This window comes from Python bivittatus, unplaced genomic scaffold, assembly GCF_059951505.1.
Source record: "Python bivittatus isolate LINGU-HERP-01145 unplaced genomic scaffold, Pbiv_v1 ctg000480_np1212, whole genome shotgun sequence".
Classification (NCBI taxonomy): Eukaryota; Metazoa; Chordata; class Lepidosauria; order Squamata; family Pythonidae; genus Python; species Python bivittatus.
Genome location: NW_028277075.1, coordinates 40,680,401 through 40,824,579, shown reverse-complemented (window position 1 = coordinate 40,824,579; position 144,179 = coordinate 40,680,401). Strand labels below are relative to the sequence as shown.

General features: G+C 38.4%; 1 protein-coding gene across 3 annotated transcripts; it reads right to left on the bottom strand.

Moving 5' to 3' along the window:
* Positions 1-44,510: 44,510 nt before the first annotated feature.
* PAMR1 (peptidase domain containing associated with muscle regeneration 1) lies at positions 44,511-105,242 on the bottom strand. 3 transcript variants are annotated; one of them, XM_088145778.1, is made up of 12 exons: positions 104,868-105,242; positions 93,231-93,407; positions 91,105-91,233; positions 83,974-84,088; positions 83,109-83,326; positions 78,055-78,162; positions 56,472-56,672; positions 55,250-55,462; positions 52,597-52,663; positions 50,223-50,455; positions 47,376-47,668; positions 44,511-46,140 (listed from the first exon to the last, which is right to left on the bottom strand). In XM_088145778.1, exons 1-12 carry the CDS (start codon positions 104,941-104,943, stop codon positions 45,604-45,606), a joined length of 2,367 nt encoding a protein of 788 aa, XP_088001904.1. In that variant the 5' UTR covers positions 104,944-105,242; the 3' UTR covers positions 44,511-45,603. The 3 variants fall into 3 exon arrangements, with proteins under 3 accessions (XP_088001904.1, XP_088001903.1, XP_007438522.2); XM_088145777.1 differs by having other exon boundaries at positions 56,472-56,642; positions 104,863-105,240; XM_007438460.3 differs by having other exon boundaries at positions 44,512-46,140; positions 56,472-56,642; positions 104,868-105,240.
* Positions 105,243-144,179: the final 38,937 nt, after the last annotated feature.

The window sequence follows — 144,179 nt, the reverse complement described above, 5'->3', positions numbered from 1 at the left end:
AGAGGTTAAATGTGAAATAGTTGTCAAAGCAGGAATTATTAAACAATAAAACACATTGCAAAGCCATATCCTCTTTCTACAAATTATAATTGCCTTCTGCACCAAAATTAACAAAACGACAGAACAGAAGCCATACTCTAAATGTTTTTTTTCTAAAATCTAAATTTTACTGAATTGCATCCCTGTAATATACATTAATTCTTGTGATATACTGTTTGTTAATCCAAAAATATACTACAGATGTGGCCTAAATGCAGCTCTTTAGTCACTTAAAACATCACAAAGTCTGGTTAGGAAAAAAATGCTTTATTACTGTTTTCAGTCTGATCCCATTTATGCTGAGACAATTTCAACTTTGGGTTACTTTGAAGCAAATATGGTACTTTATATAGTGACCTGATCTTTGCCAGCAACATCCAGACAAAACTTCTAGAAATACTGTATGATCTTGCATATATATTTATTTTGCTATTTCAGCAATGTCTGTCTGTGTCTGCACAAACAGCAAAGCTTCTAATCTAAAGGAAAAACAGATAAATCCAAAAGTTGTGGAAATCACTGTGACTATCTAGCAAACTGCCCAATTTCCATGTTTTGCTCTAATATGTATTTCGCTGCATACATCTGACAGACAATTTATGATCTATGCACCTTTATCTTTTCAAAGTGAGCAAGATGGAGAAAAGCTAATTCAGAGAAAGAAATAACAATTCACCTGGGCTTGGGCCCTTATTCCTCCAACATGGAAGCCCATTTAGATGGTGAAATGGTCGAAGCCAGTTCTAAAAAAAAACAAAACACATCCTTGCAGATGTTAATGCTAACTTATTCCTCCATAGCTGTATGGGGTTTCCATTATATAAGAGAGATCCATATATTGTAGGATCAGATGATCCCTACTTTATGAGAAGCAATGCTCTCAGGAGCAGGAACAGAGCAACTACAGTGAAAGTCCATATTATCCACAATTAATACTAATACAGATCATGCAGCCAGAACTGAAAAGAGATTAAAGAAAAAGATACCAAAGAGCTAAAAAGACTCAAAGCAGACAAAATTTTCAAGGCAGGCAAGTTAAAGTGGGGGATTGGGGAAGCAAGGGGGAAGTTTTTATTAGGTGCAGAGAAATTATAAAAAGAATGATTTGGCAAACAAGATGGGGGATTGTGACTCAAGAAGAAACAAACTGAACATAAATAAAACTATATATCAGCATGAGGTAGAGAAACTCAACTTGGCCTTCTAGGAGAACTATTTTTCCCTATATAGGAGCTCCTGAAAATCTAAAGCCAGAGGAATCAGGGAAGCTTAAATAGACCCAGATAAGCCTGAATTCACCCCAGCTGCACATCAAAATTAATACACAAAGGAGAAATGGGTTTATGACTTTACAAGAGCAAACCCAAGGCTCCAATTGTTGTTGTTATGACTGATTTTCACCAAGTTTGCCTTTCAGTAAACTACTCTGACAGTGGAATCCCTGCACTTAGACCTATTACATTCAGTTATGCATACAAAACTGAAGTCTTAATCAAAGTTATTCTGATTTGATCCTTTGTCTCTATGGATTAGCACTTCTTCCTTTATCTCTTCTTCCTTTTCCTGTCTATCACTTTTTTCCTTCCACTTTCCCTAAACATGACAGCTTATCCTGGATTCTGTTCTCTTGCAGATTTATTATGCACAGCTTATGTGCATCCATCACTTGCAAAGAGCAATCCAGTTAAGGGTCATTTTGATAGGAATCTATGCAAATAAAAAAAATCTACCCCATGGACTGGTAGGAGCCAATCACTTCATTTTTAAGGCTATGCTTAACAGTGAGTTGTTAAAAGCAGAATAGAAATCAAGTGTAGCATTACAGAATCTCTTGTGACATATTATTTTTGGTCCTGAAGCTTAGCATGTGTGGCTTTATCCTTTTGACAGCTGTTTCTTGGAGCAAAATGCATGATCACAGCATAGACTGATTTGATGAGTGAGTACATGCCATCTGGTAGCATCAAAAAGGCTTTTTCACACAGAGCACCTTTAAAACCAATCCAATCTCTCTCTCTCTTTCTCTCCATAGACATTATATTAAGAATATAACTGGCAATGGGTATTTACATATAGATGCATGGAGAGGTTTCAATAAGGATTCAACATTAAATATAACAGTGGAAGAGAGGAATAAAATATATGGCATGCGAAATACCTACCATCTTAACTAATGGTGACTCAAGATCAGGCAAAAGAAGTAGGAACACATGCCAGGCCCCTCCCACCTCCTCCTATCAAAACAAACGCCCCAAATGAAACCTTTTAAGACAATCCACACTTCATGTAACCTTGAAAGGTAATGATCTAAGCAATCATTGGACTGGCAATATTGGGTATTTCCCCAGTTATTACATCCCTGTGCTGCTGAACCCTGCCCTAATGGATATCTGCCAGAGCCCAGTATTACAGGCTTCCCCAAGGCCCTGAAGGCTTGCCTGTTCACCTCAGCCTTCGACTGAATGAGGACACTGTGGGATGCAGTTATATATACTGATCCTTGTCATAAATGGAGGAGAATAGCACATTAAAATTTAAAAGAGAAAGATTTCTAATGAAATGACAGTGTATACCCCCACTCTATTTTCTCCTATACTATAGCAAAAACACTATTCCTGGGAATATGCTTGTGTTCAGTTATGGAGAGGAAACATAACTTGGCCATTAACTGCAGCTGGTGCTGCTAATATTTCCACTCCTGTGAAGAAAAAGAGATATGAACCCAGAATTCCCTCCATGTATGTGTTATCCTGATTCCTCCCTGTCTCCCCAAATGCCACAGATGTAATAAAATGAAAGAAGGCTGCATGCATGCTACATAAGGAATTAAACTTTTAAGGATTGTTGAGTGAAGTTGCTGCCTACATTTTTTAGCTGGAATTATCCTCAGTGAGCTCTAAATTGATAATAATAATAATCCCTGCTTAAGAAATGCTGCTGTGTTTGTTGTGGTAAATTCTAAAGTGCATTATATAAACATAATCTAGGATGAAATGGAGAGACACAGGGCAGAGCATAAAGAGCAGCAAAGGCTAAAAGTTAGTACATGATTAAATACAACATATCTGACTCAGTCCTTGACACTTAGTCTTTTCTTTCAGTTAGAGGTGTCTGCAGGATACAGTTTAAAAAAAGTCAAAATGGCAGCCACAATGGTGCAATAGAAGCTCTGCCTATTTTTTAGGCATGTCACACATGCAACACACATAAAAATGGGTGGAGCTTCAATTGCACCATTGTGGCTGTTTTCTTAATTTGTTTGACCACACTCTACGGACAACCCTACTTTCAGTATTGCATTTGATAGACCATGACTCGATACGGTAATCAATATCTCAATAGGAATGGAAGTTCAATGTGTGGAATGTTTCTGATAAGCAGTCAAATGGCCCATCTGCTACTTGAAGAGATAAAGTTACAGGAGGGCAGAATAATGTGAATACATTTTGCATGAGTTGCTTAAGAATCCTAAATAATTATGTAAGAAGTGATAAACTATTGTTTCTAAAATGTAATTTGAAACTCTTTATATTTGACGTACCAAGTTCTGCTTATAGCCTATTAAATTATACTCTAGACCAATGTTTGTCAACCTTGACTACTTGAAGATGTGTGGACTTCAACTTCCAGAATTCCCCAGCCAGCTGGCTGAGGAATTCTGGAAGTTGAAGTCCACACATCTTAAAGTTACTAAGGTTGACAAACACTGGTCTAGACTAACTAGATTCCAAACAGGTCCACTTTTGAGCTTCCAAGCTTTGCCACTCTTGCTAGCTCTAAGTTGGGAACTACAGCAGAACTAAAAGTTGTTGATATGATAGCCCAACCACAGTATGACTAAAAGTTTGATCCTGGAACTTGAACTAACCAGATGCATCGTTAATACATTTCATTACATATCAAAAATAGCTATGAATATCAAATGTATAGTCTCATTGGATATTTTTTCATACAAACACAGACAACTGAAAAATGGAAGAGGATTTATTCTTTCCTCCATTTATATCAATATAAGTTTCTTATGTAGTTATATAGGAAAAAGGGGACCTTGGCAGACCAAATTGGGGATTCAGCATGTATGGTGTAGAGTTTGGGCATTCTTTATAAAGCTACCTACTGCACAGTCCAATTTATTTGAAGTGATGTAATCAAATGCTTTGCTTTTCTACTGCATTTGTTTGGCCTGTGTTCACTACTTCTCCCATTCTCATTTTACAGTGAAGTAGTAGAGTGGATAGTGTGAAAAACAGAAATGTGCTGAGAAGATTATAAAGTAATTCCAATGTACTGAAAATTCTGGTTGCTTTTTGGCCACAAGAATGAAAAAAAAAAGAGAGAGAGAAAGAAAAAGCATTTCAGATGACCTATTAGCGCTTAACAAGAAAATACCCATGTTCCAACATTTTACTTTTAGAGGATGAAACTTTATTCAAACCTCCTTGCCAGAGTCACTTTCTGTCTTAATAAAGAATGCTGAGTTTCAGTTTGGGTTACAGAATTTTATAAACTGAAATCTGGTAACCATATTTTCACTGCTGTCTGGACATTTTAAACAGTGCCTTTGAATCAGTCTTGATCTTGGCAACTTCTTGGACTAGTCTCTGCAGTTTCCTTGGCAAGATTTCAGAAGTTGTTTGTCATTTCCTCCTTCCTAGGTCTGAGTGAGAGTGACTGGCCCAAGGTCACCCAGCTGGCTTTGTGCCTGAGGCAGGACTAGAACTCACAGTAGTATTGTAGCCAATGAGGTTAATCCAAGGTGCAATTGTTGCTAATTGAAAACTTTTCTACCTGGTGCTTAAACCACTCACCAAACTGGCTCTCAGAGAGATAGTTACTGGTCCAAAATCATCCAGGGAGGTAGGGTGGTGGCACAGGATGCATTTGAGTCCAAGTCTCCCTGACTATATTGCTTTGGTTTTTTTAAGTCCCTGGCTGGGAGTTAATCGTCTTTTACTTAGGTGAGAAATTTACTTTAAGTCATATAGCACTTACAAGACAGTGTCTTGACCCCTGCCCCAAGGTTATAATTCTGAACAAGATTTTATTTGAGCTCTATTCCAAAATCATCACCATCACTTAAAACTTTTTTTTTTTTCAAAATGAGTACAGATTGCAATATGCAAAGAGAAAATCTTCCTTCCACTTTCCTACAACGCCCCTGCCCACAAATCTGACTAGTTCTGAGAGTGGAAAGTCCAACTTTGGAAAACCTTTGTCACACTTGCTAGCCGTAAGCATAAACCATGGCTTAAACAAACTTTTTTTCATTGCTTAGAATAGGAGGGAAATTACAAGAAACACCAGGAATTTGCTTTTTACTTTTGCCAGAAAAGTTTGGGGAATTTCCCAGCCTTCAACATAATACTTTCCATTACAAAACAGAAAAATATTTTATATTTTAACATAAAAATACTTCATAAGTATATAAGCCCTGTTTGGAGTACTTGCACCTATGTTTAACAGTATGTGGAATAACAGAGCAAAGCGAGGCTGATTGATCCAACCTTCTTTGACACACCTCAGCCTTTCTCACTACCTTCTATCTATACATCCTGCTTCCATTAAATGAAACTCTGATTACTTAAGATTCCAGATCATACATTTCCTGTGTTTGTGTAGATATCCTTCTACAAGCTCCCAACATATGGATGGTGGGGCATAGGGCCAATAGTGAAATGTAACAGCACAAACAGAGGTCCTGCTCTTCACTTGGACAGTTATCTTTATAGAAGGCAGAAGGTCCAAGAGCTTCAGGATTTGCATTAAGTGCTGAGACCACATCACTTGGAAGAATCTTTGCATATAGGTCCACACTTCTATTTTAGAGATAGAAGTGGGTTAAACTGGCAGATGGTGATTACTCTATCCCCAAGCCTGATTACAGACTATGGCTGAGTCAAGGTTCAAGACGGGTCATGGTCATTTTCCAGTTCAAAATACGTACTTTTAGAATGCTCCTTCTCCTTCCCTTGCTTTCCTACTGACTAATTCATATTGTACAGATACCAAGTTGTCACAATGTGACAATAAAACCAGAATGTGAGTATACATGAGAAGGAACTATTGAAGAAAAGATACATACCCATCACACGATTTCTTTTCAGAATAAGGAAAACTATACAAAGTACAGAAAAAGAATAAGAAGTATTAAGGCAAAGAATGAGATAAAAAAGAAGGAAGATAGCTAAATTTAGCTGATACAAACACCTTTCACTATATGGTCTCCATTCTTTTGCATCCTTGCAAATCATTCTTGCTTCCACATCATATGTGCTGTTTTTTGTTCTTTAAATTTTCCTGCATTTTCTTTCTGATGATCTCATGAACTCCATCCAATCATAGCTTTCTTGGTCTCCCCCTTCCTCTCAACTATGTACTCTACCTTCGTACATTTCTCCCTCAGTTTTGCATATAATTCACATTAATTTAGTACCTATTCATTCTTATCACATCTCTTCTTGTTTTACCATAAACTCTTCTTAAATAACCTTTCCCATAGTAGTCAACTTACTTTTATTTCTCCTGATATACCCAAAGCTCAATTACAGATGATAAAGTATGCAGAAGCACCACTTTTTACACAATAATTTTTGCTTCTTTTAACATTAATTCTACATAATAAATCACATACTAATCACCATCTACCAGCAGCATCACATCTTAAATATTTATCAATTTTCCCATTTTTAGAAAACATTCTCTCTTTTTCATCATTTTTTCTTGGGCACTAGCATTTATAGCATTCTTGTCAATCCTACCCTTTGACACATTACTGTCATTCCCACAGAAATCTGTACAATATTCCTTCCAGCATTCCCTTACTTCTTTGTTCTGTGTTAGAAGAACACAGGGCAATATGAACGTATATACAAGCAAGCACAATTTCAAGGAAGGCTGAATTATATCATTATCCTGATAATGCTGTGTGTTTGGAGGAGGTTAAGCATCTACCCAAACACACTTGTCTCCCCAACAGCTCACTTTCCAAATATCAGTTTCCTGTTGAATAAAGGAACTACTTTCCAAATAATTAAGAGTTCTTTCTTTATTATAGTGTATATGCATATGCAGGTACATAAATAGAGAGAAGAAGGAAGAATTTCAGAGATGCTGAGCTTTTTTCATTCTGCCAGTGGCAGAATTAGTGTGAGAACAGAATTTTAGGGATAAAAAATACTGTAGCTTTTACCTCTCTGTAACTTAATGGGTCTTTCTCCCAGGAAAATGTGAACAGGAGTGTATCTTAACTTCTTACAATGGCAGTCGATGAATGTTTACTCAGAGCAAATCCAATTATAGTCAATGAAGCTTATTCCCCAGGAACTGTATCACTAGAGATGGCATAATACATCAATAAAAAGGAAAAACGCCCTTGACTCCTGTTGCCTGCATTCATCCTGTTTTCTTGGCAGTGTTACAGAATGGCTTTTCAGGATGTGTTTTTAACTTCACAGTCTAGCCTACAGCCCTGGAATTCCCAAGCAGTCCTCCCTCCAAGTACTAACCAGGCCCCACTCTGCTCAGTTTCTCAGATCAGCTAGTGCCACCACCTGCTTAATAAAATTAAAAAAGATTGTTTTACTGAAAAGGTGTTGAGGATGACAGTGTTAGTTTGCAATTCATAATTACGGTCCTTTCAGAAATCCAACAGAGGGGGACATTGTTCACCATCCATTTTAACACTAGACTAGGATGGAGTTGGATAGTTTGTAGTTTCGTGTATTGTTGGAACCTGTTTATTTATTTATTTGCAAAATTTGCAAGCTACTTACAATGAGGACAATGAAAAAAATCATAGGAGAATAACAACCACCAATTAGTAATAGGTTACCATTTAACCCAAACCCTCTCAAAAAAACTGGCTAGCTCGTACATGCATAACTTGGACATAATAAATCTAATTCCCCAAAGACTTTGTGGAACAGCAGCATTTTAACCGCCTTTCTAAATACTAAAAAGAAGAGATCCATCCTAACTTTGGGAGATTCCAACTTTGGGATTATTCCAGGAAATGGGGGTTATCACAGAGAAAGGCATTTCTGATTCTCCACTGTACTCTGCCAAAATGTCTTTTCTGGTGCCATCCCTGAATCCACTTCAGATTTGCCATAGAGAAGAACCTGTACTATTGTGGTTCCTGGACTTCTTTCAATTGCAATTTCTGCCCCTCTCTCCTCTGTTAAGGACATTAAATCCAAGGTAATCTCATAGTTTTATCAAGATACATATGAAAGAAGTAGTCTGCCTCTGCTAATTACCCAATCCAACTTGTTATCAAATACACTAATCAAATTATATGTATCTTGCAATATTATTCCTGGCCATAAGAGTTAACATGCAGCCCTTTCTATATTAATCCAGCACCTTGATTAAGAGTGCCCCAAACTTTTTACTGATACTGAATTACAAAATCACAGTTCATTACCTTCTAATACCAAAATGTTCAGACATTGCCAGGGACAAATTAACTATTGCTTTAATTACAATTAAAGATTCCCTAGGGTTTCTCATTCTGGGTTTAAGCTTCACTTTCCTTTAAAATACTCATGTTGTCTAATCTGCTGTTTGGAGTTGGAAGGCTGGACTGATTAGATCCAAAATCTTTCCCTGATCAGTAAGTGTGTGGTGCCAAATGTAAGTAGGGAAGAGCATTCCCTGCTTTGCATTAATTAAGCCTGTGAGTTAAATGAAGTGCACAAATTTTCTTCACTTGTTCAAGATTTGGAAATTGCAAACAAAACCATGTTGGTGACAATACAGTTAGTCTTTGCATAAAATAAGAGATCTTGAGAAAGTACTACTGGATGCCCAGAGTATATGGGCATCCATATTTTTCCTGTACAAGTAAATGCTATGGGCTCTGGATGCTTCAGTGCATACTTAGAAACATCGTATTAATCTTCAGATTAACATTAACTAATGTGAAAGTTTGCAGTGCGATCTAGCCAATGTTGCAAGTATAGAATGGAATGATACTGAGATATTCTTGTGTCTCTTTCTGTAGTACTATAGAAGTCCACCTTTGTCCTTGCATATGCATGCTTCATAATGCATATCCTACTATCAGATGTTGAAAGAAACAAGATTGCTATGGAATATTGTGTTTACTCCTTAAATAAATAATCCTTTAAACTGGAAGATATCAGTTTCATCAAGAATTTGGCAATGGAAGCAGATTAGGGTGTTTTTTCCCCCCAATACTCTTGTGGGGGAGGAAAAGAATCATCTTAAATTTAGGATTTTCTGCCTTTTGGGTAAATACAGTAGTATAAATAGAGGATAGGAACTAATTATTTTATTCATCAAGTTCCAAAAGCAAATAATAGAAATGAGAGTACAGTGTAAAACAATTGCTACAATAATTGTGACCTACCCACAAAAGCCATGTTTTAGGAAGGAGAAGTGAAAGATTTTAAACACTGTATTATAAAAGTGAATGTATGGGCTTCCTACTTTGTATGCCATGCATGCTGGAAATGAAACTAATTCCATGTCAAAAAAATAATTATGGAGAAAAAAAGTCAGCCATAGCAAAAGCAGAACACTGGACTCAAATCTTGTTCTTTTTGTTGCAATATACTTATATATGAATTACCTATATAAATTTGAAGGTATTTAACGCTATTATTTATAATACCTGTGATTGATCTTATAAAATTCTCAACACCCGTCCTCTCTCATAATACAGTAACAATTTTTAAAATACCATGGAATAATCATGCTATTAATAATCATGCTGTAGTATATAAAATGGAGTGCACAGACTACTTTCAACACTACAGATCTTTTCTGACAATGTTTTGTCAACTTCTATAAATTTATTCAATTTATTAACTCAAAAATATGAAAAAAAAGTTAAAATAATTATCAGATGATGTCAAATAGTGTCTAAAAATGTCCCTTTTTTAGATAAAGAAGAGTTTTTTTATCTAAAATATCACTTGTTAACCAATACAGGAAATATATTTCATATTATTTTTTAGTATTAGTGTGAACCAGCAACCAATCCACATCATGGATAAAAGAGACATAAATGATGTCCTTTTTGCCAGACTTTAATTCTCATGAGGACTAAAAAGTTGTTTTTTTAAAAAACAAAACCACTCAATATTAAATATTTGTTTGCACAATGAATAAAGACTGCATCAGAAAACATTCTGCTGTACCCTGTTTTCTTACAATCCTGTTTCTTTCCTATCAGCTTTGTAGAACACCACCAATTCACAGCTGAGCCTCAGGAGGTTGTCATTCAGACTGAAAATGGTGATTAGGGAGCACAGCAAATTAAAAACAAAAGCTTCTTTCATAGGAGTATACTATCATCAGTAGTATAAAGATCTAAAGATCCCACACTAGAGATCACAGCTCAAAGAAAACAGTGCACCGCACAGGTGGTAACATTTTGAATATAAGGACTACCAAGGTCGATGGATCAAGGATGGAGGACTGCATCCATTCATGCACACATTTAACTGATACTCCCACGTACATTCTTCCATCTCCTTCACTTTTAATGATCATGAACAGTTAATGGAAAGAGGATGGAAGTAATGAATTTTCCACCTTCCTTTCCGATCACCTGCCTAGTAAGGTCCAAATCTCCCACAGTGTGATCAATGGGAGACATGAATGGGATTCCATGAAATTTCCTAAATTGTTCTACTGATAGCTATAAGTGGCCACCTGCCATATATTTCATTACCAAAGGTGATAAAAACCAGATAAAAACATAATAATCAAGGATACAGTATTGGATATATGTTTAACTGCAGCAACCCAGAATTTAGTCACAGTGCCAATAATACTAGTGTTACAGTTAGAAAGCGGAAGCTTTAAACAGGTAGTTCTCAACTTACGATCACTCATTCAGTGACCATTCAAAATTACAACAACACTGAATGAGGGGACTTACGACCAGTCTGTGAAGGTGCAGCTATTGCAGCATCCCCGCGATCATGATCTGGGCCCTTGGGTGCCCAGCTTGCAATTATGATGTTGCAGAGAGACACAGTCACATGGTCGCCATTTGCAACCTCCCCTGCTGGCTACCAGTCATATGCTGAGAAATAAAGGGAAAGAATGCTGGATTTGAAAATGAGTGCATGTCTCAAAATCTCTCCAGCAGCTCCTCTCTGTTTAGGATCTTTGTAAGTAGTGCCTTTCAGGGCTCCAGGCAGGAAACCAACCACCCAACCTCACTCCATTGACTGCCTTCTTCCCCTCCCTTTTCCATATTTGACTGGCCAGCACATTCTCAGCCAGGAACAGAGTATTTCCCCATGGAGATATCTGAACTACTACCTTTGAGCTTAATGTGTTTGTTTATACATCTCCACAGAGGTCCCAACCATCTTCATTTCATGAGTGATGACTATTGGGAAAGGGGAAAACAATCCTGTTTAGATTTGCATTAGTACTCTTTGGAGTGTATATTCTGCAGCTTGCACCATCAAAACTTCCTCACATCATGCTTGAAGTAATTTTTCCCCATGAAGGAGTCATACTAGAATGCCTGAAGGAGTTATGACTGATTCAACACACCCTTAACTACATTTCTGGCTGCCTTTGGTTTTTTTTTCATTTGATAAGGCCCCTTACTTGGATCCCTCTGTGTCTGCTTAACAGATGAATGTCACTATTAGCACAAGACTTGCTTTGTGATTGTGACAGTGTTCACAGGGCCAATTCTGGATCACAACTATGATGTATATATCCTTGGTTTGACTTCCCTGAGTTGTTTTTTTGATATGCCTATGTGCATGGCATGTTGGATCATTGGTATTTCCAAGGATAATGGATGGATATCCACCATTTTATAGTATCCTATGGTGAAATTTTTCCACCCTTCTCTCCCAGGCTGACCATACATTACAACTGTAGTAGGCATAAGGATATGTCCATACCCAGTTTACAGATTATTCTGTACAATTGCACCTATTTTAAATAGCTTTCATCATTTATCTGTTGGACTGGAAAGACTAGTCTGTGCTATCATTATGTAAATACAATTATAAAAATAAAAACTACTGCTATTAAATGTTCATTACTTAATTATAGGCTTACTTAAAATACTCAGTTTGGGAAATTTGTAAAGACTTTCCTGCAGCTGGCATACAGGCACACCCAGAACTGAAATCTTGGTATAAATTTGGCAGTTATTACAGTTGAATATGCCCTTCAGCCAAAAAACTTGTATTATGAATAACTTTTGGAAATGTTGGCAATGCTACTGTTAATATCCATGATATACAGATGTGTCAGGATCTAAGAATATAAACCAGACAATGTTAAGCAATTCAGAATGAATTGTATGCATTTCTACTCAGAAATAAGTACAACTGCACAAAAATACATTCTGAATTGCATGAACAATGTTGACACAACTCTTCTCTGGACTTCAGGTCTGTGCAGGTTAATTTAGGAGATAATTCTATTTAATTCAGTAGGGTTAGCAATTCTATTTTCTTTTGCACTTCCCTGTTGGGGATTTTTCTGAAAAGGCAAATAGCAACTCTGGAGACTTGATTCTGTCAGGATTGTAATAAGGAAAGATAAAATTAGTGCATTCTCCTTTCCTACCTAACAAGTTGCTCGGAATAGATGGCTGCTATTAAAATGGTGAAAACTGCCTGCTAATTACACTCTCACAGTTAACAGAACAGTCTCCAACTTTTTGGGGCAGTAGGAAGATTTGGAATGTTAAGAGCTGATTGTAGAAGCTATACATTAGCTGCATACAGGCAGCTTGCCTGTTTACATACTGGCTGCCAGAGCAAGTTGCAAAACAAAAAAAAGTCAGGGTGGGACATGGAGCCTTAAGGCACACACAGCCCGGCCTTTGAGCATACTGGTGCTTATCAAGTTGAGGATCCCAGAATTAATACCATGCCTAGCTTGGTCCAGAACTAATTTGGAACCACCAGACCCCCCCCCACTCCCCAATTATTGAAGGGGAAGGATTGAATCCAATCCTGAGTGGATTAAGTGTTCAAAAAGACCATCAGGTTATGACTTGAAAATCATGTCAGTTTGATGGGTCTTAAAGTTTTCTTTACATTTTCTTCCTTTTATTTCTTTCTGCAAATCTATTTATTATTTATTTCTGTAAATCACAGACATTTCCAGAACTCTGTTGTGATCATCCACTTAACTTTTATTCTGAATTCCAGGCAATTGTGAAAAGTAATAATGAAATACTCTTTTACTGGAGCCCAATTACAGGTGTGGCAGTATAGACAAATGTCATGAAAAGTATTTCCTTAATTATATTTGGCATCCACTGGATTTCAAAATCTGGCAAGGAAAGTTAAACGAAGTGCATTCGACATACTCTAGTGGACACCCGTAAGTATGATTACCCAGGTTTTCTGTCTTACCACAAGCGCTCACACATTTTTCAGTCTTCAGCCTACAAGCTGTTTACCATTCACAGAATGCAATTAAGTATAAATAATTATTAACTTTCAAAAAGGGAATCTAATTGGGGGAGGCACCCTAAGTTTCCTGAGACACCTTTGCTTCTCCCTTAACATACACCATTTCTGTTCCTCCACAATTATTCCTAGTATTCACTAGATACTATCTTCTGCTAGAGAGCAGAAAATCCCTATGGGAGATTCTGAACAGAACACTCCATTTCTCTTTTTGGGATCCTTATGAATGCTGTTCAGGACCACAGAATTGAGCTACAGCATTGCTGAAATCTGTATAACTTCACTCAAGGCTTTTTGCAATGCCTTCCCTAATGTTGCCCACATGATAGCACTGGGTGGCATTTACCTCCTATGTAAATATAGTGCAGCTGTAATGCTCTGTTTTATGTTCCTCTTTTCAGGCACACTTTTCTGGCTTTGCAGTCATAGAAAACAAATAACACTGCTGGTCTAGTTCATTTATCTTTTGCTTTGCTAATATAAGGAGAGGAGGAGAAAATATGAAAAATGAACAGTGCCGTTCCCATTACTACCTTCTATCAGTATTTCTCCCATTGTTTGAAATATTTTTGTACCACACTGGAGTTCTGACTAAGGTGTGCAAGCCTAAATTATACTGTGTGAGAAACTATTTTACATTAATATCCTCACTTGCTCTTTTCTAACATAAACAATATAGATTATGCCTATTTATATGCCTATGCAATCTGGAATTCATTACATTCATCACGCTTACTAGGAAATGCATACAAAAAAAATCACTACGTGTAAATTGGAACTTCAGTTGAAACTATATGTGAAATTTAATTGTAAATGTCTTTCCCTTTATGCTTTTCATTATAAAAACAGCTCCAATGTTTCTTTTGAGAGGATCAGTTGGAAATGTGGGTTGTTTTGCTTTGGCTGTTTTTATTTTGGGCTAAATAACTTCCCAATTGTTCTTCCCTATGTGCTGGGAAAAAATGTAACAGCTCTCCAGTCCTCTCCTTTCTCCTGTGAAAGCGGTATTAAATGAGAAAATGGGAATAAAAAAGAAAAAAGAAAAGAGCTGAGTTGCCCCTTCCTCTGGTCCTTTGCTTCTTGGGCTACTTATGATTTAATTAAAGAATTCAGTTTCTTGGGCTACTGTTGATTTAATTAAAAAAAAACAAGAAGGAAAAAATGCATGGCAAACAGACTCTCAAATAAAAGGAATATAAATAAATACATAATTTTCTATTGACCCAGGCCCTTCCAATCATACTCAGAAGACACTGTTAGAATTGAAAGTGCTGATGAGTTAGGAAGACATATCTGTTTTATTTAGAATGCTAGAAAAAAATGGGTTGATGACCTCAGAGTTCTAAGCTTTTGAGAAGGCTGGGAGTGGCCTTACCCTTCTTCCTAGCTTGTTTAGAAGGGCAATCCCATGCTGAATCAAGATTGGGCCCATTCATTTCTTTTTACTAATAGGAATCTATGATTTTTTTACTGGACTATGAATTCTACCAATGACAAACAACTTTAGTCTTGTTTTGATGCTGGAAAACCACACAATTTAATCTTAGACTTCCAAAACAGAGTTAAAACATAATTAGAGGGCTCTCACAAAGGAAGAAATCATGTGTACAGTTCTTGACACCAGTAAACTTTACCTTTTAAGTGTATTCTTAGTAGATATGCATGTTAACAAATAAAAGATGGGATTCATGAACAATAGCAGCAAGCTGTGAAAAGACTGCCATATTATTTGTTATAGGTGAAAAATACTCTGAGTAAGATGTTAGTGATATGTAGGATGATAGTGAATGTATTCAAACTTGTCCTTCTGATCTAAAATTAAAGATTAAAATGCAAATGCTACCAGCTACAAAAGAGTTAACATTATCCATACAGCTCTACTGAAAAGAAGATTAACTCTCTAAAATCACTGTGTAGGTTCTGTAAATAACTAATAGCATCAATTTAAGAATGAGAAAAGAGCCACCATAAATAGCTGTGTTTTTTTTTATTTTGTTCCACTACATGATCTAATGCCATAGTAAGTCTGCACTGAGCAAGAGTAAAAGCAAACAGCCATGAGCTTTGATTGTTTTTAATCTCCCTAATCATCAGTCCTAAAGACGATGCTGAAGCCTTATTTAAAGGCAGTGAAAGGTGTTGACATTGCTAATTAAAACAAATGACTTAAAATTTATCCTGTACAGAATATTCACCAGTTATGCAACCCTTGATGACTCCTACCAAATAATTTTAAATTAAGAATGTGTTTCTATTGCATCAGAACTCTTTATTTATTTATAATGCTACCCACACCTATTACTGGCTCTAGACAGCCTGTAGAGTTATTCCTTTAGCATCAAAACCAGTACAGTAGAGCCTCATGGCACCTTCAACAGTAAAAATATATTATGGGCTAAGCTTTTGTGGACTAGATTTTTTGTTACTTTTGCTAAAATGGGCTAAACACGGCTACACTGAAAATTCAATTTGCAGTTATTCTAATGGAATGACTGCATCCAGTGCTTTCCAGGACACTTGCATGAGTGTGAAAGTACAGCCCACAAGTCAGGATTAACAAGTGGCGGCTCCAGGCTGCAAGATCCCACCAAAATTTGTTCCAAACGTTACCTTAAATAACAATTTTAGTGTCTTCCTTCCCAGGCACATTTAAAAAAATGCTAACCACCTGACCCCTTTCTGATACTTAGCCTTGCCATTGACAGCTTCATATCACATCTGAGCACACATAGTCCATGACTGCAAGCCCTTATTGTTGAATTATTCATGTATGAGTGAATTAATTACTCGTTTTGATACCTCTAACATGATTTGATAGCAACTGACAATGAAAATATAAAGTAGAATTAGTAAAAACTTTACAGCAATCATTAAACCAACAAAAACCACCACCTACTAAAGAACCAAATTATCCGAGAGAGGTTAATAATTCTGAAATAAGAGTTGGCAACTTTGTGGCATCAGGGTCAGACTGCTTTCTTTGGTCCTCACAGTCTCCTTCAAGCAAACTAATGAATTGGGGTGTTGATCACAGGAAATTCATAGTGTAATTTCCCATTATTTTGAGGCAGTACATACATGAGAAGTGTCATGTCAGTACTAAAGAAAGAAGAAAACTTTCAGCCCTCCACTATTCTTCATTGTTGCCCTGCCCAGTAGAGCTCTCATTTCTTCTCCCTATTAAATCATAACAAATTTACATGTTCTTAAACATTATACTCTAGAGCAGTATTTCTCAACCTCAGCAACTTTAAGATGTCTGGACTTCAACTCCCAGAATTCTCCAGGCAGCAGTTGAAGTCCATACATCTTAAAGTTGCTGATGTTGAGAAATGCTGATCTAGAGTATAATGTCTCTAAAAGATACAGAAAATGATCACCATGAGCTTAAAGAAAAAAGTATTTTATCTTTCTGAAATATCATATGCTGATATTTCAAATGTAATAAGAGTACAACCTTTTAAAAATATCTTTGCACATTTTTCCCTTAAGAAACACCAGATCTGCATCATTTAAACTGTACAGTAACCTCCTTGTGTCCTTCTTGTGCCTCTTCCTGGATAAATGCACAGTAGTTTATTTTTAGTGAACTTTTTTCAAAGAGTTTTATTTTAAAGCCCGGCTAATCTTTGCTGGTCCATGAACAAGGCTGATCTCTTGATAAATCTTAGCTCAGATTTGTGGTGAGCTCCAAGAAGATACGCAATGTCTTTGTAATTAATCAACCTGTGCAGGGAATCTTGTGAAAGAGAAATTATATCCAAAATATACAAATAGGGGCAACCAAAAGAAATGTAGCACATTCTTTGTGATTCTCAAACATGCATCTGAATTGTGTTGGTTATTTTCATAGTTTTCTTGGGATAGTTTTAAAATCTTAATGGTCAGAAATCAATTCATACTGCTCAAATACTTACATACTCCGCACCTTTTAAGCACAGAGCAATAATCAAAGTAGTGATCACATTTTTTTAATATGGTTTAATCAGAAAACAGAACACAAATGAGAGTCATTCTGTATTTTGATTTTCCAAGTAGTATGAAAAATGGGGCTTGTGTAGCAAACAAGCAACCTTTTATTTTATATTATTTAGAGGTTCCTACTTTTAAAAATGCAAGCAAATGTAAGAATGCAATGTTTGCAAGGCCTCTTATCTTAAAAAAATCTACAAAATCATGTTGGCTGGTGCTGATGGAAGTTGTAGTCCAAGGCAACTGGAGAATGCCATCAAGGAGATTAGCATGTCAATTTATCATACATCTTTAATTCTTCTTTTCTTGGTCATCCCTTTATCATTTCTCCCAGATTTCCAAATGCAGGAGATAAAGCAACAAGGAAATATTAGGTGCTAACTTAGAAAATCTATTACTATGCAGGAGGAGTTTACTGAATTCCAAAGTAGCTGTGTCTTTAAAACATTTCATTACTATAAATGAGATGGCGAATCAACTCTTTTCTCCTATTATGGACACACACGCCAATGCCCTCTGCTATCTCTGAAGAAAAAAGAGTTTAATGAATTTGTACCTTCTTGTATGAAAATCACCATGAACACCAGCAGCTCCTTAGCTGAAGAAAAGACATATAGTATGCAACAATAAAGGAGAAATAGTCACAGCAAAAATGCTTTGGCTTCAGTTTTTAAAAACTGCTGGAACTACATACTATTGTTTGAACTGATGAATGCTTGCAGCTGTACACTAATCATTCAGAAAATTATTATTAAACAGTTATTAATTGCATCTGCTAAGAGGTCTGAGTGTTTCTACCTCAACAATTGCATATTGTCATATTAAAGGATTTTGCTACATTCACGAGCCAGCTTGTTATGCTTCCCCCTGGACCTTAAACAGAATTGAGACAGAGGAGCACAGACAGAAAAGTGATTGTCTTTGATATAGACAGAGTTATCACACAAGGTAGTATTTGATTATTTCACATATACAAACATCTGAATCCAGAGCTGGGCCAAGCTAGATTTCTTTCTGAGGTGGAGCAATAAAGACCAATTCTTCACAAATCAAAATGTACCAGGAGCTGATGCCTTAAAATAACCCCATACCCATCGTTCCATCTTTCTGGCAGTATCAGTAGAGTAGTTCACATATCCCATCTCCTGTCATATTAAAAGAATATGCAGTGAGGTTTGAGGTAGTTGCAGTCCCAGCACCAATGATTGCAAGAGAAATATTTCGATTCCATCCACAAATTTGCTATAGAAAAGGGCTTATTATGGGTACTGATATAGGCACTGTTACCTGATTTGCTCCCCCTTCCAAATTGTACCCAAGTTTGGCTCATTGTTTGGACAACTTTAAGACCATAGTTAAGCCAATTTGTCAAAAACACTGATTGCAGGAAACAGTTTTGTACCCAATTTTGAAAGACATTTTTTTTTATGTCTCCAGCCACCCGAGAGAGTGCGTATGAACTAGCGGTATGGGCCCAGTGATTGCTGATTGCTGTGTGGTTATATTAGATGAAACTCTCTATCCTGGGAGGGATGCCAGTGGTGGAGGAGGGGCTGATACACTGGGGGCAAAGGGACAGGCAATAACTTCACTGTGGTGATAAGCAGACGGAGATATGGTAGGAGACAGGCCATTCTCAGGGAAGATGGTCTTGGTCCTTCATACCTGTTCTGTTTCCACTCCTCTGGGCTCTACCCCACACTCACTAGCACTGATGATGTTACCCAGTTGGGTAATGAAACATCTGCAAGCAAACAACCAAGCTCAGAGAGCACCAAGGACCCCACAGTTCAACCCTGAGCTACATATATTCTCTTCTATTTCCTACTCCAATGTACAGTAATTGGACCTCAGTGACCCTGGTCTTCAATTGTTGCTACCAAATGCCAGTTTGGCCTGTAATAAGGCCTCCCTCATCCTGGACTTAATAATGAATGAGGGCGTTGAGCTGGGGAATTACCAAGACAAAGGCAGGAAATGAGAAGATTCAGGACCTTGCCTTTAATTTTGTGGCTATTTTGTCTTTATTCTGTTACTGAAAACTTTTCTGAGACTCACTAATATATTTATAGTGAAGAAGAAAAAATTGATCTTTCTAAGACTGACTGTTTTCCATTAGCCAGTGGCCTCTATGGATTCATGTTATACAAGATATAGACAAGAAACAGATACACTTGATTGAAAACAGTCCTTAATTATAAGACAGTTAGGAGAATTTTCTTAAAGTCTGGAAGAAAAAACAAAAACACAACTGGAACATGTAATCAAATCTCAGAAGTACAATCTTTCCCTTGACATTTTTCAGATATGGTATAGCGTAGATATTATTTTATTTTCATATGGAAAGGTTCCACCTTATGCTATCATTGTGGAAGGGCTGTCATCACTCCTCCTCCAACTAAATGGTGGCTATTGGGGGAAGTAAGAACTCAACAATAGGGTGATTTGACATTATGTGATGAAAACTTATTTGACAATTCAGATTAGGAGTAGAACCTTCACTTTTGTAAAGAATTTGACTGAAAGCAAAATAGCATCATACCTACTTCTTAGGATAATTTGCTTACTGAAAGTCAGTACACGAAGAAAAGATTTTTCTTCTTTATTTTATAAAGATAGGACATGTCTCACAATCATAAAGAAGCAAAGAAATACATCATATCATCATTTATCATTTGAATTATATCCTACCTTTCCTCCAGGAGCTCCAGGGGGTATATTCTGTCTTCCCCCCCCCCTCCAAATTTTTCTCTACATCAACATCCCTGTGAAAAAGATTGGGATAAAAAGGAGTAACTGACCTTAGATTGCTCAGTGACTTTCTGTGCCTGAAGGTGGAGTTGAGCCACACTTAATCCAACAGCTTAAGTATTACACCACATAAAGCTAGCACCACAATAATCTTTCTAGCAGGACCGTTGCCTTGTACCTAAGTAGAATTGCTCATGTTGACAAAAAAAGTGGGAGATTCCTGTTCAGGATACTCTAGTTCATTCTCCTACCTTGGTGATTTTTCTTCTTTATCTCCTCAAACAGTCAATCAACAATCCATACTCACAGAGCAAGTTCAGATCTTTTACAGGAGTCTCTTAGATTGGGGTTCAATAGGACAAAACAGTACAAAACCAGCACAATGTTTTGATGTTGGTTTGGGGTTAACACACCCATGATTTGGAGTACTCTACAGCAGGGTTCCTCAACCTTGGCCACTTGAAGATGCATGAACTTCAACTCCCAGAATTCCCCAGTCAGCCATGCTGGCTGGGGAATTCTGGGAGTTGAAGTCCACACATCTTCAAGTGGTCAAGGTTGAGGAACATTGCTCTACAGGTCCCAACAAAGGACACATCAGTTACCCACTTAAGTGGGTGGGAGTTACAAAACCCAGGCTTGGTAGAACAAAATGATACAGAACCTTGGTGCAGGTCAGGAGTGAATATAACAACATTTTTTTAAGGTATGTCTTCCGAACCCTGAGCTGAAATGTCTGTATTTCCTTAACTATGGGCATATAAAACCCAAACTTGGTGGAAGAAAATGATTCAAAACTTCTGCTTTTGAGCAGAATAAAATTTTTGAGGTTAATATTCAACACAGCTTAAGTTATTGTTGTACTTTTGAAAATCTTGGGACTCTTCCATGCCTGTGTGAATGAGAAAGAAAAATTGATGTGTGCCTAAGCACTCCGTATTCTTCAGTGAATTTTATACTGTATTTTCTTTCAGTTATTCTAGTTCTCTAGATGCTTCTTAATTTGACAGAAGGAATAATAGGTCACAAGAACTTCTCTAGTTATTTCTTAAAAAACCTTGTGGGCATAAATGTATCATTCAATATAGAAGAATTGTGGCTTTTAACATCCTACTGTGGCAGCAAAGAGAACAAGAGACTAATTTAGCATGTCTGTAAAGACACAGAGAAGAGGAAATGAGGTGTCATGAACAAAAGATAAATGCCTATGAAGTCACCTTAGTGTGGATCATAATTTTAAAATGACAATCCATTATTCTAATCTTCTAAAAGGAAATGGTATAAGACCCATTACTTGAATTCTTTAGCTGTCAATAAAATGAAGCCCATAGCAAAAATATAATGATGATATAACAATCATCCTTGTACCTATGTATGTGTGAGATGAAAGAGCCCATGTGGTTAAAATGTTGGACTAGGAGTAGAGACATCCCAATCTAAGTCCATCTTCAACCTTGGATGTTCACTGGGTAATTCTTGGAGGAAAAGTAGAATATACAATAAATCTAACATATGAATAAAAATACATAATTTTATTCTGCTCATCAAAGCAAAAAGGTTTTCAGGAAAAAAAGGGCTCTGTTTTAAACCCTTTCTTCTACAGCCCTTCAGTTCCTTGGCTGTATCATATTAGGAAGCAGTGCAGGAAAGACAGAACTTGTGAATACGCAGGAAAGACAGAACTTGTGAATTCACAGTACTTGTGAATATGCAATGCAACACCCAGAGATCCAGCAAAAATACAATAATAAATGTGTCATTGTTTGAAAACTGCCAAACTTATATATTTCAACTATGTAAAGCCAAAGTTAGACCAGCTTTGTTTTTTTTCCAAATTAGATGCAACAAAATGGTTCCTGTATGGAATCTGCTTCATACAGGTGCTCTTTAATGTCACTGTAAATGCCGGATTTCTGTATGTGAGGAGGAAAACTCAATATTCCTGGAATGGCATACTGATGAGTAAAATTAATAGCAGGTAAAGGTAAGGCTTCCCAGAGTCAAGCATGGCTTCTGGTGACTACATGGACAGAATTGGTTTGCCATTTCTTTTTTTCTGGGATGGCTCTTTCAACCTTTTAAAATAGCTTTATAGCCAGGGGTTACTGCCCTATCCTATCCAAATAGAGGGAGGCTGATTTATTTTGTTTTGGTTTTTTTTATTTTATATATCATGTTTATTAAGAATTGTGATTATAATAGTAAAACTAATACAAACTAAATGTAAAGAAAGGAGAAGAGAAAGTAGTAAAAAGTGCAAGAAAAAAGAAAAAAGTGAGAAGAAAGAAAAAAGTAAGAATACAATAAAGAAAAAGAAATATATAAAGAAGTTACTTCCAACATTCATTACAACAAAGTATAAACAAATTTAGTGACTCCCTCTAAGGTTACAAACATTTATCCCTTCATCCCATATCCCATCTCTGATTTATAAACAAATCCATAAAACATAATCTTTTCAGTCCTGGTGTCAGCAAAAAGAACATAAAGGGTTGCCAGTAGTAACAACATATCTTGTTTTAACCTTGATCAAATAAACCAACTTTATATTCCTTCCTTTCACTTCTAACAGTCTTAATCTTTAGTTCATTCAAATATTGTTATAGAATTTGATTTCTCTTCATTTCTTCTTTGTCCCATCACTTAGAGTTCTTCAAAGCTTTAACAAGCCTCATTGTAAATCCAATAGGAAAAAATTATCTAGGTCACTCTCTTGGTTTGTCATTTGTATTTCCATTTTCAATTTTAAAACCTCAACCAGTTTTTTTGTACATCCCGTGAAACATCCTTTTCTAAGTAATTCTCTTGGCCTGTCAGTTATAAATCCACTTTTGATACCATCTCTATCTTGTCAGATAAAATTTGTTCTACATCTGTCATTTCTTCAATAATATCTTTTGGACATAGTCTATCCATAGAAGCAGACCTCATTACCGACATTGTTGATATTGTGGTTACTATTTCCTGATCCCATTCTTCAAAAGTCTCCTTCAGTATTTTTCTTGTTATAGATTTTGCAATATTTTACAGGCTTGTAAATCTTTCCTCTACCTAAAAACTTTAGTCCCCTCTAGTGTCCAGTTTTGAAATCATGAAATTGCTTATCTTTGTTGTGTCTCATAACAACCAAAACAGAATCTATTTCCCATGAGAAGCTGTTTGTTCTTTATAATTAATTCCAAAATCTTATTGTAAAAGTTTCAATATTCCAATTTTATCTGGACCCTTAGTTCTTTTATAACTTTCTAAGATCAAAATCTTATTTAGCTTTTTACTGTTTATTTCAGATTCTTCGAATTCTTAAGCTTATGATTGAAATTTTCTTTAATTCAGGATTGAAGGCAAATCCAGCGTTTTCAAACTTCTCAATCAAAGGTGTCCAATAGCTTAGAAGTAGTTAATGGGTGAACTTCCAATGAGGACATGGCAAGTTAGACGTCCCTGAAAGAGTGGGGACAGCATTATGGCGGCCAGAGGGTTGATTCTGGCCTGTGAAATCTCTCCGCAGAAAGGAGAGATTGTGAGATCTATTCCAGAGAGCTGCTCCTCGCAAGTAGACTACAGGAATTGAGGTTTTTGCAGTCGTCTGGTGAGCCAAGTGGCTGAGAGTCAAGGGATTCCAACTAAGCTCACAGTCATAATGCAGCCTATATGGACATAAAGTTCGGCCAAACCTCATTTTTTTAATCACTTTTGGAATTACTTTTTTACTGCTTTTAAATTATTATGAACCTTCAGAATGGCAAGTTTTATGGCATTCACTGGGTGAGTTTCCTTCAATCCTTAACGAAAGTTTTAAGTAGAAAAATTAGAAAATTCTTTTTGGGGGAATAAACTGCAAAAGGGTGATTAGTATATTGTTTTGGAAAGTTATAAATGGACTAAGGGGACCAAATGGATTTGAAATAAGTTTTGAAATTAATTAAAAGAATCCTTCCCATGGGAAACAGCTTTTTTTTTTTTTTACTTCTGGGAAAAAAAAACATGATAGGATGGGAATTTGAAGGTTGAACACTAGAGGGAGCCAGAAGGAATTAAAGATTACAATTAAAGGAGAAGAACACTTAAATTTGACTTGCTAACACAGAATAGAGCAAGATACTTTAACATTGGATGTATTGAAGGATATTTGTGAATGATGGACAAGTTAATTTTAAGAATGTCTGTCATCATAGATACACTGTGTGTAAATAATGTTATGGAAGAGGAACAAGTTCTAGCAGAGAAGACTAAAATAAATTTGAATGCGGATTTAAAAATGACAGGCTACAAGAATGATGTGGAAAAATATCCTAATATACTGGATGTCTTAATAACGAAAAAAGATATACAAACAGCAAACCAAGAGAGTGACCTCCATAATCTTCCTATATTGGATTTACAAAAGAGACCTGTCAAAGTTTTTAAAGACTTGGTGAGAAGGGACAAAGAAAAAAGGAAAAGAAATTAAGTTCTAGGATATTATTTGAAGGGGTTAAAGACCAAGATTGTTAAAAGTAAAGAGAAGGAATATAAAGTTGATTTATTTGATCAAGATTAAAATAGATATATTGTTATTTCTGGTAACCCTTAATGGACTTTTGCTGACCAGGACTGAATGAGGAGATTTTAAGGATTTGTTTATAGATAAGAGATATATGGGATGAAGAGATTTTTATTAACTCCTTAAATTCTAAAGAAAATTAAATTTTAATTTAATGTAACTTCTTAAATTCTAAAGAAAAATATTATCCATTTATCTTTGGTCCTAGCACGATATATCAGAATATATTGCTTTACTAAGAAATGTTTGAAATATGGTTGTCTACATTTTTAAAACAAATGCCAACTCATCCCACAGGGTTGTTGTTGTGGGGAAAATAGGAGGAGGAAGGAATATTAGGTATGTTTGCTGCCTTGAGTTATTTATAAAAATAATAATGGCAGGATTAAAAAAAATTAAAAATAGTCACATGATTAATACTGCACAAAGACAAACAGGAGGCATCTAGGGATCTATAGCTCCCTAGACCCCATTCCAGGAACCATAATATAACTGCCCCCCCCCAAGAAACTATATGCTCTATATCTACAGATGGATATATGAAATGGCATCTACATATATTATTCTGTATTTTCTTTGGCTGGTTCTTAAAATCTGATGGTTAGCTTCATGGGCCACCCCAGACAGAAAATAGTCAGCTACAACAAAGTTGAATAAATAATGCATCCATATAATAAAAATATAGTTTTTTTTTTTTTTAAAAGCTATTTTATAATAGATGCTGGGGTAGATTTCATAAGATACTCTTTGTATATATAGGGAATCATTTATAGCTATGTTTTTCTAACCTTCAATGCAAAAAGAAGCGTCTTTGAAAATGAATTTGGGCACTCAGCATAGTGGAGAAAAAAGTCTTGATATGTACTGCCATCTGTTGGGGCTCACATAAAACTTCTTCTTAAGTGTGCAACAGATATATATTCATAAAACAATCTCTGGCATCTCTAGCTCTCATTCCCCAAATAACATCCAAAAGAAACCACACATTTCACTTACTGAAAGAACACTACCTCACTTGCTAATCAAAAAACAGAGTTTTTCCACATGAATAAACATGAATATGCTATTTTTTTCTTAACTCAATAAATTAACCAAGTAAACAATATTATATTTAAATGCCCTTTTAACATATGGACATTCATATGCAACATTATGCAAATCAATCTCAGCATTTATTAAAGCTTCTTTATAGGACTATAATTAAGTATATATTTCTCTCTGGGAATGAGAAAGAATTCACATTTACAGAATGGGAATTTATCTTTCCATCCCCTTTCCCCTGAGAGTGGATTTCAGGTAGCAGACATAAAAAGTATGCAAAAAAACAATCTTGTGGTACTAAGGCAATGCGCTGGGCAAAATCCGTGGCTGTACTGGTAAATAAGACATCTGTAAGTCAGAAAGACAAAATAAAAACAAATAGCCTAGCTGTTACTGAATGGAATTGATGAGGCAATACCATACGCAGCAAAACATGCACCTTAATATTCTGTTGCCGACTGCAACGTCAGCCCCATCCAGTCTGTGCAATGTTAACACATGGTCCTGACAAACCACCGTTTGTCAAATCAGTGTCAAAGGACCTCACAAGGATTAAATCTGCAGTTACTACGGCTAGCGTTAACAGCATTAAGTGGTACTAAAACAACTGAATGTTGTTGTTGTTTTCTCATTTAACAGCAGTGTTATGCCCACAAAGACTTCAACGCCCTCTCCTTTTAGGCTAGTTATAATCCTGATTATAAGCATGAAGAATTTCCATGCTTGGGGTCTAATCTATTTTGGGGAACCAGCCCTCCAAACCATCTGACCCATTGGGGTCGACTAGTCCTCCAAAGCCTCCTTCCTGTTTCCAGTTGCCAAAGTCACTGCATCTGGGTGCTCCACCTGTAGGTATCCATGCCCACTCTGCTTTGGTTCCCCCATATCTCTCCGCTTCTGGAATGGGGAAAACGTGTAGGGCAGCCCTACACTAAACTAGTTTTACAGATGTTCCAAATGGAGGAGATGCAAGAATTGTTTTCACTGGCTTCTGTCGCTCTGACTGTTAAGACCAGTTCCTTTTTCCTACAGTCAAATGGAGATTAAGAGCCTTTTCATTATATTACAAACATGTTCCCCATGTTTTAACAAAGGATCTCCATGTTTATTCCTATTGTGTGGTTGATTATAGGGGAAAATGTGTCATCTATTGCACAGACAGAATTGCATAGGTAGAATTAAATTACACATTTTTCCTTTTGTACTTCTTTCCATTACTGAACGCCGAAGTGTCTTTGATTCTCTTTGTATTATAACCACACAGGTAACATCACAATTACCAGTGCAACAGTTCAAACAATAAACACCCACACTTTCTAGGCTGGAAGAGCTAATAGGAAAGCCATTTGCCTCTGAGGTACAGATCCTTCAAAATCCTTGTATCCTGCATCCAGACACTTTAAAGTTAGGTTTTGCTAAACAGTCATGGTATCTGACTGTGCAATAATGTCATGACCTATCTTCAAATAAGCCAACAAACAAGATACCAAAGCTACATTTAACTGAGGATTAAAACACCAGGAATGTTTTGGGAAGTGCAAGTGGAATCTGCATCAAAATGCTGCAGCATGTAATAGTCCAGTTCAGAATTCCAGATAAACAGCCTTTCCCATGCCTTTTGCCTGTCCCATTTCATTGTGTCCCACTGCGGAACGTTCCAGTCTTTTCCACCCAACTGTCAATCAGCACTCCACATTCCAGGCTCACTGATTTGCAGAGGTGGCTCCCCCAGGTCTACCTTTCCCTAAATTTATATTTATAATATGTCCAGTATTTATATATACATAGCATGCTAGCAACTTCCTCATACTTGACAGGCCTGGCTGAGGAATATCAAAGGAAATCATCTGGACTATTTTTTTCCCTGACACAATGGAACACAGGACCAAGGCTAAAGACTTTTCTCTGTATGGCTCTACAGTGTATATAATAGCGATAACGAAGACAGGCAGGTTATTTGAAGATGCTTCATCTTTTTCAGAAAGCTAAACTTTGCCCCTTGCTTGTCCTCTTAAAAACTTCATATGAAATCGTACCTGCTTTTATTTTGCTTATGACACCTGTGCTTTTGCAAAAAAAAAACAAAACACCATCCCCAGCTATTTTAAAAGTGATAAGAAATTTCAAATTAACACTCTTTTCAAAATGCACCTGCTGGCAAAAATAGACACACCACTGTTTATGACATGAATACAAATACCGGCAAGGAAGTGAGGATAAATTATGCTATTTTAAAAGCTTAATTCCCATAATGATACGAACTAGATTTCCTGTAAAGAAATGCTTCTTGGAGAAAAATTAAGTACCTTAATGTGTACCCATGCACCCACCTATTGTTTATATTAATGTAAGCCAGGATTATTCACTTTCTTTCTCCTCATGGGGCTTTTGCTTTTTTTTTTCCAGCTAGCTGTTTTCTGAGGGAACAAGGACAGTCATTTTTATGTATAAACACATCATTTCACTATTTCTTGATTCTACCATAAAGTTGACCCCATCTATCAATATCTTCCAGAGTATGGAATACACACACAGGTGTCTGCATAATGTTCAGGCACAGTATTGTGTATGAATGTAAGGGTGCATGTAATAATTTTGACCATACAGTGTTTTGTTTCTTAAAACCTGAGATATTTTTAAAAATATTTTCCCTTTATTTTACTGTAGATTTTTCAAAACGTTATATGTGACTCGACCTGCAAAATTGAGTATTTTTCTAAGAACTGAACACCATTTCTTGATTTAGACTGCATTTGTCTGCAAGCTGAATTGTGAGGCTGCAGAATTCAAAATAAGTATAAGTAATTATCCTATTTCCTACATCTCAAGATATTTTTTCAGTGTTTGACCTTCCAGAGTGGACCCTTATTTTTCTAGCTTAAACCCAGCAGTGTGTGAAAGCTGCTGGGACATTTACAGCCTTAGTGGGTGCCCTTGGAACAGGATTAGTGAGCAAAGCAAAGGTGAAGAAGTCAGATGTGTTTAAAAAAACAACAACAACTGACTTGTTGTGCAGCTTCCTGAATGTCTGAGGAACAAAAATGTAATTCTGGGGATAACTTAAAAACACTTGATTGGTTGGCTGAAATTGACTGATTATGTGCCACCTAGTTGGTGTTGAGTCTTAGTGACCACATAAATACATTTTCTTCTGGAACTTAAAAACATAGGCAGGTTCTGTCCCTGAAGAATGACTTTTAGTACATTTCTGTATGTATCTACAGTATACACATGATAAACCTGGATCTACCCTCACCAGATATTACAGTTTGGAACCCCAGTACAAACCTATGTAGATAGTGGTTTTCCATTTGTTTCAGTGAAAGTCCAAGCACCTGTTAGAATGTGTTAGAAGTGAATTAAAAAGCAGCTACTAAAAAGGGAAGATCTTGATGCCTTCCGGAAATGCCTGGATTATAAATCCTAGAATTTCACATCAGCAGAGCTGATACAGGGAATTTGGGGATTTATAATCTCATAAAATCTGGAGAAAACACTTCTGTATTGAAGAAGGCTGCCACAAGATAAAAAATAATCTCAGTGCATGCTTTGAAAATAACTTTTCTTTCTTGCAATTTAATCTTTAATTCCAATTTTTTAAAAACTGCCACGAATTTTCCCCATACCCATCTTTCTTTTGCACTTTTCAAAATCCAAAAAGAATGGATGAATGGGCAGATAGAAAAGAATCGTAACAATATCCATTTATTTACATTATTTAACATACTGCATGACTAGATCCTGTTCTCATATGCGAACTGTACATGGATGGTTTCTTCCATCTGATTATGCACAAGTCTTCCATGTGATTACATATCATTTAGGATTCAAAATGATGTATAGATAATGTGTCTGCAAACCAGGCTGGATTCAGTAACTTTACTGTGGATGTTCTCCTCCCACTCTGGAAGAGGGAAAGGTGAATTTCAACAATCCCCCTTCCCTCTTGAGCCCCCAGAATACCCTAATATATTGTTTTGTTGCCACCCCCCAACCCTTTGAAACAGATATGTGGAGCAAAGCATAGAAGACCAAAGGAGGAACAGAAATTAGCGAAGAACATTTTCTCCCATTGAAAGCTTCTTTGGAAAGCCCTTCTTCTTGTAGGACAGACTAGGATCCAAGTGATTGTTTCTGGAGGACAACCTTGGAGGTAAAATTAACCCTGGAGCCAGCCAGCTGAACATCAGCTGATAGAGATCTTCCTCTTCCTTCCACCACACACACATCCCTGCATTTCATACCTGGAATGAAATATCATTTTGTTAAACTAAGGTCTAATGGTTCACCTCTAAAACAGGTTCCATCCCTGGTAACTACCTTACCTTTTTCTTATTTTATTGTTTCCAGTTGCAGCTCCTCCTTATCAGGCAACAACCTCTTCATCTAATGACCAAAAAATAAGTCATCATCCCTCTCAATTCTTGTTCTGCTTCCACTTGTACCATGAAGGTATCCTGCAGCAGCAACAGGAGGTTTAGTTAAGAAAAAGATGCCCTTAGGTCAGGGTCAGCACCTGGTATCTCTGTCAGTACAACCAATTTGTTTTGTCATTATCTTTTTCCAAGGTTTTTTTTTTTTTTAATGTCCTAGTTGACTATAGTTTGTGATTTACTCATGGTCTTCCATTCAAGTACTAACAGCTTAGCTTCCCAGTCCCCAGGTAAGGTTGGCCAGGTGGTGCTATTTGTTGAAATGCAGCAGAATCAGAAGACAAATACTATCCAATATCTCTGGATGGGGCCATGTTCTCTTCCTTCCTCTTAACCTGTATGCTTCAGCGTCAGGCCACTGGAACATAAGATCAGGCTGATAAGACTTGTGGTACAATCTATATTCCATTATATTCAACAACTGATGCTCACTGATTTTCATGGAGCTTCATGACACTCAAAGATTATTTCTATTTACAGTGTGATAGTTTTTTGTGAAACTAATAAGAGTAACCATGTTTTCCTGAGGTGTCTAGATAACATGGTTTATTTTTATTTTGCTATCATAATAAATTTGCACTACTGAATTCATTGGGAACTGTGTCCCTGACATCAGTGGGAAGGAAGGTCAGGCTGCAGCAAATATTTCTCATTTCATATGTTAGTCCATTCTTTCTGACCCTTGATTGCCAAGTGAGATAAAACACAGAGCAAGGAATGTAGAATCCTGGTACTGTGTACTAACACTGAAGTGAAGCTTTATATTCCATGGTTTTTAATGTTCTTAAAAATTGACTTGACTACATCACAATAGCACTATTCAGGCATTCCGTATGTGATGTTAAATAACACGTGGGCAGGGAAGGCAAGCACGCTAGCGGCTCACACACCCCACTGCTATTCATGTTTCCATATATGCATATTGAGGAACCCTACAGAAGAGACCCTTATCTGTCTGGTGAAGCTCAACACATAATGGTGATTTTCATGATTGAAAACCATGTAAGGAACTTGCAGGGACAGAAAAGGCTTCTCACTGCAACCAGTCACCTCAAGGGATGAAACATTAACTGAAGGCAGAAGAAATGAATGTAGTCACCCCCCATTCTCCATCTCTTGCATAAGGAATGCAAAAAGTGCACTTGCTGTTTCCAAACGAAAAGCTATGTTGATCTGTTGTATCAAAATTTAAAGGAGGGTGGTAGCATCTTCTGATTAATGGATTTATCACAATGTGAACTTTTGTGGACTAGAGTCCCCTTCCTTAGATGAAGCTGTATTATCCTCAAAAAGAGGAGGGCACACAAGCTTAAATTGCAGGGTTGCATTTGTTCCCACCAAAATTTGGGCACAGTCCCTGGAGCCCCTTCTGAAATGAATGCCTTATTGAAAACGTTACTGTGAATGGGAAAAGAATTGCATACGGGGAGAAAACACATTAAAGGTATATTTAATTAAATGCAATTAAAACAAAGACGTCTAAAATGAAAATCAGACAAAGCCTATAAAGAATGAATGACAATACAATCAATCCTGCATGTTCAATATGTTTGCCACCAATCCTATGGCTAAATTGTTCCAGTATCATATTTAGAAGATAGTAAAAAATCTCCAAGGCCTTTCCTGGGATACCAGATACAATAACATCACATGACAGAAGGTGATCCCTAAATTCTTTTCAATGCAAGTTAGCACTAATACTGGAGAATTTAACTCCTCTGCATCCACTAGACAAGATATGTATTAACTCAGAGCACCTCACCCTGGTGCTTTGCTGGAGGGCTACCCGTTTCTGCCATTAAATGCTACTGCTTGGCAAAGAGAAGCATTTTCCTTTTTGGAGGGCAAAGTTGGGAACTGCTCTCTTCAACGGTTGCCAAGTATTAACTCCATCTGGTGCGGGTGCCATGGCATTAATCTCCAACAGCAAAATATTTTATTTACTCTGCAACTAAGTGCCTGATAGGTGGTAAAGTAGTAGCCCTTCTGCCTTTCTAATAAATGAGGAGTAGGAAACTCCTACTTTGTGACCCATGAAGCTTCCTCTGAGCATGAATGCTGAAAACGGAGAGCAGTTGCCTGTCCTTTTTAGATGAAAAACATGACACCTGTAAGGAAAACTTCAAAGCTGATGCTTACAGCAATAACCTCCCCAACTTCTTCTCATTCCCAAACACAGTCCTGCCCACACATCTGATGTATCTTGGTAACTCTGTGGTCTGCCTATTACCCAACATTAAATACAGAACTTGGCTATCAAAAAGTTGCCCACTCCAACATTAAAAGCAGTGAGAAATTCTTTCTCATGCACTGGAAGCTCATCAGCTGCTAGCAAACTGCTGTATGAACTATTAGTGATGACTTATGGCCTAGAACGGAATGACAGATGTCAGTGCTAACTTGCTCACAAAGTATCAGTCCACGCTACCAAATTTATGGAAGCCATAGGCTCTATTATTTTGAGCATGGCTGGACTATAGTTGAGAGGAAAAAGTACTATTTCAGTGAGATTCATTCTTATCCTGAAATGTATTAATCCATACAATGATTTTATTTATACCACAGTTTAATTGACTTGGAAGTTACAGACTAGCTCCCCCTCCCTCCAATACCAGTATAAGTTTTGTCTGGTGTAAACTTGCACATATCCAGAACTTGGAATCAAGTTTGGGAAGAAAACACTGGATTTTTAAAGCATATGCTGTGAATACATCTAGCCAATCAACAGTGAAATGCCATTTATAGACATGGCCTACTTCTGCATACCTTAGGAATATTATTACCACCATCCCAAGCCAGTAAAATGTTGCTGTGATTATTTATAACTTCTCCATGAACCCTGACCCCCATAACCATTGATTACAGTTGAGACATTGCTAAGTCGCTAGAAACTGATTCTATCTTCTTTCTGATACTGTGATCTAGAACGAACCTTTTATGACACCTTGCAGATAACAGCTTCCTACATTCCACTGGATAAAAAAGTCAAGAGCCTTATGCAACTGAAGCTCCTGAGTGGAGTAGAAACATTTCTGTCTTCAACTGGAAGCATGTAAGCAACCTCTCCAGTCTTTCCACTACTTAATCTACACAAGCCTGAAAATTTTGCCACTTCCTTGTTCGATGTGGTCATCTAGAGTTGGCCTGCTGAGAATACCTCTCCTCTGAGAGAAGTACATGGGGAGGGTCTTCTTCATGGTAGCCCTCTGTCTATGGAGCACCCCCCTGAAGCATATGCAATTACTACTCTATTAGCCTTCCATAAACAATTGAAAGCTGCTTCGTTTTAGTGAATGTTCGGCCCCCGTTGTTTGAGGAATGGCATCTCCTATGGGTATTAACTTGGAAATTTGTACTTTTCATTTTATCATTTCTCTTTACTCCTGTATATCACCCAGAGTCCTTCAGGATTGAGGTGACTTATAAATGTTGATAATAAATATCACAATAATGGCCACAGTCTTTCTATAAGTATATTTACTGTTCCTTCTGCTCTTGCTTATATTCCAGATAATTTAGATTAATTATCTATTGCTCAATGTGTCTCCAGCCCTTGTTTGTTACATAAGGGTTGCTCAGGACTAAACTTTGGTATGTAAGAAACTGCCTTACACTGAGTATATTAGCTCATCTAGTTGAGGATCTCCTCCACCATTTCAGACAGGAATCTTCCCATTTCCCTACCTGAGTATTCCACTAAACTTGAGATCTGAATTAAGTTTAAAGAAAACCCTTCAAAAGTATATGTTGCAGCTTATGATAGATAAATATTCAAGGGGCATGGTAGTGATTCTTCAAGCATATTGCAAATAACTAATTTTTTTTTTGCCAAAAAATGGGTGATAAAAATATATTTTTGAGCTAGTGATTTGAAAAAATGGCAAGCCTGATTTATCTTGGTAAAGTCCACAATAATACTTAATTTCAGAACAATCTAAAAATAATCACGAGAGGTACAAACTGTACAATTCTTCTTTATGCTAAATTTGAAACATACATGCTAGGCTACCAGATTTGGAATGCAAAAATCCAGACACCAGTAGATGCGAACAGAGGGATACAAAAACCTTAATGTTCTGCTACCTTTTAGTGATTATATGGATTTTACTAGCCCAAATCTGGTAGCCCTGATGAATTCCATATATTTCTATCAACATTTGGGAAAGACTAGAGATATATGTATATTCAGTCTTTTTAAGGAAGGAAGACACTGCGAGCAGCAACTCAAGGTTTTCCAACCTTCCCCACTAGATAGTATTTATATGGTGAATTTGTTCAATTTCATTTTGAAGTGATAATCCTGCTGCTAGCCTAGTATATGCAGAGTTCCAAATTGGAGATGGAATCATGAGTGTACAAGATCACCCTACACATACAACTTCTTGCAAATGTCATTGTGCATTTAGCCTGAAGACTTCAAAAGAGGCTGTTAGTGCATCTGTAGGAATATATATTGCCCTAAAGGTAATGACACTTACAATGAGCCTGACTCTTAATGATTGCACCCATGCGGTTTTCCAAGCAGCGTTACGAAAATGGTTCATTGTAGCATTCTTCCATGATATAATTATTCAACCTCCCAATCTAGCCAACAGCCCTGAAATTCCTACTTGATAAGGGACTGTTTCTGGATGTGGAAAGAGCTGACAGTATATTACCAGAATCTCTATTCAAGATATTTGCAAACAGTAAGGTTGAGATGTAGGCATGTTCCCCAATTCCATTAGTTCCAAAAATGAACATCTACATAAGTCTTAAATACAAAGGCTATTCTTGACTAAGAAATTTAACCTCAAACCACATTATTATGTATCCCATGAGCAACATCAATGTTATGTAGTGTTATTCATGTGATGTTCACAGACTAGGGTAAATGTAGAAATCAGAGTGCCTGCCAGAAGTGAATCAACAGATCAACAAATAAGTATATTTCACATTCTCCAGCAGAACATCATTACTTACCATGGTAATGTCTATTCATATATCATACTTATAATTTACCTTCTTGGCTTTGCAGACCTCAGCCTTAAACCAGGAGGGTTTTTTTAAGTCACTGAATAGTATCTACCAGTTCTTTTCAGTATTTTAAAGATTTTTTCCAGTTCACTCATTACAGCCATATTTTGTAAAGCGAAGGTGCACATGAGTAATTTATTTATCATAACTAGTACTTGCTGGTTACCACCAGTCACCTCCAACACAGGCTCTTCAATGGAATGCATTTTAATAAATCAATTCAGCTAACTTATCAAGTGTTGCAAATTCCAGAATGCATGTTTATGTGTAAATTTTTATCATGCTTTTCTGGGTTTTGCTATGCTTATTCTCTCCTGAACAATAGCGTTTCTCTCAGAGAAGTGAGGGAATATATGAGTTAAAGAAACAGAAAAGTGTATTTTCTTCTATATACATGTACATATGGTATCAAATTATTCTATTTTAAAATCCAAAGTCTACATGTTAAGGTTATTTCAGACAGCAGCTGAAGATCTATTAATATATATATGTTCCTATTTCTAACTTGTGGGTGTCCTAATACCTGACAGGCATTTATGGTGAGAACTCATATAATGAAAGTAGTGAAATGATAGCCCTCCCATATGTATATGAACTGAAGTCTCCCACAAGCATGACCTATAGGAAGAGATCCAAGAAGCTGTGCTACAGCAACTTCTGGAGCACAGGCATCCAACTACAAACCAAGATGCCCAAAAATGATGAAATGTGATGTCACAATGCAAATCCTTTTGTAATTGTGTCCTAACACCGAGTTTTCATTACAAAGTCATAATACATGTTTCATTGCTCTCCACCCCCTAGAGGACCACAGGTTCTTCATTCATGTGACATAATGTAGCTTTTATGAGCTGGGTGTCTCTAGCTCAATTACTGTATCAGCAATGTCTGTACTCAGTACCTCATTCAGTCTCTCTCTTTCACATGGAGCACCTCTGATATGTGGATAACATAATTGCTGCTGATGCAAGTGTCAAAGATTATTGAGATTCACACAAAGCTTTGCAATTAGACACTATATTATCTAGCTATTGGCCAAGTTCACCCAGTATGTTCTCTTAAGCTGAAATGGGATTCAGCACTTTGTGGGAAATACAGCCAATGTCTTAACTTGGTATGCCAATCAGGCTATCATGTTAAACCGTAATAAAGTAGTTCATTTGCTTGGGAATAGCATGAGATGTGAATGCAGCCATTCTCTTTTATCAAGCTAGATTTAGGGTTAACTTGTTGTATGAACTTGGCCATTAAGTATCAATGACAACAATGATTTATTCAGAAGAGAAAATGTAAGCCTTTGGAGAATCATTTCACAACAGGACAATTCAGCTAACGTTAAGCTCTTTTAAATCTGAATCCTTCTACCTGCAATATTTTAACATTTTGTACATGTTTGTTACACCAGACATAATCTCACAAGAGTGATCCACACCCCTTCTCTTCACACACTGGCGGGGATGCATTTTCCAAAGCTGGCATTTGTGTTTTGTTGTACTAATCTAATGGATTAGGGTGTACTGAGGGTAGAGAGAGGTTAGCAGATGGTAAAAAATTAAATGGAATCAGTGAGCCCTGCTTAACCTGGTCACATAAACGTGGTAAATATTTACATCTGCAGGATGCATGGAAAATAACAATGAATAGGGGTCGTTATTAACTGAATCATGTCCACTAACATTCGCTGTTTCGGCAACTTCTACCTTCCTTTAGTTCACTTTGACAATAAATCTTTGACAGTATTTAATTGAGCTAAATCATTATAAAAGCAAATTCTAGAGTTCCTAAAGCAAGGTTATGCAGCCTGATTTTGAAATTCCCTGGGCTGGTAACAAACTCCAGAAGGAAATGTTCTAGGTTTATAGTAACGTCATAGGAGCGTCCCCACAGGGGTCTCCCCACTTCCCCGGAGAGCATATAGCGTGCAGTTCTAAGTAACTCCCTGCCGGATCATCCGCTTGTAGCCAGAAAGTACTTCGCCCAAGTCGCCCGACAGTTTCCAGCAACGTGCCCCGAAGTTACAGGTTGCTTTAAATCGCCTTTCAGTGGCGCGTAGGCGCATCTCCAACCTCTTTCCGCGCAGCCTCAATCTCGCTCTTACATCCCGTCCTTACAAGATTCTCTCCGGAGCAGATCACGCTGATCCAACCTGACAGCAAGCCCCACAGCTCAAGAAAAGATAGCCCAGGCGCCTGATAATGCTGGACAAACCGACGGGGCCCCAGAGATAACTTTCCACTACAAAAAAGCGAACCATTCCCCAAACCCAGAGCACCGACGCTGACTGGGGCCTCGAGAAACCTTTCGCAACAGACAGCAAACAACTAAATAGTTTTAAAATTATTTTCTGCATAACAGGTAGCGCCAAAAATGTGTTTGCTTGCTCCGAAATAACTGTTAGGTAACTCGCACGATTTCAGCGTGGTGACGTCCCGTGGCCTTGGCTTGCGGGCACGTTTAAATTGCTCTGCAACTGCCGATTCCGCTGCAAAACTCCGTAAGACGTTGCTCGCCTCCTTTCGGTTTCCTATTCTGAGCTTGTTCCGATTCCTGTTTTAGGGCGCCGCTCTTACGCTCAAAATTAAACCCCAACTTGTTCAATGGAATTTACTCTTTAAAGGTCTAAGATAGCAGGCTGACAGCACCATCGCTGCAGGTCTTGCCAGAAATAGTTCCAACAAGTCCAGTGGGGTTCCCAAGTAAGTGGGAATTCCCAGGCTTCTAGCGCTATTTTATACAGATCTCTTCAGATCCCGCTTGAATTTAAGGAGGGCACTCTGGGATAAGGTTGAATGGCCACACGAGCCTCCACATGCCTTACCCTGAAGCAACTCCCACTGATTTCACTAGGGTTTTCCTCTGCAAAGAATCTCGGTCTGGATAATCTCCTTGGTCCTTGGGGGGGGGGGGGGGATGGTTTGCTAGTGTTTAACCTTGCAAGAATTACAGAAGTCAAGGCTGATATGATAACGCATAGCCTTTCTTGCCGAAGGGGGCTCATATCTGAAAGACCGCTCTTTCAGCGTTAGGCTACCATTGCACGTCTCTTTCCCCCTCAGAGCCGCCGGGGAAAAGGAGGCGAAGGCGCCTCTCTCCGTTACAATCTCATAAAATGAAACTCTTAAGCCACTGCACGCTCTGGCGGCAGAACGCGATCTTCCCGTCCCACCCCTCCCCGCAATGCAACCCCAGTCCCGCCTCACCCTTCCGTCGATGCCATCGTGCTGTGCAAGCCCCCCGCGCTGTCTTCTCCAGAAATCTTGGGGGGGGGGGGGTTCAACAAAGCGCGGCCGCTTTCGGTGGGAAAGATTCAGGAAGCTCCCTTCTTTTTATCTTGGGGTGCCGGAGAACCCTTGCGATTCCTGCCTTGTATAATCCTCTTGGCACTGAAAGGCCAGCATCCAAGGAGCTGGGCTCTGAAAAGCAAACGCCGCCGCCTCTTTCTCTTGGCTTGGAGTGAAATTTCTCAACGTCTTCTGGAAGCTTGAATGTCTTGAGTGGGGACGAGTAGTGTGAAAGAGGGGCTGGGGGAGGGAGGAAGAGAAGCGGGGGGGGGGGGAAATCCAGAAACCCACAGCCCCCGTGGGGAAAGAGGACGATCGATGGGAAAATGACGAGGCTTAGGTAGCGTCAGTGCCAGGGCTTGGGTTCTCCGCTTTCTACGCTCGCCCAGAGCTGGCTGGGTCGGGGTGTGTGTGTGTGCGCGCGAGAGAGAGAGGGGTAGAAGAAAGGGGGGTTGCGTTGTGTATGGATGCGTTATGGGGCGGTGGGAGATTTCACATTGCCATGGTGTCGGCTGAGGCTGGATTGGAAGGTTTAACCGTGGATTTGCAGACTCTCCCTCTCTATTTTAGGCAAGAGCTGACATCACTAGCGGTTGCCTCGCCGGCAAATCCCCCAGCCTCTTATTTATAGAGGAAGAGAAAAGCCCTCCCAGATGAACGAAGAGATCTGTAGGAATGAAGGCGAGAGCGGCGCCTTGTGCATCGCGGCGGTGTAACTTCCAGGCCCTGAAGAAACGTGCTGTTCCTTATTAGTTTGATATGATGATGATGACGACGGTTGGTCGCACAGTCAGCCAGATGTTTAGACTGGATTTGGCATTTTTATCCACCTACCGAGCCCTTCCCAAGGACCTGGGATAGTTAGATGTTGTTTGGTGGTGGTAAAGGTATTATTTATTATTATTATTATTACCTTTCCCTCCGTCAAGGGCTGGCTTGGAAACTGGAGCGAAAGCGATTAAGTGCCACCGCATGAAAAAAAGTGCCTCAACTCTCAAGCAATGCCGTGAGGAAGGATCGATTCCCTTTGTGCTGGCTCCGTTCCGATCCCGCTCAGCGGCTGCGGCGGTGGGGGTTGCAAGAACCAGCGTCCGTGCTCTTCAGGAGGGAATATTTACATACAACCTCAATGCCGCATCTCCTTTGTAGCCGCCCCCCCCACGCCAGCTTCCATTGCGTCTTGTTCAGATGCTTAATGCTCCTCTCACCCCCCACGCTTCGCTTTATGGCCAGAAATCTGGGCAACTATCAACGGCCAATTAGAAGGCTAGCTAATTAGTATTAGTGGTCGCCATTATTCACATTGTTAATGTGCTTAAAATCCAGGCAGTAGCCTACCATATGAAAAGTATCGTTTTGGCCAACAGGGAAAGAGTTAATCCTCCTTCCCCCTCCCCCCGAAGCTGTCACATTTCTTCTTTAAAACCCGCCCGGGTTTCCGATTGGAGCGCCATCCGAGGGGCCGAGTTACACTAATGAATTAATACGAGACGAGGGCAAAGCAGAATGCGCGCACGCGCTCAATAAGCTGCTGGAGTGCTGGCTTTATGTAGCCTTAAGGCTGTAATCTCAGGCACCTGTAAATGGGAGAAGGATCTCTTGAGTTTAAAGGGATTATGGTGAGAAGGCAGTATAAAGTTGCACTTCTGGGGGGTACCAGGTTGGGGAAAGCAGCCTTTACAGCAGATGGGTGCAATTTAGGATCTCATGCCTGGTGCAGCATGTCAAGAACTGGGTGGGGTTAGAATGCATGTCTGGGATGGGAGATTAAATGGTGAAATTGATGGTTTTGGAAGGTGTCAGATGGTTACTCCCTCCCCTGCAAAAGAGAGTAATTTGGCCCAGCTACTCTACATGTGGGCTCTGGTACCACTACATTTTTCATACACCTGCTTCAAGAATTGACAGCATTGGAGATTATTTGGGAGATTTTTGGAAATTAAGAATAAAGCAATTTTTGAAACTATTTTCCCAACTTCCCTTTATTGCTTGCAATATGTAGGGAAAATATGTTTCAGGTAATATGAGAGTTTTATGCTGCTGAATTTGAACATTTTTCTTTAGTGGTTCTGTGCAGGTGTACCTACAAGTAGCATCTTCAAACAACGACTCTATACTCTTACCCCAAAATCCATCTAACTGAACCCATGCAATTCACTTGCAAAGAACTACATGCAAGATTAGTGTTCCTTTCATGCCACTTGCAAATAGTTTTGTGGAAGTGTAAACTTAATCAGCTAAGCAGAGCAATCAGAATTAATTTGTCAAGTGGGCAAATGGAATGTTATTCTTTTGTATTAAAGAATTACAGGATGTAAAGCACTAAAGGTTTGTCTTTTATTGAATCACTGTCAGTGGAAATAAATGTAATCTTTAGAGTAGCATAGCAGTCTTCATTAGGTCAGATGAACAAACAGCTCTGGGGCTGGGGTGAGAGAGCAGTTCAAAATACATACATTGCTGTGCATCTTTAGGAGGTGCAGTTAAATTTCTGTGAATTTGGTTGTTCCCAGAAAGCAGAAGTGAGATACATTGTATGCCTTTGGATAATTGATGTAAGATTATCCAGTCTGATGATGTCACCGATGTTACCTAGTTGGGTAACAAAATGTCTGCAAGCGAACAACCAAGCTCAGAGAGCACCAAGTTCAACCCTGAGCTACATATATTCTCTTCTATTGGAACTTTGGATAATTATTTGTTTTTTGCATCTATGAAAAGTCAGTGCTCTTAAGGCTCTGCTGACCTCTGTGGGAGATATCATAGATCAATGCTTATCAAAAGGTGGGGGAAAGAGGCTAGATAGATGTTTCCCTAGAAATTAAAAACATTGACTTGGCTTTCTTTTCTCTTCAAATGATTTCTTCTTAATTGGCATTCTGGGAAGTAGTCAGTAGATTAACCTCCTTAACAAAGTGGAAAAGAGAATATTAGGTATCCTTTTAAAATGGAACACTGGTTGCTAGATCCTCAGAGTCATTCTGCTAGTGACTCTCATCAATCTGAAATAAACCAGAATGAGTCTGGTAACACCTTTTTCAATTAACACATTTTATTAAAAGGGCAGCATAAGCATTTGTGAGTTGGAGCTCAGTTCACAGATGCAGAGTGGCTAGATGGATGTAGGATTTAAAAGGGATGAGGGAAGGGGAGAGGAGAAAAGGTATGCAGATGCTGGTTAATGTGAGATAGGTTACAAATACTTCATCAAATAGCAATTGTAATGTGTTAAAAATCCATTGTGTTTGTTAAGACCTGAAACCTTTTGATGTATGCTTGGCAATCTATTGCACTATAATGCTGGCGTAGTTTCATTGTTCTAAAACAGCCACCTTGAATGTCCTGAGAGGTTAAAATGCTTTGATATTACGTTGTCCTATTTTTGGGTCCTGATATCAAACTCATATCTATTAATTCTTTTGCACAAAGTCTATCAGTTTGTCCAATGTAGAACTGAGAGGGGTATTGCTGGCAGATGATGGTGTACATCACACTGGAAGAACGGCATCTGAAGGCGCCTCTAACCTTTTTTGTAAAGTTGTTGGGACTGGTGGTGGTGCTGTTGGTATAAATGTGGCGGCAAAATAAACACCTGGGTTTATTGCAGGGTCTGTTTCCCATATTAGCATCATGTTCTATTGCTTGTGAGAATCTATTTCAAGTTGGGTGATTGTATGCAAGCATGGGTATGCCACCCAGGGCCTGAGAAATGTGTTGTCCAGTATGATTTGTAGTTTATTAATAAGGGATTTGAGTGGCATGAGTTGTAGGTGGCAACCAGTGGTTTTTGTGACTTGTCTTTTAATAGGTCCTCCCTGATAATTGATCTGGCTCTTTTGCTTTGTCTAGTGATCTCACTGGATGGGTAGTTCTGTCTCATGAATGCCTGAATGAATTCTATCAGTTGAGCATCTCTGTCAAGTGGGTCAGAATGAATGTAGTTGTAACATAGGGTCTGGCTATAGATTTGGTGGTGGGTTCTGAATGGAAGTTGGAAGCATGGAGGTATGCATAGAGGTCTGTAGATTTCCCATATAATGTGGTGTTTATGTAGCCAATGTTCAGTTTTACTGTGACACCAAGGAAGTCAGCTTGTTCTGTAGAAAGGATGAAGTTGATGGTTGGGTGGAAGTTGTTGTAGTCATGATGAAATTTGATGAGTCCATCATGGGTCCAGATGATGAAAATGTCATCAATGAACCTCAGGGGATGAGAGTGGAAAAAGCATTGCTCTAGGTCAGGTATGAATTTTTCTTACCAACAGGAAAATATGCTTACACTTTAATGGTTATATTTTTCCTTGGGGATGATTAACATGGATTAAGTCTTCACTCTGAAGCAGAAACAATTTTACAGTACTAACTTCATGTAGTGCTTACCAAGGAAATGCCTTCTTTATTTCTTCCAAGTTCATTTTTATAAACTGTTACATTGTTCAACTCATAGTATTTTGCCTATGTTGTATAGGTTTTAGTCAGTTATAGCAACTACTAGCTAATTGGTTTTACTTCTTGCTTTTTCTAACTGCTGTAGATTGGAATGGATCTGCTAAACTAATTTGTCTTTTGTTTTTTTCTCTTGTTTAATTTCTTGTAGAAGTACTTACTTCCTACATCTGCTTCAAAAGTCACTCTAGATTATTGTTTATCACTCAGAATATTGCTTTTCCACACTTTTTCCCCCTCTAATACAATATGAAGTATTATGGAGATCTATGTATCGCATTGTCACATCACAAACTTTCCTAGGTCCCATTATGGTAAGTGAATCCATCAGAAGGTGAGCTGTATAAATCTGCTTGTCTCTCATCTCCATTTTGAGTTCTTCTCCTTTCTCTCGTCCCCAATCATCTTTGTGTGTCCCATGGCCAAAGTGGATCCCACACAACTCTCTGCTAGAAGTAAATGAAAAGATGGTGCCTTTTCCTCCCATCACTGCCAGTATGATATGCAGCAAACTCATTTCAGCAGTAGTGATCTTACTACAACTAAGTGCAGTTGGATAGTTTAAGAAGAAGAGGCTGTAGTACAAGCCATGTAACAACTTTTTCTGGTCTCTTGTCATTATTCTAGCATACCCTTTCTGAGACAGCCACTTTACCTAAGGCAAGGACGAGCCTGATAGTCTGTAATGTTGAATGTGAAAATGTTTGCTTATATTTCCAGGGTCAAATGTCAATGCCCTGTAGAATGTTTGTGCTTATCTACTGAACAGTAGAGAAAGAATCTATTATGCAAACTAAAGAAATATATGTACATTTGAATAGTTGTCATAACATATAAACTGCAGAATGAGTGAGACAGCGATAAGAAAACAAAAAAGCAAACATTATTAGTATAGGTTAAATGATAAAAGTTATCAGTTCTGCCTAAAATCTAAAATAGGCAGAACTATGCTGCAACTCATGCCATGGGAATAAGAACAGCATGACAGAACATGATTAAACACAGAACCAGCAACTGGGAAGAAAGATATGTTAGCTACAATGGTTGAAAGAGAATTTGAGATAACAGGAAAAGTTATAACTTTGCTACCAGATGGCCAAACTCTGTGGTTAATGAGAGATGGTAAAAACAGGGAAACGCCTAACTTTGCAACAGATAGTTGGGCTTTGTGGTTATGTGAATAAGGCAATTTTTGGAAGAAAGTATTTCCTGGAAACTTGAAAAGTAATTTATGTAGGTTGAGAGAGTGTGAATAATTTAGGAAGAATAAGCCAATACCAAATAGTCAGTGAAGTATGCACAATTTAAGTGCACAAGGTTGAGAAATGGGGCCTCTGATTTCTGAAATCCAAGAGACAGGTTTACATTGAAGATTCAGAATGGGAAAGTCATCCTACTGTTGGGCTTTATTATAATGAGTTCCTGCTTTGTTTTTGTGATATCAGTGAGCTTTGCTTGAGGTAATAATGTATTTCAATAAGTCTGTTGTTTTTAATAAATTGAACTGTATTTTATTTCTAATTTGCTTGTGCCATTATTTTCAAGGAAAATTAAGCTAGAAAGAACTGTTCAAACTGGTGAATGCATGTGTAGATCTTATTCTATAACACTGGCTAATAACACTAAATCCTTGAATTACTTTTAGAATTCCAGCATTTTATAACATTTTCGTAAAATAATTTCAGGCTGCATACTCACCACATCACTGCATGCCTGGAGAAGATTGACAAAACATATTTTTGTACTGTAATTGCTACAACAAAAGTACACTTTAGTTCCTTCTTTTGGTGGAAGATTTATTATTTGGATTACAGCAACTGTTTTCAAAGTGCTTCTGGAGGATGCTGGAGAACTCAAGAGACATAGAAATTCAGAAGACATAGCTTACATTCTGCTTGTATCGAATGCATTTTCCTAAGCACAGAATCTATCCATTTTCAGAAGTTCTGTGATGGAAACACACATATGTCTTGACAGTTAAGTCAATGAGAAAAGAGATCCCTGGACACAGAACGTATGACAAGTGCTGAATTAGACCATTCATAAATGTATTACTATTCTACATTTTCTAGTTCTAGCTATATATTTTTTTTAAAAAAATGGAACACAATAGATGGGAAATAGATTGAGATGGATCAATGATCAAATTTGGTTTGCAGGTTTAAGACAAACCTTTGTTATTTGAATGTGTAAAGTATTTAGGAGGGAAAAGAATACAATATAAAATATGCCAAAACAAACCAAATTAGTCCATAATAAACTCATCCAGCTTCTTAATAATCCCTTGCCACTGTCTCATCTTTCTTAGACTTGTGCAAATACCTTCCAATCTTTTTATTCAGATAAGTGTTAAAACAGACTGCATACAGTATTTCTGGCCATCATGGTTTTTTTGGTACTGTGTCCATAATGTAAATACTTTGTTCCTACCAGAAGAAAGGGGAAATCTGAGACAAGATAATGTGTCATGTTCAGAGCTTCTGGTACAAATCATCTGGCCTCACTGAATAGCTAGACTATGGCAAATTACTAAGGGCCCTGCTCTAGCTTCATCCCAGAAATTGTCCATCAGTGGATGAGAAACCTGAAGTATCAGAGAGAGGAACCAATATATTTATCTTTCCAGAAACCAGTTTTGGGCTAAACATTTCATTTCATGTTCTTCTCAATCCAGTCTTTGAAAGGAATTGCTCGGGTGTAGCCAGTGTAAAGTTCTAGGCTGCATGTTTTGTCATAGCCCCAGCTCACTAAACCCATGAGATGCCAAGTTAACTCGGGAGAAGATTTTCCTGGCAAAGGTATTGCTGCAATCCCTCCAGTCTCATATGGGCAGATGTTAGAAACTGCTGTTGGGTGCTGCTTGGCACAAAACATACTGTCAGTGACACTGACCTGGATTCCATGTTCCTCATATTGCTGCTCACACAGAAGAGAGTCCACTATCTGAACAGTCCCCCTACGAATTGTGTCGTTCTTGTAGTTTGGGTCTGTAACATCTGTCAGGATCTTCCAACCAGTGATGACTATTTGCAGATCATCTGTAGGAGGATCAATATCACGTATGGATGCCAGGCATATGGGTTGGACATGGCTGCTGATCTTGGCTTTGTCCAGGAGCTTAATGATAGCTATGTCAGAATCAAGCAATATAGGGTCGTAATTTGGGTGAACTATAATGGCTGAAATCTAGGAGAAATCCAGAACAGCAGTATAAGAATTCACATGTTATATATATTTTATCCTATTCATTTTTATATTGCATATGAAATTCCAAATCATCTCTAGCAGTCATTATTTTTCCTACTGACTGTTACCATTAGTTATAACAGCCTTCTTCAAGCCATGGATATCTTGGAATATAGCCATGGGAATTCCAGGAGTTGGGTTCCCAAGGCAATTGGAAAGCCTTGGATTGAGGAAGGTGGGTTGAGAATGATCTAACCGTAGGTTGCAGTATTAAATCAGAAATCAAAGGACTGCAAACCTGACAATACTCAAGTGTAGAGAATAAGGAAAATTACCTTGATGGAAAAATGCAGCATCTGTTGCCCAGGTAAAGGGGGTAAAGCATTTTTGAAGTCCAGAATAAGATAATATTCCAAAGTGACTTAAGCAGATGCTTCCCTAATTCACTGAGCTATGAGGAGGAGGCATAGAACAATCAGATTGCAAGAGTCTGTTTTTATAGCCAATCTCAATACAAGTAGTTTTAGCCTTTCTGGAGAGTTGATTTCCTGGTCTACCTATTGGGGCTGATGACATCAGTGGAATCTAGGTGTGATGGGAGTTTATTGACCCGTTTGTTTAAAATTAATTTGTCTGCTAGAGCCTTCAAAGCACTTTTTTTAATACAAGAAAAAAATTAATAAGAAATCAACAGTAAAGGTGAATATCGATCTTTGTTATCATAAACAATTGGCTACAGATACTCCCATCTCAGCCTATTAACTGCAATTAGTTCTAGTGACTTCAGTATGGCTTACTTCTAAGTGCCCAACCTGAGAGCTCCAGGCTGCAAGTAACCCCTTAGGCATGGCTAACCAGAAGCCTCTAAAAGTGGTTACCAAAATATAGTTTTAATGGAACAAGAAAGTAAAATTATTAAATACCCGAGTTGAAAGGGATCATAGGTACTGTGTTTAATTTCAGGGAAATAGAAATATCAATGAAGCTTAGTTGTTGTCTTTGTTTCATTCACTACTTTTTGGAGTGTAGCTCCCACCATGCCATTCTTAAGCCAGTGCAGCTCCCAGGCATAAGTAGCTGCATATCCCTTTTCAATTATTTATATCTATTGTAAAGCCTCCCCATCCACAGCGCGCGCACATGCACACACACACACGCAAAGTCCTTTCCTACACAGAGCTCAGGTTTACTTAAGGCCTTAGCACTTATCTACTCATCCCAAAGACTCAACTCACCCGTAGATTCTGTATGATCTTCTCATCTCTATCATCATCTCTGTAGAACTTGCCAAGAACAACTCTGATGTCTGCTGTTTTGAGAACAGTGACCTTCCCCAGATTGGTGACACAGTGTGCAGCCACAACCACCGTGCGTTCATTCAGCAAAGCCCCACTGCAAATCAGTATCCAAGTCCCTTTTCTGTGACTGGGAAACTTCACCCCATTAGGTCTCCGATAGATGGCTGCTTGCCATGGCCATCTGGTTGTGGATGACTTGTGAAGTGTAGTGTTTTCTATCTTCCCACAGACTGCCAAAAGGGGAGGGAGAAGAAAAATGTTTTTTAATTAATAAAACAAAGTATATAAAATCAATCTTATTAATAATTTATTAACAACTAAACAAAAGCTACCTGAGTCCAAGGCAAATTTTACCTTGCAGTCTAATTACACTATGTAAAATATATCTGTTGGCTTTCTAAATGCTATCCAATTCTATCCACCCAGCCTCCTTCCTGGATTTCTTTCTTTCTTTGGCAAATTGTGTATTATATTCTTAGCCTAATGAAATATTCAGGACTTCCCAAAACAGATTTTAAAGCCACATTTTAAGCCATGTTCTAAAAGATGAGAAAGCCTCTTTGAGCGTTTAGATAGAAAAATGGGATAGAAGCTTAACAATAAATAAAACAAAAAGATGGCCTTAGCTTTATTGAAGATAGGGGAAGTGGTCACATTAATGACAGAAAAGCCTACAGGTAGTCCTCAACTTACAACCACAATTGGGACCAGAATTTCTGTTGCTAAGCGATGCGGTCGTAAAGTGAGATGTCATGTGATTGCATCACTTAGCGATGGCAATCCCAGCAATCCCTGTTGCCATCATTAAGCAAATTTCACTGGTCGTCAGCCAAGGACCCACCCCAATCCAAGCCATTCCAGGCTTTGTCCCTCAGTAAGGTAAGGGACTGCCTCCAAATCCCCCCACCCGCCTATCTCCTCCATCTCTACCCTTTTGCTTGACCTGCACCCTGCCTTGCAGGGCAGCAAGCAGCCCCAGAACCACACAGCTCTAGGGCTACTTGCCACACCTTAGGAAGCCACAGCTTTCCCAGCCCAGTCCCAGCTGCAGTTGCCCTCACCACCATGCACTCCGAGACCCTGCCATACTGTGCTGTGCTGCCCCTGCTAACCTTCATCGTCTTCTTGCTTCCGCTGCTGACAAGGCATGCCCGGCCTGGCTGCTGTGTGGCCAAAAGGGCAGAGGTGGCCAAAAGGGCAGAAATGGGGAGATAGGTGGGTGGGGGAGCACCCCTATGGTTGTAAATGCGGGTAGGCTTCCAAGTGCCCAAATTTTGATCACATGACTGCGAGGGCACTGCAACAGCTGTAACTTTGGGGACCAGTCGTAAGTCCATTTTTTTCAGCACCGTCATAACTTTGAACAGTCACTGAATGAATGGTTGTAAGTCAAGGGCTACGTGTATTCTGTATATTTTATGGGTTGTCAAACTTCTAACCTCCAGGAAATAGAGCCTTTTTCCATTCTCATAGACAGTTTATTTGCATGATACTGTACAGACCAATATAAATGAATGTTTACACAATAAACTCATATATCCAGAGGGAAGAGAATTAGTAATCAAATTCTTAAGAATTAGTTATTATTTGTGTTTAACATTAATCCAGCCAGAGTTAATACCTTAAAATCCCATGATTTCTGTGTGAGAGGCAAGAACAAGCTTAAATGTCTCCTTTTTAAATCAATGAAAATTAAAGATGTTTAATCTTTGTTGAATTGGGCTCAATATTATTTTTGCTTATTAATATGTATGTTGATCAATGGTTATCTTCTGGTGAGTGATTCCTTCGGTTTGCCACAGTTGACACTCACTGCTGGTGAAACATTCTTATATTCATTAAAAAGAACCCTCAAATCTTTCCAAGTGCTGGAAAATTTGCAAAAATAATCAATCTGCCTCCCTTTCTTTTGAAAAAAATAGTGACATTTTGTGGAAATGACGACATCATCATCATCATCTGTCTCCAAGACAATGGAGATGAAGAAATACAAATTCTCTTTTTCTAAAACATTTGAAACTATAAATTCTAAGAATTGTAGCAGGAAGTGACATTCCTGTGTATTCCACTTAAGGATAAGGCCTGTTTTGGCCTCATTTCCAATCAACCTTCCCCAATGCCAATGACCTTTCCTTTTTCACAGGAACAAGCTTTTTTGCTTCCAAAATATGTTGGATTGGCAAAGAAGGCTTGTTAGCTGAGCAAAAAGTAAATCCCACTGAGAGAGTTGAATGGGCCTTGATCTGTCTCACAATTGGCTGAAGGTTTTTCGATTTCTATTCCTTTCAAATCTGAATGTTGTTGCTATTATTAATACATCCTTTCGGGTAAAGATCTTTGAGCAGTTATGTTCCTCCAGTTGAAGATCTTTGAAGGATATCCTCATGTTCTAAGTTGCATAAGGGAACACTGAATAGAAATAACAGAAGCAGCCCTCTGCTTCCCCCAAACTTGGAAGGAAGCAGTGTTTATTGGCTTGTGTGCATACTTAAATAATAGTTCTATTTCCTGGCCCACAAGTCGCATTCATCTACTTCATTTAAGAAAGCCTAATCACTGATTAGTTGCAAAGAGAAATCTTTGCAACTAATTGTATAACACGCCTCATCACAAAGAATTGTACATAAATTCCCTAGACTTGAACAATCTGTTCCTCAATCAATTTTCATTTAGAGACTGACAGGCCAAGGAGGAATGGTTAAAAGCATATGAAAAGCAATATTATCCTTTATATTGGCATGGCAGTGTTGCGTAATGTTGTATGTCTGATAAGCACAATCTTACTTGGAATGCACGAAGGGGCCCTCCCACTCCATTTCCCTGTTTTCAGACAGGTTCTTCGGCTGCTTCCCAGGCGATGGTAAAAAGGAGATATACAGTCATACTGCAGCTGTGTGTGAAGATGGTGGAAGCCTGGAGGCAATTCTCCAAATGGTAGTGAGGGTTTTTTGGTTGGATACGCCTCCAACTTCTGTTTGCTAAATCTGGATGAATAAAGTTGATGCAAGGGAGTCTCCCTGTTTGGTTTATAGAGAACATGGAATTATAACCAACAAGCCAAAACCTTTTTACAGTATTCACAGTATTAAGTAACAGTTTGGAATACAGTTAGTCCCAATTTAAGAATGAGTTCCATTCCCAAGGTCTGTCCTTAAGTCAAATTTGTATTAATCCAGAACAGTATTATTACAGAACTATACTGTATAAGTAGTATTGTGTAATTAACTCGAATCATTGTGTATTTAACTTGAATTTTGCTACAATAGGCTCTGTTCTTAACTATGCGTCGTCCTTAAACTGGGCATTCTTAACCAGGGGACTACCTGTAAAGCATTATTACAAATAAACTAACATTTTAGGTTATAATCCTGTGAAACTTTACAGCCCATGGGACCATTCCAGACTTTCTAGACTGTTAATAAAACTCAGTATCTTCCTCTCCAAATATGATTAAGGAAGGAGCAAGGTTTAATGGTAGAATATATAAGCAGGTAATTCCAACTTCAGTCCATTGTCTTTCCAGCTAGCCTGGTTGAGAAGAGGATGTGTCTGATGTCTTGGAGTTTCACTAGTAAAAATATACTTAGGCATATATACCAATAATCTGATTCACTTTACTTTCCAGGCTGACTTTAACAGACTTTAGACTATTTTGCAAAGTGAGTATGATCTCTTTTTGCAAAAGATTCATTGAAAAAAAAAAACACTGAAGCACTTGCCAAGTGATTGTTAATAACAGCAATGGAAACTAAGGAGAGAATGAATCTCTCTCTCTCTCAGTATGGAGAATATGAAAATAAATAGATAGATAAACAGACAGACAGATAGGAAAATGTTCTGAAATTTTTGCACAACACAAGATTTCTCATGGCATTTCAGCCCATCCTTGTATGTGGATAAATAAAGGGGAGGATTTTCTCACACATGCAACTCTCCCCTCTGTGCATATTTTTAATGTGCGGAAGCTATAATAAAGCATAACTGAATCTAAAAAAAAAATTACACAATGCTAGGAATTTTAGAATTGCAGAGAGCAGCTCTTGTGTTATGCTTATATAATTTAGTACTACAGTACTGCATACCTTTCATGTAATAACTGTTCAAATATGTGTTCTTAATTTAGGAAAATGCTAGTTTTGTTCCTTGCTGTGTTTATGCTGCTTTTGATGAGATATTTATTTATATCTAATTATGCTAAGGTCAGCATTCTAATATCAAAAAGTAAAATCTCCCTCAAATCAAGGTTGACTCAAACTGATTTCATGGATATGCCCATAATTTTTTCTTGGCAACAATATGGAAGTAGCAATAATTGACATCCTAGTCTAGCCTATAACCTGGTCCTTCATTCAAGTACTCATGATGTTCTGCTTAGCTTGCTAGATCAGTCAAGGCTAGCTAAGTGTTATACTAAACAAATAAGTGCTGAGGTTTGGAAAGAAGATTTATATTTTGGATAAGCCCCAGTAGAGATCAGACAAATGGGACTTTGTACAAAAAGATGGAATAGCTCATTATTCTACAGGATGACATAGATGTCAGTTCTTACTATGATACCAAAATGATGAAATGTGCATAGTGATATCATGATACAAGTTTTGCCATTTGCTGTTTTGTTGCAATGTCACACCCAAGAATATAAGGGGCAGAGGTTTCATAACAACTTCATGACATACATTTTGTCATTTACCACCCCTCCCCCTGCAGATGCCTATGTGTGATGAGTTCATGAATATCTTCCATTCTGTGTAATCACTGGAGCAGCAAGAGTTATACGGTACTTATTTTGACTGTTCTTATCACACCTGTCTTGAAGCTTCCATAGACAATTTTTCTTTCTTATCTTTCCATAAATTAAGATTTGCTCATCTGTGTCTGTAGTCCATTATAATGTACTGGGATAGACTGTCAGAAATTGCATTAAATGTTACATCAGCTAATATAATTGCTTGTGGGTGTTTATATATTATCTCTTGGGTGACCATGCTGGCTTATAAATTTCCACCTAATAGACTTCTACCAAATTAGCAATTTTTATTTCCAGAATAACTGGTCCAGTTTATGCATTTTTTTCCCAGATAATGTTTGCACAACCAGGCACAGAGGCACAAGGACAAGCAACAGCATTTTTCATTAACATAAGGCATTGCAATCTTACCTTGACTGTACTTGTATTGGGAGTACTTTCTGTCTCACCAGGTCAGAGATCTTTGGTTCTCTGCAGGCTAAAAAAAAAAAAATACTATACAATGTTGCACAATCCTTTTTCATGTTCCAAGCTCAAATTTATGGTTTGTATCTCTATCCATCCTTTCCTGGCACTAACAGAAATAAATTAAGATGAAGAACAAGCAGTTTGTTAAAAGATAGCTACTGCATAGGTTTTTTAAGGGTAATTTTTATTTGTTTTCTTAAAATATTGCAAATAAGCCTAAGATTTAGATGGCTGCATTTCACAAACCACTGAAATGATGCAATCCACTGCTTCTCTACTCAGAAGTTCCACATATCTCAGTTGGAACTGCATAATTATACCCTACTTTTACCTAATTACAGCCTGGTAGTAATCATGCAACTGGTCCATAGATCATACATGTCCACTATTAGGAGGAAGAGTATTAGAGAGACCCTGTTATATTTTGGATGAGACATGAGGTCATTAATAGTCCCACAAACTTCATTCCTTCCTTCTCAAATTTGATTTCTATCTTCACATTTCATGCTTAATAAATGAGAGCAGAAACAGATAATAGATGAACCATTATGAAATTAAGAATTAAACACAATATTAATTCATTTTAATGCAAGACCAGCCACTATATGGTTGTGAAAGATTTCAACATTGTATTTATTAGATTTCTATCTTGGGTCTGCTTGAGGAGCTCAAGTGGCCTAAAGTTAATATCAAGAAAAATAGGGTAGTAATGAGTATCTATAGAGAGGCAAGGGGGGAGGGGCAGTGGCAAAACATGTGGGGTGACATGACTCAAACTCTGTCCTCTTGTACTTGCATCATCATGATAGATCTAGTGTCAGGATGTCACAACACACATCTTGTCATTTTGATCCTGGTTTGCTATACATGCCCCTGAGGGTAGTAGTTCTGACATGATTATGCAAAATTATAGAAGGAATAGTCCATATCAATCTGAAAACTAGAGTTGAAATGGTTATCCATTTTTATGCCATATGCTATTTCATTGACGTTTTTCAACTGTTTTTATTTTCCTCCCCATTTTCATAGAAATTATCTAGACTCTTCCAAAAAATAAAGATTTCGGCCGCCTCCAACCTGTTTAATATCAAACCTATGAAAATGTGAATTAGAGCCTGAATCTGCAGTTGGTTACTGTCCTAGTTTCTATAATCAAGAAAAGTTTTTCTGTACGTCCAGCTTTAGCTTAATAATTCCTTAAATCAGCTCCTCCAGTAAGTCAGAGGGGGAAAAAAAAGTATCATTATGATGAGGCCGATGAAGCATTAGGCCCCACTTCTATACAATAGGACAGTTTTCTTAACTTCTTTGGCCTGATGGGGACATTCACAATTTTGAGCACAAGTTGTAGTAGTTTTTGAAAAATAGCTGCTAAGTTGCCTTGTCTATTCCACAAATTGCTGCCAGGGGAGATAGAGTGCAAAGCCCAGATTCTCCACTTTTTCTTACTATTGGCTCCCTCCCTTTTTTTTCTGGCTAGTTTCTCCTCCTTGGTTAGTTCCCCAGTCTGGACTGGCTGTAAAGAAGTGTTCCTTAAAACCTAGTTTGGATCAGGGAATTGATTGCTGCAGATCATTACACCTCCATATTATATTATATTATATTATATTATATTATATTATATTATATTATATTATATTATATTATATTATATTATATTATATTATATTATATTATATTATATTATAGTTTAGCCAAGACTTTTTTTCTGGGCAGGTAGACATATTTATCAGCAAAGCTGCACAGTGCTTTCAAGGCATTTTGGGAAATAAAGATGATAATGAAGGGCAGCGCTTTGTTTTGTAGTGTATCAGCTTTTCATTTTTAATTTCTTTTGAAATAAGAAGACAAATGGGGTAGAAAGCTGGGCAGGAGCCAAGCAAGTTTTCCATGGGGATAATTGTTAGAGAACCCAGAACCAGCAGTAGACAATCAGGTACTTTCCAGATAATTGGATTCTAACTTTAATAAGCTCTACTCAATTTAGTTTATTGTCAGAGATTATAAAGAGGACTGGAAAAATTACCTGCCTGTGTATCAGGTGCCAATAGTCCTGGCATTCGCATTTGTTAGAATGCAGCTTATAATATGCATACAACAAGTTGGCGATCTATTTGGGTTGCTGGGCATATGTAAAATTTGGAGAATGTGTCACTGATGCTCTTAGAAAATGATTGCCATGGGTGGAATTTACCCTACCTATGACAATTATTTTGAATGGTACTCAGAATCCTTTTTTAAGAAGGTAAATGGGTGCAATTGTTCACTGCCATCCCTCCTCATCTTCTAAGATGTTCACAACCAACTCCAGGTAACCACTGTTTTTTTTTTCTTGGCAAACCAGTTTATCAGTAAATGTCTGTGGGGGCAAAGTTTGGATCCAGATCTATACTTGAATAGAGAGGAGGTGCGAGAGATTATCAATGTATTTTATAGCAGTCCAGCTTCCTGCTAATTTGTTGTTAATTAAAGGAGTATGAAAGGAATTAGATGGGGTAGGTGGGAATCAACAGAGGTTCCATGGGTACAATAGGCACCATAGTATATAGATAAAAAAGCATTACAAGTATTAAGTTGAAGTGATGTTATCAATTACCTTTTATACAGATTGGCTGTTTCCCTGACCATTCGCCATTGTCTTTGCAGGTCCTCTTTTCATTACCACTGAGCGTATAGGTATTATTGCAAAAGAATGTAATTACTGTTCCAATTTTTGCATAATGACCATTAACCAGGGCAGTATCATCCATCAGTTTCCTGTACCCATTGAATGGAGCACCAGGATCAGAGCAGTTTCTGTCTTCCATGACTAGTAATACAAATGGTTGTTGTTGTTGTTATCCAAAGTAGAATGTTTTGTTGAACATCACATAATTCAATCCTTTACTAATCAAAAAATACAATCAACTTTTCTTTTGTCATTAAACTTAAATTAGGCATTTAACACTAAACCAATCAGCCATTAGATCTGTTAAAATGTCTCTGCATTCACATTAGTACAAAGAAGCTACTTTCAAGCTTTTGTTCTCTTGGATCATCATATTCTAGATGTTATTTTTATTTATTTAATTTATTTCTACACTATTGTTCCTCCAATAGGTGAACTCCAAATCTATGTTGTGATATTTTTTACTAATTAATTCTTTGCTGCAGTTTTAATCTATAGTTTTGGATTTTTTAGTAATAATTTTAGAACGTTTGGACTGTGTGGTGCCTTAAGAAAGCCCGCTTTGAAAAGGAGGCTACAAATCCTATATTTACTAAACAAATAAATACATATACCTGTGTTTCATTTTGAAAATGAAAATGTTGCCTGAACTTAGGAACAAATTTTCTATTCGTTCATCCATCAAATTGCAATAATCATAAAGCACTCATTCTATTTAATACTGTTTGACTAAGATTTAATTTAACTTGAATTGAGGAAAGCTGAGGAGAACAAGGGGAAAAAACACACACATTTGCCATATCCTAGATCCAAAGGTCTCCCTTCTGTCCATACAGAGAGCCCTTCTGTGGATACATGGACCTTTGATCCAGAAGGCTGATAGGCTGCAATGTCTTTCTGCTTCCTGCCCACACAGGCAAGGCTCAACAGCAGGTGCCTCTCCTAGCCATCAAAACTAGAAGCCAATGCCTGCAAAAGGGAGGCTTTTCCATAGAGTACCATGAATATCAATGTAAGATTTATCAAAATTAAATTTTATGCCAGACCACCAATATGTTAATTTCAAAATACATTTTTGCTGTTTATTTGCTTAGTAATTTCTGGAAAATAAAAAAATTGAAGCAGGGGAAGAAAGATAAAGAATCCTTACCACATCCAGGATGGTGTGTGGACCAGCTCCCGTTTAGTTGACAGTAAGCAACGTGGCTGCCTTTTAAGATATAACCTGTGTTGCATTTGAAGTAAACCTGGGACCCGTATTTAAAGTCATCTCCTTCCACAAAACCATGAGCAGGATTACCTGGAGTCCTACACATCACCACTGACAGTTCAGATATTTCAAAAAAATCCACTTTATTACAAAAACAGGACTGTTTTAGGATTAGTAAGAAGGTCTTTAAAACATTACAGTATAAGAGTTACAAGAGACAAACAAAAATAAGAAAATGAAACTAATACAGACAACTAAAAAGTGTTCCATAGGTGCTGTCGTGTTTTTCATATTTTGATAGGTCATTGTATCAGGACATGACTGAAAGCATAAATATGCCAGTATGTGCATAAGTGTCTGCAGGGAAGGTGATGGGAAATGATGAAATGTGTATCAGAATGTCACACTGCAAACCTTGTAGCTTATGTACTTACAGTATGTATATATTGCCATGTTTATTCCAGCCAAAACACTTGAATGGCAAAGTACAGATGTAATCAAAAGGTTTGGCATAAAATAAAACAGCTTGATAGATAAAATAGGCTGATATTTCATAAAACATTAAAAAACTCAAACTTATTAATGTATTAATAAAGACCTTGTTTTTATGTACTTGTATACATTAGGATGCAAGTACAAGTAGTCCTCATTTAGTGACTGGTTTGGACAGTGACTGTTTGCAATTATGATCATGATAAAAAAGCAACTTTGCAACCAATCCCTGCATTTAAAATCTTTGCAGCATCTCTCTCTCTCAATCATGTGTTCGCCATTACAGTCAGTTAGTATGGTATCACCCTGTCCTGTGTCTGACCCATTTCCCCTCCCCCCACTGCAGAGCAGAGAGATTGCCTAAACAAGCTATCTTTTCCTGAGCTGCTTTTCTCTGCTGCACAGTACTTCCCTAAAAAGTGCTAACCACAGTTAACAAGCTCAGCTCTGTAACCTTAATTAGTTGATTTGAACCCTCCAGCTTGTAGCCGCTGCCTGAAACTGGCAAGACCCTAATCAGTTTCACATTAAAGGCTTTCTTTTGCCTCCTGTGGCTTGTGCTGAGCCGGCGAGGAAAACATCCAGCACTAGTGCATTCCTTTTGAAATATGTTCCCCATTATGTGCCTGCTTACTCTCTTATTATCCCTTCCTCTCCAATGAATGTAAATACAAGCATCAATTCTCTTCTTGCTAATTATCCCAGCGCTGGGGTGAGCATTCCAAAGGACAGGGGAGTGGGGAAAAAGGGCTATATAATTTGCCCTTTTACCTGGCTTCCTTATGAGTTGAGTTCCAGAAACCTTCACCATTTGGGCTCACCTGGCTGTTTGGGGTTGTATCCTTCTGAGGCTGTAAGTATATTCAGGGACAATTTCTTAATAAATCTTTTTCAAGATTTATTACCATCCTGGCATATCCTTTAGTGTTCTTGTTCTTTGGTATCTGTCCTGCAAATTCTAAATTAAGTGTCAACATACAGATTAATGGCAACATGTGCATAACCTGCTCTTATTTTCACTTATTTACCCCATATCAAGATGTCCTCAAAGAGAAAGAGAGAGCCTCAGTTCAGCTGGAGGAAGTAGCAAGAAGCAGAGGAAAGCTGAAGTAAAATCATAAGCACAGTCGTGGTTACATGATTTTCACTTAGTGACTGCTTCGCTGAATGACCAAGTCATGAGAACCAATTGCAGTTGCTAAACAAAGACTACCTATAGAAAAATAGAGTTTGCATCATGACAAATGTTCCCTCATTTTTTCGTTACTGAGATTTGAACCAGATGCCTATGAGTATGTGGGTAACCAAGCTATTACTTGTACCATGGTTCTCTTTCTCTACTCAGAGATTTCAGTTAAATGCCAGGTACCCCAACAGTAGCAGAGATTTAAAAAAAAGTGAATTACTTATTAGATTATTATATGATAGTGATCATATCCCTGAGATTCAAAAACTAACTTCTGCAGTTAAATGAATCTTTGAGGTGATTTAGAAAAAGTGGGGTTCTTCTCCCTCTCTTTGATTTTTGTATACATTCTGCTCCCATGAAAACTGGTGAGATTTAAACACTTCCCTTTGATTGTATGGTATATAGAATATGAAATAGTGAATGACCAGGGGCTTCAAATTATTCAAGTAATCTTTCCTTTGTTAAGCTAAAACATCCCAGTGACAGATGATGGAGCAACCACATGCCAGAAATAGTTTTCAGCACAGTACACTGAGCTAAGGCATTGTTCTGTTGCCCTATTAAAACATTGTATAATAAGTAGAATCTTCACCATGACATATGAAAGATTATGACCTGGAATGTAAGTGATGTAATATAAATTGTAGAGAGTATGAGTTAACAAAGGAATGGAAGGAAATATAGATACGCTATTTATCTATGAATCTTAATAGAAAGAGGAGGGATGTAGTAGGTTTGAATAAAGGTAGTCTGATTATTCTGTTAGGTTACATGAACAAATGGGTGGAACAAGTTGAGAGAGTACAGAAAAAGTGATTGGGCCATTTGGAGACCCACAATGAATGAAAATGGTGACTGGTGACTATCTGTTTAGAAAAAGGTCTGCCTGTTTCAAGCACATGGCTTAACTATAACTCTATTCATTCTATTCATACACACATACACACACACAAAGAACAAATATAAATCTAAAAGTGTTATTGTTTTGATCATGATGTAATATTGGAATAATTGGTAAAGATTGCAAGAGTCATGAAAGGGTCTGAATTTGGGACAAACCAGGTTTTGGTAGCAGTACAAGAGGTTCTTGGGAGAAAACGGACACTGAACGAAAAAAGAGAAACCAGAGTGAAATTTTTCTTTCTTGCAGTAAGAAAAAGTACAAGTCCTGTACAGAAAGATATTAGAAGATGCAATAAGCACCTATGGAAGCTGCTTGAGACGAAGTGAACATATTTTTACCACACAGTGCCATAGAACTAACTGGAAGTATGAGAAAGGATGCTTAGAGGAATGATGAAGTGAAAGAGGCTGTGGGTGAGAAAAGAATGCATGTCAGAAACTAATTGGTGCAAAAATGAGGATATGTATAATGTATATAAAAGATAGCTTTCAAATAATGTACTCAAAGAGAGCAAGGAATTATTAAGATTTAAAAAGGCAGGGAAAATGCAGAGTGAATGGAATTCCACACAGTGACTGAAATGAAAAAACAGTGAAATTATTTGGGATTAAATTGAAGTGAAAGAATACTGGAATAAGTATTTTAGATATTTATATGGAAATAACAGTACTATGTCTCCGAGCAGAATTCAAACATGATACATGGCTTTATGAGTTTGTGTGCATGCATCTTTGAGTCAGGAATTTGGTGCATGTATGTTCAAGTCAGTCTTGACTCCTGGCAACAACATGGACAAGTCCAAAAGCAGTTTTCTGGACAATAATTTTCAGCAGTGGCTTGCCCTTGCCTACTTCCTCAGGCTATGACAGAATCTGGCTCAAAAACACACAGCCAGATTTGTGTCTAAGGCAGAATTAGAACTCAAAGCCTTCTAGCTTCCAGTCCAGTGGTTTTAACCACTGCACCTTGTTAATGTTCAAGAAAAAATGATGAAGTGGAAGTCATGAATGCTGTGAGGATGTTTAAAATATAGTAAGACTGTAAGTAGAGATGGTACAAGTGGAGAAATGTTAAAATATGGATGTGGTTTACTTACAGAGTTTCTGTATGAGTTGTTTAGTATGTGTGTGAAGCCTGTAGTTGTGCCTGACATTCGGAAAAATGATGTTATTGTTCCCTATACAAAGGGAATGGTAGCAAGAATTAATGCAAAAGCTACAGGGGGATTAAGTATGCCTGGAAACAACTTTCATAGAATTGTGATCAAAAGAGTACAAGAGTACAAGTACAATCAGCAAAATTTGGGAAGGGAAGCACAGCTTTATGGAAGCAGACCAGACTTTTGCTTTTCAGCAGATTACTGAGAAATATATGAATTTGAGAAAGAAAGCTTATTATATGTTTGTTGTTTTAGAGAAAGTGTATGATGAAATGAACAGGCTTGAATTATGGGGTGTTTTCTGAAATATGGAATAGAAAGTTGTTGCTGAATGTGAAAAGAGTGGTATATGATAAAAGTAAATATGCATGAAAACAAAAGAAATACTAAGCAAATGCTTCAGCGTTGAGCAGAGTGTAAGATGTGTGATGGGCATTTGCATTTATAGGTAAACTTGAATGGGAATAGTACATGTGTTGGTTGGGGCAGGTGTGTGTGTGTGAGTATGTAGGTATATGTGTGAAAACCCAACTTATTTGTAGCAAATGTTATATAATGCAGTGAGGAGCAGGTATCTGAAAATTACTGTATCAAGACCAAGGTAGTTGTGTTTGACATGTAAAATGGAGTAAGCAATTGAAAGTTATACATACTTTGTGAAAAATTAGAGAAAGTAGGTGAATCTGTGTATCTTGATAGAAGGTTCACTAAAGAATGGAAATAGATGAAGAAATTTTAAAATGTGCAAATGCTGATAGGTTACAGGTAGTGTGTGGTCTGTTGTGATGAATGAATGTTAGTCTAAAGAACTAAAATTGTTGTGTATGAGTGTGTGCTACTTCCAACTTTCTATGTGAAAGTTGCATAAGTCAGGAGAAACATAAAAATTGAGTGCAGTATGCATGTTATTTAAGAAAACAAAAATAAGTATGGTCAGGAATGAATAGGTGCTTATTGAAGAAAGATTACCGACAAAAGTGAGTAAGTAGTACAAAAGAAGTACTTGAGGTGGTTAGACTGAATGAGGACAGAATCACCAAACAAACATCTGAAGAAAAACTGAATAGATGAAGAGGAAAGGGAAGACTGAGAAAGTTGTGGTTAGAGTTGATGAGATCTTCAACAAGAGAGAGGCTAGAAGTTTAAAGAATAAAAAGCAGGATATGAAAACTTGGTAGAAGGTCAGAAAAATATGGGAGGGCATGGTGAATGGGATTGGGGTAAACTTTTCTCAGCTCATGGTCTTAATTCCTTTAGTTTGCTATTTCTTACCCCTTTTCTGCACTTTGGTAGTGTTATTCTTTTCATAGCTTGTGTTGGTTGTGCTGTAGTGGGTTGAGTGATCAAGCACTTTTTGATAAAGTTGTGTGGGTATTCATTTTGTTGGAAGATGTTGTATAGATGGTCTGTTTCCTTTTTCTAGTGTTCTAGGCTGCTGCAGTGTGTTTGTACTTGTCTGAATAATGTTCTTACACAGCTCCTCTTGTGGAAGGTTGGGTTGTTACTTTGATAATGAAGCACTTGGTTAATGTGGGTTGTTTTTCGATAGACTTGGTTTCTAATTTGCTGTTGTTTTCTCTGCTGATGACGATATCCAGGAAGGGTTGTGTGTTGTTTTCAAAAGGTTTATCAAAAAGTGCAAGACCGCTCAACCCACTACAGCACAACCAACACAAGCTATGAAAAGGATAACGCTATCATATGTCAAAAGCATCTCAGAAACAACCAACAGACTATTACAACCACATGGCATCACTGTAGCACACAAACCAACTAAAGCCTTCCAAAACATCTTAAGTAAACCAAAGGACCCAGTAGCCCAAGAAGAAAAAACAGGAATCATCTACAACATACAGTGTAAGGACTGTAACAGCCACTATGTAGGACAGACAGGCAGAAGAGTAGCAGAGCGCATCCATGAACACCAACTAGCAGTCAGAAAACACAATGAAAACTCCTTAATCTCACAACACATGGACAGACTCAACCATAGTTTCAACTGGGAAACTCTGACATCCTAGACCAAAGTAAATCCAAAAACGCTAGGGAATTCCTGGAAGCTTGGCATTCAGACAAATCAGCCATCAATAGACATATAGAGATAAACCTCATTTACACACCATGTAAAAAAGACAATAAAAAAGCTAAGAAGGAAACAAAAAGACCAGAACATGTCTCCAGCAACCCACACCCAGATAAGCAGGGATTAACACCAGACAAACAATCAAGCAGAAAACAATACCCTAATCAAGGAACTACCAAGGAGAAAACCACACTCCCACCAACACTGGCAGGGCAAGCTATTGTAAACAGGAAGCAAACCTCACACTTACTAGCACTGATGATGTTACCTAACGAAATGTCTGCAAGCAAACAACCAAGCTCAGAGAGCACCAAGGACTCCACAGTTCAGCCCTGAACTACATATATTCTCTTCTACTGGAGCAAAGATTGCCTTGGCTGAAAAATTGGGACAGAATTAAAAAGAACATCTGTAAAGAGAAGCCTCTGTCTTATCCAACTGCTTTAATTTTTACCGAGCTATCTCTTCAGTGTAAGAATGATCTCCCAACCCAATCCAGAGACAGTTATCTCCAATTATATTAAACTGAAATCAATAGAACTTTTATACTGCCTGCAATGAACTTATCCTATTGATCTGAGTAGTATTAAAGCATGGCTCGTGTTCTCTAATAGTTTACTGACAAAAAGACATGAAACATTTTAGAGCTTAATAAATGCAAGCCTTCACTAATGAGACCCCACATGCCTACCCCAATGAAGTCTAATCCACAAAATCCCTTGTGACATAATAAAGACTTAAGATGTTTCCAGAGTTCTTATTTTCTCTGAAGAGGATTCACGTTTGCCAAGATATATGCTCACAGCACATCCATCTAGAGAAATGTAAGACTGCACTTGAAAGGCAAAATGGGAGACACTGCCTTGCCATTTTCTTTAACAGCAACTGTTTCCAGCACCTCTTCACCCAGAGGAAAGGTGGCAATCAAACCTATCTTTGGGGGCAGCATGTCAAAAAAGTCCAATGGAGTCTGAAATACCAACTGTCCTCTTGACTTTTTTGACTCCCTCTGCAGATGCCCCTGGCTGAATTGTACCCATTCCCTTCTCTTACAGCATGCTGCACAGTTTCCTTGCAGGCTTATCATTTTTTTCTTTTTTTAACTTCATTCCTGCATTATGCAAGCAAACTGCGAAGATGACATTGAAATTAATATTAGAACCTTGTGTGCTTTATGAAGATGTTTTCCTTCATTATCTGAACAATTGCTTGCCAGGAACCGGAACCTGACTGATGCTTTCCCCTTTGAGTTTCTGTAGCACATGCAACTGAGTTTCATGTTCTGTTGTAAGATACCTATTTTAAATTGCTTTTTAACCATCTTCCTTTCCTAGTTCATCTTGGCAGAAGCCTCTGCCACTCCATCCTGAAAGAGGTTCAAGAGAAAGAAGGGATAAAGTTGTATGCAGAAAGAAGACATGCTTAATTTTGAGTTAGTTATGCACATATAACTGAATTTCCGAGGAACTGCACTAGTATCCCCAAGCCAGTTAAATTTAGATGTGTAGTTGGGGATGGGTTTACATTGAAATACACATCCCTGCCCATGTTCTACCACAACTGCTTGTATGAAACAAGAAGTAAAATCAGCTCTTCTCACACCACAGTATGAAACAGGGTGTTCAAGTAGAATGTTTTGACCATGCATCTGAAGTCCCATGGGAAATAAATAGTAGAACTGCATTAGAAAAATGGTGAAGGAATTGTCAGTTTTCCACAGCCAGTTAAATTTGACTTCAGGCCCTAGAATTCTCAGCTGGCACCCAGCAGATCGTTCCCTCTGCCCTGCTTCTCTTTCTGAAGTTGTTTTGCATCAAAAAAGCATCTACTAAGGTTCTATTGTGCACATTAGCTTATTCAGCTCAGTGAAAATGGCTTGAGAGCTGATCCCACAGGAGGGGATATTTCAAAAGTCAAACCTAACCATCAATACTTTTGTGCAGCTCTAATTCCCTTCCATGAAGGAAGCACATCACAATAGCTCATGCCCAAACAAAGACTTTGATATAGGGCAGAGCTCAGCACTGACAAAATCTTCATACCTTTACAATGGTATGAAAGACACTTTTATGAAGGGACATTTGAATGGACAAGAAAAGACAAAATGGGATGATCCCGAGTCAAAATGGCCATATTGTAAAAAAGAAAACTAACATTTTGAAAACCTTCTTCCTCAACTAGGTGACAAGCTAGATGACAACTCCCATCTTTGACTTATATATTTCATCTGCTGGCCAAAGGGTTATAGGATTTGTTGAAGTCCCCTCTGCCATCACAGTACCAGATACACTGCTATGGATGCCTGCAGAACACTTTTGATCACAGTACCAGATACACTGCTTCCAGAACACTCTGCTGGAAACATCTGGGCCAGACTGATTATTAAGGAGTTATCTTATGAAGTGGTGAGTTGAGAATGCATATCAGTCATGATCAATTGACTGCCTCTTTCTATATGTGGGTTACATGTGACTGCTATCATTGGTACACCCCTGATTATGGTCACTAGAGCTTTTCACTTTTTCCAATTGCTCTTCCCCTCTCCTATCAATTACCTGATATGGACAGGATGCAATCCTGTATAAACAGATTTGGGATGTAACATTTTAATTTAGATGTCCATCATAGTACAGAAAATTCTAGGCAGAGTAATCCTTCAGAACCCAATTTCTGTATAACCCAATTTCTGTATAAACTGACATGTTTTTGGAAGTGATGTAACTATTTTGGTCTAGATGCTTTAAAAAACCGTGACTGCTGTTGTGAAGCCCACTTAGCACCTATCAGTTTATCAAGCATTTTAACTCTGTACGGTAGAAAAGGAAGAAGAGGATTGTTATAAGTCTCAGAGTTGTATAATATCTACAAGTGCTGATTGCAATATGATTTAATCATTATCCCTATTGTTCTTTTTCTTTGTATAGTTATGCCCTGATATATGTCTAGTATGAGCTATATTTAGTATCTCTTGTGTTCTATTTAGAGAACTCAGAGAATCTGGAATAAATGAAGAGAGAACATCAGAATTGTTAAATTAAATATTGTATCATTAACACAGAGCTGATTTTCATTCTTTTTTCCACAGATATGTCTGGATGACATTACTCAGTTTTGAATAATTTGCCATTTCTTTATTCAGTCAGCTTGAAAAAATTGGATTAGCTATTATCTATTTGAACATTCTCCTATTAATCCTTTTTTTCAGATTGTGATTGCTTTCACACCTGATTCATTGCTTCCTTCCATAAATAAATCCAACTTTCTTTTTCTGCCCTTTCTTCTGCTAGTAAAACTGATATGTCACACTTTTTAAAAAAATCTTCAATATGACCTCAGTGTTGGTGTTTGCCATCTATACCTCTGAAATACAGCCTATAGGGGCCTTAAAAATAAGGGAAGTTTGAGGAAATTGTCCTGAGCTGTACCTTGTAATGTATAGATCAGGATCAATGTAGTTATTTATTGAATTTCATGTTTCTTCAAATATTGCAACAATGTAACCAATATGTTTACAGTGTGGATATTAAGAAAATACTTAAAATACTTGCATAAATGCAAATTTTTATATAAATGTATTTACTGAGGAGAACACATATGAAAGTAATACAGGCTGGAAATGAAAGGTTTAATTCTTAGGCTAGTACTGTGTACAGTAATGTACTAGTTAAAATGTTAAAACAGGATTGCACAGACCAAGTTTCAAGGCCTCCCTCAGCCATGGAAACTCAAAGGATGTATTTGCACAATGTGCTTAACTGGGTCATTAGTGTGGTTGGTGTGTCACACAAACACTAAGCCCAATCAACTGAAGGGTTTATTCCTAACACTGACAGGCTGTGGGGGTCAAATAAGTTGCACACCTCTTTCTCCCTCTTGGTCATATTTCTGTGTAGATGTTCTTCCTACAAGCATCTGCCACTATTAATGAGTGGTTGTGAGTAATTTGCCTAGTTCTTTGCAGACAAAATCAGTTGGCTCCATCTCGGCTTGGACTCCAGCACTGGAGTAGGCCACTGGGATGTAACCTCAGCAATCTCTTGGCTTGTTATTATGGGTTTGCAGGTGTCAGCTGTAGTAAAGTACACCAATGCAGAGTTTTGCGTGGTACACCAGTGGTGACTTTTTTGGACTGGTCAGATTTGTTATGCTTGTCCATACTTTGGTTACAATCTTGCCTTGACAACTACAATGAGCTCTACATAGAGCTATGTTTAAGATGCAGCTGGTACCCAATGTGCAAAGTACAGGAATCATATATGCGTGTCCCTGAAGATATACACTGACTGCCATTTGCTAACTGGGCATAATTTAAAGTAGAGACAGATGGCTATTTCTGTGTTGCCCCTAGACATTCCCTTGGGAATTGTGTCCAGCTCCTACTCCTACTCTCAGCATTAAGAAAATCTGTAAAGATGCCTGTCTTTTACCAAGCATTTAATTTTAAATGAGTTTACAATGTATTTTATTGTTAGATTTGACCTCTGCTTTTTTAATATTCAGTTTGTATGTTATAAATATTGTAAGCTGCCTTCACCAGAGTAGAGACAGCCAAAATAAATCAAAACATTTCTAGTGATAGATCCATCAAAATTGGTTGTTTGACCCCATTGTCTAGGCCCTTGCCCTCATGTCATACCAAAGGCAGGGCCCCAGACACTGAAAAGTGGAATATCCAATGAGATGGAAAATGTACTAAGTGTTTAAAGGAGCTAGAGGGGACACTCTGGGGCCAGGAAGAAAGTAGGACAACTACAAGAGGAGAATGTGGCACATGTAACAGGGAAGAAGGGAGTAGCAATAGGTGAAAATACAGCATTTTAGATACCTCTGAATCATTCCCATACCCACAGCCTCAATAACACTGAAAGCTTGCTTGTAGCCTGCTTAGGAAGAAAATAGGTATTTTTGCAGCACTGTTCATTCTGAACACATTCTCAGCACTGATAATAAATGGTTTGGATTGCAGCAATGAATGTTCAAAGTCCTTCTGCCACACTTTGGAATGCTGGTCTTCACCCTCAATGCACCTAGTGTCAGAATTCAGCTTCAGGACATCAGCCTTCACCCTCGGTTCAGTAAGATTTGTGCATTCTTTCCATGAAGATGAAATTGAATGCTACAATGTCTATCAACTTCTGCATTAGGCTTTCATCAAGAGCTCTGTTTGTTTTTGTACCCTTTCTTAAGCAAAGCATCTTTTCTGCAAGTATCCCATTAGCCAGCAATAATTAGGACAATGATGTCATCCCACAGGCAGTGAAAATCTTTTCATGCCTTTTCAGCCAAGTGGAACCCACCCTGATGTTTTCCAGCTCTATGGTTCTGTGAATGAGACAGTAACCATGTGAAAGTATGCTTGGGTCAGCCGCTATGATGCATTCATCCGGAGGCAATTTGGAAGCTCTTGCTTACAACTAGCCGCTTGATCTTTATCAGCATTGTTCCAGACTTTTAGAAAGCTGTGTCTTTGGATACCAACCTTTCCAGTTATTTGGTTAGCTCATTTAATTTTAGAAGTCAAGGGTGGAATGAGCATTATACATATAATAAAGATCCGTTTCATCACCCACTCTGTTTCCAATATTAATCATACGGGTAAATTCCAAGCATTATTCCTTGATGGATGCAAGTTTAACATCATAGTGCACACATTCTGAAATGAGGCAGCCTTGAATATGTTGGCAGGAGATGCTGGAAATTGTCTAACACATCTGGAAGGCATCTTGTTGGGGAAGGCTGGAATATGAGAGTAAACTTTCTAGGTAATAACAATGATGCCCCTGTATTTTCTTCACGGAGCTCATGGTAGGATTACAGATGCTATTTGTGGTGGTTGCTACTAGTAAATCTCTGCTTGACAAATCAAAATCAGGAGCACCAAATGAAATCCTGAATTCTTCACCTTCCATTCTCCTCAAGTTCATGTATGCAATCAGTCTTCTTTATCCCACAAGCAGGACATTTCTTTCCCTCCCCATTTTTGGAGCTGGCCATGGTAAATAAACATAAGATTTTACAGGTTCATTGCTAACTCTGCTACCCATCAAACTTCCAGCTACAGCTGGTACATGTGATTTCAAGGATAGTGTTGGAATGTCTTAGAAGCTTTGGACTTCATGAACGCTATTATTCTGAGATTATTTCAGTGTATTTTCTATCTGTTTTTTATGACTGATCAGAATGAGAATGAGCTAGTAGTGGACATGGGAGAAATATTTATAATACAGTATGTGTTTGGTCCATCCCAGAAATAAACACTCTAAGTCTCTTTGTGTGATACAACTTTGTGACCCTTGTGCGGTATGAAACTTACATGTCACAAAGCTCAGAAAAGTAAATAATATTTTTAATAAATAGAAAATAGGTATACAATGGCCTTTAACTTTTTTAAAACCCTTAGGGCAATGGAACACAATGGGGTGTCTTATTAAGTCCAAAGAATAGCACATTTTCCATTTCACCCTGGTCAATTCACTTATTGATTTGATTAACATTAGGGTAAAAATACACATGTACAATGCATTCATATATACTAACCCATATAGTAAACTTTTCCAGGCCAAGGCCCACACTTAGCCTTTGTAATATGTATTCAGGGGTTGAGAAATAGACGTGGCTAAGCAGAAAATTAAAATTAAATTTGATGTAATATAAATACAATAGTTACTATATATATCCTCATGCAGCCAGGATTTGCGTCAACTATACTTTATTCAACAAAAGCAACAAACCAAATTTAGCAAATGAACAAAATCAGGGGACCGTGCATCTGCATTTATGCACAGTACTGAACTGCATCTCCAGTCAATAAGACGAAATCCCATGAGTTCTCATTGGAGTTTCTTACCCTAATATAAACCATGGGTCATACTGTTCCATCCCACATTATTCCCTTTCTGTGACTTATCCCTCTTCAGACATAATGCTAAGCCAATAAAGATATAAATGATCACATTTTATTATGGGGTAGGGCAAAAGTAGGAAACTTAATGGAGCTGAAGACCATGTCAAGAGAAAGCTTGGTGGTTTACAGAAGGAAAGAAGCACAGGAATGAGAGCTGCATTAAGGGTCCTAAATGTTTCTCTTCAAACAAGCCCCTCAAAATCTGGAAAACCTGAAAACATATCTGGTAACTAAATGAGGCAATGCAGTGTTTCTTTCAAGATCTCACCCAGCCCTGCCTTTTTTTTCCCCAGAGTATTTCATTCCATCTAGCATCCCTCTTTTCTGTCAGTTGCCTATGGCTACTAAGCTTACACACTCACGCTATTTACCAATCCTTTTAGAATGTTTTTAAAGATACTTCTGCAAATGTTTAAATGTTTCTTAAGTGTTTCTTATGTCTGTTGATTAGGGCTGTGTGAAGCTTCACATGGGTAGTTCGCTTCAGTGAAGACTGAAGGAAGCAACCCTCAAAGCTGCTTTGTGAACCAAACAGGTCCCCTTGCTTGTAACAGTGAAATGAAACTTCACTGCTTCACTGTGAAACCCCTCAGTCTTCTCTTGCAAAGCTTGCACTAGGGGAGAAGTTGGAAAGCAGCCTTCTTCAGGGAGCTCTGTAGAGGAAGCTCTTCAGAGTATCTAGACCAGCTCTGGGAAAGGCTCCCTCAGCCTTCCCCCCCACTCCAGTGCATTGTTCTTTTATGAGGTGGCAAGGATACAAGAGGTAAACAGAGTGTGCTTACTAAGATCAGCTTTCACTTAACTCTGACATGGAACAAAAAAGGAGCATATCTTTACTCCTGCAACATAGTGTTGATAAATACCAAGTTCCTCACAGTGGGTGAAGTGCTTCAAGATTGAGCTCTTTCAGTGGGTTCACTGAAACTGTCCAGCAAGGAAAACCTTCAGTGTTCCCATGCCAGCACAGGGGAAGAAGGCTACTTCAACTTTCTCCCCCAGCACTAGGCAGTTTGATTTGGTGACGTAAATCAAATCACCTTCATGGCTCAGATTGCTTTGGTATGTGTCACTCTGAGAAGACCTACTGCCAGGACCCCTTATGTGTGAATGAGGCAAGTTTGGCTATGTCAGGATGAAGAATATTACCATGTAGAATGTTTGGAGTGACCACAAAAGGTGAATAAAACCTCTGGCTGAAACTGTGCTGGGATAATACAATCAAAATTCCTCATATTTTTCTGTACTCTAGCAGCTGTGCTTGGAAATAATAAAAGCTTCTGAACATTTTTCAGAGCGAGCCTCATCCAGAGTAAGCTACAATTATCCAATCTCAGTATAACTGGGCTATGAATGACAATGTTCAATTTCTCTTGGTGGGGACACAGCTGGTACACCAGTTTTCTTCAGATTAGCTACAGGATATTTCTGTTCATAGCATATTTAAATATATGGATGAAGCCTATTAATCATCACAGTAGCTATTAAAATAATGCAAGCCTTTCTTATCCTCTCCCCCTCACAGATGGGGAGATAATACATCTAGAATGATCTAATTCAAGGCCACACTATTATTTAGTAGCAGATTTAAAAAACTTGTACTGTTCCCTCTGCATCATGCTAAGCCTGACCTTCGTTGTTGCCAATAAAAAGGTTTGCTGACTGACATTTTCAGCAGTTTTAGGAATGATAGAATGCTTCTTTAACACATTTCATCTTCCAGATCATGATGGTATCTCTTAGAATATACTGCATGCTAAGTCATGCTACATTTTATACTTACGATAAACTATGCTACCTTCCCCCATATTCAGTATCTGCTGTCCCCATTGAATTTGAAGGCCTAATGAGGTATATTGCCTGACCTGGGAAGAAGAGTAGGGCTATGAAAGAACAATTTGAGGTTCCTTCTCCTACTCTTGAGGCTACCTATGAACAAAATCGCAAGGGAACAGTCCTATACATTTTCTGTCTGTGGCTTGGGGGCCAATTGTGGCCTTGCCTAGAGCAGGAGATACTGAGTCGGTCATTCTTTATCTTGCATTATTGCAACTTGCTTTAAATCAGGCTGCCCTTGAGGACCACCTAAAACTCCAGCTGGGGCAAAATGCTGTAGCTCAGATGCTTATGGGGCAGTCTCATTATTGCCACAAGCACCTCTTCTACAATTGCTGCATAGGCTGCTGGGGGGTTTCTAAGTGCAATTCAAAGTGCTGGTCATCACCACAATGCTCTATATGGCTCAGGGCCTGTTGGAGCTCTCTTTCTCTGGAACAACTTGCCATTTAACGCAGGGCTAGCCCTTCATTTCATGGGCTTCTGAAGACTTGTAAAGACCTGGCTGTTTCAGAAGGATTTCAGAGTGATTGGTATATTGGTGCTGTTGATACACTGTTTATATTGAATGTGCCTTTTTATTGATATTTACATTAGTTGTTGTTGCTCTGCTTAGAATCATTAGTCATTTAGACTGAAGCAGTTTATAAAACTTATAAATAAATAAATGGGACTATAGATTTCAAAAACACAGCTATTGCAGCTTACATTTATTATTTTCTACTCAAGTGTACTGGGCCAGGAATTGTTTTGCAAATTTAGAAAATATCTAAACCATGTCTTCTTGTAACAAGCAACAACATTGTTTTAAGAAGTTGCAGTTTAGAAAACAATGAGCAATTTTGACTCATTACAAAATTTGGTTCAGTTATTTCTGGAAAAGCAATTACAGTATCTACACAAATATATGATAAAAGTGGTAAATGTTCTTACACAAATGTGACTCTATTTATCTGGGGTTTACCAGAGATTTGGGCTTCTCTGCACATTATTAAGATGCTGCACAACTTGTACTCTTGCTTCCCTTTTAAAAACTTTAAATACTTACTCTTTTCAGTTTTTAACTGGCTTTCCATCTTACTTTCTCTATTTCTAATTCAGCATTGTTACCTAAGAAAGCTTATGCCATTTTGTAATTAAAAAAAAAACCTTCTAAAAGTGCCATTGAGTATGTTCTTTTTCTTTCAAATAAAAAGGATTTAGAGATCCCAAGCAACACATTCAAAGCTGACCAATAGATGTTTTTCAAATGTGAGTGTTTCTGCATGGAAACAGGCCTGTCATTTCTCTTTCTTTGTTCTCAAAGCTAGGGCTCTTCTAACTGTTCAATCAGATACTGTAATTTGAAATAGTTCTTTGAAGTGAAGCTTCTCAAATGCAGGATTCTCCAGAGCATGGTTCTCATTCTCCCTCTTCTTAAAAGAAAAAGAGAGGAATGTTCTACAGCAAAGGAAGATCTGGCAAGGCTTGTCTCTCCATATTACAGCACATGCTTTCCAGGAGAAAAGTACTGATGTCATTGCAGGCAGATATCTGAGTCTGTGGTCTAAAAATCAATCCCACATAACCACCTGAAACAGTGGCAAATAATGAGGACTAGGCACTTGGCAGAAAATAAGCCTGACATGAGAACTTGGCTCAGAGATGAATGGGGCCAATAAACTCTTCTTTCTTTAACAACTAGAGATGGGCAAATAGACTGCTGCTGAGTGAAGCACCAGAAGGTGTTCCATTTATTTCTACCCAACTTGAATAACCTTTTCCTTAGAATACTCCTGAGCTTAATACAGGCATACCAATTTGGGGCTGCAAAAATCTGGACAACCACTAGAAAGCAAGGAGTTTTCTGTATTTTTATGCTGTGGTCACCTGGAGCTTTACAGCCCATATGCCTAGCCTAGTGCCTAATTCAACTGAGGAGCAACCAGGTTGATGCAAAGCGAAATAGCAGAAGAGACAGAGCAGGATGAATCATGAAGGAAGAGAGAAAAAGTGGTGGCAAAGGAGAGTGGCCAAGGACAAGAATCTCTGAGTCCCTTGTCTAGATTTCCCAATATAGATTTTCCATACAGGGTTGGGAAAATTCCCCATCTGAAGTTCCCAAGAGTCACTACCAATGTCTATGAAGTGCCAAAGATCTAATACCACCCATAGGAGCTTCTATGTTCTTTCACTTTCCTGTTGTTTTCTTATATTCCCACCTTGCTCCACTCGCAGAAAATTTGGGTACTCCCACTTAATGAGGCATCTAACTCAACTTTGAAGTGATTGAATAGAGCAACAATGGGAGATATTACAAAAGTGGAGTAAGTTTCTAAATTCATTGCCAGCACACGCACATCCCAGAGATTTCTATGAATTCTGAACAATTCTGTGTTTTAAATGTGTAGATTGGCCCTTGGTATCTGGGATTTTAAATTGGAGTTATATTTTATATTTAATCCATAATATTTTTATTGTTTATATCTGGTACAAGAGAATATGCCATAGATCCTAATACAAACTTGTACAAGACAAAAAAAAGTCATAAATCTTAAATAATCAGACAGATTGGTGGTATACACTGAATTTGCATTTAATGCTGGACCCCCTACCTCTTGTTCTTATTTATGGATAGCATGATGCCATATGTATTATTTGGGAATTTCAGTCTAATAATTTTGGCAGCATATAATGAACTATGTAATTCTGAAAAGTGTACTTCAGGAAGGAAATGTTGCATGAAGGAAGTGTTGCATTCTAAGTTGACACATATTTTGACATTAATGTTTCAAAGAATCTTTGGCAAATGAAACTTTTTCTCAAAACACTGCAATGGAGCTCATAGCCTACTACACAATTTAGATCTTACATTGCAAAACATCTAATTTTTTAATATCCTGCCAGATATTAAGAATATATGTTGAACTACTGTGTGTTCAATAATTTAATCAAGTAATAATATGAAAAGTTCCCCTTAGCCATATAAAGATAAAGAACCCCCTCCCCCCCAACAAAATAGAACCTCCCAGCCTTATAACATTATCATTTACTACTTTTATCACTGCCAAGAGCTATAAGAAAAGCCTTCTTATATAGGAGTCAGACAGTAGGAACAAAGAATCCTTACATAACTCTTAAAAATGAGCAGGCATCAAATATGGTAAGTACATGGGACAATTGAAATCTATGATTTCACAGGCCCATCTAAAAAATAATGGCTATTTCCTACTAGTCATCTAATACTATTAATGATGGCCCGGAATGCCAGAATGTAGCTCAATAAAGAACACTTCATTAGGATTCCAGATAAATATTGCAGGGCTGGCAACAACGTCTTCTGAGAAGCTGTACAGAAATGGAAGTGGGATCAAAGCAATGAATTCCCCATTCAAGACAAGATCCCAGCATTTACTCAAGGACTTGAGGCTTACTGGGCTTTGTTTTAGACAATGGAGGCAGGAAGTCTCAGAGCAAAAATTGGTCAGAGACTCTCGTTTTGAAGGCCAGCAATTCCATGCGACGACCTACTGAGCCAGAATGCTGAGTCCAGTGTCAGAAAATCAATGCAACTTTAAAGGAGTGAGGGAAGGGAAGAAGCATTTTTGCCTAATCAAACCGAGGTTGGGACCAGAATTATTCTCTCTCTCCCTCTCTAAGATAAAGCAGAGAGGAATCTATTACATTTTTTATATTTTCATTTCTTTGCCAGTCATGTGTTAAATTTATGGGTGAAATGAAACTCTTGTATGAAATAACTTTGGGAGCCTACCAAAGAGCTTCCCCTTTATATTCATGGTCTACCTGCAGTAGAAAATAATTGTTTCTCCTCTCTACTCCACAGATCAGTTTGGCACAAACAGTCCTTTTCCCCCTTTTCTCAAGCTGATCAGAAGGGATGAAGATCAGAGCAACTGAGGCAGTCCAAGAGGAAGCATATCCATGTAAACAAAGCACCTCCCTCTCACTGTTAGCTAAACATCTTGCTTTTCTTGTACTCCTCTCTCTTCTAAAGTTTGTGGTACAACTTCAAGTTCTTGTCATCATTTTATCAACTGCCCTTTCTGTTTGTTAGTGCCATACCTGGTATTAATCTTTCTGGAAAGCAAATACGTGAATGGCCCAATGTGATTCTTCGCATGGAACCTATTAGATCCACTTCTGTAAGCCATCCAAACAAGTTTTGCCCATGCAAATGTAACCATACTAATTAAATCTTGCATGCTTGCCATGCTATGGATTTAGTAATTGCTTGGCTTTGGTGATGAGCAAGGTATCATGTGCATAGGAGCGGCTAAATAGAGGTGGTGGTAGCATAAAACAGCTCAGCAAAAAGGGCCAGACTGGACCTAAATAATCCCAATGAAAATTAGAGTGAACCATGCAGCCTGCATATCATGCTCTACATTTTTCTTACTCTATGTATTCTTTTTTCACTAAGAGCTTAGTCAGCCACTGTAGAGGAATATGGAGATAATGTTGAAGTAGATATGCAATACCATTTACACAAACATCAGCTTAGCTCTGAAAGAGAGGAGGTGGTAGGAAAAAAACTCAAGATTGCCCCACCTTGATTCTCTTTGGTATAAGAAGAGAGAAAGAGAAACTCTGCCAGACTTTCAAGATTCTGTTATTATATCCTTTAACAACAGAGTTCAAATGGTTCTTCTGGTGACCTGGCCTGGCCTATCTGAAAGGGTTGACATGAACTGCCAGTTCTATAAGTGGCAATAAAGTAGCCAACTAAACTCTAAAGTGTAGTATTTCTACTGTTTATTTGAAATGCGTCCCTATATAAGCTTACAAGTGGGAGGGGAAACCACTTAGTTATGATGATGGAAGTCTGGAACTGCATGATTTCCCACTCACTTCTCATCTGGAATGATTGCTTCTAGAAGCAGGCAAGTTACAAGTGAAATACTTCATTAATATACAGAAAAGAAAGAATTATCATAAGCTATGCTAACTGGTCTCAGAATCTATTTTGGATAACAGCCTTTTCTTCCAGGTATTTGCAGATGTTTTCTTTTCCACTGAATGTCTACACCACTGCCTTACTTATCTGGATCATAGAACAGGGCCTCTGCTACCGTTCAATACCAAAGCAGAGGAAGTTCTCTCTAACTCACAAATGTTGGTGCATCTAAATCTGCCTTCTGCTGCCTTTCACTTAGGAATGAACAGGAGTCAAAAATCCACGGCTGCCTTGGCCACATCAGACAACTCTATTTCAGCTTCCTACAGTGAGACACAAAGGAGCTTTTTGCCCATCCATCCAAACTTATCCCCTTCTCTTTCCAGACTGCTCATATGCAAAACAGAAGTCTCCTATTAATCCTTGTTTTCTGCTTTGGAGTTTTCTTAACCTTTAGATTTCTCCAGTTTTTTTTTCTCAGACCCTCCAAATTCCTTGCTTCAATCTTTAGCCTATATGACACTTGTTATATAGTTTTTATATTCAATAATGGCAGCCCCCACAAAGATGGTATGGCAGAGGAGTCTACAAATAGAACTTTCCCACTTTTGGATTCCCTGAAGCAGCGTTTCTCAACCTGCACTTGGGAACTTTAAGATGTGTGGACTTCAGCTCCCAGAATTCCCCACCCCACATACCATTGTGGGGGCTGCTTCAGGGAATCCATTTTTGGATTCCCTGAAGCAGTGTTTCTCAACCTTGAGAACTAAGATCTGTGGACTTCAACTCCCAGAATTCCCCAGCCAGCTGCCTGGGGAATACTGGGAGTTGAAGTCCACACATCTTAAAGTTCCCAAGGTTGAGAAACACTGCACTAAAGTAAAGTTCCAATTAAATAGTGGTAGAATATGAAATAAGGATGGACAGTAATTTGGAATCAAAGAAGGAAAGATGCTTCAAATCTAGAGTGGATACACTCTAAAAGATGTACCTTTTTCTGGGTTCCCACAGTAGCCACATTTTTTCTACAGAGAGAAAATATCGTATACTATAAGACATATTTTCAGCAGTGGTCTGGTAATTTAAGCTTTCAGTCATCATCAATATGCTTCCTTTCCTCTAGAATTGCAAGGAATTTCTGATACTGAATTAGTAACTTAATCTCAAGAAGTAACAATTGCATCATACACATACAAATGTACATAGATACTTTAGGACCAATTCTGACCTGGCATCTGAATGTTAAAAATGTAAGGCTCTATTCTTAATCACTTCCTGAAATGGCCATCTGTCCTATTTTTCAGTAGAAAAACATAAAGCATTACCAAATAATTTTTTCCCCCTGTTTTAAAGTATTCTCTATCTGATGAACTCTCCAGCCCAAGACTTGTTTAAAAAATAGATATCACGGGATATAGGGAATGTAGTATTTAGTTCCAAACTTTACCCAAGTAAATACATTTTAAAAAGAGGCATAATAACTCCACATAAAAAATAGCAAGAGTGTAACTTGGCCTCAATTGCTTGGAGTTATGAAAAGAAGTTATGGCTGTGATAATTCATATATTCAACTGCATTATCCGAACAATATTTTTCCTCAAAAAAATTATAAAAACAAAATATTGTCAAATCTTCAAATCTGTCCTTGATGGGTGAAAGCCATCATAGGTTTAAAACAGAACATCCTTTTAAAATGCTCAGAGTTAAAATTGGCAAGTCTAAAGATGTTTTATCAGATGTTTTATCCTGACTAGAGACGTTGGAAATGATCTCAACACATCTGGAGGCATCAGAAGTGACGAGAGAACCCCGTCATGTAGAGGACAAACCTTCTCTGTTGACCAGACCAATGCAATAATAAGATGCTCTTAAGTGGGACATCTGCATATGTTGGAGAGTTTGCATGACTCTCTCTCTGCCCCATGATGTATTAAGGGTGTTGTGCAAGCATGGCCTCCTAGCCCATTCCTTTGTACTTGAGAATACCAAACAGTGGTTGAAGGAATGAAAATCCAGAACCTTTGAACAGGCTTATGCATATTCACAGCTACAGGGATGTACTCACAGCTTTCACAGTGGTTTCCAGTATAGCCAGCCAAGCAGGCGCACTTGTAATCACCAATTTTATCAGTGAGGCAGGTTCCATCATGTAGACAAGGAGATGAAGAACAACCTGAAAATGCATAAGACACCTCAGTTCCTTTTACAGACTGCTTCTGTCTCCTCTTTGCTCTCCCTTACACTCCTTTCTCTCCTTGTGAAAGACATTTATAAAGTGGGTATTCGGGGACATTGATAAAACATATATATCTCTGAAGCTATGAGACAGTGATGTTAAAAATGCTTCTGCCTTACCTGTCCTCTGCCCTAATAATGCTTTTTGTGAATCAAATTTAGTTGCCCAAATGTTTTCAGAAACAAGGTAATGAGATGCAATTGAGAAGATGAGATCATTCTATACTAAAACAACTAATTCTAAAACTGAAGCAGTTCCCATGTGTTTTTTAAGCCAACTGATCTCTGAGTAACATATGTGATTAATTCTGTGTCACAGTTACAACATGATCCTTTATAGTTTTAGGGACCTAGGAATAAAGCAGCAGGGAAGAAGCCAAGGAGAAGAGGAGAACTCTACAACTGCAATTACAGCAAAAGAGCCTACAGAGATCAAATAAAAGTGAAATGTCAAGGAAGAGATCTAGGAACACTGCAAGCTGTCTGAAAATGTTTTTAATGAAGGTGATGTGAGGCCAAAGGGCTCAAAAATGAAATGTGCCAGAGGCGGGGGAAAGAATCCCACATACTAGTAAATATAAAACAATACAGTCTTCACACTTGTTATGTACAATATATAATTACTGCTGTTAGTATTATCCTTATTCTTCAAAGAATGCTTAGCAACAAGGTTAAAAAAAACTTAACAACACTTAGAATTGCCATCTTAGGAAAGCCTTCCCAAAACTCCTAGCCAATACACCAAAGACCATGCTAGCTCTGAGTTCTAGGAGTTGCAATCCCAACACAGCTGGAGGGTACCAGGTTGGGGAAGATGGTCTTGAAAATATCAGAGTTTCCTCTTGGACCACTATACAGGCTTTCAGTACATAAACCTGGTCCTAACAATAAACAAAGAAAGACAGCCAAAGAAATTCTGTTCCTCCGCTTACATTGACCTTCAGCTACTCTCAAGGCTTTTGTACTGGGAAAGATTTCACACAGTGGCAGCTTGTTAAGTTTGTGCTGCTGGAGGTCTCTGTCCCACAGCTCAGGCAAGATCACTCCTCCCCCCGCCCACTTTGCTCATCATGCAGAGCACATCCTTTCTCATCAACAGTTCCAGGGGCCAGGTTAATGCTTTGCAAAGGAGACCGTTTTAAAAGTTTTTCAGTCCAGCTATACTTTAGGCCAGGATGGAGGCACAGCAAAGCCCACAATCAAACTGGAGGCTGCCCTGCATAGATTACCCGAGTGGCACCCACCTTATCTCTCCATAATTGCTGCTAAAAACTGGGGCGGAAATAAAGGGGGGCGGCAGCAGCAGAATACCAAACGGTTCCCACTGAGAAGAAGAATCGAGAGCTATTAATCCCCCCTCGTATGGAATGCATTAGTCCCATGAGGGTGGGAGGCCTTTCTGCAGCATACCCCACATCAAGTACCATTTCATGGAGTCGACTTTTGTTTTTTTATAGACCCTTTAATTAACACAGCCCTCCTTCTAGCAGCTACTGTGATGGTACTGTTTGTACTTTATGTAATAACAAGGGAGGGAAAAATCATGCCCAGCAGATCAAATAGGGACACAATCTAAAGTAGACTGAGCAATGGACTTTGAAGCAGCAGGACAACTTTCAAGACCTTTTCAGCATTCTCAAAGGCCTTCCGGCAGAAAGCCATCTGAGCCTTCCCCCACCTTCACACTGTATCATGTCAACATTTTTTTTTACTACTACTATTATATTATTATTATTATTATTATTATTATTATTATTATTATTATTATTATTATTATTATTATTACTATTTCTTCTCCATTGCTGTCAATGCCCCAACAAATGAGAATGGGTGGAGAAATCCAGCATTCTGAATTCATTCTTGGGAATGGACTTGAAATGACAATTCACTGGCTTGAATAACAACTCTTGAGCTACCTGATCATTTCAAATAGCAAAGTATGCTTTGAATTCTGCCCTAAGTGTGGGGCTGAGGGCTAAAGTCACTCTTCAATACTTTACTGTGCTATTTTTACATGGAATTCTCTTGTGATTTTTCTCTGTCCAATTTTCATAAAACGAAAGCATTATTTGTGAGAGAAACCAGTTCACCTAGGAGGCCACATAAGAACTATAACTATAGATCAAAGTAGTGTTGCAATGCACATCGTGCTATTCTCTTTTGGGGTAAGCACCATTAGGCAAAGCACAGAAAAGTGTAAGGAATAGCAAGCCAAATAAATTAAGGCATGAGATAAGGGATTGAAAAAGGAACTATGGCTAAATCTATTTTACCCCAAACAACTCACTGCACTTCTTTACTTCTCTTTCCGTATAAACCACCCTGCTTCCACGACTGCATACACTGCCTTTTATTCCTTAAACTTCTCCCATCCTCTGGTTTTTGCATCCATGCTCACTGCTGTTCCCTTTGAACAGGAGGACAATAGCAGCATTCTTTCAATCATCAGGCTCAGACACAATCTTCACACACACATTAAACAAGAAGCACAACCATTCTATAAATTGACTACGTTTTAACATTTCTCCAGTTATACCATCTACCCTACAGTCTGTCCATTTTTCAACATTCTCACATTCCACTCCTTGGCAGATCACTACCATTCCTATAAAAATCTCTAAAACACTTCTTTAAGCATTCACTCACTTGAGTTTCATCCCAAATCATTCCATTACTTTATTTTAATTTCCCTTCATTCTGCTGGAGGCTCCTTGTTTAGCCCTCTTCATCCACTTTCAAAATATTTTATTTCCATCAAAATTGCTCTACTTTTTCTCTGCCTATTGTAACCTTTATTCTTGACAATTGTCTAAGTGTAATTTCTTTGCAACTATATTTTTCTCTATATACACCTTATAGAATCTCTCTCTCATGCTTATTTTTACAGCAATACTTTTTTCTTCTTATTTATTAAATTTGTACACTGCCTGATTTCCAATTACTCTGAGTGATTTACAAGTAAAACACATTTAAAAACAATAAAATAGTGTAAAAATGAAAAAAATAAAATAAAAGATGACAGAACTGGACAGAAGCAAAAACCAGACCCACACAATCTAAAAAGGGACTTCAGTCACCCTCACCAAAGGCCTGGGCAAAGAGCCAGGTCTTCAAGGCCTTTCAAAATACTAGCTGGGTGGGGGCCACCTGGATCTTGAGGGAACCCTCATTCCAGAGAGTAGGCTCTTCTACAGAGAGGTTGTGCTTCTGGAGTCCCAACAGATGGCATAGTTAATCAAAGGGACTTGCAGCATGCCAACCCTGCTGGATAAAATTGGCTGGACAGATGCTATGGGAGAGAGGCAGTCCATCAAGTAACAAGGCACCATGCAGAGCTTTATAGGTAATGACTAGCACCTGGAAGCAAACAGGTAACCAATGCAGCTTGTGAAGCAGGGGGGTGTTACATAGGCATACTAAGGCATACCTGTGCCACTGCATTCTGGACCAGTTGAAACTTGCAGGTGGTCTTCAAGGGGCAGCCCCACGTACTGTACATTGCCTATGTATATTCATCAACTCCACCTAAGATCAGGCCACCATCATCCTGATCTATTACATCTTATCCTTTCTCTTAGTTTCATAGGCACATAACATATCTAGTTTTCTGTCTTTTCATTTATTCATAATTTTTACCATTTACTTCTCTCACATTCACAAGTCACAATGTCCTATATTCCAATACCAGATGGGCTCATAGATATTAACCTCCATTGTCCATTAAGGCTTTGGTTCTTCAAAGCTTTCATACAGCATTTTTGGTAAGACAGAGAAGATGTTGATTAGTCATACCTATGCCATATGCAACATTTCTTTCTAATAGCATGGACAGTACTGGTCAGTTTGGGAACTGGATCAATTTATGATGAGCCCTGCTTGAATATATGTAAAATCTCAACAAATCCAATCTCTTCTCTTAAGGTGCTGTATAGAGCTCCTGTGCATTCTGTTCCTTCTTCAGCAGGGTCTCACTCTGCCTGTGTTCCCTCCATTGATAGGAGCTCTTCCCTCACTTACTTTTGCCTCACTGTAGTGTTGTTCTCTACATTTCAAGTTTGGTAGCAACAATCACAGATCAGTTTCACAGTGCTTTTCAAGGGATGGGGGGCTAGAAGCAGTGGCAGTATGGAAGTGACAATGATAAAGGGGAAGTAGCATTTCAAAGAATCCTGTGTGAGTTCTTAAGACTCCAACTAGGTGTATAGCTTACAAAGGAAAATATAGTGGATAGAACTTTGCTGCTTATTTGTGATTTTTTCCCCCCCAGATTATCCATGTAGAAAGCTATGTAGCTCCCACCCTGATGGGACTTGGTTCTTCTCCCAGGCTTTGGATAGGGTATTGTGGAGCTCTGTTGGTTCTATTTTCTGTTTGAGATAGTGTGTTTGTCTGAACACATGGAATCTTTATTTTTAGTGGTTCTTTTTTATTCTTTCTTACGTTTAATGTAAGCCACTCAGAGTTGCTTCGGGGTTGGGCAGCCTCTAAATTTCATAGATAAATACATTTCATAAATAAATTATGCCGTTCACCCATTGTAATGCTGCTTTTCTACAAATGTATTCTATTCTCTTTTTTCATCTACTTAAAAGTATGGGTAAATCATACATCACAGTCAGCTTAAAGATGACCTCAAAGGCATTTCGTCTGATTGGACAAGAATGCCTATTTGTATGATTAGCTTTACAGAGTTGGTGGGAACTGGGTATAAATAAACCACTAGAAAAAACGGGTTCTTGTAGCAAAATAGACCGTGGATCACAATTCTTACTATTGTAATTAAGGTTTTTTTCATATCAGGACCTCAGTATAAAGCATTTTAATAGTATTAAAAGCTATTCTAATTGAAAAAATTAAAATGAAATTCCATTTCATACTCTTTACCTGTAATTTCTTCAAAAACTGCATGAAATCCATCAAAATTTTTGGAACCATCTGAATGAAAAAGGACATGGAGGGAGGAGCCAGTGCTTCGTATTGGGGAAGGCCTGTCATTGCCACAAAAGCGTTTAATTAATTTGCTGTCAACACTGTCCCCATCACGGACCTCCACATAATCGTACTGGCACATGTAGTCGAACTCTAGACTCAGCATGGCAAACCTTGGCCAGAGAAAAAGAGACAGAGTGAGAGATAGAGGACAAATTCAGATGCCAAAATTATATCTGTGTTATCTGCATTTTAGGACTGAACGTCTACCTTTTTTCTGTGCTCTCCTGCCTCTCAGAGGTTTTCAACCCGCATTTTTGCAAATGACACAAAAACAAAGTTCACACAACACAAACACATGTAGAATTACTTCCCACATTCTTTCAAGTCTATAGGAAACTTCTATAATATGAACAACCCACTTCCAGCTTTCCTCACAATTCCTGACCACAAGAAGACTAATTTTGAGACGGGGGAAGGAGGTGGAGAAACATAGTAGAATATGCCTTGCATGAAGAAGTTTTCAGTTCATTCCTGGAATAAGCTTGCATCAATAAAGATAGCCTGAGAGCCAGTAAGCTGAGAATATATCCAGGTGCATTTATTTGTAATGTTTTTAAGCTGACACAAAAAGACAAAGACAGGCATTTATTTATTTAAAAATTTCGTATTCCATGGTTGATCCTGATGGCTCTGAGGAGGAACCAGTAGAAATTCCTTTGGTGCCAGGTTTGAAATATTAGTCTGATGTCTCAACACACCTTTCTCCTCACATATAAAAAGAAAATTCACTATATTAACATCCTCATCTCCAACCTACCTTAATTCAACAACAAATCCAGGTTTGGCATGTATAATCCACTCACAATGGGCATTCAGTGGATAGCTCTCCAATAAAATCTGACCCTTTGAAGCTTGGAGAACCTGTCCACATCCTAAGGGGAAGGAAAAAAACACATGTAGAAATTTATAGAAAATTTATCTCAGGAACAGTGCCAAAAGACAAGTTATGAGTCATGTACACATGTTAGAAAACCTTATTCTTAGGTACTAATGTAACCTGAGCACCATGTGGTCTTCCCAACCTGAATGCAGCCCCCTAGACATACATGGTATCCTATCAAGAGCCCCAAAACCTCCTATTATTGCCTGCATGGAGTTTTCAAAACTCCAAACTTCAAAAACTCGGCTTGTCCACTATGGCTATTTGAAACTACAGAGAACTTAGTCTATCCTCAAGCTTGTTTCATCTGTGAGGTCCCTGTTCAAACCACAACTTCTGCTCAGTGAGCTCATTATCTTAAAGACAATAACAGTGTTTCTGCTATACTCATCGTGCAAACATGGGCACATTGTAGGTCCTTCCAGATGGAAGGCTCATAAAAAATAAACCATTGTTTTGCTCCTGTGAGCTCTACACAGAATCGCAAGTAATCTTCCACATTTCAGAATCCACAGGTTTTTTGGTGTGTACATCTCAGTCAGTCCTATTCACCAGCCCCATTCAGGCATGGGTAAACTGAAAGTGGGAAAAAAAGGGAGAGGGTATATCTTCTGCCTGTCTCTCTACAGTTTCCATCTGTTCCTCTTGAAGGATTAAACAGGACCTGTACTTTTCTTTACTTGAAAGCAAGTCACTTATCAGTGTAATTCAGAGCCTTGGTTTAACTGAATCTTGGCTCATGCAGAGAACTTTACTTATATTCAAGTCAATTCCTCCTATATAAACATATGGTGGCTGAACAGAGGCAGGAATGGGCTTGCTTGGATAGCCATTTTTTCTACCTAGTTTGAATTCTACATTTGTTCAACCAATGCCCATACAGAGTTATTGTGGGCAAGACACAGCTGATCCCTCTCCTTTTCCTCTCCTCCAGACTGAAGGACCCAATGTTCCCTTTCATCATTTGCACATCGACCACTCAGAGTCGCTGGGAGCTGGGGGACATATAAATTTAATAAATTATTAATATGGTTGGTTGCATAGTCAGCCAGATGTTTAGACTGCATTTGGCATTTTTGTCCACCTATCAAGTCCTTCCCAAGGACCTGAAAAAAAAGATGTTGTTTAATAATATTAAAGGTAACATTGCAGTTAAATTATTAATTATTTATATTTAATTATTAATATATTACTATTATTATGGTTAGTCACCCAGTCAGCCAGATTTAGACTAGATTTGGCATTTTTATCCACCTATCAAGTCCTTCCCAAGGATGATGATGATGATACTATTATTATTATTATTATTATTATTATTATTATTATTATTATTATTAATATAATATTTATATTATATTTTTCTAGCCTTCCCCACCAAAAATAACTAAATTTTCTGTGGCAAAAATGACAAGAGGAAGGACAACAGTTTTTTCAGTTTTAATTCCTAATACACAAAAAACAATACACAGAGCCCAAAGACAGTACAGAATTTAAAACTATTTTGGTACTAGCTGCTAATAACTGTTACCCAATAGCATTCTTGCTTAGCTCCTTCAGATTTCAGAAAGGGTTGATCAGGAGAACTTTTAAGGAACTGTGGTCATTAAGAAGAACTGATGCCATTCCAAGATGTGTTTGCATTGAAACTCTTTGAATTCTCAACACATCTGGAATACTCCAGGTAAGGGAAGGCTGCTCTAATGAACAGTGGTATACCTGGACCATCTTCAGTAACATGCCAAATGTCCATGATTTCCTGCATAGTTCTACCTTGCTAAGATTTGTCCATTCTTATAAATGCAAATATTTTGCCAGTTTACCCTCAATTACCCTCAGCTACGTAGACTCCAATAAAACACAAAACAAACTCAGAAAGGTCCATCATAAGTGTTTCATTCCACACCAGGGCTTGTTGGCTCCTGAAAAGCTGGAGAATTAATTACATTGCCCCCATGGCTGTCATTAGGATGCTGTTGAGAAATGCCAGGATCCGCTGCAAAATAATGTAGCTTCCCACACTGGGGAGAGGAAATGTAGCACAGTTGCTGGCTTCTACCTCAAAACAACCTGAGACAAAGCTGCAGGAAACCTTCTTCAGAAGGATTGACAAGGTCCTTGAATCACCTCAGAGAACATTCCCTTTTCATTATAACAGAGCTTTTGAGTTTCCTTTCTTTCTCTTACCATTGACAAGAAGAACTGGTGCAAAGAGATGATGCCGTGCAAGGAATACTGAATGCACCTTTCTTTGGAGAACAGTACAATTTGAACTTGTAGAACATTTCTGCCAAGGAAATAGGCCTAGCCAAGAAAGCAGGTGGTCCAAAGGCTAAAGAGAGAGCCATTCAAAGAATGTCCCAAAGAAGCAAGCTCATATTTGCTGTAAACCATTTCTGCATGAAACATATACATGATCTGATCCAATCTTCATTTTACTATTTCTAGTTCATCCATAAGAGGTAAACGTGATCCCTTCCCATCTTTTGATATTAATTATCAGACAAGCAGCTTCCAACCAAAAGATTCTTTTATTTCTGAAGCTTTGAGAGAAAGACTTGGAAAGTTTCGAGAATAATTTAAATGCTGAACATTAATCCTGTCTTGTCTTGAAGGAGGAAGGAGGGTGCTTAGGGAAGGGAGAGAGTAAGAAAAGAATCAGTTCTGGAAGACTGTCAGCATCTCTGTTCTTTTTGTGTCTGAAAAAAGGTGGCAAAACTTTTCTGGAACATAAACAATTTTTGCCTGAGGCCAAGGAATTAAAGAAAATACAATAACTGGAACATTTAAACAAATGTTTCTAAGTGAAAAACTTCTAAACATGATCAATAACTGTCTTCTTAAACAGGTGTCTGTGAAACTGACCATAAAAGACAGAATTCAGATTTAATCCTAAATGGTACCAGAAGTTTACAGTTGAATGCTGGTTACTGAATGCAATAAGAGTAGTATAAGTTGGAAGAAAAGCATGCCTGAGAATAAATGGTATGCTTAGTGAACTATTCAACATTTAACAGGGAATAAGATATAGGTGTGCAATATCCCCCTGATTGTTTAATATATTTATGGACAATTATGCTTATGGTGACATTAGAGGTGTGTTGGTTTGTGATGTAAATGTGTATAATTTAATATGTAGACAATGCCATGTAGTTCGCTGAGAACCCAAATGACTTGCAGCAAATATTAAACTGATGCCACACAGAGTATGGATCTCTGACAGAGAAAACAACAAATGTTGCAAGTTACTTCTTATTGGCGAAGACAGCAAGTAGATAAACAGGCACATCTTGGCAGAATGCTTACAAAATATTTGAAAATAGAGAAAAAAAATAATACTGGTAAATGCTGGTAGAAAGTAGTAGAAAGTAGATAGTATGTGGTCTGTTGCAAGATATAAAAGCTGAAAGAAGTAAAAATTGCTGTGTGTAAGAGTGTACTTGTAAATGAAGTGAGAGTTGAGTATGTTAGCTGAAACTTTAAGCTGAATGGTTTACTTGAGAAGACTGCACAATAAAACATGGTCCAGCATGAATGGCTGATGAAGAAATATGGATTGAACACAAAAGTGAGTGACCAGCCCAAAAGAAGTTCACCAAAGCGGTTTGGTCATATAGACAGAATGAAGATTGAATCCAAAACAAATATATATATGAAGAAAGATAAATGGATTTAGAGGAAGTTGTGGCTGGATGGAGAAAGTTAGGGAGTTTAAAGAACAAAAGACAATGTATAAATTGCTGCACGGACATGAAGGAAGCAGGGATATTTGCGAAGATAGATACGGAGAGTATAATGAATGGTGTTGATGTGAACCAGATTTGGTTAGATTTCCTTTTCTCTTTTCTCCTATCTTTAAGATCTTTTGCTGACTATTTATTCTTTTTTGGCACTTCGCAGAATGTTGCTTATCCCCAAATGAAAAAGTAAGTTGAATATTTATATAAGAGTAATATGTTTTTCATATGCTTAATATGAAGCGTATTACTAGTAACTTTATGACTTATCATAACAGAAACACCATGAGGTTCAGTATATAAAAAACAAACAGCTAACAAAACATTTAGGGATGTAGCTGAACTACTGGATGACAAACTGAAGGATTTAGTTGTACCATTACAGCAGATATAGCACAGATACCAGTGGTTGATGAAGACAATTGCAGTGGCAATGGATGCACGGTTGGAAGACCTGAAGGACTAGGCTAAGGACATGTCATTATGGAGAAAGCAAGAGTCAACAACAATTTGATGGCACATAATCAATCAATCACCAGTGCCTGAAACCAGTTTCATGAAAACCGCTTAAGGAACTGAGGCTCTACTAATGATCAAAAATGAAATTCTCTACATCTTACTGAAAAACTGAAAATAAATGGCTATACTGAGATGGCAGCCTTCTGAGAGAATTCTTAATGACCTCAAATGCAAAAATACTGATTTCACAAGATAACATAATGTGCCTTATCTACATATAATTGTTAGTCCAGTTCTCTTTCTTTCCATTGTCATTGTTCCTTAACCCATCTCCATCTTGTTCTTTTTCTTTCTTCATCTTCAAAGGTACCCTTTCTGGAAGGAGTGAGGAGTATGTGTGGGTGCATCTAGGTTTCTATGTGACAAAGTGGTCTGTTTGTGATGGAGAATGATTGGTATATGTAGATGAAGATCAGCTGATTGTGTAAAACGGGGTACCACATTTACAGGCAATTGACAGATCTTCTCCAGGACGATCTATTCAGGTCTTTCATGTCTTTCAATGATGCACCCATTGCTACTGTAATCAAGCCCATCCACCTTGCTGGTCATCTTCTTCTCCTTCCTTCCATTTTTTCCAGCATTATAGACTTCTCGAGAGTTGGATCATGTGTCCAGAACAGGATAATTTGAGCCTGGTCATTTGTCTTTGAATGAGAACTCTGAATTGATTTATTCTACAGTCCATTTCTTTGTTTTCTTGGCAATCCATGGTATTCTCACAAATCTTCTCCAATACTGATTTTCAAAAGCTCTTTCTATCTTGCTTCTATCTCACTTCTGGAGAGTCCAGTTTTTGCTTCCATAGGGTGTCACAGGGAAAACCATTGTCTGCTCATTTCTGATCTTTGTAGGTATCACAACATCTGAATAACTTTTTAAAGACCTTCGTTGCTATTTTACAAAGTACTAGTCTGCATATAATGTAAACTTTAACTTTACATTGTCTTATTTTAACTGATAACAGCACTACAATCCTATTCACACATACTGTATCTGGGATTAAGGTCCATTTAATTCAATGGCACACCTCTTGGCAATTATGTGTAGGACTGTTCTATTACTGTAGTGCCATTACTGGCAGCAAAAAGGAAAACTTTTTTTTTTTTAAAGAAATGATGCATTTTACAATATAGGTTTCCAGTGAAAGAATCACATATATTTGTACTCATTCTATTCTTCAGATCAAGATATCTCCAGAACTTGAGAATGTAATTAAAGGCAATTAAAACAAAAAAGATTTCAAAGTACATAAGTGAATTGTTATTCCTAAACATTTATAAACATCCGAGCTTTGTTTTCCCCCATAAACAAATACATTCTCTAACTCTACATTCCCTTCCCTTCTTGTTCCAGTTACAGCCTTCAAAATTTAATGCAGGATTTTTTTTTTATCAGAACTAATTTCATTCACTCAGTATTGCATCCATATTCAAAGGAAGAACATTGAAAATGCTGCAATTATGAAACTTTGCATATTATCATTATTAGCCTTTATACAGGCAGTGATTTCTCATTAATCCATAACAAGGTATCTTAAGAAATTACTCTCCCCCACTCCAAAAAAATCTGGTTATATTCTTATTTGTACTGGCAGACCTCATGTGCACTACCTACTGGATGGATCCTGGCACTACAAGAAAAAGATAGTGAATAAACAGAAAGGATTTCCAGGCCTTGAGATGTACAAAGGATTGTGGACCTACACTAACATATTTTTCTTAGATCCTCACTCAGCCCATATAGTCTAATTTTCTGCAAATGCAGGTATGGTATATACACATTTATGCATAAATCTACTAATGAACATTCTCCTATCACTTTTTTCAATTAGCTATTCCTGCTGATTGCCCATCACAAATTTTAATCCACCCACATCTGAACAAAAATTACCACCCAGAGTCACTTCCTTGTGAGATGGACGGTGTCTAAATTCGAAATATAAATAAATAAAATAAAATAAATTGCCAATTTATCTTTTGGTAAGGGAGCACCTAGCTGCTATCATGTCCCCCTCCCCTCAAAAAGACCCCTGCAAAAACATTCAGAATAGGTATAAAGATCTATTTCCCACAGGAAAGGTATTGAACTGGAAATTAAAGAAACATGAATGATAATATAAAAGCCAATTACTTGTAAGTCTGATGCTGACAGCAGCTTTTCTTCACCTGTAGTCTTCAAGGAGTGGCAGGGCCCTCATCTGCCGCTAGTGCTCTACTTTCCAATTTCCTGATCAAGCAGAGATCTATAAACTGCCTCCCTCTGTATGATTGCCTTCTCCAACTCCCTCCTTCTCTCTTTGGCACTGGCTGTATTCTGTAGAATACTTTGCACTCTGGTTAGGACCCAGGGTATCAGTTCTGGGCTGCACACATTTGGATACCCATGAGATGGCAGCAAAGGGTTACAGAAAACTAAGCATTGTCTATAACAATCTACATCTGGGGGGCCCTTAGAGCTCCTGGAAATAGAATGGGGCCCTGGGAAAAGAATTGGAGAATGCCTTTGGCCTATAAAGCCCAAGTATCTCTGTATGAGATCATTTCTCAACCCCTGAAAAAATGTTTTTGGCTGTATTCTTTTACATTTTCTAATCAAGTGCCAATGGTCATAGCAATGATTAGGCATTTGTCTCTGATGGGGTAGCTTTCACATTAGCGGCTCGCTCCTAGACTGAGTTGCAACAAGCCCTCTTTCTTTCCAAACCAAAGCCTCAGCTCTCCTCACAGTGAAGTTCACCTCTGACAATACTTACTCATGCAGTCACCTCCATACCACCCCGCTCGGCATTCTGCACAATAAACGCCTTTGATGTAGAAGTTGTCTAGTGATCCTCCCCAGGACCCATTGCGACAGGTCTTACAATTCTCAAAAATCATGCAACCTGAAAGAAGAGGGAAACTCTTTCGTTATGTATGTCTACATTTGGGTTTCTTGGATGAGTAGCTGCAAACTATAGCCCATGCAGCAAATATTTTTGCTTTGACTATATAAAATGTGGTTTGGAAAACTCCTTTCAGGCAAAACACTTCATATGAGCCAAACACACCCAAACATAAAGAGAGGTAATATAAATACAATTATGAGAGCTGGATACAACAAATTAAAACCATGAATTTTCCTGTAATTGGGTGTTATGGCCACAGACATCTGCAACTAGCCTCAATGACCAAAAAAGCGATGACATGTGGTGATGTGACAACACAACCAACATCCTTTCATACTTGTATTCTAATGTAAGATGCATGTATCAAAGTTACGGGGTATGTGTTATGATATCACAATGCATGTTTCTTCATCTGGCCTCTATCCCCTCCTCTCACAGATGCCTGTAGTTATAGCAGCTGGGCTTTCTCCAATTGATCTCACCCTCCTTCTCCTGAAAATCCTCCTCTCTGAGTGAAATTTACTTCCTGAACATCCTATATTGCCTTATATCAAGTCAGATCAACCTAAACCTAGAATTCTTTACTCTTACTTTCAGTAATGCCCCAACAATGGGTCAAAGATTAGATAAGTTTCAGTAGTAGTTTTTGCCTTAGAATTTATAAACAAGAGTTCAGAATATATTTACACACTTGCAGATGACTAGTCAGATGTTTCAGCTATATGACTGAGAAATACATTTGCAGAACTTCTAAACTTCCTGATACATTTGAAAATCCATTGAAATCTGTATGAAATAAATTTTAAATGTAAGTGAACTGAAATTTAAGTCTAGTACAGATCTAAACTATCAGGGGATTTATTTGTTAATATACATTAGGCTACAATGAAAGATTGCCTTGCATCTGTGGATAAACGAAGAAAATTCAGTGGAGGTCACAGGACATCATATACAATGCTTGGGCCAGATACCAGGAATTAAAGACTAAGAATCTGTTTACATCCTCGCTGGAAAGGCACAGTTGATCAAAGCCTACTTAAGGTTCATTGGCTTCAAGGCAATGAGACTTCTGCCTGAAATTGAAGGATTTGCCCAAAATAATTTCTTGGACATAGTTTGACTTTTACTAAATAATTTATTGGAAAATACAGCATTGAGATAATGGAAACCTGAGTTCAAAACCAAGGAAACTATGTGGATACCAACGTAATAAAACAGAGGGCTATATGTCATTCCAAAATTTAGAAGTGGTGCTTTGGAACACACAAAGGTGAAAGTGCAGCACTTCTTTAAGCCAGTTGCATCTTTTGCAGGCTTCTGTGTGAGCCTGAAATAATACCAGCTACTATGTCACATTAAAGATGCCGCTGTTTTAATGCATCAACATCTTAAAGCAGCTTTGTCTTATTTAGATCCATGTGGAAGTCTAAAACAAACGGTTGCATTAATGAGATGTTGTACTGACCACCATATGTTCTGAAGCACATCTGAATAAGTTTCAAACCAGGCACAACCCTAATCGATACACATTCTTTGCAGTGTCACAAGCTGCTTCTTTGTAGCCTTTATCTTCAATTTTTAAATTTTTTCTCAGCTGAGTTTGAAATCAACAATAATTCTTATCTTCTTTTTAAAGAAGGAAGTGTGCAAACTAGGCCTTGGAGACTGAACTATAAACTCCATGTAGTACTGACGCCAACTATGACTTTACCTTCTGGAGAGCTTCCAAGCATCCATGGTGAAATCCTAAAGTGTGAGTTTCTATTGCTAGAGAAAGGAAAACACTAACAACAATATGCTATATGCATTAACTCCTCAGCACAGTGAGCATTTGTATTGGCATCCATCCATCTCTAAGGAGGAAAAAACTATTCATCATCAAAATCTGGCAGATAAAATAGACTGCATGCTCCACCTAGCTACAACCATATTTACTGCATGTAAATTAAATAAATACAGTAAATAAAAGAGCACAGCTGGGCAAATCAACGTACCTGGGTGAATTAGGCAGGAGTCGCACTCATTGTCCTCATTCCTACAACAGGGAATAGTATATCCCACCACTTCTTTCTGTCCAGGACACACACACTTGATCTGATCATATTCACAACACTCCCGACACATGATATTCCATTCAGCACCTGGACAGTTTTCATTGATCACGGTGTACTCTGCAGAAAAGCAAAAGGAGAGTTATATGATAAAGAAGAATCAACTGTTGGCAGAAGTTGTAGTCCTTGTTACTGGAAGGCTAACAACATATTATACAGGCAATCTGGGAGGTTTCCTTTTGTAATAACATTAAGTTGCAGGGGAGAGGGTCTGCCAATTGCAATAGAGCAAGGGGAAGGGGCTACTCAATTCTTTCTTATGTCTCATTTTCTCAGTCAGAACTGTGTATGCTGCGCTACTAGTTGAAAATCCCAGCAGAGGAAAGACAGAAACCTCCCCCCTGCCTCCCTTCTGAAAGTTGACAGAAGCTTTGATTAGGAAAGTAGCATGGACTACTGTTCAATTAAATTGCTAGCATTTAACAACTGCAATTTATTTCGTAAAAAGATTCATCCCACTGGAAGATGCTACATATTATGTGCCCTCATCCAAGAGTGTCATCTTTCATTTATACCAAACTTCAGAATAAAGACGCTGTACAAGGGCTTGTTTATTAACTAATTATTATGCCTTGAATCCAGAAAAAGAATTCCCAAATCAGAATACCCTACATTACTTTTCCTTACAAGTTTTGGATTCTTTTTGGAACTTTATTTAATGCAAGGAATTAAATAAATAAGCTGTGTCTGAAAATTCAAAATATAATAAAATCACAGAACCTCCAACCTGTTATTTTTTCAGGCCAATGAAATAGGAACAATTTTGTGTAGCAGTCATATTCACACACCACAACAACTCAGCCACATAGACCCCCACGCTCTTCAACATCTACATGGAACCTCAGGGGGAGATCGTGCAGAATTCTGAAGTAGAATGTCACCAGTTTGCATGACACCACCCAGCTCTGTTGCTCCTTAGCATCCCAAATTCAGAAGGTCTTTCCCACTTGCAGCTCATCACAGTGCTGGCAGCTTCTCTTTTCTGCCATGTCTCTGTGATGTTGCCTTCATCTCTTTTCTAGCCTTTGGGTGAGACAGCCATAAATTGCATGTAGCCGTGCTAGTGTTAAAATAACGTTCCACCCCTTAACCAGACAGCACGCAGCAGCAGCCACAAGCTGTGCAAGATATGTTCATCATGCCTATGTCCAAGTTGAAGTCAGAAGCCCAGCAACAGGTTGGATTTGAGCAGCATTCATTCATCACCTTAAGCTGATGTGGACAGAGCGCACCCTCTCCCTTTGATCCCTGATCAGCCTGATTTGCCTTCACACTGCTGTTGTCTCCCTAAAGAACTGGACACATCAGCACTGTGCTGGTGGCCTATCTGAGCAGTGCAGTAGGACTAGACTGTTTAGTTGCCAATACTCCAAGTGCTTTAACTCTATGGCTGAAATAGAGAAACAAACTCCCTCTCTTCCTCCAGTTTCTTCCCAAACAGAGCACAGAAAAACCTGGAAATCAATATTTGTAGCCCATATTTAAAAAAAAAAGGAAGAGGAAGAAAATAAATAAAATGTTGTTTATAACTAGCATGATACTGGGAAGAAGAGTGGTCATTGTCAGTCTATTTCTACTCATGCTTCTCTGTGCAGAAGGAAGCATCTTGAAAACAAAGTGCATTAATGAAACCATTATAAAACATTTTTATATATTCACAGAGAGTTGGGTCCAGTTTGAAGGACAGCCCAGACTAAAAAATATGCAGGCTGGACGGCATAGGAAAGAGCACCCAAGTCTGTGGGATTCCTGTCAGCTGAAACTGCTTTCAGTTAGCTGCCTCCAGGCTCAGCCAGTAAAACAGAACTATATTGGCAAAAGAGCTATCAAATGGGAAAGGGGAACCAAGTTATATTACATCCAAACCCAACTAGATTAGAGAGTCAACATAGAACTACAATCAAGTTAGGCTAGGCTGAGAGCTAAAGGAAAAGATCTCTCAGGTCCAACACATAAAATCCAATGGAGCAGCCAAAAAAATCATATTTTCCCCTCTTGCAGGGATAAGAAGAATTTGGATTCAACAGAGTTTCAGCTACCCAAATATCAGGTCAGCTGGCCTTTAGCCATTTCGGCTACTTCACATTAGACTATCTATCTGGAGCTTCTGCATTCCTGCACTCAACGGAGGACACAGAAGCAAGAACGCTTTATAATCTCCCCAAGAACTGATTTTCTCTTCTGAAATGAATGGATTTGAAATGACATGTGACCATGTCCCTGTATGTGCTAGCTGCTATGGACTGGATATGTTCATATGTTCTGAACTGAAGAAATTGAACTTAAGGCTGAAGGTACCAATCTTTGATATTTGCAATAAAAAAGTACATGTTCCAAAGATTTCTAATTATTCAGTCTATCAGGAAAAAGAACAGTGTTATAAATATCAATAGAAGCATTATGATTAGTAGTGCTAGCAACTAGAACCAATTCATACTCTAGTACTAAGAAATAAAGGCTTCAAAAAGCAATATATTTGTAATAATTTAGGCACAGTTGTGCTTTAGGGAATTCCATCTTAAAATTTTACATTAATTCTCAGGCACTGAATCCTAATATATTGTGCTCCATTGAAACATACTTATTTGCAAGTATTACTAGGTTGGATAGGCAAAATCCTAGGATAAACAAAAGAACTGGACTCCAGCAGGAAATTTCTGTTAGCAGGTCTGTTGTGTGGCCTAATTTATCTGTATATCATTTGTTTGGTAATCTACGTAGTAAAGCAGTACTACAAGGAAAGGATAAGATTTACTGAAAGTGAAACCCATCATGCATAAAGTATTATTAAAATAATTGTGCTAATTGTCATTTCAAAAATTATTACTTTTTTTGGAGCCACACTGATTTCATTATAGCTTTTACGACCAGATGGGATTATTTAACTAATCAATGATTCTACAACCAGGATAGTCCACAAACAGCTTGCAATGAGATATGGCATGCACAACCCATTGAAATGATTTATTCATACTTATTACAGACAATTAATGCTCACATTTTAAAGCAATGTAGAACAGTTAAATGTGCAATTTGATTCTGAATGAACACGAGAGGCCTTTAAAGGAACACCTTTCTACAAAATAAGGCCTGCGGGAAATGACACTGATTGGTTTTGAAGAAGTGGTTCTCTCATGGATGAGACTTAACTCACTTCAATCAAGCAATTAGGGTGTGGGAGAAGGCTGTAATGTGGAAGACTCCTCTTAGCCTTCTACTGCAGGTCTAGCTTCTAGGCTGGATGGCTATAGGATTGCCCATGGCACATTGTCAGACCGACCCAACCCAGAAAACCTTCAGCTAGTGGTCCAGAGGAGGTTTCAGGCTGGCTGTCTTTGGTTCAAACTGTGGGCAATCTCACAGCATTCACCAAAGCCACCTAGCCTGAAATCACATTGGCTAGTGCAATGGGAGAAGGTTCTGCAAAAGAAGGCTGAGAGAGGCTCCAAGGAAGAATGATAACATAATCACTGAGGGGCCATATTGCTTCACAAAGCAGCTTTGAAGTACTTTGCTCTGAACCTTCACTGAAGTGAAACATCCCTTCAAAGCTTCACAAAGCCCTAGCAGATATTTCGGAGCTTTGTGAGGCTCAGTGGATATCTTGTAGTTCTTCACTACTAAGGGTTTACAGTGGAATTGCCATATTCAGTCATATTTTATGAGCATGATCTAAACACTCATCCTATAATTTCTCTTTGGTTCCATCTTTTTTCCAGAGAGCAGAAAGTCTAGCTTTTTTCACATAAATAAAATAGTAGGCCTATATAGTACTGCGATTCAGTACAGAAGGTGCTTTGGAAGGCATTGGAGCATGAGCAAGCCCTGTCTGCTGCTCTTTAAAGCAGCCATACAGCAGCCATATGATCCTGGGAAAAAGCATGGCTGCTTTAAAGATCTGACTAAGGTCTCCCAATATAGAGGAGTATAGAGATAGCGTCGAGGAAGGTACACAACAGTCATTATGGAAACAGCACCTTAGCCTGAAAGGGAGAAGTAAGTGAGAAAGATACTCAAGACCCCCCTGCCTTGATTCTCATTGGCATAAGAGAGGGGAGAGAAAATCTGCCAGGCTTTCAATGTTCTGTTATTGTACCCTTAACAATTCTAGTAGTTTTTATGGTATCTGTTTCCTGACCTGACCTACCTTGAAGAGCTGACCCTATTTAGATTTTTTAACATTAGTGGTCAATGTTAATCATGGGAAAACACAACTGCTTGTGAAAATGTGAGAACTTGCAGAAATGGTGAAGCTGACCTGTTTGGTCAGAGAACAAACAACAAAAACTGTTATGAAAGACTGGAAACCTTATATAGATTTTTTGCTAAAAAAAGAAAAAAATGAATCAATGATTTATGGATTTGAAGATTAGAAACATTGGACTAAACCAAGGGTAAGGAGATTTGTAAAATATTTAAGGAGGAGGGACAATAAGAATGTAATTATCTGTTGAAAAGAAGGGTGGAAGTCACTTATATATTTCTTAACTTTAGTTTCCTTTTTTTTCTTGCACATTTCTGTTTTTCTTTCTTTTTATTTTTTTCCTCTTGGTCTGTCTTTTATCATATGAAAACTCTTAATAAATATAAATTTAAAAGAAGGAAAACACCATTGCAATTTTGATTGTACTGCACCTTGTAAGAAAAAAACAATGATTCACTTGTATTAGGAACTGAACTTATTCAGAAGTAATCACATCATTTGTCTCAGAGTTAATACTCTGAGAATAACAAGGATGTAGCAATGGATAGAAAGGAAAGAAAGTTTCTTTGCAAACATCTAAATTGGGGGCAGCTATGAATTGAAGGAGAAAAATATAAATGGATTTCTTCCTGTGCCTCCCATGTCCCACAGATAATTAAGACTCCAATTGTAATAATACTGTTTTGCTATTGGAGTGGTTCTACTGACAAATTCTTCTACCTGAACTGTTCTACTTGTATACCTGCCATGTTCCTGCTGCATCCTTTCACTGGTAGATCTTCAGTACAAGTAATTATGACCTAAATGTCAGCCATATAGCCCCATTAATATTAGTTCCCTCTACAGAAAGTCACAATATTCTGTTTGTCTAAATGAAACAGTAAAACTATCTAACAGCAATCAGATTTTTAAAAATGGAAAACGTGGCCTTGATTCTTAATCTATTTGTTGCTTAACTTTTGCATGCATTTGGTGTCAGAATCTACTTATATGTAAGCATAGCAAATCAGGTCTATAGAAGGAGACCACTGAACTTGGCAGGCACAGGTCAAGAGAAAGTAAAGATGGTAATATACTATTCCTGGAAGAATTAGGCAGAGTTGGGTGATCACTGTGTACGGAGTGGATGCGGATGCAACAGCAGTCTCCCAGCTGTTCCTTTCTGGTGAATGACTGTGTCTCTGGAAAGTGCCATAAGCCACGTTATTGAAATACAGTGAGAATTTTGTCCAATCATTAATTGTAAAGTGAGATTCAACTGCAGTCAGCTTCTATAGGTCAAATAAAGGACTCAGTTTTGTCTTTTACATCAGGTAGCATAATATCTTGGACTTACTCTACTTTCCTAACTATATTTCTTGCTGTATTTCATACAAACCCATTTCATCTTTCAGAAGTATCTTGTTCTTTTAATGGAAAAAAACAGATTAATGACCATAGCATGCCACAAAGTATGCTGCAGCTAGTTTTAAATAGTCTTCTTTGACAAAAGTGTTTTTTCTATTAAAGTTATAGTCTGGGCACAATGCATGAGTCGCTGGCTAAACTGAAGCCAAATCTTCAACGTATCTAGTGAAACTGTAGGGTTAAGGAACATATGGTGATAGATGGCCCTCAAGCTGTTCTAGAAAGTTAAGAACTAGAGGATGTATATGAATATTATGACACAGCAATGACAATTAAAGACATTCCAAGTCCTGATCTGCATTTGAACACTTTTTGAATGCTGTAAGCCTTTCTGGAGGATCAGTATAGCCCCTTTGTTACATAGCTATATTCTTATTTCTTCAACGTCAAATAAATTGAGTGAACATAATTACCTTCCTTTGAAAAGTAAATAGCAATTCATAGAAACATTTTTTTATGTGGACCATGGCGGGCAGAGAAAGTTAATATTTCTGCAAGGATGAGAAAGATGCCTCATATAACGAAGATGGGCCAAATGATTCTGATGAGCATTCTGAACTAGATGAACCAGGTGTCAATACAGGAACCAGGATAAAATCAGTTTCCCCTTGCCCTAGTCCTTGTACCAAGAACTTTGATTTAAACTTAGCAGAACATTTTCCAGGCCTACTCAAACTACAGCACCGCTAGGGAGAACATCACAAAGCAGAGAAGTCCCAAATTATTTGGTCACAAACCTTGGGAATAAAGGCAGATTTGATGATCTTGCAGCCAGATCCAGCTTGATGAAAACCAGTGGAGTTCAGATGAATCCACTCATATCCTTGGATGATCTTCCAACCAGATCAGGCTTGATGAGCAACATCTCAATAAGGGTGGAGTAGTAATAGCTCCTAGTATAAATTCTCATCTGAGAGTAGCTAATTATCAGAAGCACTGCTGTTGTACTTGAGTCAGTATGGTTAGCTACTCTTAAATTCTGACAGACTTCTCTAGCAGACTGACATTCTGCTGCCTAGACCTATGGTCTAGACTCTCATCTTTACCATCAAGAATCTCAACTAGGACATGACCAGGCTTGCCTTTGTTTTCTTGACTGACTTGCTGACTACATCATTAATGCTTGCTGGAAGCAGACCTTAAACTGTACAACTAAGCTTTCACCACTCCCAGTGCCTAATCTAAGATATAACAACCCTCCACCCATTCCTAAGGCTATTACTTTAAAAAAAAATTACCTTGATTGTACTCATATGGTTAATATGTCCAGTTTTATTTTGAGTCTCAGTCTTTCTGGCTTGGTAAAACTCTCATACTTATGTTCCTTTCAGATGACAATGAAAAACATATGATACTTTCCCTTAATTGTAGCAATATAGAGAACTCTGAGATTTTTCTTGGCAGAAAAGACGTGTAACATACTTTTGCAGTTATATCTATGATACAGGCTTTTGACCTTTAAATAAATCATTTTTGGTAAATCTGTAAGGCAAGCACTAGGGATTCCTCCCAAGTATGGAAAACAGCCAATGTATTTGAAGTGAGTTATAATCAGAGTCCTTTCTGTTTTGTTAAAATAAGCATTAAAACAAAAGTCTGCATCTATATCCTGTACTTACAAAGAATTAGTATAAGATATTTACTGCACATAAAGATCTTACTTGTTTTCTGTCTTGCAAGTGTGACTCACCTCTTGGGAGAAGATTGGTAGAGACATTATATAGAAAGTGTTTCTGCACAGATACTTTAGTCTGTGGTACAAAGTTATTTGTTTGGAACTTCTTTCTATGAATCATCTTCTAAACCTCCCAAGTATCCCCAAACAGGCTGAGTACATAAGGGTGTGATCAAAGACGGAGAAATGCTTTACTACAGGGATATATTTATTTATATTAAGTAAGCAGGATTGTAGGAATGCACCAATGTTTCTGGGAATACCCAAGCCACTATTGCTGTAAGACATTGCTATGCCCAGAAGAGGCTTACTATACTCCAGTCATTCCTTAGATCACAAGCATTCCAAAGAGATTCCTCGGAAGGCTACATATACAGAACAATGAGCAGAAGTTGTACTAAAGCTGATCCTTGTTTGAATCCTAAGAACAAAATTATGAAGCCTTGGGAAAGTCACAATTATTGTTAAGGATGCTAATCCTGCACTACACCCAGTTATTCATACTGAATGCTTATGCTCTCTAGTAGCCCATATCAGCCATTCTATCCAAACTGGTTTAATCCATTCAGCTCTGAAGCCAAACTGCTATCCAAAACAGTATTTTCATCTATGGGTTCTATATGGGACCAAGTGATTGTATGGGAAGTGCTCCATTCTTTCAAAAAATCCAAGGACATACATATCCACTATCCTCCTATCATTTGCTAGGGGAACCTGGCAGAACTGTCTACAACAGGTCAATCACTGTAGCCTCTTCAGTTTATCAGGAGTGTATTGACTGGTTCTACTATACTTTATAAAGTTCCTGGTTGTGAAGTCAGGAGCAAAGCTCTCCAACTGTGATTCTCCAGTTGTGTTGGATTATGATTTCCATCACTTCCTACTATGTAGTTACTGCTTGTAACCCAGACCAACTGAAAATTATCAGACTGGAAAAGATAGCTCCTGTGTTTTAAACCATTTTTGCCAGATCTTCTACTCTTTATATGTTATTTACTTTGACGTCACAAGCATCCCAAGATGGTTTACCATAATCATAAAGCAGGATAAAGGTCTGTCTCAGCACCAGTTTTGATGTAAAAGTAAGGATTTGTATATAAAATAAAGCAAGATACTATTGTGTCCTCCACCTCATACGAGAAAGTTTGGGATTATCTCTGATTAATTCTAAGATTGTTTACTTACGGTTTTCTGTAAAAAACCTGGGGATTATTAGGTTATGGTGAGAAATATCTCCTTCCCTCACAGAACTACATCTGTGAACTACATCTGAGAAAGAATAACAATTCAATAGTTAGATGCATATCCCCACCATGCTATTCCCTTTCTGGGTAAGCAACATTATGCAAGGTTGTAGAGAATAAGGAAGATGACTTGACAGAAATATGCAAGAAGAATACCTAGGCAAAAGGGGATGAAACATTTTTTAAGTCCAAAGAAATAAGATAACATCTGGAAGTGGCTCAAGTAGACCCCTCCCTAATTTCACTGAACTATAAGGAGGAGGAAGAGGTACAGCCCAATCAGACTTGCAAGATTCTGTTAATATAGCCAATTTCAATAAAAGTAGTTTTAGCCTTCCTATGCAGTTGATTTCCTCTTCTCCTCTACCAAGTGGGGGTTACAGGAAAAGAGTAAGAAGTGTTAAGCAAAAGTAATTATAGGCAGGATGTAAGAGAAAAGAAAAATCTAATTGAAACTAGTCACTAGATAGGTCCAGAGATCTGCCCCCCATCATAGCTTTCACCAATCAAAGGTTCCATACAATGCTTTTCAATAAGGCAAAGAAGGAGTGGACTAGGTCATCAGCTTTAATTGTACCTGTGGCATGTGCCTGCTAACAGAAAAGACATGATACCAGTCAGTTTGGCCATATTTTGGCCACAGTTCCAACCAAAGCCCAACTTCTGCTCACATTATTCTATGCAAGTCAGGAACTTTAATCTAGAAACCTCATACAAGCCAAAATACCATCACCTGCATCCCAACAACTAGGAGGTATGGACGGGATACTGATAGATACTTTGCATACAAATATACTAAAAATGCATCAAAGAGGAAAGGAAATTCAGGAGTATATCATGGCGAGGTACATTAGATTGCTAGTTTCCATTGCTGCTGCTGTGTGTGAGAGAAATGGAGACACAAAACCAGCAGAAAGAGGTTCCTCTCTCACAGCTAATCCAGATTTTTCCAACCAGATGTGTTCCAGGTATGCTAGGAGTGCAACTCCCCAAATTATCTACTGAAAATGCTGGTTGGGAATTGCAGGAGTTGTAGTCCCAGCATCTCAGGAGAGGACCTGATGTGCTGGGACCACAGCTGCACCACAGAAGACTAAACTGCTGATCTCTGACAACTGCTGCTGTGGGAACTGAGCTGTCTTCACCAGCATAGAAGCTCCTTTTATAAATGGCCCATGGATAAGTGTTGGAGGAAATGAAATGCAGGGATATTCCACAAAAATGCACTCTTATCCAGGGAGCTTTACTTTTCTCACCGAGCTGGAAACAGTTCAGGCATATCTCCAATCAATATTCACTGTCTGCATGTACAATTGATGTAGCTCCCGGCTGACCTGCAGCATGTACGTCAAAAACATCTGGAAACTGGTTAAGTGTCACCAAGAGCTGAGGGTTTTTTTTAGCTTTCTATGAGGAGATCAAATATTCTTGCAAACACAACATTATGCTAAACTGCAGATGGAAATCTGAGTTAAACTACTACTTAGCTGCTGTACTTAGTATGCTTTGGTTTCTTTAATGTTCTTTCCTCATCCCCATTCCCACAGTTCTCCTAACTGCCTTTGTCTGCAGAAAAGTGGACGGTTTCTGTCTGTTTTCTTGGGCATGGGGTTGTGATGTTAACTGGGCATACTGCTGTTTCTGAAACATCTGGGTTAAGACACAGCTGAGATTATCCTACTGCTCTACTTCAGCTTGGGGTATAATAGTCTGCAGTGTAAATATGCCCTTAAGAGGGAGCTGCTGATCTCCTTTCTGGAGCCAAATGATTTACCTACTACCAATGGGATCCTACCACAAATGTTGCTCTTAGACTGTGATAGGCCCAAACTAGAGCATGCCATCCCCATGGATTTGCCCATAAAATGCATTTTGCTTGATTTTAATCCTTTTAAATAGAGCAATAAATCCCAAACAGAATGCTACATATGGAATTAGTTATATACACTATGAGCTGCAGTACTTGGAATGCCACAGTATTTACTTACTACATGTGTTTCTTACTAGCATCATTTTCTTTAATGAGTCTGAGGAAAGCAACCCAAACAAGTCGTTACCCAGACAACTTCTCTCTGCCTCTCTTCTTATTTGGAAAATCCAATCCTTACTCCATAACCCCAGTCAACCCAGTGAGTAGAATAGATATTTTATTTCTATACAGGCTCTGTATATATCCACAGGACATTAAGGATTTTCTTATTCCTGATTTCACAGCTTGAAACAATTCCTTATTTTTAAAATGTTAAGTTCACATTCCCAGATGTCTCCCAGGACTGTAATTCTATGAGAGGTGCCAAGAGCTTCTGGGAGGAGGAACATGGTTTCTAATGTGTTAGTTGTCATCATAAAACAGCAGGACAAACACACATTTGCTAAGCTATGCATATGAAAACTGCAGATTTCCCAGTGAACATACATTCAGGGGGGACAGTATGGGCAAGTACATCAAAGAAAACTATGCACGTTGGTTTAGCTTGCCAAAATTAAAGGAAAAAGCACGACCTGCATAAATCTGGCTCATTTAATTTTAGTATTATTTTCTCTTTGATGTAATGCAGAATGAGCAGAAATATACACGAACTGGAAATCAAATGTGGCATTTGTTATCCTTGACTCTTTTCCATTTCCCCCAGGAGCCAAAGATACAGCCTTTTTTAAAAAATAAGTTTCAAAAAGTCGTGCCCTCCCTTTAACATTTCGGACAGAGAATTTCTTGTATATCAGAAAATAAAAAACAAGAAAGTGTGTGTATGCAGCATTGTGGCTAACAAATAGATGGTCCGGTTCTTCTTCTTTCCCTGGAAATCAAAGCCAGAAGAACTTTCTGCCCGCCGTGCCAGTAAGAAAATGCTGTAGAGCTTCTTCTGTTACTCCGGTCTCCTCTCCAACCCTTCCTGCGAGATCAAAGAAAACTCTGCCCTCTCCAGATGGGAAGGGAGCGATCGGTTCTTTTAAGCATGCATAGAAAGCAGCTTGCCAACTTACGGTACCTCTTGGCAGACAGGAAATGAAAAGGAGCTGCAGGAGGGCTGCGAGTCCTACATGCCTCCAGGGACCTGGTTCCATGCTGCTGCTGCTGCTGCCGCCGCCGCCGCCGCCGCTTCTCCGGCCGCCCTTTGCAAGAGCGCGCGCGCCTCTTTCCAGAAAGGAAAGCGGGCAGAGCGCAGGCAGCCGAGCCGAGTCCTTTCGCCTGGGATCTCACCAAGTGGTGAGTCTATGAAGGGTCTCAGATTTCAAGCCTCAGCTCGCTCCCCTCATCTTTCGAAGAAGGAACTATCTTCCAGGCTCGTCAGGCGGCCAGAAAAACACGACGACGTCACCCCCCCGCAACTACTCAGCGGCAACTTTAACCCTTTGTCAACGCGGGCAAAGCCATCCGGGGCTGGAAGGAGAGGACCAGCCAGAGACAGAGCAGCCCGCGAGCTTTGGACTCCAGCGAGGCAGAAATGGCGGGAGCGGGGGAGGAAAGAGAGGACAACGTGTTCTGTTACCGAGGGGAAACGCTTGCTGGGGCATGATCCTGACCTTATGAGTCCAGGAGTAGAGTATGGTTTAAGAAGAGCGCGCCGTTTGGTCGTGTGCAGAGTCCACCAAGAATGGCGTGGAAGGGTGCTTAGAAAAGTTTGGCTCTACCTTTAACTCAACTGCAGTAACTCCAGTGCAGTGTTTCTCAACCTTGGCCGTTTTCAGATGTGTCGACTCCAACTCCCAGAATTCCCCACTCAGCATGGGGAATTATCACTATATCAGTTATCACTATAATTATCACTATAGCATCCATGCTTGAGGCAGCATGGCTGGATGGGGAATTCTGGGAGTTGGAGTCCACACATCTGAAAGCGGCCAAGGTTGAGAAGCACTGCTCCAGTGCCATTGAGGGATCCGTCAAACTTCTGCCCTTTTGGTTGTTGTTGATGGAAAAGTCCATTCAAAACATGCCCCTCCTTTTCTTTCCATAACCGTTCCAAAGGCATCTGAGAGAAGAGAAAAAAATGGCTTCATTGCAACGTTTTACACATGGTCCCCAGTTTTGTTTAATGCTGCGGGGTGGGGCCTTACCAGCTGAACCTGGTGCCAAAGAGTCTATCCAAAGGTGGACAGACTGAAGAGAGAAAGCCCCAGTATTTCTAACTATAGCAGTAATATTGCTAGAGAGGGGAACTTACCAATCCATGTTTGAGGCAGCTCCGGGGGCACATAAGGGCCCCAATTTCCAGAGACTGAGTGAGTGAACAGGGAGAGCAAACAGGAGTTTGGCAAAAGGTGTTGGAAGAGGAAGAAAAGAGCGGAAAAAGTCAAGGAGGGGGTGACCTGTGGCTGCTGACAATTCTGAGTGCTGCTGGTGGATTACTGATTGTTTCTTGACAGCTCTTGATTTCCCATTGTTCCTGACTGGAGGATCTTGTTGGCCTAAACAGCTCAAAAGAAACCAGTTTCCCAAGAAAGATCACTGAGTAAGTGGACCAGAAGAGCAAATATGAGAGCAGTGGAGGGGAGATCAAGAAGGAGGCAGTTTTTTGTTTTTCATTCTTCTCTTTCACCCGGTCCAGATTACAGCAGTTCTCATCAGAGGGGCAGCTCCTGGCAGCTTGCAAAGAAAACAGGGAAGCTTTTCATGGAATTTCACCTGGGGGAGTCAGCAGAGGAGACTCCAAGCTCTCTCATGGAGAGCAAGGGAAGCATTCCTGGGATCTCCAGGGTACATGCAGTACTTGTCTTCCTGCCTGAAGTAAATCCAAATGATACCTACTGCAAGTGCAAGCTTGGAAGAAAAAATGAGGGAAGAGTGGAAAAATTTCTGGACAGGACACCTGAAGCTCTCCAGTAGAGGCAGAGAAGAAAAAGAAAAAGAAAAGAAAGAAAGAGGGAAGGAAGGAAGGAAGGAAGGAAGGAAGGAAGGAAGGAAGGAAGGAAGGAAGGAAGGAAGGAAGGAAGGAAGGAAGGAAGGAAACTAGAGATCAGGAGAGTCTCCCTTGGCAGGGGCAAATGCATAAAACAAGTGACCCAAAGAAACAAGTTGATCAGGAAGCTCCCGTGGATCGAAGCCCAGAGCCACCTTGAGAAATACAGGTAGTCTTTGCTTAACAATGCTAATTGGGACCAGAAACTCCATTGTTAAGCAATGTGGTCATAAGTAGAAAAACCATGTGACTGCACCGTTTAGCAGTGTCAGTCCCAGCTGCCATTGTTAAGTGAGGACCGCGCAGGTTGTTAAGCAAGGACTTCATGTGACTGTGACTTGCAACTTCCTGCTGGCTTCCCTATTGACTTTGCTTATGAGAAGCTGGCAGGGAAGTTTGCAAATTGTGATCATATGACCATGGGACCCTGCAGTGGCTGTAAGTACAAGGACTGGTCATAACTACCACTCTTTCAGTGCTGTTGTAAGTTCAAACAGTCCCTGAATGAGTTTGTTAAATGAGGACCTCCTGTAAGAGGTGTGTCATAGTGGTAGATGATTCCTACTGAGAAGAACTGAGATGGCTGTTTGCAGACCCAATATGACAAGAGGTATCTCCTCTTCCTGGTGCCCACATGATGTCAAAGGCAACTGTTTGACCAGAAGACACTTTGAAAGAATCTCCAGAAAGTACAAGTCCTTAGCTAGGAAGATGAAGGGACTGGAAGCATTTCCATCAGTTCTTCCAATTGCAGTCCATGGCACAATGAGAGGAAATGGGATCCTGGAAGTCAAAAACTGGCTACATAGGTAGTGATGTCAAAAATGTTTGGATTGTATGATAATGGCACATACTATCTGTATAAAGGACTTCTAGAAAGACATAGGCTACATCTTATGAAGCCTGGGAAGAAAAGGTTTGGCTTGTGCTTCACCAATCTAATCAGGAAGGTGTTAAACTACAGGTAGTCCTTGACTTACAACCTCGAAGTTACAATAGCACTGAATGAATAGTGGTTACGACTGGTCCTCGGAGTTCTGGGTGTCCCATCACCCCCGTGGTCACATTGTTGCAATCTGGGCACTTGGCAACTGGCTCACATTTATGACTTGTGATCGCTTGAAAATATGTGGATTTCAATTCCCAGAATTCTCCCCAGAGGCTGGCTCACATCTTCAAGCTGCCAAGGTTGAAAAACACTGCTCTAGAGAGCAGGGCTAGAAACAGTGGATTAAAACTACAAGGAAATTGGTTTAGGTTAGATGTTAATCAGGAACATCCTAAATGCAGGCTCTCAGCCAATGAAACAAGTTGCCACATGAAGTGGGGAGTTCACTGGAGGTCCTCAGACAGAGATTGGATGGTCATCTGTTAGAGATGCTCTAATGCATTGGTGGGGGGGGGCATGTTTTGGGCAGTAGAGGGGCAATGAGCATGTTTTGGCATTCGAACTTAATTTTAAAACTCCCCCAAAAATTTATTAAATCGATTATCCAGTTTACACCATTTGTACCAGCAATAAAACGAACTTATGTGACGGCTGCCCTCATGCACTTCTAAGAATGGTGAGACGAATTTGTATTCTAGGTAGGATGACCTTGAAGAACTCGACACTACGATTCCTCTCCGATCCCAACCAGCACAGCGCATGCATCAGCTGTCTTCCCGCACGATTAATCGCAGTGCGTGCGTTGAGCGTCCTTTCAATATGAATGTTTGATTTGACCCGTGTTTCTTGAGTTGCTTTTCATTTGCTTCATTTTTTTTGCATTAGTCATTTTAATTTTAATAAAAGGAATGCAATTACCTTCCAGGGCAAAAGTATCGAGTTAAATCGAACAAATTTGGTGTGTAAGTCTACTGAAAAAAATTACTTAAAATTTTTGCCTTTTATAATTTAGTAACTCCCCCCCCCCATACCCTAAATTACAGGATTTTCACAAAGGGTGGCGTTGAAAAATTTTCCGCTCCTTAGGGGGGGCGGCAGCTTCAAAAAGGTTGAGAATCACTGCTCTAATGCATCCTCCAATGAGAAAAATTGGGCTAGGTTACCTATAAGACACCTCCAACTTTATGATTTTGTAATGTTTCTTAAACGCTTAGCATCTTCTAAGATATATTTTGAATTTGCACAATCAAATGAATATTTAAGATGAGTGACAAACCTAATTGCACCCTGAAGCCATTTTTTTAAAAAACGTAAATTTCCCTTCGGTTGAATTTGACTCTTGATGAATTCATGAACATGTCTGTGTTGTTTTCTTGACAACAGTACAGAAATGATTTTCCATTGCCTACCAAAACTTTCCAGACTGGCCTATACCTCTGAGATTTCCTTATGGTTTCCCATCCAAGTTCTAACTGGTCAGGCTGGGTTTGGCTGAGCCAAACTCAGTCAGATGTTGCCCCCTGCAGCACTCTTTAAGCTGTGATTTTACTGCTTTATAGATACTGCAGTTTCACAGAAAACAAGGCTAGAATTTCAACTGAAATTCTTTCCATGGAGCTGATTGTTTCAGGATAACATGGCTATTCCAGTAAACAGGACTAAGGTCTAAGGGCCTTTTCCTCCTGCTTAGCTGATGTGCTCTCCACCCCATCGTGATTCAGCAGAAAACTATATTGGCATGAAATTTGCTGTCTACTTGCTAATCCCTATCCTACCTTTATTGACTTTCCCCTGATTTTCTCTGTGGCAGCAAGTGACAAAAATCTAATAGATTTTATACCCCTTGAGCCTGTCCTGTCAGTATAAGGGGGAAAATGGCACTTTAAACATTGGTATAGTTAAGGATGATTTAAGGACATCTCATCCACAGGCAGGAGTCAAAATGAAAATAGGATCATGGGAACATGTTCAACAAAAGATGGGCATGCATGTGCCATGCAAGTGAGGAAGGGCCCAAGGGCAATAGATTTCTGGTAGAAAGGTATACAAAGCAGCAGTTTTGCAACTGACATGGACACAGAGAAATTTTTTTCTAGCTGTACTTGGCTGACTAGAATTTAAAATTAGTCCAGGGAAATTGCAAAGGTTGATCACTAGGAATCTGCTGTATGAGTGACTTGCTGCCTGTTATGCTGGTATATTAGTAAGTAACATAAGCCTTGAAAGACCCTAATTTTCTCCCTTATCCAGAGGAAACGATACCTTGCCTTCAGTACCATTCTTAGAACTATAGTAAAATGAGGGATACCATATTTTTATAAGCCCTCTAGAAAATAGCAGTTTCTTTAGCCAAATGTCAGTCACAGAGACAGGTCTTCCTGTTACCCAAGCAAATACTAAATAGGAGATGTTTTAATTAATTGAGCCTAAGTTGATTGTATGGTAGGGCAGAATTCATTTTTACCATCAAAAGTTTACCATTATGAGGCTGATCATTCCATTCAATTATTTTAGCCAGGGATGTTCTCTTTGCAAAACAAAAGTATTTGGATACAGTGGTACCTCTAGTTACGAACTTAATTCGTTCCATGACTCTGGTTGCAACTCAAGGTAAAGTTTCCCATAAGGTTCAATGTAAATACGGTTAATCCGTTCTGCCCTCCGAATTTGGTCGCACCATGAGGCAAATTTCCCCATAAGGTTCAATGTAAATACGGCTAATCCGCCCTCCGAATTTGGTTGCACCCCGAGGTAAATTTCCCCCATAAGGTTCAAAGTAAATACAGCTAAACAGTTCTGAAACATATGCATTTTATTTTTAAACCTCAAAAACCTTCCAAACGCCACAAAAACCTTCCAAACGCCACAAAACACACCACAAGCCTCACCGAACGTCTCCTTGCTACCGCGATCTTGCCCACAGGAAGCCGCGACCGCGTGGCAGCAGGGAAAATGGCCACGAATCTGGTTCGTAAGTAGAGGTGGAGTTTGCATGTCGAGGTAAATTTTTGGGGCCGGAGCTGGTCGTATCTTGAAAAATTCGTAAGGAGGGGCGTTCGTAACTAGAGGTACCACTGTACTTGGAGCACTATATTTTACCCCATCCAGGACTAGATTTCACTTCTGGATTTTTCTCATAGGATTTAGAGGCACATCTGAAAATTCCATTCTGCTCACTAGTTACATTGCAAACTCTTTGTTTGAACTGCTGAGTGGGTATAAGTAGGATATTTTGACAGGCAAGATGAAAGAATTATGTTTCAGGGGTCCACTGAAGCAGGACTTGCTAATATCAGTACTTTTAAGAAGGTAATTCTTCTTTTAAAGTTAATGTGAGGAGAAAGCTGGGGATCGCAGCCCTGAATTCAGTAGAAGGGCCTAACTGTGTTCCAGCTGCACTCTTCCCAGGAGAGCAAATCTGGTTGTGGTGACCAAATTCTTCTTTTTATGCAGTTTAGATTTCCTTGTTGTGCTCTACCCAAGTCTACTTATTCTTTATAATGGTAGCTGAAACTCTCTTCACCATTATTTTCATAGTACAACTGTGCCTAAAATAGCATAACGTTTGATGGAAACTTACAGTTTTGGGGGCTTTCAAGGGAATAAGGACAAGGCCAATGTAGAACTTTACAGAATTATACATAGCGTGAAGAAATTGGACAGATTCCTGGAGTGGAGGTAAGTTTTTGTAACCATAAAAATATAAGATTGACTAGATCTAGGTCAAGCTATTTTAAGGGTTAATACTTTTTCCTCCTCTATAGCAAGGTTTCACACCTGGTATTAGTCATTCCCATTACTGCGAATTACTTGAATAGCACCATTTCAGAAGAGTCACATTAAAATATTCTTCGCTAATCCATTTGGATGAACAAGCAGGATATGAACTGGCACAAGGCATAGGATAAGATTACTAGCGTTACTCCCCACCCCCCAAAATTGTAATTCTTTCATACTTCCATGCAACAGAAAATAAATTTGCTTTGGGCTGAAACACTTCTACTTATAGATTTTATAAATGGAGAAAGATATAAAGAAAACATTTTATAACAGTTTTCTAAAGTAAAGTGACTGCAGAAGGCAAAACAGCTTGTTTTTAAAAAACCCTAAGCACTCATTTAACAGGTTTTAACTTTGTTATGCCTAATATTTCCCCTTCTTTAGGTTTTGTTGTTGTTGTTTCATCCTGATATTTCCTGTTTGGATTTTTCATATTACCTACTGAATTTTCATTACTTAATTCATCGTTCGGTTTCTTACATTAAGCATCAAAATGTTTCTGAGTATGGAACCATTTGCCCTAACCATTTTATTTAGTATTTCTGAAAGACATGTATACTTTCCTTAAATCACCTTTCCTCCTGTCTTTTAATGCTGTGACTTATTTGGAGGTACTGGAACAGTTTTAGCACATTTGTTCTTCCTGTAGTATAGATCAAACCTATTATTTCCTTGCAGACAAGGCAGGAAATATAAACAAATTAGTTCCCTCTTTGTTCCTTACATCCTGTTTTCCAACCCCTGTATTTATTACTCCAGTTATTCTGTTCATGAAACTGTAAACAGCCACCAATTTCTCCTCATCACATTGCTTCTAGTTTCTCCCTCAGAACCCATTTTTTTTTTAAACCAAAGTTATTCTTAAACCTAACCTTACTCTTGTTCTTGATCTCTTGTTCTTCAACTCCATGGGTTGATCCTGGATTTCAAAATTATGAGAAGTTCTAAGAGAATTTAATGCAATTTGAAAAACATGTTTCGGTTATAGCTCTACTGTATGTGTGGGCTTATGTCAAATTTGGCTTTTTCTTAACAAAGTCTTTAATTGCTTGAATAGAGGTTACTATAATTTGGAATCTAATGTCATGACTTGTACCGTGCTGACTATTGCTGTTGATATTCATATATTACTTAGATTTTAACGATGATTTTTAAAATGATATGGTAAATTCAGTTACTGTGCTTGAAACTAATTAATGGAATTTTGAAAATTTAACCTGATTTAATAAAGCCTGTAAACTATGAGAGGTGGGAAAAAAATCTTCAATACCTCATTTTACAGATCAGTTCATATCTCAGATTATATCTCATATCATATCATACATCATATCATATCCCTTCTCCTCCTTTTCTAAATTAAATAGCCCCAAATGACATTATAATGTTTCCTTACTGGGAAATAGCTTCAGTTAGCCCACCAGTAACTGTGCTTGTCCTTTTTTGCATCTTCTCCAATATCTATTTTATAATGTGTTCAGAAATGTAAGCAATATGCTGAGTACTGTCACACCACATATTTATCTATAGGTTGGTTGGCTCTTGCTGATACCTAACATGGAATTTGCCAGCAACTGCAAACTTAGATAAGTATCTTCACTGTACTATTCACTGCGATTCTTAAGATTCATTACTGGCAACTTAGACCCCATCAACATATACATGAAAAAAAAATATCCAGAATGCATAACTTCACATTTAATATCTATCAGGTCATATTTGTTGTTTTGTTGCCCTTTCATTCAGTCTCAAGATAGCCTTTTGAGGTTCTTAATCCATCTGATTTCTACCAGACCAAATTATTTGCCCCCCCTTTGCAAACCTAGTTACCTCTATACTCATTCAGAATGCACAAATTTAAAAAATCAGGTGCCAGCTCCTAATTATGACAGCCTGCTTGGGGATTATGGAAGTAGAAGTCCAACATATCTAGAGAGCACCAGGCTGGGAGAAAGCTGTCTCACACAAGTCAGATAGGATGTTTTGGGTGAACTTTTGGAGTCACTTGGATTGAGATGGGAGGTAATAGAAATTGCATCAATCAATCAATCAATCCATCCGATGGACAATCTTTGTGCATTGTTAAGAAAGGTAAACCAGCATGGGTGACCACAGCTAGCCATAATAATATCAAAATGGAAAAGTGCATCATGACATAAGCTCCACTCTTCTGTACATGTAGCAGGATATCTCAATGCATGTTTCATCACTTGCCCATTATGGATGTCTCTGTCCATTTCCTAAGTAAAAGTTTTGAAAACCTGCTCAGTTGAATTGATTCTGTTGGTCAATGTTTATCTAAGATGAAATTATGGTGCTCTCATCCCAAGTGTCAGAAGCGGCATGGTCCTGTCGCTTTTCCTTTCAAAGAGAGAAAATGCAAATTACTTGGAGCCTGAAGCATAGCTGTATCTCAGAATAGAAATTAAATTCAGATGAAACCCAGCCCTAAGGGTCATCCCTAACTGGTTCAATGCAAACTTATTGGCTATATTTTATTTCTCCTTCAGCATGTTATTGTTGGTATGAGAGATTCTTTCTATAAAATAGCAAAATATATGTCTGTTTTTTGTTTTTTTTTGTAAAACCCCCACTTTTAAAGGAAATACCAGACTTCATCTGTAACATCAGCTGTACAATTTTATAACTTGCTTGGAGGATTGAAACAAAGAGTGTCTCTGCCCTTTGAGCTGAAAGGTCAACCATATGTGCACATAATGCAAAATCTAGTCTTTATGAAGGTTTGTCCAATTTTACTGTATTCACATTCCTCCAGGACCACTTAAAAGCAAGATCAATATGCTGAGCTTCATGTGCCTCAAACTGCTGGAGACTGTCATCTTTCCATCTCCTCCTCTTCTTCCTCCTCCTTTTAAAAAAGGGCATACAACATATTCATCGTAATAATGCTATTTAAATTGTCCCCTAAGTGTCAGCATCTTTGTTCATGTGCAAACACTTGACATTTAGATTGTCTTCACCCCAGAGTAATAAAATGAAACAAAAACCCTTAGGAGCATGACAAGCTGTGCATGCTGGCTGGAGGGACAAGGAGCACTTCTAAATGCTCTCCATTTGGCAACTGTTTGAGTTACTGGGCACCATCTAAAACCATCATGTTCCTTTTCAGAATTCAGAATGGATCTGAACTGAACTGAATGTTAACATTCTAATGATCTGATACAATATATTTCTGACAATAGATCTGGATTTTAATTACAGCGATGAGGACTGTCCTTTATGTGTAGGCCTTTGAAAAAGATGGGTTAAACATTTGTTTATGGATCTCATTTCAGTTTCTGGGCAGCCAAATCAATGTAAATACCTAATGAAATTGAGCAAGCCATGTATAGATTTCAATTCATTCAGGTTTGATTCTTGGGGAATTTCAGGAAGTCCCCTTGATATAAAGTCTCAATTATCTTCTCCATGACAGTATTCTCTAATATATATCAGAAATTTTTCTAGGCAGCTTCAGGGATAACTAGGGACAGAACTAGAAAGGGTCATCTATTTATACATAGGAAATAGGAAACAATATCAAAAAGAAAATATTTGGGTTCACACATGATGCTATTTTAGACTATTGTTGCAGGTTTTTCCTAAAACAGTGTCTGGCCATAGCCTTGACAATTGGCAGATTATTGTTAGAATATAATTGTTTGAATACCTTTTCAAGTTGGGATGTTCTGAAGGGAATGATCAGAGAAGATCACTTCTAGCAAGATAGGCGGCTATATGAATTTGATAAATAAAAAAATAAATACAAGAAGAAGAAAAGGGGGTGATTCATTATTCCCAATTATGATGTAAAGGAGTTTGTGTAAGCATTTGAAGATTGTAGAAACTAAGGACATTGCCACACCATGTTTTCTATGCCCCAGAATAGAAACCATTTAAAGCTGTTTGGTATATATTCTCACTGTTGCGGAACTCAAAACCTTGAGAACACCACTTGAATTGATACAGCTGATCAGTCATGGGATGCAGAAAAGGCACTCCAACCCAACCAGTGCCTTCCTTCAACATCCAGGTCAAAGTATCTCATCTGGTGCTTTGTGGAGGGAGTGGGATGTCTCCCTACAAGGGAGAACTACCAGAGAGCATTTCTCTCTGTTCAATTTAAAGTGAGGTTCAGATGGTAATATGGCAGTTAGTTATCTTTTTGGGGGCGGGGAGGTGCCCTCAGGTCACTTTTGGACTCCTGATGACTGCCTGGACAAGTCCCTGCAGTTTTCTTGGCAAGATTTCAGAAATGGTTTGCCATTGCCTCCTTTCTAAGGCTGATAGAGAGTGATTGGTCCAAGGTCACCCCACTGGCTTCTAGTGTGACTAGAACTCACTGTCTCCTGGTTTTTCTAGCCTGGTGCCTTAACCACTACACCAAACTGGCTCTCTAGTTATCTTACAGGGAGGGGAAAGGCTCAGGAGTTCCACCAATAGGAAATTATCCAGGGTAAGGAATGCAGTCTGCTTGTCTTGGGTCATATTTTTAAGAAACTAAAATATTACAGAATGCTCTAAGAATTCAGAGAGCTCTGGATGAAAGCAAACTCTAGCCTCTGGGACAAGTTCATTCTTGATTGCTCCTTGAAAGAGTCAGTGTGAAATAATGGAGGGAAAATGTGTTGCTTAGGGAAATTTATGATGGCATTTCCTTTCCTTCCAAGTATATCATGCATTGCTTCCAGGCATGTGATATTGCCTAGCAAAACTGAATAAAAAAAAGTCATTAGGGTTGAAACTGGTCAGTATTTTGATGGGAGACACTAGGAAATCCCAAGGCTATAGACTAGACTGGGAACTTAAAAAAAAATTCCAGAAAAAGCCAGCGGCAGACCATTCTGTGATGTTGCCAAGAAAGCTACATGGATATGTCCATGTAGTCACCGGAAGTCAAGATTTACTTGGACCATAACAAAATGGGAATAATTATCAATAGTTACTTTCCATTCTTCTTTTTCTCTTCTTCTCCCCAACTACAAGTATTGTGATAATGTTGATGTTGGCAGCTAAAACTGGTTTACATTAATATTGGTAGTGCTACCTCCACATAATAGGCTGTAGAGCTGCATCTGTGGTATAGTGGTTAGGGCATGGTTTCTCAGCCTTGGCAACTTTAAAATGTGTGGACTTCAGCTGGCTGGGGAATCCTGAGAGTTGCCGTCTACACATCTTAAAATTGCTAATGTTGAGAAACACTGGGTAGGATGATGGCTTCAGATTGGGAAGAGTAAGATTTATACCTTCCTATACTCAGTCACCTCTCAAGCTAACCCAGATCACATTTTATCCTGGAGGTAAAGTAGGAAGGGGTGCTGAACTCTTGAAGCTTCAGACAGACAAACACATCATATATAAATATGGCATTTCTATTTTGGAGCTATGTGATCTACAGCTTTAGGGACAAACTAGACATCAGTCTTTGAAAAAACTTAGTAGTAGCCATGGCTGTGTTGGAACTGCCCATTATCAGAATTACCAAAGGAAAGGAAAGGGTTTTGTCTCCTCTAATTTTGACAAAACTGGTTGCTTTGAACATGCTTTACAATCGGGTGGAAATCTCCCATTTGTACTTAAAAGAGCTACTAGATGGTGGGCTGTCTATTGATAGAGGACTAATTCCAGCTTTCTTTAAAATGGGCACTTCATTCCCAGAAGTAATATCCTGGCAATCTAATTTGCCTTCAATTTGCACATAACACCTTTCCCCAAATTGTGACATCATCATGTAAGTGTGCCTTTACAAAGGTATATCATGAGGTTCCTTCAGCTATTGGGAAAACAAACTACTCTGCCCAACTGTTTGGGGGAAAACTCTTGCCTCATAAACCACAAGCCAAACAATTTAGAAATGCCAGACTAACCAACCAATTAAACAAATGTAGCATGTCTTCTCAATTTCAGCTACAAAGGGAAAGTCATTTTCCAGAGCCAGAGAAGATGTATTATGAGCTGTATAAACGTGCACTCTAAGACCAAAAAACAAACCTTTATTACAGACTTTGGGCCAGAAAGCACAACAATAAAATACATAGACCTGTAATTATTAATAAAAGTTTTTTAAAAATGCAATACAATTACATAAAATACATTATTATAGTAACTCTAAGACCTATTTTGATGATATTAATAGATTTCCATGAAGCAGAATATTCTTTGGTAAATGAATACTTTATCAATGTACAGGAGGTAGTGTAATATGCTGGATTAGACTGGAAGATTGCTTTAATTCCTGGCTAAATTGGCTAGACTTCCTTTCATGACATAAGTGAAAAAACAGAGTACTTCCTATAGTTTGGCCTGCAGGAAAATATGATACTGGCAGATAGTAATCTCATAGTAAGATCTATTTGTAACTGGGATTTCAAGGACAAAGGACAAGATGAATGAGAAGAAGGAAACTGCCGGAAAAATACTGTTTGGGAATTTGGCAACCCTGCAGATGTTGTGACAATCACTATGGAAATCTCAAAGAAGTTTTTTAAAGGCAGCTGTCCAGATATATTCCCCCTTATGTACATATTTTTGTAGGAAATATTGCACAACAGAAAATGCTGATTAGATCTAGGCAATGTTTATTATTAATGGTTTGAAATATTCCTATTGATTGAAGATAAGCTACATCCCATTCAATGGGCTTTATATGGACATTGTGACATAGTTCCAAGAGCTCTTGGACTCTGAGGGGAAATAGCAATCAAATGCACAAAGCCATTGCTAAAGGTGTACTCTTGTGGCTCCTATAAGAGACAGCTATCTGAGTCAGAGAAAGAAATGCTACATTGGAGCCTCTCACTAGTCTTCTTGCCAAATTCTATGGTTGACCTCTTCTGAATCCTAGCCTTGTAAGTTCTCTCCAAAGAGGCAAGGGCCTTGGCAGAATGGAGATGCTTTGGACCTGAGGATTGACCAAAAGGATTGCTTTGCAAAGAACGTAAAGCTAATTTCTCATATTCATGAGAAATTCATATTCTCATATTCATGAGAAATGAAATTGAAATGTATTAAATTCCCTTGGACCTTCCCAGAGAAGAGCGTCCCTTACTGTCTTTAATCGTACCCTATGAAGAAACACTTTTTTTTTCTTCAGACTGCCACCTTCTCTTATGGAAGATAATCTTTGCAATTACATGTACCTGCTTTTTTCTGTCTGGTGCATATTGTCTTATCAGTATATGGTGCCATCCAGCCATTGCTGTGATAATATAACGTGTGTTTTCATGTGTAATGGGACTATAAACTGAAAGAGTAGAAATGATCCTTTTCCCAAAATGTTGTATAAAGGAGATACATTCAGTCAGAACAAACCTGGTATATGCAAGCATCTCAAGCAATTGATGTACAGTAGAATCCAAGAAAGGTTCTAATTTTTCCTCTTTCTCTTGAGGTGGAAAGAGAAATATTTGATAGAGTTTATTTATTCATATTTCAAATTTGTCACTGCCCATCTCACTGCAGAGCAACTCTGGGCAGTTAGGAGAATAGTGATTTAGAAATCCTCTACTTGCTTCATAATTCTGCATAATAGAAGTCAGAGGAAACATGATGTCAGGAACTGGTATAATGTACTTAAGCATATGAGATATGTAAGTCAAGAAACCCAAACTATGAATGCCACCACAGCCAGGGACTGACCAAATGGCCTAAAGAATATCAATTGTATTTCATCCTCTTCTCATATTTCTAACATTTGTGTAACAGGACCATTACTGACTTTTTGTACATAACTGTAATAATATGAAATAAACATGCGCAAGCCAAGAAAAATTCAGATGCATTTTCACTCCCCATAGTTGGTTTATTATTTTATTTCTTGCTTTCTTTAAGCATGTTTTAAAGAATGCCTTAAGCCACTAGAAAGGGAGGCTGTTAGGAGAAATAAGGAGTGTAAATGGTTAACTTGAAAGAAAGAATAAAGGGTAGGTGCCATCGTTTTAATGCTGAGTATATTATTAATATTGAAAATTAAGAACACTCATTTCTGCATAAGAATTTGCACGAAGACTATTGTAAAAGCAAAAATTGACACCAAAGTAACTACGCCTAATATTTTTACCTGTAAAAGTAATTCCCCTGCTTCTCACTGTTTACCTCTCTTCCCATCTGCAAGCTTTAAAGAATGTTCCTGAGTCAAATTATTAGGAAGGAGCCATCCTTCTGTACTCTATAAAGTCCAATGTATATGGGTGGTATAGTAATAGTAATGCCCTATTGAGATGGTCTGAGTCTTTGGAATGTACTCCCAACAAGGCATACTTTATACTCTCATACTTAAACATGCCAAAGCAACCTTTTAACTTTACTGTACGGCCTTTTGTTGTCAAACCTTACAGCAAATGCTGGGATACTAATGGATTACTGCAGAGATATCATAGCTGCAGTCATCAAAGAATGTAATCCAGCATCTGCTCTAGGATTTTGCAAAAAAAATATTCAAGCTAAAAGGTTGCTTTAGTATGTTTGGCTACTGATATTCAAGATTACAGAGGCATGAATGACCAACACAGGATAATAAATAAAATAAGGGTCATAGCTTTCTCATTAAATGAAGTTAGCACAGCTGGTTATTGTCATAACATGAAGTTGTTGAAAGAAGTCAAGATTCCATGAACCCATGGACGAGGGTTCATGGAATTAGCTTGCTTGTGACAATGACTCATCTTGCTCCAAAATATGTGCATTCTGAGTAAATAAGATCTAAATTTTCCATGAAATTAACTCTAAAAAAGCCACAGTCTTTAGATAACTAGTAATCATCCCAAAGGAAACCTCTCTCTTTTTGTGATTCAGTAACTCAAAAGAATAGCTTCACTCTAGTTAGCAAATACTGTTGGGCATCACTGTTTCTGTAATGTTGATCAAATAAAGGATTTAAATGTGACTTTTGAATATTAAGAAGAAAAATAGCTGGGTTCAACTGTCTATAGCTACAGTTCTCATAAAATTGTTCTTCTGTGCCCATTTCATAGAAGCCTAAGGTTTGTAGTTGTTTAGCTCTGCCAGCTGGCAACTGAAAACAGAGCCAGTTTGGTGTAGTGGTTAAGGCATCAGGCTAGAAACCAGGCTAGAAACCAGGAGACCATGACTTCTAGTCCCACTTTAGACATGAAGCCAGCTGGGTGACCTTGGGCCAGCAACTCTCTCTCAGTCCTAGGAAGCCCTAGGAACCACTTCCAAAATCTTGCCAAGAAAACTACAGGGACTTGTCCAGGCAGTTGCCAGGAGTCAAGACTGACTTGAAGGTATATATGTATGTATGTATATATGTATGTATGTATGTTGTATGTATGTATGAATAAATAAATAAATAGCTAGCTAGCTGGCAATTATGAGGATTGAAACCCAACACATCTGACAGGCACCAAGTGGAGGAAGATTGGGATAGAGAAACAAGCAGAAACAGGTGATCTTCTTAAGATAAAGTGAGGTAGATGGACAAGCCAACAAGATCAGAAATGTGTAGGCAATCTGTGTATTTGCGGGGGAAGAATAGTGTTTTTGAGAACAGACTGGAAGTGAAAGTCATATACTTACAAACCAGAAAGGAGCTCCTACTTGCCCTACTGTACTCAGACTGGGAAACCGCAGACAGAGCTCAAAGGTTCTTAGGAAAGTCACCTGACTTTCTGACTCAGCAAAATCCATCAGTCATATGAAGGTAGCCTATAGTTGGTCAGAACTATCTGTTGTTATTTCCTTTAATCAGCTTTGATGTTGGCACAAGAAGCTGGCATCTTAGAGCTGAAATGCATTATCTGTTATGCCATGAGTTAAAGGCAATGCCTTGAATGTATTTGTGTGTGGGAGGGGGGGACTTTTCAAAGTTTTGGATATTTTTACTGGAAGTAGCAGCAGCGGTAGCTTAAAATTGTTTTCTGTTATTTACTTCTCATTATACAGATTTGATCATCTGCAAATCAATGCCACAACTCCTAACAATCAATGCTTATTTTTTTGCCTTGTTGCAGTAAGCAGTTTTAGTATATTTGAAATCACAAGTATGTGAAAAATGGTCATGAAGAGTCATAGTCTCATAAACTCCAGAATACAACTGCCTCAAGGTTGTAATGGGAAACTTCATCTGAACTGCTTGGAGGTATTTAAAGATGATCCTAGGGTAGGGCTACTGTATCTGGGCTGCAAAAGTCCAGGGAGACACTAGATGGGAACAAAGTGTTAATGTTTTCCCTATCTCTTTGTTTTTACTTAGTGGACATCTAAATTTCTGTTTAGTTAAGGATAATTTTTTTAAAAAACTGATAATCTAAGCTCAGATCAAGCTTACATTTATCATGATTATGTCTCTTTTTGAAAGCCACAAGGCACACCTGATGAGTAACAAAAGAGTTCCATTGCTTTCTTAGAATGGAAGAACTCCAATTGCGGACACAACTCCAGCTATCATGTTATAGTTAACTCCTAGTTAACATGTTATAGATTTAGGCCACTAAGTGGCCCAAAATTTCCTAGCAATTATTTTACTTATACAAATAGTTTGCTGGATTGAAATACTATATGAATTTGCTTCTTATGACATTCCAATAAAAATGTGCATATGAAATGTTAGTGGACTTTGAACATATAATATTTGAAGATACACTCAAATTTATTTGAATGCCTTGAGGTGGCAAATCCACATCATAGCTGTGTTCACCTATTGCACTAAGCACAATTGTGTTAACTATGGCTTTTTAAATACATCATATTTGATAGAGTTCACACATGCTGTTAAGCCCAAAACAGACCACATTATAGCTTAGCATGATGTATTCCTTTCAGTGTAAAGGAATAATTTTAATGTGTGTTAAAGATTCTGTGAAATCACCTCCAGAACTGGGGATGAAAAGAATAGCAATTGAACCAGCATCTTCATAATGGACCTGTATATTTAGGACATAGTAGTAGAACACAGTACATAGTAGTACTGTGATGGTAGACCTTTCTTTAAAGTGCTGTGACACTTTTGGCATGGGATTTCACTTCTTCCTAAAGCATCTGATAAATTGATCCTAAGCTAAGAGACCTGAATAGACGGAGCACACAACATGTTCCAAAATACATTGACTTACAGAAGTCAAGTCATACTGAGCTGCATCCAAGTGGTGTGTTCAGGATCACAACTACAAACTATCAGCTAAAGGAACTCAGCATTTCATGTCCATATGCAGCATTTCATGTCTATATGCAGATAGACTGTTAAATGACAGATCTGGGTGAGCACTGAACTCTGCTCAGAAACAGAAAAACACATTAAACCACCAACAATATTGGGCAATATGTTTCCAAGCAAAATAGGAAATGAATCAATGAAGCATTAAATAACAGACCCATGCACGCTTCCAAAATGATTCAGAAAAATTGCTGCACTCCTCATACAAGCACAGAACTTCTCTGTTGTTCATTAAAGCAGACCCCCTTTCTTTCCGCCTTCTGCAGGAGCCTTAAAAAAAAAGACACAGCTGCTTTAAGGAATCTATTTGTTTCCATTATGCAACTCCTCAAAGAATAGCACCTTTTTTCAGACTTGCCAGCCCGCCTTGGGGCTCCTTTAATGAATAGCAAAGAGCTGATGCGCTCGATAAGTTACATTAACTACCAATTATGGCAGCTGACCAGACAGATGGAATAACTCTGCTCAGTCCTGAAACAGCATCCATTTCCAGACTCACTTCAATAAGTTGGTTTTACTTCTGAAATTGTAATACCCTTATGATCATATACCTGAAGGATTGCCTCTTTCTGCACAAATCTACCTAGATTTTAAGATCCTTAAGTGGCCTTTGGGGGATTTTGTCTGAGATGAGGCAGATACAGAGGCAGATTGCAGCTTTTTGGATTCCTTCTGATTACTGCCTACCAGAGACTTTTTTCATTCACTGGGCTTTGACTGAAAGCTTAATAAGATTTCTACCATCTTCTTTCATCTGCTTGTTTATCCCAGTAGTCCTTAACAGAATCCAAGGAGCAATTGGAAAAAGCATCTCAGCAGTCCAGACAGAGTAATTTGACATCTTCAAGTAACTGCCATATTGCATTTAAAGAGAACAATTTTAACATAAGAAGGTAACTGACATTGTAATCTGAACCACACCCTTTTCTCTCTGTCCCATTTCCTTTGTTCAACATCCTACCTAGTGAAAAGTTCTGGAGAACTCAAACATTCACATGTTTTTATATGACCTTGAGCTGGCCTAAAATGGATTTTAATTATTCTTTTGGCTGAATACCATCTTTACAAAGTACATTGCAAGCCACACATACATTAAAATATAATTACAGTTATTCCAACAACATCTGGCATATCTATCCACTTACAACACCAAATACATTTCAGATATGCTATTTTAGACATCAGCTGCAAGATTCACTAAGAGACGTGTTGCTCTCAAACCTCTCTCTCTGCTGGAAGGAAGATGGAAGGCAGCCTAAAGGGAAAAGAATCACAGCTTTATACAGTAAGGTCCACAGCAAAAGGGTGGATGTTTTTTTTATTTTGGCCCAAGGCAAATTTTTCTTTGGGCCCTGCCTGAGCAATACAAGGGGCAAATCTGGTGACATGTAATTTCCACCAAGAGGCTAGAACTGAAATTTCAGACCTGTTTTTTCACATTTGGGGCTGAAGTTCTTTCCCCTTGAGACTTCCCCTCAAAAATAGACCCCCATTTTTTCTTTGAAATCCCACTTTGGAAAGATTGCTTTTCAGATCTGAGAGGCTATATTTCCTCTTAAACATAGAAAAGGTAGTATTTTGATCCTACCCATTTGGGGGTGGTTTAGGAGCTACCAACAGGCTGATCATTACCTATTTCTAATCAGAAGTTTTCTGAGGCCAGGTGTAAAGGGAATAGGGAATGGCCTTGAAGGACAGGAGGAAGAGCTGCTACCAAGGCAATGGTCAGATAAGAGGGACTTGAGGCTAGGCTAAGAAAATAACTTGAGAAAACATCTCGGACAAGCCCCTCTCTAGTTCACACAAAGATAAAGTGAGGGATGGAGCAAACACATTCATACTTGTAAGATTCTGTTACTATAGCTGTTACAATAAAAGTTGTCCTGACCTGTATGACATTGGTTTCTCAGTCTGGTCTACCTGATGGGGTTGACATCAAAGGTCTGTTTTGTCCTCTTCTTTTCCCAAGTTTTAAAGTACCTCAGAGTGCTGCCTGAGTAGCCCAAATTCTCCATGATGCCTGCAGATCCCACCAGCTTATGAGCAAATACTGTAGAAGTTTTTGAATGCTATATCCACATTCAGGGATATCCTGTTTCATGAACAGGCAGGTAGCTACTCCTGTACTATATAAAGGGCAAGGCAGGAAGGAGGATCCGCTGATGCAGTGTTGCCCAGGAAGATTGCATGGAAGGTGTTCTTATCAATTTTGTTACCTTACCAGTGAAACCATCATGAGATGAATCCATTGGCACCATGCAGCTAAATTGCAAGATGTGCATTATGTTCCCACTGAAACCTTTGGGGCTCAGAGGAGTTTTCCTTTGCCTGGATTGTAACCAGTTATATAAGGTGCCCAGTCATTTATTTTAATTCTGCATTTCATGCCACATGATTTAAGGAAAATAAATATTTTTAAAAGATTTACAGTATATCCACTGAAATCTGAGGAAAAGTCTGTGTATTCCAGTAGCCCATTAAATCTCTCAGCAACAGACATTCATACATGGCCACTTTCTTTCTTCACAAGCTTAAGGAAAAAGGAGGAAAACTCCATAGTCAAAATACAACCTTTTAAAACACTTTACCAAGCTTGGGGAGTAGGGGGAGGGATATAAATTAATCACTAAAAAAAAAAAAACACCCAAACCATAAGGAAATAAAGAAAACATGTATTTGTACAATTTTATATAAATAAATCATGAACATACCTTGATAGGTTTCAAATGATTTAACATGGAAAGTTTGTCTTTTTTTTTTTTTACTTTAAAGAGTGCATTTAAATGATTACATAAAGTAAAGAGCATTATGAGTATATCTGTAGGCAACATTTACTCATTTCAAAGTAATTAGGCACTTGTCTTGACTCCAGTAAAACTATAATTTATTTTAAAAATGAGTCTTTTTAAAAAAATTTATTAATCCATAATTACAACCACCTTTTGATTTCTTAGTTATGATGCTAAGCACCATTTGTCATCAAACTTTTTTCAGGCTTTCCATGTTGGCGCTGATCGTTAGCTTGCCACCCGAATTAATGATCCCTGGTGGATGCAGTGGCTTTGCTTCTAGTCAAGCAGGGAGTTGTTGCATGGCTTAGTTGTCTCTGTGTTTATGACAGCCAACCAAGTGAAAAAGAAAGAAAAAGCATGTTGATCAGGGGAGTGCAACTTTGGTTAAGCTGAAGGCCAAGATTAATGTTTGAATGAAATGTAGGTAGAGCCAGAATAAAGAAATGAGTGGGGCCAAAACAAATATATATTGGCTTTACTGATAGTCCTCGCTTAACGATTGCCCTGTTTAGTGACTGTTCAAAGTTACCACGCTGCTGAAAAAGTAACTTTAGGACTAGTCCTCACACTTACAACTGTCGCAGCATCCCCACGATCATGTGATTGAGATTTGGGAGCTTCGCAACCAGCAGGTGTTTATGACTGTCGCAGTATCTTGTAGTCACATAATCACCATTTGTGACTTTCACAGCCAGCTTCCGACAAGCAGAGTCAATGGAGAAGCCGGCAGTGAAATCTCAAGTCGTGGTCATGTGATAACAACACCAGGTGATTCGTTTAATGACTGCAGCAGAACTGAGGTCATAAGTCCATCGCAGTCACATGATGTCTCACTTAACAACCGCATGCTTAGCAATGGAGTTGCCAGTCCCAATTGTGGCCATAAAGCGAGGACTACCTGTAATTAAAATTAATTGGACACAGCTAATGTGCCTACTCCCCATGTATTTAATACATTTCTTCTTTTATCATTTTGGCTTTGGAAGAGTTAAGCCAACAGGTTTACAAGGAAGTGTTTACAAGAGAGAAAGTTCAAGTTAGACCTCAGGAGGAACTTCCTGACTATACAAACTGTCAGCAAGTGGAACATTCTGTCACATGACATGGTGACATTCATCTTTGCCAGAAGCCTTCGAACAGAGGCTGGGTGGTCATCTGTTAGAGATGATGCAGTAAATGGGGTTGGACTAGATGACCTCTAGGGTAACTTCTAATTCTATGATTCTGTGGTGCACTGAGCCCTACCACTGAAGACTGTGCACAGACATGCAAACATTGTGATATAGATCAATACCCAATAAAACAGCCATGTCTTTTGAGAATGGCAAAGGAAAAGTTGAAGGAATTATGTGATCAAATATAATTCCTTGGAGGTTCCCAACCTAACATTCTTCCATATTGAGAGAAAACAGAATATGCATGACATGAAAATGAATGGATTTAGTCATTTATTATAGCACAAGACATATATCTAACTATATTTAACATTTCTGTTAAATTCCAAGTGAGAATTATGAGAAAATTCACTGCGAGAGAACTTTTCCTGTGGGACTTTTTTCAAATTAGGAAGAATGGCCAGCCAGAATAGCTCCAGAGCAGCACAGAGATGTGTAAGAGGGGAAAAAATTATCACCCTTCATCACCTTGTAACATTCCAAAGCACCATCAAAAGAAATGTAATTCATATCAATATAAATCTGTAATTTGGACCTTTCTCTCTTCAGCTCATGCAACTAAAGCACTGCAGTTCTGCCTTTATTGCTTAAAAGTCTTTTTCTAATTTAATTTTTATTTTTCCCTGTTCTCATAGTAATTAGTGTTTCTTGCAGGTTTTATTCAGTCCTCTTCACTTCATCCCTTCACATTATCCTACCACCACATGTTCAGACTAAGGATTCCAGCTCTTTAAATGAGGTTAACAATATTATTTCCTGTCAAAATTTGTGGGTGGGATTTCGGCTGTTATTGTTTAGCAATAGAAGAAGTGATGAAATAATTTAATCTCCCATATAATTGATCTCAATTGGATACTTTCATCAAGAAAAAACAATAAGAAAAAAAAATCTAGCAAGTATTATGTCCCAACCCCATCGAGGAAAGTCAACACATTCCTACATCCAGAGACTTTTTCCCTTTGACTCATGCCCCAGAAAAAGCTCTATTAGTCATCAAAACATGAGTCCAGATGTCCCTTTGTCCTTTTAGAATAGCTGTTGTCAACCTGTTTCTATTTAGATAAACTGGGACTATGAAACCCAGAATTCCCAGGCAGCCAAATGTTTTGAGGGCTAGAAATTCAAGGAGTTGTAGTCCTCATATATTTGATGGGCACCAGGTTGGGGAAAGCTGCACTATTAGAGTTACTGCGGGAGCATAGACTAGCATTTCCTTGGTCCTAGACCCAGGTTTTATGGTATCTTGAGTGTTTGAGCCTTCTAATGAAACTCAGTGAAAAAGGGCAATTTTCAGCAGGTGCCTCCCCAGAAAAAGAGTGTTGGAATTCCTTCCCAGAATTCCACCCTATTTTGAATAACTTTCCTGCTGAATTGCTTAAAAAGTACATACGTACATACGTATGTACCTATGTATGTATGTATGTATGTATGTATGTATGTATGTATGTATGTGTTATGGCATTTATATACTGCCCCAAAGACTTGTTGGCTTCTCAAGTGATTGATTTGCTTCCTTATCACATAGAAATGACACATGAAGTGGATAAAATTGGGGGGGGGGACGGAATTCATGGATTATATATGTATACATTAATATTCATTTATTTGTCGCATACTCACTGTACTATCAATGACTATTGCTGTGTGTGCCTGAGCCCTCATAGATTCAACCTCAGAGTTAGAATTTTGGTGCCCTGTGATGTTATGCCTGATATCCACCAAGACTTTTCAGGGAAACATTTCTCTATTCAGAATCACTCAGAGATGGTTCTGTCATACCCAAAATTTATGTTGGCATAACAGAATTTCTTTAAGATAGAATTGACATGTATTTATATTGTATAACAAAAGCTTGGCAGTTCTTTTTTTTTTTGCCAGGCAAAAGCATCATCAAGAGTGAATTTAGTGGAGACCTGGCAGAGAGGAAGACTGTTTAATCCTTTTCTTAACATCTGTAGTTGAAATTGTCACCAGCTGCTTCTCCATTTTTCTTACTATGTACTTTCAGGCATGACTCAATCAGATGTTTGAATCTAGCAGGGTGGGGAAGTATTTTGGAAGTAGAAAATTGATGGGGGGAAAAAAAACACTAAGGGCCTTTCCCTCTCCTGGCTGTTTTTCTGTTCAACGCTACCCAATTTTCAAAGATGCTTTTATCTGGAAAACCAGCTATCATGTCCTGGGACATCTCTGACCACCTGTTTAAGCCAGGCAGCCAGTAACCCAGTCAAATGTCCTTTCAGTTTCAGGCTGCATACTGGATCAAAAACAATCATTTGGGAAATGCAGAACTCCTGTCCACTTCTTCCAGGAAATGCCTGATATCCACAAGCTCTGGTGCCAGGAGAGTCTTGACCCAGTTTCATGACATCACTAGTCCCTTCTGTATTGCTCAGGCAGACAGCAATGAGCATGGAAGGAAAAGGAAGGGGGAAAAAGCAGGATTGGCAGCGTTCCAAGCCCCAGTTCACACAACCTCTCCCACTCGCTTTGGCTGCCTCTTCATGCTGTCATCCTACCTTCCAACAACTCCCTTCTCCTCCAGTTCCCTCACACAGCGGCGTCATCGGCCCCTGGCTAGCCTCACACATTTCCTCCTCCTCCTCCTCCTCCCCAACACATCTCTGGTAGGCAGAAGATGAGCCGTCAAAAGATCTCTTTCTTCCCAAGCTGGCCTCTAAGAGGGGAAACGATGACACACCATGCAAGGAAAACAAGGCTTTAACATGGCTTTCTCCCTGGGATGGAAAATAAGGGGAAGAAAATGGATGAGAGGAACACACATAAGGTGAATGCCAGAAAAAACCTCTGAAGAGTAAAAACAGTATTGCAGATACCATAACCCAGACAGGTTGTGGGCACCCTTTCATCTGACATATTTAAGCAGAAGCTAGAGAGCTCTCTGTCTGGGATGCTTAAAGGTGGATTCTTTCCCTAAGCTGGGGGTTGGGCTGGATAGCTGAAATAGTCTTTTCTAACTTCCATGACTCTAAATAACCCACCACATCCAGCAAGGAGTGTCAGACCCTAGACCACAAAATGGCATTTTTAGGGCTTAGGCATGAGAGGCCCTGCTGATCCCCCCCCCCTCTTTTGGAGATACTGTGGGTTGTAACTATTTGAACGAGGAAAAAAAATGTTTGATTGAATGCAGGTTCAACCAAGGCTTTCTGGAAAACAACTAAAAAGATGTCCAAACACTGCTTTCTTAAACTCTGGTCCAGAATTCTGAGGCATTATTACTGCCTTTGCTTACCTGTAGCTGTTTGATTCTATTGAAAATCATAAATGGAAAACAAATAGAAGGAAATGGTAATTGTTAGCATTTTCATCACATGTGAAGAGGTAATCCAAAGTGACTAGCCTATTCAGTAGATGTTGCAACTGGTTATGATGAACACTTCAAACAATTCAAATATTTTGTCATGTGTACATATTACTTCTTTGAATTTTGCTCTGTAGCTCTTTAAATATGCAAGGACATACAACATATGTATTTCAAGGGTGCAAAGTGCAGTTCCAAAAGAACATCTGGATGATAGGAAACTTGAAGCCACATGAATTTTGTATTCTGTTAGATGAAGGAAAATGATAGTATTATGAGAAGAGATATTAAATTGGGCTTCTTTATGGACCATGGATCTTTAGCAAGTGTATGTTTTTTTCTGCCCAAGACTTCACTCTCAGTTTCCAAAGTCTTCACCAAGGATGACCCCCGCCCTCTTTTAACATGACAGTCAACATATAAATAGAATGAATAAATGAAATAAATAAATACATATCCAGTGTCACACTCCTACATAGGTCTTATTAGAACCAAAGTACCATCACAGTCCATAGTCAGTTTGATCCCCAATGTAAAAATTTGAATATTATATTCTTTCTTCATGTTCTGAGGATTCTCTCCCATCCTATATAGATTACAAAACATAAGGAAATGGAATTTAACCATAAAAATAACATTTGTTAATATAAACACATGCACAGCAATACACATACACAGAAAATGCATAAGTGGATTGTAGTAGTGCACAATTACAAGCCTGCATTACCATGCAGTTTCCATTTTTCCTGAAGAGTTGTAACTGTAGTGTAATAAATTGTAGTAGAGAGTAAAGAAGATGACCTTGATAGAGATATGCAAGATTCATTGTCCAGGCAAAAGAGGTTGAAGAATTTTTAAAGTTCAGAACTATGAGATAACATTTGGAAGTGGTTCAGACAAATGCCTCCCTAATTCACAGAACTAGAATAAGACGGAGGCAGTACAGCACAATCAGACTTGCGATTCTGTTTTTATATCTCTCCAATTAAGGACATACTATCATGCATTCTAGAAAAAAAGGGCATCAGACTGTCTGAATGACAAAAAATGTCAGTGTTCAATTTGAATTCTTTAGTTGCTGCACAAGCTTGTCAAAGCTGTTCCATCTCTTGCAGCACAGCAATAATTTAGCTCAGAGAGACCCTTATACTTAAAAGTGATTTTTTTTCAGGGCTTTGTTTTCAGGATTTTTGCACACTGTGGGGGACTTAGGAGACACAGAGCAAGTTGCCACATCTGCTTCCAAGTAAATTACAGGAGACGACTGTCCCAGTAATGACTGCTGTTTGGGGGAGGAAATTGAATAGCTAACCAGTATTCTGCTTTCAGTTGCCTCCCTGGCTCCTTTTTTTATAGATGTATGACCGTGTTGAAAAGATTGTGGCAATACCTTAGATCAGTGTTGTCCAAACTTGGCCACTTTAAGATGAGTGGACTTCAACTCCCAGAATTCCCCACCCAGCATGGCTGGCTGGGGAATTCTGGGAGTTGAAGTCCACTCATCTTAAAGTGGCCAAGTTTGGACAACACTGCCTTAGATAGCCAGCCAAGAAAAAAACCAAATGGATCATTGAACAAATCAACCCAGAGTTCTCACTGGAGTCACAAATAACCAGGCTCACATTATCCTACTTCAGACACATTATGCAAAGACCCAGCTCTCTGGAGAAAGCTATAATGCTGAGAAAGGTGGAAGGAAAGAGAAGAGGATGACCAGCAGCAAGGTGGATGGACTCAGTTACAGTGGTGATGGGTGCACTATAGGAAGACCTGAAAGACCAGGTTAGGGACAGATTATCATGGAGAAAATCTATGTGGTTGCTGAGAGTCAACACCAACTTGATGGCACATAATGAATCAATGGTCAATTAAAATGCAGGTTGCTCCATGGAACCATAAAGCTTTCTTTCACTGATGCAGGTAATGCTCCTTGCACTGATGGCACAAAATATTCCCAGAATTAACGCTCACTCAAAATACTGACCCTACCTTTTTCAGGGTTTTGAACTTCTTAGGGCACTGAAGCTGACTATCTAGTAAACTCCAAGATAAATGTGAATATCCAAAATTGAAATGTTGGCAGCAAGGAGGATGCTGTGGAGCTCAGCTCAAAAAAGTCAAGATGGCAACTTCAACTGTGCAGTCAAACTCCACTCCTTTTTTATGTGTTTTCTGACACATGTAAGAAAGTTGATCTTTGATGACTTTGATCATGTGGTCACAAATGCCATTTTGACACCCTCACCCACACCCTTTGGTTGTCAGGATTGATACTCTCCTAATAGAATCATTCTATACATACATATTCTACTAAAAAAAAAAAAGTCCCTTTGTGATCATTCAGACTTACTTTTAGGTATGTAAGTATATGTTTGCAGCCTGAGGCTGCAATCACGTATATCTCTATACAGGAGTAAGTTCCACAGAAACGGTGGCCATTATTCCAAACCACAGATGTCCACAGGGTTGTTAGCACTTACCTGTGTGAGGAAATACTTAGCAGTGTTAACTGTTCACAGAATGCACTTGAAGATGCTATTGTCAAGATTCAACACAATTTTAAGACTTGCTGTTACAGATATATTTCAAATTGCATTACAGGTAATTTCATGTGTTGCCTTTACAAAGAAAATCAACACCCACAGCAAAATTCATTTTTGCAGAAGTGGAAATCAAAACTGTTTATATAACAAAAGAGGACTATTCAATAGGGTTTCATTTGAGAAAATAATGCCTTGGCTGTGTTAGCAGATGAATATGCGATATTAGAATCAATATGAAGATGCACTTATCCTTCTCATAATGGTATGCTATTGTATTTTGCCCTTTACTGCTATTATACTGCATATCCAATTTTAAAATGATAATAGCCAACTTCCACCTTGACAGTTTAAAATAATAAAACAATTAGGAGCAGTAGGTGGGAATTTCATGTCAGTTGCTTTATTTCCAGAACATAACAGAAGCCCATCTGTAGGGGTGATGTAAATAGCTTGCATTATAAGACAAGGCAGAATAAAAACAGAAGTATAGAGAAACCATCAGCTTCTCTAGAGTTCATTGTGCTGCTTATTCACAGCACTGTGCATCTATAATCTGGAGGAACACCTTTCAATCTCCTAGAGCCAGGAGAAAGGAGTTGCAATCATTAAGATTAGTATGAATGAGTGAAGCATCAGTATTAGAATTAGTGCTATGCCAGATGTTTCACTTGCATATTTAAAAACATTTTCATTCCATCTGATAGGAAAAAAGTCTTTGGAATTCATTTTCAAAGAATAAGATGGTTTAGGGAAATTCTCAGGGATGAAATGCAGGGTTTTTGTTCTTACCTTAGTTACAAGGTAGCCAAAGTTGTATGTGAAAACCTTCCACCATATAATTATCCTTCCAGTGCTCTGCAACCCCCCTTGGCTTATCCTGGTTTTTAGATCCCAAAGAAAATATCAAAAGGCATCAGGGAGACCACAGGGTGATGGAGAGAGATGTATCAAACAATAACAACAATTTTCTAAGGAAAAGCCTAAAGAAGCTTCTTAAGTGGTCCCTGGCTTTAGATAGGCTTCCTGGCAAAACGACTTGGGCTTCATCCTAAAGAGGCATTTATCTGCCTTCTTTTCTTGAGCATCTTGTTCAGCTCAGAGATTCCACTGATGCTTCCTTCAGTACTTTTCCTGCTGAGAATTAAATTGAGTACAACAAATTAAACATGCTGCTGATCTTACATAATGAGCTTCAAATGACAGTTGAGTATACTTTCCCTTCCACATGTTCACACATTGTCATGAGATTAATGTCTGGGGTGTCACATTCTAACTTTCTAAAGGAAGAGAGTTGCTGTACAATGTTTACAACCAAAGCAGGTTTTGAAAACAAAACATATGGTCGGTTTGATTAGGGAAAATTTTGCATTAGTGGCCAGAAACACTATAAACAGCCTTCCAAGGTGCTTTTTGCTCCCATAATTTTTGAATTTCAAGATTGTATTTATTGTAATGTTTTAAACAATGATCTTGTTCTTCTTTTTAGTAGTTGCAGGCAGTAGACATGATTATCCCATTCTCAACCACCCTAAGTGAGGGATGACAATAGGCCCAAGACAGCATACTAAATTCATGGTTGAATGGGGATTTAAAACTGGGAATTCCAGGTTTTAATCAATTTTTTCCAGGGTATTGCTTGCTTTTGTATAGTCTGGTGACTCTCTGGCCTTCTGCCTCAAGGTCTTCAGTTCTCAGGTGCCTCCCCTTCCAATGTTGAAGGCTTGGAGCAAAGACAAAATTGTGCCTAAGAACAAAGCACTATTAATGATCCAACAGCTGATAGGCTTTCTTTTCCTGATAATGGGCACTTCTCTCTGGCCACCAGCCAAGTTATTCTCCTGCAAGTGTTCCCACTGCTGGGACTCTGTACTCCTGTGTTGCTGGCCAATGAGAGGACTAAGAATAGCAGCCAAGCACAGAGCCCCTCCAGCTATTTGCAGCAAGGACAAAAAATGCTTTAAAAAAAAAAACAAAAACAGGAACCAGCTACAGTGTAAGGGGATGGTGGCAAGGCATCATGGCATTTTGGCTACAGGAGAGGAAGAGGAAATCCCCAGCACCAGGGGACAGGATGAAATGGGAGTTTTGCCAATGAGAAACCCTTCACCCCACAGCTCCAGCTGCTTGCAAACCTCACAGATTCACGGGGATATGGGGAGTAATGCTGATATCAATCCAAAATAAAAAGTCCAATCTTTTTATATAAACCAGTAGCATGCTTCTGGAAGCATATGACATTATAGCACCATTTCCAGTCTCTTTCTTTGTGGTAGACAATTTCTATTTCACAGACCTGAGGCTGGGTCCTCACATTGTGTATAGTTTGTTCTATCATGGTGTGTTGAAAAATGTCATACGTGACTGAGGTTGCATAATGCTATAATTAACAAATCACAAAATGTGGTTTGATTCCGGCTCAGCCTGTTGGGTCCACACATGTTCAGCCAGAATCAAGCTACATTTTGGATTATTACAATGTGTGAACCCAGTCCATGTACACAGAGATTGGGCAGGCTGGGGGGTGACTATGCTCTTAGAGAATCTTCAGCAATAAAAAATATAGCACACAACCATGAATTAATCCAGTGATTGATGCAATGAAATATTTTGGTGAAACACTCTGATGGTCTGCTGATTGTCCATTCTGAGAAATCCTGCTGTCTCTCTTCAACAGGTATATTGAAGACTTGCAAATTTGAGCCTTCCCCCAGTGTATCGTCATAGCAAATGGTATCAACATTACTTCCATGAAAAACTTGGATCTCCCCAAATCTAGGATGATAAACCTGGTTTTGGCCAAGGATCTCATTGGCTTAGTGGGACTATACTGATGGTGGTAAACAGACTATTTCTTCTCCCCCAATTTTTGACTCAATAAGATTATAGGGCTGGGAAGATACTAGTGGGAATGACAGATTGCTCTCGCTAGGATTATAAGCAGTTCATTTGCAGAGGTTTCTCCCTTCATTCTTCCGTAGCCGAGACAGAATGATGTGGAAGCACTTCTCACTATTCCTACTTTTGCCAGAAATGTAAACAGACAGTATGCAGACAGTCTTCCTGTCCTCCATCCATTTCAGGGTTTACTCCAGGGTTTTCCCCCTCTTCCAATCCATTCTTTACCTCAGGTTCCCATCCCCACTTTCACGAAATCTGTTCTCTCTTTCTGCCCAAAACAACATGGTTTGGATTATCAGCACGTGATTATCTAAGACTTTTTGTTCTTTAGTCCTTTATCACCAAACTTCTGCTTGACCACTACAATAATAGGTTTCTTTAAGAAAACAAGAGAAGATGTTCTATGAAAGGTACACTCTGCACTGAAGCAGTTCTTCCTGTTCCTGAAGTGTTTCATTTTCACTAAATGCACATGCTTGCTCTGAAAGTGGCACCTGTCATTTGGGATGACTCTTCTTAAAATCTCTATCAGCTGGTTAAAAAATACTTCCTCTCTCTCGGTGACTGCATAATGCTATGCCTTGCTTTCTGCTGTTTTTTTCCCCCCCAAACATCTCCCCAGTTTGTCTTCTTTATGACTCAGAGGATAGTTGGTTTCAGTGATGGTGATCACAAAGCTGTTACTATAACTCATATTATTCATAGTACATGTCTGTGCTATGCAGGATTATTCCCTCCCTTTTTTTCTTCTGCAGGGATTTATTTTATGACTCTAAATAAAGTGTTTACAGAATGCTCGGGGGACCAGCTCAAAGCCATTTGCAAAGTAAAATGCACAAAATCAAAACAAAAACGATTGCTCGGCTTCCCAACCAGAGTATTATTTGTGTTCCATTCATCTGCCTGACTCATTGTTTATTTATTGTAGATTGAACTAAATGCAATGATCTTCCTGGGCTAAAGAATTGGCATGGGTCCCATTATTTGATTTGATTTGATTTATTTTCATTTGATTTATATATCCGCTGTCTCAAAATGACTCAGGATGACATACAGGTAAAACAAAGAGAACAAAAATAAGCTACCTTTGGAAAGAGAAACAAAGAAAAGAGAAACACTTGGAGTTTCAGATTACTTCGTTTCATAACAGAGGTATATTAATGGGGCATTATCATTCTTAACATTAGTGGAATTAAGTTACCATCTCTAACAGCTTCACTGAGTTTTGGGTAAACCTGTAAATTACAGTTCTGGAAGTCTCACAAAGTTCCCCTTCTCCAAAGAATTTCACCATTCACAAGCCTGTATATGAAGCACTCTTCCACACACATTCAGGCAAATAATGTTTATCCAGTTCAATGACAGCACAGGTCACTGCACATTCAAAATTCTGCATAGAACAAATACCTCTTTTCAGGAATGCAATTCACAGATATAGATTTTCCATTCACAATCATGCCCATGTCCTGTGTGTCATTGTAAATTAATTTAATGCATTACAATAAGCTCTCTTTTATTGATCAGTTTGAATATTGCATGCTTCTTGCTTGGCAAATGCCCTTGCAACTGCTTAGACAGTAAAACACAGATAACAATTAGCATTTCTTGGTGAGGAACTGGGTGGTCAGGCAAAGAAAAGAAAAAAAAAACATACATGTAATTTACTTCCTGAAAGAAGTGGCAAAAAGATCATGTGATTTGGAAGAATTAGTAACAAACCCCTGATATTATACCTGAGGCATCCACTTATATGTATTGTCGAAGGCTTTCACGGCCGGCATACGATGGGTGGTGTGGGTCTTCCGGGCTGTGTGGCCGTGTTCTTGAAGTTTTGTTTCCTAACGTTTCGCCAGCACCTGTGACCGGCATCTTCAGAGTGCAGGAGCACAGACAGGAGCAGTTCTCTCTGTGCCCAGGGTGATATGACCCTTTTTGTGGGTATTTATAGAGATCTGGGGGGGGGAGGGGGGATTGGAGGTGTGGGGGGGTTGGGTTACTGAGTGGCTGCTTGTTTTGGTGTCAGAATCTGTGTGTATCTTCCTGGGGATTAGGCAGGGTTTTTTCTTCTATTGAATTGTTAACGAGGGGCTGCTGGGCGTGATTAGCAAGTTTATTGTGTGAACTGTTCACATGTCCTGGTGGTTGAGCTGAGTTCGTTGACCTTTTGCAGGCTGTATTTTTCAGGATTGGTAGCCAGGTTTTGTTGATTTTTAGACTCTCCTCTTTTTTATTGAAACTGTGCTGGTGTTTGTGAATCTCAATGGCTTCCCGGTATAGCCTGGTATAGTGGCTGTTGGTGTTGTCTAGTATCTCTGTGTTTTCAAATAGGATTTTGTGTCCAGTGTGCTTGAGAGCATGTTCAGCTACTGCAGATTTTTCTGGTTGCTGTAGTCTGCAGTGCCTTTCGTGTTCTTTTATCCTGGTATGGATGCTGCGTTTTGTGGTCCCGATGTATACTTGCCCGCAACTGCATGGTATGGGGTATACTCCTGCGGCGGTGAGGGGATCCCTTTTGTCTTTTGCTGATTTTAGCACTTCTTGTACTTTTCTGGTGGGTCTGAAGATTGTTTGGAAATTGTGTTTTTCCATCAGTTTTCCCATGCGGTCTGTGACCCCTTTGATATAGGGCAGAAATACTTTGTTGGTGGGTGGCTGTTTTTCTTCTTCAGTCGCATGTTGCTTTCTTGGTTTGAAGGCTCTTTTTATTTCATTTTTGGAGTAGCCATTTGCTTGTAGGACCCAATTAAGGTGGTTAAGTTCAGAGTTTAGGAATTGGGTTTCGCAGATCCGATTGGCATGATCCATGAGGGTTTTGATCATGCCTCTTTTCTGACGTGGGTGGTGGTTGGAGTTTTTGTGTAGGTACCGGTCTGTGTGGGTGGGTTTTCTGTAGACTTTGTGTCCTAATTTGAGGTCTGGTTTGCGTATGACCAACGTGTCTAGAAATGGAAGTTGGCCGTCCACTTCTTTTTCCATGGTGAATTGTATATTGGGGTGGACACTGTTTAGGTGGTTCAGGAACTTCTCTAGGTCTTCTTCATCCTGACTCCAAATTGCAAAGGTGTCAATCACAAATCGGAACCAGACTGTTGGGGTAGCGGGTGCAGTTTCTAAAGCCCGTTTTTCAAAATGTTCCATGTAGAAATTTGCTACGACTGGGCTCAGGGGGCTTCCCATGGCGACACCGTCCATCTGTTCGTAGTACTCATTATCCCATAGGAAGTAACTGGTTGTTAGGCAGTGCTGAAATAAGGCTGTTATGTCTTCTGGGAAGATCTGTTTGATGAGTGCCAGGGTGTCCCTCACTGGTACCTTGGTGAACCTAGACCTAGAGAAGTTCCTGAACCACCTAAAAAGCGTCCACCCCAATATACAATTCACCATGGAAAAAGAAGTGGACGGCCAACTTCCATTTCTAGACACATTGGTCATACACAAACCAGACCTCAAATTAGGACACAAAGTCTACAGAAAACCCACCCACACAGACCGGTACCTACACAAAAACTCCAACCACCACCCACATCAGAAAAGAGGCATGATCAAAACCCTCATGGATCGTGCCAATCGGATCTGCGAAACCCAATTCCTAAACTCTGAACTTAACCACCTTAATTGGGTCCTACAAGCAAATGGCTACTCCAAAAATGAAATAAAAAGAGCCATCAAACCAAGAAAGCAACATGCGACTGAAGAAGAAAAACAGCCACCCACCAACAAAGTATTTCTGCCCTAATCAAAGGGGTCACAGACCGCAAGGGAAAACTGATGGAAAAACACAATTTCCAAACAATCTTCAGACCCACCAGAAAAGTACAAGAAGTGCTAAAATCAGCAAAAGACAAAAGGGATCCCCTCACCGCCGCAGGAGTATACCGCATACCATGCAGTTGCGGGCAAGTATACATCGGGACCACAAAACGCAGCATCCATACCAGGATAAAAGAACACGAAAGGCACTGCAGACTACAGCAACCAGAAAAATCTGCAGTAGCTGAACATGCTCTCAAGCACACTGGACACAAAATCCTATTTGAAAACACAGAGATACTGGACAACACCAACAGCCACTATACTAGGCTATACCGGGAAGCCATTGAGATTCACAAACACCAGCACAGTTTCAGTAAAAAAGAGGAGAGTCTAAAAATCAACAAAACCTGGCTACCAATCCTGAAAATACAGCCTGCAAAAGGTCAACGAACTCAGCTCAACCACCAGGACATGTGAACAGTTCACACAATAAACTTGCTAATCACGCCCAGCAGCCCCTCGTTAACAATTCAGTAGAAGAAAAAACCCTGCCTAATCCCCAGGAAGATACACACAGATTCTGACACCAAAACAAGCAGCCACTCAGTAACTCAACCCCCCACACACACCCCCAATCCTCCCTTTCCCCCTCCCTCAGATCTCTATAAATACCCACAGAAGGGTCACATCACCCTGGGCACAGAGAGAACTGCTCCTGTCTGTGCTCCTGCACTCTGAAGATGCCTGCAAAACGTTAGGAAACAAAACTTCAAGAACACGGCCACACAGCCCGGAAGACCCACACCAGCCATCATCCACTTATACATTGGCAGAGATAATTTCCAACCAAGCAAACATCTATCAAGAAAATCATATGTCTTGGCTTGCCAAAGCCTCTCAAATGTTATGTGGCTTGAAGAAAGTGAGTTGAATCTACTCAACCAAGTGCCCTCCAGATGTGCTAGGTTTCAGATCTCATTGTCCACAATCAGCATGGCCCCAAAGAATGCAGGGTATGCATTATAGGCCCTGAAATCCTACGGAAGGCAAATTTTGGCCTTGGAAATACTATATTTGGAAGGGATCTTGAAAGTATCTAGAATGTTGTTTCTGTTTCAAACAATACTTGTTGCAACAACTGATGTTCCATTTAAATAATGGCATACAGATATATCTAAATGTGTGTGGCAAGGCAAAAAACTATGAATTAAGTACAAAATTTTATAAGATGCTAAAGAAAGAGGAGGTTTAGGTCTCCCGGATTTGAAGTTGTACTTTGCAGCTTGTTGTCTGGTTTGGATGAAAGAGTGGGTGACTGACAAATAGGAGGTTATTGGAACTAGAGGAGCATGACCTAAGATTTGGGTGGCATGGATATTTATAGTATGATAAAGTTAATGTAGATTTTAAAAAACATTTTATTAGATGTGCCATGCTGAGAATATGGAATAGATATAAATCTAGGTTGTCTCCAAAGATTCCTTTATGGCTGTCACCATTTTTTATAGAAGAGAAATGATAACTAAACATACATGGTTAACTTATGGTGATGTATTGGAATTTTCTCAAAAGGACTTTAAATTAAAGACAAGAGGATTTGATATCAGAAAGATACATGTGGCAATGATTTTCCTGTGTACAACTACAAGAAAGATTTAAAATAGATAAAATGACTTATGGTTTTGAATATGGTTAAGACTGAATTTGAAGCAGAATTATGTAATGATGAACATGTCATTGCAAAGATGTATAAACTCTTATTGAAACTAGAGACAGAAGATGAACAAGTTAAAGAATGTATGATAAAATGGGCTAAAAACGTTGGCTATATTATACATATGGGACAATGGGAGAATACATGGGTGAAAGGTCTGAAATTTACATTGTTATAATCTTAAAGAGAATTTTTATAAAATGATGTATTGTTGGCATTTGTCACCAGAAAAAAAAATCTAAAATGTATAAAGGCACTTTGAATGCATGTTGGAAATGTGAACAACAAGAAGGGACTATTAATCATCTCTGGTGGACTTGTAAAAAAGCAAAAAAAAAAATAAAATTGGAATCAGATACATATTTTAAAGTCAGAAGATTTTAAGGACTGACATACAATCGAAACCAGAGACTTTCCATTTGGACTTTCTGATGGACAAACAGTTGGAAAAAACAATGGAACTTTGTTCTTATATATGATAACAGTGGCAAGACTTTTATATGCACAGAGGTGGAAAGAGACGACATTACCTACAATGTAAGAATGGATGGTGAAGTTGATAGAGTTGGCTGAGATGGTGAAATTGATGGCTTTGATTCAATAAAAGACATTATGTAATTTTAATGTTAATTTGAAAGCTTTTTTGGACTTTTTGTGGGAAACAGAAAAAAAATGAAATTATGTTCTATGAATTGGATGATTAGAAATAATATGGGTAAATAGAAATAATGAAAGTTATCTTGTAAACGTAGAGCAAGAGTTTGATGTATACTGCTACTTATATCTGTTGCGAGGAGGATTAGAAGTCAATTCTTTTTTTTTTCCTTTGCTTTTCCTTTTCTTGTTTTCTGCACTTTTGATCTTGACTACTTTTTTTCCCTAATCTTTCTTTCTTTCTTTTTTACTTTCTCTCTTTAATACTAGTTCTTGTTAGTTTTTACTGTTTCTGTTTTAAAATTTAATAAGGTTATTTTAAAAAAAGAAAGGAATCTTGAAAGTGTAGTTTGGCAGCGAATTGAATTACAAGTGAGAAGTATCATATGGCTGCTAAAAAGTGAAATGTAGTTTTAGGAGTATAGTTTCCAAAGCGTATGAAGAATACTAATATTATACTCTGTACTGGTCTGGCCCTGTTTTGAATACTGTGTCTAGTTCTTGGCATCAGATTAGAAAAGATTCAGAGAAACCAGGACAGTACAGAGAGGGGAAATGAGGATTAATGTAATAATTCATTGTAGAATGGAACAAATTTTGAAAGTCTATAATTCCATTTCAACCTGATATATTTCTAATAACCAATATTTCACCAAACTACACATTCCTTCAAAATATACTCAACTGGCATTGTATATGATAACAGCTGCAAGAATTTTATATGCTGTTTACTGGAAAAGATCATTGTTGCCCTTTATGGAAGAATGATTAATTAAACTGTGGAAATATGCTTTGATGTCTAGAATAACTTCATATCTAAACAATTCAGTCTTATTTGGAAACCATTTTTGGACTACAATTCTATACATGGAATCGTGCCACTTCCCAAATTTTGGTTCTAGAGTTTATATTTCCATCCAATAGATAGCCTACACGTTGCCTACAGTAATCTTTAATGTATTATTATATATTGCTTTTCATTTTCCTCTTAATTGATTTCAGATGTGCCAACTAAATATTTTGACAGTTCAATAGGAACATGTTTCGACTAGAAACTGGATGTGAAATGTCTTATAATAGTCTTAAGTTGTTAATGGTGTATTAGAATATATTAGTCATGTGATAATTTAGAACTGTTGGTTATTTGAAATGTTAGTTATTCACCCATATTTTAATACTTAACACGTTTTTTTCCCTTTCCCCCCCTTCCTTACTATATTTTCTATATTCGTTAAAATGTATACTTGCCACAGTATTATTTCTTTTCTTTTTTTCTTCAAATTAGAACAATAGTAAAAAAAAGAATGAATGAAGAAACGGTGGGCGTTTCCACAAAGCCATGTTTTTCACCCCCCCCAAGCCCCTCTAAACTGATTCAACACCCCCTGGGATGTTGTCACTGTTGCTGTTTTGAAATTGTTCATGTATCAACTAATGCTCCTTTCAGCTGGCTGATAGGGAGTCAGAAAAAGAGGCAGCCTACCAGCTCATTATCCTTCTCCTAACATTACATTGTGTTTGTTTGTAAAATGGTGAGGGTGTAGAGCAGTGTTTCTCAACCTTGGCTGCTTTAAGCTGTGTGGACTTCAATTCCCAGAATTCCCCAGCCAGCATGGCTGGCTGGGGAATTCTGGGAGTTGAAGTCCCCACAGCTTAAAGTGGCCAAGGCTGAGAAACACTAGTGTGGAGTCATTTCCTACCCACTTTAAAAGACTAGTGAAAGTATCTCACCACAGCATGGCACTTTAACCTCAGGAGGAGGATGGCAAGGATAGGAACCAGGAAGGAGACTGAGGCTAGAGTTCCCTCCACTGGAAAAAAAAATCCCCATCCATACTTCAGTGACAGAACTGCCTTTGCTGCAATTTCCTGCTGCTGCGCTGGAGGTTAACTGGCTCTGCTGCCCAACAGCAACGATGGCATATGACCACACAGATTCAAAATTGATCCAGGACTGCCACATGTGGATGAGCCCTATGTTTTATGGGAAAAGGTTGAAGGAACAAGCCGTTTTTAATCTGGGGAAAAAAGGACTGAGCGGGGAATTAGATCACATTTCAAGTATCTTACGGGGTATCATGCAGAAGTGCTGTTTTCTATCATCGTTGTCGTCGTTATCATCATCTCAAAGTAATAGAATAGTTCTGGGAAGGCAGATTTAGGTTTGAAGAGAAAAACTGCCTAGTGGTAAGAGTTTGACAGCAGAGCCAATGACTGAGGGAAACGATGAGTTTCCTTTGGTGGATATGTTCAAGGAGGGGGTGAACAGCCAGCCAGCCAGCCATCTCCTGGAAATGCCTTTATTTGGATTCCTGCCCTGAACAGGGAGTTGGACTCCATGTCCTAAAGGTCTCCTTCCAGTTCTATGACTCTGAGAATACTAACTGCTGAAAACTGGAGATGGAGTTCCTTGTTGCTTCCTTTCTCATTTTTTTTTTTTTAAATGAGAACTATCTTCTTTGGTTTTAAATATTTTTTAAAGGATGCCTCTCAATTAGGCACTCTGTCTACAGGGCCAAAACACTCCAAGTGCCCGCGGTACCAGTTTCCGTATGCTTTTCAGATAAGGTGGCAAGAGTTACACTTCAAAAGTTTTGAATCTAGTAATACAGCCAGAATATTTTGTATTCTGCAATAGCACAGAGCTGGCTGTTCTTTTATTCTTTAATCAAATTCTTTGATCATCCTAACTGAGACCTGCTTGCCTG

What these genes read in the sequence shown, in the direction of transcription:
- PAMR1 (XM_088145778.1), bottom strand. Translation starts at nt 104,943, where the DNA reads ATGGAACCAGGTCCCTGGAGGCATGTAGGACTCGCAGCCCTCCTGCAG. An exon ending in CTCCTGCCTAATTCACCCAG is followed by an intron (nt 91,234 to 93,230) that starts GTACGTTGATTT and finishes CTCTTCTTTCAG; the next exon opens with GTTGCATGATTTTTGAGAAT. An exon ending in GGCCCCTTCGTGCATTCCAA is followed by an intron (nt 47,669 to 50,222) that starts GTAAGATTGTGC and finishes CCCTTTTGGCAG; the next exon opens with TCTGTGGGAAGATAGAAAAC.